The sequence below is a fragment of the Leucoraja erinacea genome, unplaced genomic scaffold, assembly GCF_028641065.1.
Source record: "Leucoraja erinacea ecotype New England unplaced genomic scaffold, Leri_hhj_1 Leri_159S, whole genome shotgun sequence".
Taxonomy (NCBI): domain Eukaryota; kingdom Metazoa; phylum Chordata; class Chondrichthyes; order Rajiformes; family Rajidae; genus Leucoraja; species Leucoraja erinaceus.
The window spans coordinates 3,932-148,110 of NW_026575891.1; the positions used below are offsets into that span (position 1 = coordinate 3,932).

At 47.0% G+C, this 144,179-nt stretch overlaps 1 protein-coding gene across 1 annotated transcript; it reads left to right on the forward strand.

The window, feature by feature from the left end:
- Window positions 1–12,670: 12,670 nt before the first annotated feature.
- Window positions 12,671–89,157, forward strand: LOC129716014 (leucine zipper protein 2-like). The gene is made up of 12 exons (XM_055665888.1): window positions 12,671–12,708; window positions 13,989–14,106; window positions 18,729–18,799; window positions 31,108–31,189; window positions 31,355–31,417; window positions 49,643–49,705; window positions 50,131–50,193; window positions 60,874–60,948; window positions 65,768–65,932; window positions 79,784–79,894; window positions 86,742–86,816; window positions 88,586–89,157. The coding sequence occupies exons 1-11, from the start codon at window positions 12,671–12,673 to the stop codon at window positions 86,781–86,783; spliced, it is 891 nt and encodes a 296-aa protein (XP_055521863.1). The 3' UTR covers window positions 86,784–86,816; window positions 88,586–89,157.
- The last annotated feature ends 55,022 nt before the right edge of the window (window positions 89,158–144,179 follow it).

The window sequence follows — 144,179 nt, forward strand, 5'->3', positions numbered from 1 at the left end:
GCCGTTAGAAAATATGACAGGGAATTGACTTTTGCCGTGTAAAGCATGCTTGGAATGTAAGCATTTACAAGATCTGTGTAAGGCATGACCTCCATGGGGTGGGAAAATGCCAGCACCGCTGTATTTCTCCTATATTTGTATCGCTTATAACCATATAACCATATAACAATTACAGCACGGAAACAGGCCATCTCGACCCTTCTAGTCCGTGCCGAACACGTATTCTCCCCTAGTCCCATATACCTGCGCTCAGACCATAACCCTCCATTCCTTTCCCGTCCATATAACTATCCAATTTATTTTTAAATGATAAAAATGAACCTGCCTCCACCACCTTCACTGGAAGCTCATTCCACACAGCCACCACTCTCTGAGTAAAGAAGTTCCCCCTCATGTTACCCCTAAACTTCTGTCCCTTAATTCTCAAGTCATGTCCCCTTGTTTGAATTTTTCCCTACTCTCAGTGGGAAAAGCTTATCCACGTCAACTCTGTCTATCTCTCTCATCATTTTAAAGACCTATATTAAGTTCCCCCTTAACCTTCTGCGCTCCAAAGAATAAAGACCTAACTTGTTCAACATTTCTCTGTAACTTAGTTGCTGAAACCCAGGCAACATTCTAGTAAATCTCCTCTGTACTCTCTCTATTTTGTTGACGTCCTTCCTATGATTAGACAACCAAAATTGTACACCATACTCCAGAATTGGCCTCACCAATGCCTTGTACAATTTTAACATTACATCCCAACTTCTATACTCAATGCTCTGATTTATAAAGGCCAGCCCACCAAAAGCTTTCTTTACCACCCTATCTACATGAGATTCCACTTTCAGGGAACTGTGCACAGTTATTCCCAGATCCCTCTGTTCACCTGCATTCTTCAATTCCCTACCATTTACCATGGTACGTCCTATTTTGATTTGTCCTGCCAAGATGTAGCACCTCACACTTATCAGCATTAAACTCCATCTGCCATCTTTCAGCCCACTCTTCCAACTGGCATAAATCTCTCTGTAGACTTTGAAAATCGATTTCATTATCCACAACCCCACCTATCTTAGTATCATCTGCATACTTACTAATCCAATTTACCACACCATCATCCAGATCATTGATGTACATGACAAACAACAGTGGATCCAACACAGATCCCTGTGGCACCCCACTAGTCACTGGCCTGCAACCTGACAAACAACCATCCACCATTACTCTCTGGCATCTCCCATTCAGCCACTGTTGAATCCATCTTGCTACTCCACCATTAATACCCAACAATTGAACCTTCTTAACCAACCTTCCGTGAGGAACCTTGTCAAAGGCCTTACTAAAGTCCATGTATACAACATCCACTGCTTTACCCTCATCAATTTCCCTAGTAACCTCTTCAAAAAAATTCAAGAAGATTAGTCAAACATGACCTTCCAGGCACAAATCCATGTTGACTGTTCCTAATCAGACCCTGTTTATCTAGATGCTTATATATATTATCTCTAAGTATCTTTTCCATTAATTTGCCCACCACTGAAGTCAAACTAACAGGTCTATAATTGCTAGGTTTACACCTAGAACCCTTTTTAAACAATGGAACAATATGCGCAGTACGCCAATCCTCGGGAACTATTCCCGTTTCTAATGACATTTGAAATATTTCTGTCATAGCCCCTGCTATTTCTACACTAACTTCCCTCAATGTCCTAGGGAATATCCTGTCCGGACCTGGAGACTTATCCACTTTTATATTTCTCAAAAGTGTCAGTACTTCCTCTTCTTTGAATCTCATAGTATCCATAGCTACTCTACTTGTTTCCCTTACCTCACATAATTCAATATCCTTCTCCTTGGTGAATACCGTAGAAAATAAATTGTTCAATATCTCCCCCATCTTTTTTGGCTCTGCAGATAGCTGTCCATGCTTAAATTACCCGTGCCGGGTGGGTGACGCAGCGGGTAGAGCTGCTGCCTTACAGCGCCGGAGACCCGGGTTTGATCCCGACTACGGGTGCTATCCGCACGGAGTTTGCACGTTCTCCCCGTGGCCTGCGTGGGTTTTCTCCGGTTTCCTCCCACACTCCAAGCACGCGCAGGTTTGTAGGCTGATTGGACTCTGTAAAATTGTAAATTGTCCCTACTGCGTGCAGGATAGTGTTAGTGTGCGGGGATCGCTGGTCGGCGCGGGCTCGGCGGGCCGATGGGCCTGGATGATCAGCCGTGATCGCATTGAATGGCGGTGCTGGCTCGAAGGGCCGAATGGCCTACTCCTTCACCTATTGTCTATTTTCTATTAGGGCTCTTAAAATTAGCGGAGTCAGGGGATATGTGGAGAAGGCAGGAACGGGGTACTGATTGTGAATGATCAGCCGTGATCACATTAAATGGCGGTGCTGGCTCGAAGGGCCGAATGGCCTACTCCTGCACCTATTGTCTATTGTCTATTTGCGCGTTGTATCTCTAATCTAAACGACATGAAGCAAAGATTTGAATGTTATGGTCACAATGGCACCTCCTTCTATATTAAAACCAGTCACGTTGAGACCTCTGCATTGAAAGCTGCACAATTTCCATGGAGGGTTTGCCAAATTACAATTACTGTCATCGCTTGTTATCTCTTAAAGCCACACTGGAAGTTCAATTCATTTATTATTTTTCCTCGGCCAATCATCGCACAACTTGCCAAATATCCCAGATTCAGATGCAAATGCCCTTCTTCTGTGCCGATTCACGTCTGCTCATTAATGTTTCATTTAGTTCCTTCTCTCATGAGTCATTTTGAAAGCGCATGAATTTACTAACAAACAATAAGCCAGACAAGTGATTTCTTTGAAGAAGACAGACGCAAAATGCTGCAGGAAATCAGCGGGTTATGCGGCATCTCAGGAGAAAAGGAATGGTGACGTTTGATGAAGGGTTTGGTTTACTTTAGAGATACAGCGCGGAAACAGGCCCTTCGGCTCACCCAGTCCTCACCGACCAGCGATCCCCGCACACTAACACTACCCCGCACACACTAGGGACAATTTTACACTAATACCAAGGCAATTAACCTACAAACCTGTACATAGAAACATAGAAACATAGAAATTAGGTGCAGGAGTAGGCCATTCGGCCCTTCGAGCCTGCACCGCCATTCAATATGATCATGGCTGATCATCCAGTATCCCGTACTCAGTATCCCGTACTCAGTATCCCGTACCTGCCTTCTCTCCATACCCTCTGATCCCCTTGGCCACAAGGGCCACATCTAACTCCCTCTTAAATATAGCCAATGAACTGGCCTCAACTACCCTCTGTGGCAGAGAGTTCCAGAGATTCACCACTCTCTGTATGAAAAAAGTTCTCCTCATCTCGGTTTTAAAGGATTTCCCCCTTATCCTTAAGCTGTGACCCCTTGTCCTGGACTTCCCCAACATCGGGAACAATCTTCCTGCATCTAGCCTGTCCAACCCCTTAAGAATGTTGTAAGTTTCTATAAGATCCCCTCTCAATCTCCTAAATTCTAGAGAGTATAAACCAAGTCTATCCAGTCTTTCTTCATAAGACAGTCCTGACATCCCAGGAATCAGTCTGGTGAACCCTTCTCTGCACTCCCTCTATGGCAATAATGTCCTTCCTCAGATTTGGAGACCAAAACTGTACGCAATACTCCAGGTGTGGTCTCACCAAGACCCTGTACAACTGCAGTAGAACCTCCCTGCTCCTATACTCAAATGTACGTCTTTGGAGTGTGGGAGGAAATCAAAGGTCTCGCTGAAAACCCATGCGAGTCACTGGTAGAACGTGCAAACTCCGTACAGACAGCACTCCGTAGTCGGGATGGAACCCGGGTCTCTGGCGCTGTGAGCCGGCAACTCTACCGCTGCGCCACCGTGCCAACTTCACACTAAATCTATACGTCTATAGGAAGCCGAAGGTCCTGGTGAAAACCCACGCAGGTCACTGGGAGAACATGCAAACTCCGTACAGGCAGCACCCATGGTCGGGTTTGAACCCAGGTCTCTACGCTGTAAGTACAGTAAAAAGCTTTTGTTGCGTGCTAACCAGTCAGTTGGAAGACAGTACATGATTACAATGGAACCGTTTACTGTGTAGAGATATACAGGAAAGGGCAAAAGGGATGTCGGGGGTTATGGGGAGAAGGTGTTGCCTGGGTTTCAACAACTAAGTTACAGAGATAGGTTGAATAAGTTAGGTCTTTATTCTCTGGAGCGCAGAAGGTTAAAGGGGGACTTGATAGAGGTCTTTAAAACGATGAGAGGGATAGACAGAGTTGATGTGGATCAGCTTTTCCCTTTGAGAATAGGGAAGATTCAAACAAGAGGACATGACTTCAGAATTAAGGGACAGAAGTTTAGGGGTAACATGATGGGGAACTTCTTTACTCAGAGAGTGGTAGCGGTGTGGAATGAGCTTCCAGTGGAAGTGGTGGAGGCAGGTTCATTGGTAACATTAAAAAATAAATTGGATAGGCATATGGATGAGAAGGGAATGGAGGGTTATGGTATGAGTGCAGGCAGGTGGGACTAAGGGGAAAAAGTTGTTCGGCACGGACTTGTAGGGCCGAGATGGCCTGTTTCCGTGCTGTAATTGTTATATGGTTATATGGTTATATGGGTTAGGAGGGAGAGATGGGTCAGCCATGATTGAATGGTGGAGTAGACCCGATGGGCCGAATGGCCTTATTCTACCCCTATCACTTATGACCTTATGAAAAACTCATCTCTCTCCCAACTTCTTTCTAACTCAAAAAACAACTTAATCTTTATTTTCTCCAGTTTGGACATCATTGGCACAGCTGATAGCTGTATGATATGACGTTCTCCCCGTGACCTGCGTGGGATTTCTCCGGGCGCTCCGGTTTCCTCCCACACTCTAAAGACGTGCAGGTTTGCAGGTTAATTGGTTTGGTTTAAATGTAAATTGTCCACGGTATTGGGGTTTCAGTATTGATGTGGATAGAGAACTGGCTGGCAGACAGGAAGCAAAGAGTAGGAGTAAACGGGTCCTTTTCACAATGGCAGGCAGTGACTAGTGGGGTACCGCAAGGCTCAGTGCTGGGACCCCAGCTATTTACAATATATATTAATGATTTGGATGAGGGAATTGAATGCAACATCTCCAAGTTTGCGGATCACACGAAGCTGGGGGGCAGTGTTAGCTGTGAGGAGGATGCTAGGAGGTTGCAAGGTGACTTGGATAGGTTGGGTGAGTGGGCAAATGCATGGCAGATGCAGTATAATGTGGATAAATGTGAGGTTATCCATTTTTGTGGCAAAAACAGGAAAGTAGGCTATTATCTAAATGGTGGCCGATTGGGAAAGGGGGAGATGCAGCGAGACCTGGGTGTCATGGTACACCAGTCATTGAAGGTAGGCATGCAGGTGCAGCAGGCAGTGAAGAAAGCAAATGATATGTTAGCATTCATAGCAAAAGGATTTGAGTATAAGAGCAGGGAGGTTCTACTGCAGTTGTACAGGGTGTTGGTGAGACCACACCTGGAGTATTGCGTACAGTTTTGGTCTCCTAATCTGAGGAAAGACATTCTTGCCATAGAGGGAGTACAGAGAAGGTTCACCTGACTGATTCCTGTGATGGCAGGACTTTCATATGAAGAAAGACTGGATAGACTCGGTTTGTACACGCTAGAATTCAGAAGATTGAGGGGGGATCTTATAGAAACTTACAAAATTCTTAAGGAGTTGGACAGGCTAGATGCAGGAAGATTATTCCTGATGTTGGGGAAGTCCAGAACTAGGGGTCACAGTTTAAGGATAAGAGGGAAGTCTTTTAGGACCGAGATGAGAAAATCATTTTTTCACACAGAGAGTGGTGAATCTGTGGAATTCTCTGCCACAGAGGGTAGTTGAGGCCACAGTTCATTGGCTATATTTAAGAGGGAGTTAGATGTGGCCCTTGTGGCTAAAGGGATCAGGTGGTATGGAGAGGGCAGGGATGGGATACTGAGTTGGATGATCAGCCATGATCATATCGAATGGCGGTGCAGGCTCGAAGGGCCGAATGGCCTACTCCTGCACCTATTTTCTATGTTTCAATGTTTCTATGTCCCCAGTGTGTGTAGGATAGTGTTAGTGTGTGGGGGGTCGCTGGAAGGCACGGGCTCGCATGGCCGAAGGGCCTGTTTCCGCGCTGTATCTCTAAAGTCTAAAGGATGGTCGGCGCGGACTCGATGTTCTGGATATTTTGATCAATTATGTCGAGGGGCTGTTTAGACATATTCTACTATTGCACAGACCATCCGCTGGGCTCTCTGTGGCAAAAGCAGAGAGCGATTATCAGTTGTTTAAGAAAAAACTGCAGATGCTGGAAAAATCAGTCTGAAGAAGGGTCTCGACCCGAAACATCACCTATTCCTTCGCTCCATAGATGCTGCCTCACCCGCTGAGTTTCTCCCGCATTTTTGTCGACCAATTATTATCAGTGGCACCTTCTGCCCAGAAAACATCTATACACTTTCACCATGTTCTACTTCATCTATTCAAGAGTAAACTGTGGAATGGAAAAGAAAAGATGTGTAGTCACGGTAGATCGATCTCTCTCTCATTGGCACACGGATCTTTGCTCACTCACTAACTCCCGACAGCGCATTGTTTAATGAAACATATACTGATTGTATAAGCACATTCATTTACCAGGACTATTGTCCTGGTACACTGCACTGACAAGTCAAGTCTAATTTATTTATATAGCACATTTAAAAAACAACTCTCGTTGGCCAAAGTGCTTTATATTTGTTATAATAATAGTATAAACCAACAAACTACAAATACATACATACATATAGCCCTCGCTCAGAGGATGTCAAGAAAGGCTTGGGAGTACAGATAAGTTTTTAGTCTCGACTTAAAGGAGTCGATGGAGGGGGTTCTGACGGGAAGGGGGAAGCTGTTCCACAGTCTACGAGCTGCAACCTGTCATACTAGATTGTTGCTGAGGCAGCATTTGGAGTATTGTGTTGGGTTTTGGTCACCCTGCTGTAGAATGGATGTCATTTAGACGATAGACAATAGGTGCAGGAGTAGGCCATGCGGCCCTTCGAGCCAGCACCGCCATTCAATGTGATCATGGCTGATCATCCCCAATCAGTACCCCCGTTTCTGCCTTCTCCCCATATCCCCTGACTCCGCTATCTTTAAGAGCCCTATCTAGCTCTCTCTTGAAAGTATCCAGAGAACCCGTCTCCACCGCCCTCTGAGGCAGAATAGACAAAAGACAATTTAATAGGAACCTGAGAGGCCAGTTTAGACCAAAGTGCTGGTGCAACAGAACGGTTCAGGCAGCATCTCTGCAGAACACGGACAGGTGTCGTTTTGGGTCGGGACCCTTCTTCAGACAAAACATTTTCTCCAGAGATGCTGCCTGACCCACTGAGTTTACCAGAATGATGCCTGGATTAGGGAACTTCCCCTCCCATTCCAAATCCGACCTTTCTGTCCTGGGCCTCCTCCATGGCCAGAGTGAGGACCAGCGCAAATTGGAGGAGCAGCACCTCATATTTTGCCTGGGTAGTTTACACCCCAGCGGTATGAACATTGACTTCTCCAATTTCAGGTAGTCCCTGCTTTCTCCCTCCTTCCCCTCCCCTTCCCAGCTCTCCCACTGCCCACTGTCTCTGCCTCTTCCTTTCTTCTTCCCCCCCCCCTCCCCACCCCTCCACATCAGTCTGAAGAAGGGTCTCAACCCAAAACGTCACCTGTTCCTTCGCTCCATAGATGCTGCCTCACCCGCTGAGTTCATCCAGCATTTGTGTCTACCTATGACCATATAAGGTTAATATCCTTATGTCTCAATCGCTGCACTCTGTTCCATGGGAACTTATTTTCTGCATTCAATTCATGAAAGTGTGCATTTTTGAATACAATACTGGTCAGGTTCCACAGAGAGGGTTGTGGAAAGGTATCGGGCAGTTTCAAATTGCCGCCTTTGTTGAAGGAGTCTTACTAAACAAGGTGGGAAAATGCATTGCTGAATACAGCGGTGTATTGTTAACCTGCATTCTTCCGACTGAACCTTCAGTGTTGGGAGAGAGAAACATTTCCCCAAGCTGGTGGTATGTCCGTGACTAGCTCCGCAAGTCCATATCTCAGAGTGATTCACACCTTGTGAGCTGAAGCCAAACGCTTCAATTTGGCACATTATGCTTTGTCCACCTTCATTGTCTCATCGAGGGATAAATGGGTGTCTGGTTAAACCTTGAGATTCAGAGCTGTGACAAAACGTGGTCAGTTAACTCGTTGAAAAGACGACTTGATGGATTTTCATTACTCTAACAGAATACGACAAAACAGCCAGACTTTCGAACAGTCGAGGGAACATTAAATAAGCAGATTCTGAAGCTTTTTCTCACAATATTCTTCCCTTTAAACCTCCAGGCACCACTCTGAACACAGGCCAGTGCGCTTGCAGTTCGGTTTAGTCTTAGCTTGGTTCAGAGATGCAGCAGGGAAAGAGGCCCTTTGTGGCGTCAGCTGATGCACAGACCACTGATGGTCGAACTCTCGTCAGTAGCTACGAGGGCTGGCACGTGACGTCATGGGCTAGGGGGAGAATGTCCTGCTACTTAAGCTGGTCTCACCTTGAGATGAGGGAAGTCAACAGGTAGCTGAGCCCGAGAGAACAACCTCGCTCAGCTACAGCAGCGATGATAATTACGTTAGCGGACCAACTTAACATGTAACACCCGAATAAAACTACTGTTTTGAACCTGCTCAAGAAGGAACTGCAGATGCTGGAAAATTGAAGGTACACAAACAAGCTGGAGAAACTCAGCGGGTGCAGCAGCATCTATGGAGCGAAGGAAATAGGCGACGTTTCGGGCCGAAACCCTGAAGGAAATAGGCAACGTTTTGGGCCAAAACCCTGAAGGAAATAGGCAACGTTTTGGGCCGAAACCCTGAAGGAAATAGGCAACGTTTCGGGCCGAAACCATGAAGGAAATAGGCAACGTTTCGGGCCGAAACCCGGAAGGAAATAGGCAACGTTTCGGGCCGAAACCCGGAAGGAAATAGGCAACGTTTCGGGCCGAAACCCGGAAGGAAATAGGCAACATTTCGGGCCAAAACCCTGAAGGAAATAGGCAACGTTTCGGGCCGAAACCATGAAGGAAATAGGCAACGTTTCGGGCCGAAACCCTGAAGGAAATAGGCAACGTTTCGGCCCGAAACGTTGCCTATTTCCTTCGCTCCATAGATGCTGCTGCACCCGCTGAGTTTCTCCAGCATTTTTGACGTCAAACCAATTAACCTTTCGAGCAATCACCATCAGTCAATATGATCATGGCGTTGATCATCCAGAATCAGTACCCCGTTCCTGCTTTCTCCCCGTATCCCTTGATTCCATTTATTTAGGTCTTCTTGTGCAGAATTCACAGAATTTTTCCAGCGCACACTTAGCAACGCTGATAGCTAGACTGGTGGAAATAACCTCCAAGATGCCGCCTACCTAGGCGACTATGTGCGACTATGTACCTAGCCACAGAGAGATCTACAATCACATATTACAATCTCTCCCGCACACTTAAACCTCTACTACTACAGCAACATTCCCTTTATCATGTACCTACACACACTGTGTTTAAGAAGGAAGTGCAGATGCTGGAAAATCTATGGAGCGAAGGAAATAGGCAACGTTTTGGGCCGAAACCCTGAAGGAAATAGGCAACGTTGCCTATCTCCTTCATGGTAGACAGAAATGCTGGAGAAACTCAGCGGGTGCAGCAGCATCTATGGAGCGGAGGAAATAGGCAACGTTTCGGGCCGAAACCCTTCCGGGTTTCGGCCCGAAACGTTGCCTATTTCCTTCAGGGTTTCGGCCCGAAACGTTGCCTATTTCCTTCGCTCCATAGATGCTGCTGCACCCGCTGAGTTTTTTTTTTTTTTTTTTAATTTTTTTTTTTTTTAAATTAGAAGCACGGTAAATTACAATAATACACAACACATGTGTCTTAATACATTTTTTGTACCGCGTCATATTTTGAGCTTTAAAAAAAGATAGAAGTAAAGGAAGTAAAGAAAGTGCGCAAGAGTCGTGAAGGTGCAGGAGAATGTTGAGAACAGAAAGCCCCTTAGAAAAGGAGTTAGAGAAGGAAGTAAAGAAAGAAATTGCACAAGAGTCGTGAAGGTGCAGGAGAATGTTGGGAACAGAAAGCCCCTTAGAAAAGGAGTTAGAGAAGGAAGTAAAGAAAGAAATTGGACCCTAGAAAAGAAGGAAAAAGAAAGTAGAAACAATCGCTCTATTATAACATTAAACTCCGCAGAAAGGGGACTACCAACCAAGTCTGTCTTTGTTGTTTTGCCCCCCGTTGCCAGATCCTGGTACCTTTTATTTATTTACTTACTTATTTATTTTTAAAATTACTATTGCACCTCATGCTTGTAATAGTTCCAAAAACGTAGACCACGTCTTTTGGAATTGGTCTGCTTTACCTGCTAAGAGGAATCTCATCTCTTCCAGATGTAATGTTTCAAACATATTTGATATCCACATTTTTATTGTTGGTGTGGGCGCATTTTTCCAGAATTTAAGTATGAGCTTTTTCCCCATTATTAGCCCGTTGAGTTTCTCCGGCACTTTTGTCTGTCTACACACTGCAAACGGCTCGATTGTAGTCACGTACCGTCTTTCGGCCGGCTGGATAGTACGCAACAAAAAGCCATTCACTGTGCACGTGACAATGAACTAAACTGAACTGAACTAATGGCATATCGACAAGCGGGTGGGAGTTTGGGAACAGGCGAGCAATGTTCAGGTTGCTGTCGACGCCAGCTGTCCCTGGCGCGGATGGATCCGCCAACTGTACAGGGTTTTCTGTTGGACGGTCATCTCCTGGTGATGGTCTCAACAGGAGGCCTCCCAGTGCACGGAGTGTGCGGCACTCATAGAACGGCTTCGACAGGGGGGGCGAACTCCCACCCCCAACTCACCATCCATCATTGGTGGCCGACAAGGAAAAGGGGAGATGCAGCGAGACCTGGGTGTCATGGTACACCAGTCATTGAAAGTAGGCATGCAGGTGCAGCAGGCAGTGAAGAAAGCGAATGGTATGTTAGCTTTCATAGCAAAAGCTTTCATAGCAAAAGGATTTGAGTATAGGAGCAGGGAGGTTCTACTGCAGTTGTACAGGGTCTTGGTGAGACCACACCTGGAGTATTACGTACAGTTTTGGTCTCCAAATCTGAGGAAGGACATTATTGCCATAGAGGGAGTGCAGCGACGGTTCACCAGACTGATTCCTGGGATGTCAGGACTGTCTTATGAAGAAAGACTGGATAGACTTGGTTTATACTCTCTAGAATTTAGGAGATTGAGAGGGGATCTTATAGAAACTTACAAAATTCTTAAGGGGTTGGACAGGCTAGATGCAGGAAGATTGCTCACGATGTTGGGGAAGTCCAGGACAAGGGGTCACAGTTTAAGGATAAGGGGGGAAATCCTTTAAAACGAAGATGAGAAGAACTTTTTTTCGCGCAGAGAGTGGTGAATCTCTGGAACTCTCTGCCACAAAAGGTAGTTGAGGCCACAGTTCATTGGCTATATTTAAGAGGGAGTTAGATGTGGCCCTTGTGGCTGAGGGGATCAGGGGATATGGAGAGTAGGCAGGTACGGGATACTGAGTTGGATGATCAGCCATGATCATATTGAATGGCGGTGCAGGCTCGAAGGGCCGAATGGCCTACTCCTGCACCTAATTTCTAATTCTATGTTTCTATGGAGCTGGAGACAACGGAGTCGAAGTGAACGCTTGATGGGACCAATCCACGAACATACAGAGATAGGTTGAATAAGTTAGGTCTTTATTCTCTGGAGCGCAGAAGGTTAAGGGGGGACTTGATAGAGGTCTTTAAAATGATGAGGGGGATAGACAGAGTTGACATGGACAAGCTTTTTCCATTGAGAGTAGGGAAGATTCAAACATGATTTGAGAATTAAGGGACAGAAGTTTAGGGGTAACATGAGGGGGAACTTCTTTACTCAGAGAGTGGTAGCTGTGTGGAATGAGCTTCCAGTGAAGGTGGTGGAGGCAGGTTCGATTTTATCATGTAAAAATAAATTGGATAGGTATATGGACGGGAAAGGAATGGAGGGTTATGGTCTGAGCGCAGGTAGATGGGACTAGGGGAGAGTAAGTGTTCGGCACGGACTAGAGGGGCCGAGATGGTCTGTTTCTGTGCTGTAATTGTTATATGGTGACATGGTACCGTGGGTATGGGTGGTCCATCCAATGGTTGTGCCAAGTTGGGCCACGATGAGTCCACCAGCTGGTGGAACAATGGGCGGTGCCTCTGCCAATCTTAGCCCAGGCAACAGTAGGCATTGGGACTTTGAGAGACCTGGGTAGTGGCAACAGATGCACTTGCAGAAGGATCACCCCAGGATAAAGGCACGGCAGATGGTCAGAGCCTAGAAAAGCAACAGCCTCTCACTACAGCGCTTCAGGATAGCAGAATGCAATCGCGCATTTTGTTTTTAAGAAGGAACTGGAGATGCCGGTTTGAGCCGAAGATAGACACAAAAAGCTGGAGTACCTCAGCGGGACAGGCAGCATCTCTGGTGAGAAGGAATGAGTGACGTTTCGGGTTGAGACTGGTTAGGGATGAGGGAAATGAGAGAAATAAAACGATGAAAGAACAACAAATGAAAGATAAGCAAAAAAGTTACGATGATGAAGGAAACGGGCCGTTGTGAGCTGTTTGTTGGGTGAGAACGAGAAGCTGGTGCCACTTGGGTGGGGGAGGGATAGAGAGAGAGGGAATGCCGGTGTTATTTGAAGTGAGAGAAGTCAATATTCATGCCACTGGGCTGTAAGCTGCACAGCATAGGCAGGCTCAGCTCAAACTGTGAAGGAACAAACTACAGAGTGTTCAAGAAGGAACTGCAGATGCTGGAAGATCGAAGGCACACAAAATTGCTGGAGAAACTCAGCGGGTGCAGCAGCATCTATGGAGCGAAGGAAATAGGCGACGTTTCGGGCCGAAACCCTTCTTCAGACTGATGGGGGGTGGGAGGGGAGAAGGAAGGAAAAGGGGAGGAGGAGGAGCCCGAGGGCGGGGGGATGGGAGGAGACAGCTCGAGGGTTAAGGAAGGGGAGGAGACAGCAAGGGCTAGCAAAATTGGGAGAATTCAACACTCATGCCATCAGGATGCAAGCTGCCCAGGCGGAATATGATGCTGGTTTATACCCATGACCGACACAAAATGCTGGAGTAACCCAGCCAGACAGGCAGCATCTCTGGAGAAAAGAATAGGTGAAGTTTTGGTTCGAGACCCTTCTTCAACCTAAACATTTCCCAAACAGCACCCGTTCCTTCTCTCCAGAGATGTTGCCTGTCCCGTTGAGTTACTCCAGTATTTTGTGTCTATCTGTGTGCATGTTGTGCCATTGCCATAATTCAGCTATAAATGTTTTTGCCTCTCTGGGGCTATATGTATCTCTGCACTGGGTCTGTTATGTATTTGTTGAGAGTAGTAGAGGAACAGCCTTATACCCCTGTCCCACTGTACGAGTTCATTCCAAGAGCTCTCCCGAGTTTGCCCTGATTCGAACTTGGAGATTTACCATAATGGCCACTCGTCGGTACTCGGGGCTCTCGTGGACATTTTTCAACATGTTGAAAAATCTTCACGAGTCTTCCCGCGCTTACCTGCCGTTAGCGAGTCTTCCCCGAGTACCTGCCGTTAGCGTTACGAGCCGCTAAGAGACGTCCCCAAGCTCCGACGTACCCGCTACATTCATTCTCCGTGCTTACCACGAGTTTGATTTTTTTTTTAACTCGGGAGAGCTCTTCGAATGAACTCGTACCGTGGGACAGGGCCATTAGTGTGCGGGGATCGCTGGTCAGCACGGACTCGTCGGGCCGAAGGGCCTGTTTCCACACTGCATCTCTACACTAGATTAAACAACACTTTGTTTTTGAATCTGCGGTCGCTTGTGTCTCTAAACTTCTTATTTTAGTTCTTCCATCTTTCCTGTTCTTTAGACGGGGTTACGATGATCTGGAACGGAAGCTCAAAAAGATTTCAACGGAAAAAAGCAGCTTCCTTCAGCAACTCTCCAAATCAACACCAGACCGACAAGGAATGAAGGGAAGCCTCCAGGTTAGACAACGTCAACACGGCTAACCGCGCATAAGATATCCCTCCAAGATGGCGCCCAGCCCTGGCCACAATCCGCGCGCTGGCCACAGAAGCTGATCTATAATCACATATTATAATCGCCCCACAGTCTTAAATCTCCACTCCCGCACCAACATTCCTTACGTGAACTGTGGTCCCTTTAGTTTAAGGTAGACGAAAGTGCTGGAGAAACTTAGCGGGTGCAGCAGCATCTATGGAGCGAAGGAAATAGGCAACGTTTCGGGCCGAAACCCGGAAGGAAATAGGTAACGTTTCGGGCTGAAACCCGGAAGGAAATAGGCAACGTTTCGGGCCGAAACCCGGAAGGAAATAGGCAACGTTTCGGGCCAAAACCTGGAAGGAAATAGGCAACGTTTCGGGCCGAAACCCAAAGGGTTTCGGCCCGAAACGTTGCCTATTTCCTTCGCTCCATAGATGCTGCTGCACCCGCTAAGTTTCTCCAGCATATTTGCCTACCTTCGATTTTCCAACATCTGCAGTTCCTTCTTAAACAATTCCGTTTAGTTTAGTTTAGTTTAGTCTAGAGATACAGCACGGAACCAGGCCCTTCGGCCCATCGAGTGGGCGCCGACCAGCGATTCCCGCGCACTAACACTATCCGACACACACTAGGGACAATTTACACACACACACCAAGCCAATTGGCCTACAAACCTGTACGTCTTTGGAGTGTGGGAGGAAAGCGGAGATCTCGGAGAAAACCCACGCAGGTCACGGGGAGAACGTACAAACTCCGTACAGACGGCGCCCGTGGACAGGATCGAACCCGGGTCTCTGGCGCTGTGAGGCAGCAACTCTACCGCGGCGGGAGTTTTGTTTAGTTTGTTGTCACGTGTATCGAGGCACAGTGACAACGTTTTATCCCACATCTCAAAGACGTGCGGGTTTTTGTAGGTCAATCGACTGTCTGTAAAATTGCCCCCTAGTGTGTCGGGCGTGGATGAGAAAATGGGAAAACATAGAGCTAGTGTGAACAGGTGGATCGATGCTCGGCGTGGACCTGTTTCCACGCTGTATCTCTAAAAAAAAACTACTGAGGCTTACCTGGCACTTGTTAAAGGGGCTGTCCCACTGTACAAGTTAATTCAAGAGTTCACCTGAGTTTCCCCTGATTCAAACTCGGAGAATTACGGTAATAGCCGCTCGTAGGTACTCGGGGCTCTCGTGGACATTTTTCAACAAGTTGAAAAATCTTCACGAGTCTTCCCGAGCTTACCGCGTTTTCCGAGTACCTGCCGTTAGCGTTACGAGCCGCTACGAGACGCCCCCAAGCTCCGACGTACCCGCTACGAACATTCTACATGCTTACCACAAGTTTAATTATTTTTTTAAGTCGGGAGAGCTCTTGAATTACCTCGTGCAGTGGGACGGCCCCTTAAGTATCTAGATTCTGCATTTTGAGTACGGGGCAGACTCAGGAAGTCGATGTTCAAGATGAGCTCAGTACTTTAATGAAAGCCAGTAAGTGCCGTGCAGCTGTGACAAGAGATTCAGAACGTTTTGGATCAGTAACCTTTCATCAAAATGGAAATGCAGCTTTCAAAGAGATTCAAGTAGTCATTGAGTTGAAACTTGAATTCTCTTTCCTTGGGTTTTTTTTTCCCTCGCAAGTGTTGCACAGACTGCCGTGTATTTACAGGATTTTCAGTTTTTATTTTGGACATCAGCTATTTCGTGTCAGCAGCAACGTTTCACATTGAACCCAGCAGAAAATATAAATGTACCAAAATGTTTAAAAAAAAACACTGACTTTAGAGAGAAGGCAGGAGAATGGGGTTAAGAGGGAAGGATAGATCAGTCATGATTGACAATAGACAATAGGTGCAGGAGTAGTAGGCCATTCGGCCCTTCGAGCCAGCACCGCCATTCATTGTGATAATGGCTGATCATCCCCAATCAGTACCCCGTTCCTGCCTTCTCCCCATATCCCCTGACTCCGCTATCTTTAAGAGCTCTATCTAGCTCTGTCTTGAAAGTATCCAGAGAACCAGCCTCCACCGCCCTGTGGAGGCAGAGAATTCCACAGACTCACAACTCTCTGTGTGAAAAAGTGTTTCCTCGTCTCAGTTCTAAATGGCTTACTCCTTATTCTTAAACTGTGGCCCCTGGTTCTGGAGTCTCCCAACATCGGGAACATGTTTCCTGCCTCTAGCGTGTCCAAGCCCTTAATAATCTTATATGTTTCAATAAGATCCCCTCACATCCTTCTAAACTCCAGAGTGTACAAGCCCAGCTGCTCCATTCTCTCAGCATACGAAAGTCCCGCCATCCCGGGAATTAACCTTGTAAACCTACGCTGCACTCCCTCAATAACAAGAATGCCCTTCCTCAAATTTGGGGACCAAAATTACACACAATACTCCAGGTGTGGTCTCACTAGGGCCCTGTACAACTGCAGAAGGACCTCTTTGCTCCTATACTCAACTCCTCTTGTTAAAAAGTCCAACATGCCATTCGCTTTCTTCACTGCCTGCTGTACCTGCATGCTTACTTTCATTGACTGATGAACAAGGACCCCCAGATCCTGTTGTACTTCCCCTTTTCCCAACTTGACACCATTTAGATAGTAATCTGCCTTCCTGTTTTTGCTACCAAGGTGGATAACCTCACATTTATCCACATTAAACTGCATATGCCATGGCGGATTTGAATGGATGGGCCGAATGGCCTAATTCTGCTCCTATCACATGAACTTTATAAATTCATGTAAAGTGATTTGCTCTTCCTGTTGGTAGATTGGCTGACCCACAGAGGTTTAGATTAGATTAGAGGGGCTGCATAGATACAGGCCCTTCGGCCCATCGAGTCCACACCGACCATCGATCACCCGTTCACACTAGTTCTATGTTATCACAGTTTCGCATCCGCTCCCCACACACCTACAGGGGGCCGATTAACCTACAAACCCGCACGTCTTTGTGTTGTGGGAGGAAATCAACGCAGTCGCAGTGGAATCGTGCAAACTCTGCACAGGCAGCACCCGAGGTCGGGATCGAACCTGTGTCTCAGGCGCTGTGAATCAGCAGCTCTACCAGCTGCACCACTATAATGCATATGTATCTAGGGACAAATTCCCGACGGCTATTCGTTGACCGACTGGGCCGTGACTGGGTGAATGATGAGTTGGCCCGGGGTGCTGGACTGCACACAAAGTCCAGCCGGCGGGGCCAGCTGAGGAGTTTTGACCCGGGCCGCGCGATGTCGCGCGCAAAGTCAGGCAGCCCGTCCAACTCATGAACCGATGTTCGGCCGTGAGAAGGAGGGGTGGTGGTGGAGTCGGCAGTAAGCGAAGGTCCGAAGGTCGGACAGCTGGCCGGGCTGTCGACCGACCGACGGGGCCACGGGCGAGGCGCTGCTGCTGCTGCTGTTCCACTCCGTGAGCTGCACTACGTCGGGATGGGTGAGGCGGGGCCGGGCGCGGCGCAGTCAAATACGGGACAAGGGCGATCCCATATGGGACAAACCAATTTAGCCCAATATACGGGATGTCCCGGCTAATACGGGACAGTCGGCAACACTACATCTATCCGTAGGAACAGTGAAGAGAAGAGTGGGATCTGTGGAGTGCACGCATTTAATATTTTAATTCCACTTTCACTCAGTTTCAGTTTAGTTTGTTGTCACGTGTGTCGAGGTACAGTGAAAAACTTTTGTTGCGTGCTAACCAGTTAGCGGAAAGACAATACATGTTCTGGCTGCAATTCAAACATGAAACAATATGCCGTCCAATGCAAGCATTTCATGTTGACCAATGTTTTTGTCCACAGCAACAGGAATCAGGTTAGAAAATACTTTCGTTTAGTTTAGAGATACAGCACAGAAACAGACCCTTCGGCCCACCCAGTCCGTGCTGACTAGCGATCCCCGCACACATAAGGGCATGTCCCACTTGGCCGTCATTTGCTCGCCATTTACGCACGGGTAGCGTGTGGGTGGCGCGGGACGGGCGCATGGAGAGGCGTGGAGGATCTGGAGAAGGGTTCTGGAAATAGGCAACGTTTTGGGCCGAAACCCTTCCGGGTTTCGGCCCAAAACGTTGCCTATTTCCTTCGCTCCATAGATGCTGCCCCACCCGCTGAGTTTCTCCAGCATTTTTGTCTACCTTCGATTTTCCAGCATCTGCAGTTCCTTCTTAAGCAGGATTATTAAGGGTTTGGACACGCTAGCGGCAGGAATCATGTTCCTGATGTTGGGGGAGTCCTGAACATGGGGCCACAGTTTAAGAATAAGGGGCAGGCCATTTAGAAAGGAGATGAGGGAATTCTTTTTCACATAGAGAGTTATGAGTGTGGAATTCTCTTCCTCAGAGGATGGTGGGGGCCAGTTCTCTGGATGCTTTTAAGAGAGAGTTAGATATAGCTCCTAAAGATAGCGGAGTCAGGGGATATGGGGAGAAGACAGGAGCGGGGTACTGATTGTGGATGATCAGCCATGATCACATTGAATGGCGGTGCTGGTTCGAAGGGCCGAATGGCCTACTCCTGCTCCTATTGTCTATTGCCTATGAATGATTTTGCCACGATGTTTGATTTGTGAAACCCTTTCTGACTACAACATTTATTCCTTTGCAAACTCCTCGACAGTCCTTGAAAACGGATGGGACGGTTACCAAAAACGACGTGCAGAAATTACTGGAGATAAGCCAGAAGCAGAAGTGAGTGTTGGACTTTTCATTCTTCTCTTAGCTGAAGGAACAACCTTCTTGCAGTAATAATGTGCAAATACATTGATAATATTATCCTCAGTTGTAGTTCTGAGATTTCAATCAATACTGTGTTTACTCCTGTTGTAACCTTTCCTGTTGCTGAGACTCTGACCACGGGACGGTCACGGTGGCGCAGCGGTAGAGTTGCGGACTTACAGCGTTTGCAGCGCCGGAGACCCGGGTTCGATCCCGACTACGGGCGCTACTTGTACTGAGTTTGTACGTTCTCCCCGTAACTTGTGTGGGTTTTCTCCGAGATCTTCGGTTTCCTCCCACACTCCAATGACGTACAGGTTTGTATGTTAATCGGTATCGATCCCGACTACGGGTGCTGTCTGTACGGAGTTTGTACGTTCTCCCCGTGACCTGCGTGGGTTTTCTCCGAGATCTTTGGTTTCCTCCCACACTCCAAAGGCGTGCAGGTTTGTAGGTTAATTGGCTTGGTGTATGTGCAAGATTGTCCCCAATGTATGTAGGGGCAATGTGCGGGGACCGCTGGTCAGCGCGGGCTCAGCGGGCCGAAGGGCCTGTTTCCATGCTGTATCGCTAAACTTAAGAAAATTAGACTAAATCATTTACAGTCGGTGCAGAGACGAGGAACTGCAGGTGCTGGTTCGCCAAAAAAAGTCACGGAGTGCTGGAGTCAGTGCGTCCCTCAGCACGTACTCCTGTAGTCTGGAGCCAGTCGGCAATATTCCCCGATGGACATCTCACTCCGCTGGGAGACCAACGAGGTTCGGGCCGACCAAACAGCATCTTTCACGGAGTTAATGACCTCCCAGCAGCACTGGACGTCCATCTCCGAATGTGCCCTGGGGACAGTCCGTCAACCACAGAGTCCTCTGTTACTGTTCGGGAGAAACCGTGTAGAAAAGAACTGCGGATGCTGGTTTAAATCGAAGGGAGAAACAAAAAGCTGGAGTAACTCAGCGGGACAGGCAGCATCTCTGGAGAGAAGGAACGGGTGATGTTCTGGGTCGAGACCCTTGCATTCTTCTCTAGGCTGGCTCCAGTTCCCTGGGGAAGGATTCTCACACACAGGTTCCTCATTACATTATCGTGGTCTTACTAATGCTATGCCATCTCCTAACGCTTCTTCCAATCCATAGTGAAGCATATCAGTGCAGTAAATAGGTCATAAGGTCATAGGTGATAGGAGCAGAATTAGGCCATTCGGCCCATCAAGTCTACTCCACCATTCAATCATGGCTGATCTATCTCTCCCCCCTAACCCCATTCTCCTGCCTTCTCCCCATAACCCCTGAGACCCGTAATAATCAAGAAATCTATCTATCTCTGCCTTAAAAAAAATATCCATTGACTTGGCCTCCACAGCCGTCTGTGGGAATAAATTCCACGGGAATATAAATGGAATGTTAAATATGAAAACATTGGATTCCATTGCTATGGCTCCCTTATTTTTCTTCATTTCTATAATTCGGGTGCATATTTTAAAGATTGATAGCGAACACCGTAATCAAATAAAATTCAAAGCGTAAAATCTTCATGAAAGCCAGATATTTTTTTTCTTAATGTTCCTTTTCGTCAAGGCTTTGACATTTTGGCCACGGACTCTCGCTCGTACAGATGCAATGTAACGTGCCAAATAATGTGTGGAATAGAGACAAGTTTGTCTGATATTGTCAGAATTCATGATTGTGCTGTGAATTTATTTGCTTACCATGTCTGCGAGCATTCTGTAAAATCCATACATTTTTTTAGCAGTGTAACTTGAGCTGTACTTCAGCAGACAAAAATAGGTAATTCAAATATTGGATTTGAGCTTACATCTTGAATTGTAGTTTTATATCGTTAGGCATCCATATTAAACTAAGTCTTAAGAACTTAATATTCATAAACCAAGCTCTGGTGCTAGAAAGGCCTCAAGGCTTTCAATTCTGTAATAGTAACCTTGTCAACGAGGCGTGTTCTGTGCATAAATATAGCTTCTAATCGAAATACATCCTCGGAGAACTCATTAAATAGTCTAATAAACTTAGTACTAACGATTTGTTGGTGTGGTTGAATTAGGGGGATAATCATCCTACCACAACCAGAGAGCAGTGCTGAACTAGTGTCTACCTCATTGGTGACCCTCGGACTATCCTTGATCAGACTTTGCTGGCTTCACCTTGCGCTAAACGTTATTCTGGGTGTGGGAGATTACAACTTGGCTGCACAATCAAATCAGATCAAATAGAACAAGTTGTTCTCTCATTTACAATGCATACAATACAATACAATACCATTTATTTGTCATTTGAACCTCACATGAATTTGGTTTCTGCAGTCATACAAGGAAAGAACCAAGACACACACACCAACACAATGTACACAAACATCCATCACAGTGAATCTCCACCTCACTGTGATGGAAGGCAAAGTCTTGTCTCTCCCCTGCTCTCCATTCTTCTCCTGATGTCAAAGTCAAAGCCCCCGGCAGGCGCTAGGAAGTCCCGTGGCCACTTAAAGCCGCGCTGGGCGATGTAAGGCCCTGCTCTGGGTCTTACAATCACACCAAGCCAAATCACCTACAAACCTGTACGTCTTTGGGGTGTGGGAGGGAAACTCGAGCACCCGGAGAAAACCCACACAGGTTCAGAGTCAAGAGAGTTTTATTGTCATGTGTCCCAGATAGAACAATGAAATTCTTGCTTGCTGCAGCACAACAGAAAATGTAAACATAGTACACTGTAAACAATACAATAAATGTAGAAAAATAAAGTTCAGTGTGCATATATACACTTACTCACAAATACACACATATATATATAGATATAATCACAGGGAGAATGTACAAACTCCACACAGAGAGTTGTGAGTGTGTGGAATTATCCGCCTCAGAGGGCGGTGGAGGCTGGATCTCTGGATGCTTTTAAGAGAGAGTTAGATAGAGTTCTTAGGGATAGCGGAGTAAAAGCCCTGTCTCACGGTGCGAGTTCATTCCAAGAGCTCTCCCGAGTTTAAAAAAAAATCAAACTCGTGGTAAGCACGGAGAAAAATAAAGAAGTTGTACATAAAATGTATTATGAAAATATATATTAGGCACTTTGGTGCCATATGACTGTGCTTACTTCTAATAAAATAAAATTAAAAAAAAAAAAAAAAAAAAAAAGCACGGAGAATGAACGTAGCGGGTACGTCGGAGCTTGGGAACGTTTCTTAGCGGCTCGTAACGCTAACCACAAGGACTCGGGAAGACTCGCTAATGGCAGGTAAGCACGGGAAGACTCGTGAAGATTTTTCAGCAGGTTGAAAAATGTCCACGAGAGCCCCGAGTACCGACGAGTGGCCATTACCGTAAATCTCCGAGGTCGAATCAGGGCAAACTCGGGAGAGCTCTTGGAATGAACTCGTACCGTGGGACAGGGCCATTAGGGGATATGGGGAGAAGGCAGGAACGGGGTACAGATTGTGGATAATCAGCCATGATCACATTGAATGGCGGTGCTGGCTCGAAGGGCCGAATGGCCTACTCCTGCACCTATTGTCGATAGCCTATTGTCTATTGACAGCACCCGTAGTCAGGATCGAACCAGGGTCTCTGGCGCTGTGAGGCAGCAACTCTACCGCTGCGCCACCATGCCACCCTGGGACTACCAGGCATTAGTATGTTCAACATTGCTCTGCCCTTTACATCAGTATGCTTCTCCCTTAAGTAGAAGTCACTAACTGCCTGCAACAGACTGTAGGTTTGTAGCCAAACCCAAGCGAAGTAAGTTTTCCACAATCGTTGCTCTCCAAACAATTCACTGGATATCTGTTTCCCTCGAATGTTCAGCAGGGAACATTAAATGTCATCTTCTGATGCACCAGAGCTGGATGGCATTTCTGCATTCTCCCACCCCTCCCGCCCCTTCAGTTTTCTCTACGGCTAAATAAAGTTAGATTACCGAAGGATGGCTGAATTCCAATTAGGCAGCTGGGATGCAGAGTTTACTCGTCAAGCCTTCACAGTAGGCAGAAGCACTAACATTTCCATTAAGTCACCTTCAGGAACAAAAGACAACTTATTCCCCAAGACCTGAGCGGCAGCTTCAGACAGCAGTGCAGAGGAACAGCTGCCTACCCACGTCAAATGCATCAGCTTTTTGTTCATCTTCACAAACTGAGGAAATCTTTTAAAGGTAGACAGAAATGCTGGAGAAACTCAGCGGGTGAGGCAGCATAGAAACATAGAGAATAGGTGCAGGAGTAGAGGCCATTCGGCCCTTCGAGCCTGCACCGCCATTCAATATGATCATGGCTGATCATCCAACTCAGTATCCTGTACCTGCCTTCTCTCCATACCCCCTGATACCTTTAGCCACAAGGGCCACATCTAACTCCCTCAAATATAGCCAATGAACTGTGGCCTCAACTACCTTCTGTGGCAGAGAATTCCACAGATTCACCACTTTCCGTGTGAAAAATGTTTTCCTCATCTCGGTCCTGAAAGACATCGGGAACAATCTTCCTGCATCTAGCCTGTCCAACCCCTTAATAATTTTGTATGTTTCTGTAAGATCCCCCCTCAATCTTCTGAATTCCAGCAGACAGAGTTTTCCTCATCTCAGTCCTAAAAGATTTCCCCCTTATCCTTAAACTGTGACCCCTTGTTCTGGACTTCCCCAACATCGGGAACAATCTTCCTGCATCTAGCCTGTCCAACCCCTTAAAAATGTTGTAAGTTTCTATAAGATCCCCCCTCAATCTTCTAAATTCTAGCGAGTACAAACCGAGTCTATCCAGTCTTTCTTCATATGAAAGTCCTGACATCCCAGGAATCAGTCTGAATAGGTGACGTTTCGGGCCGAGACCCTTCTTCAGACTGAAATCATTTAGTTTGTTTGATAGATACAGCACGGTAGCAAGCCCTTTGCCCCACTGAGTCTGCTCCGACCAGCGATCCCCGCACACATACACTATCCTGCAGAACATTAGCTAAATTGCTATGAGATATTTGCAGTCACTCTGATTGGCAATTTGCTACAGAAGCAATCCCTGGTCTCTAATTCCAGGCTAGTAGGGAAGCCATGACTGGTTATTCTAGTCTTTGTCACTGAGGAGTAAATGCGTTTAACATGCATTCTGCGTGTTAGTGAACAATACGAACAATAATTATGAATGTAGAGCCATCATCTCTCTAAAGTGCTGGAGTAACTCAGCAGGTCAGGTGGTGGGTGTATGGAACAAGCTGCCAGAGGAGGTGGTCGAGGCTGGGACTATCCCAATGTTTAAGAAACAGTTAGACAGGTACATGGATAGGACAGGTTTGGAGGGATATGGGCCAACTGCAGGCAAGTGGGACTAGTGTAGCTGGGACACATTGGCTGGTGCGGGCAAGTTGGGCCGAAGGGCCTGTTTCCACACTGTATCACTCTATGCCACTATGGCTCTTATCTCTGGAGAACATGGTTAGATGGTGTTTTGGATTGGGACCCTTCTCCGGGTCTGAAGAAGAGTCTCGACCCGAAACATCACCCATCCACGCTCTCCAAAGATGCTGCCTGTTCAACTGAGATACTCCAGCACTTTGTGTCTTTTTTCTGAACCAGCATCTGCAGTTCCTTCCTTCCCCTTTCACAAAGTTCTCACGTAACGATCTGCTCTCGAGGCTGGGAATAATATTTTGTAGAAAACTCCAGAGATAGATTGTGAAGTGTCCTTGAATAAACGAGACACATTTTATTTGATGACACATATGTAATATGTATAACTCTGAAGCAGACTTCATTAGACATAAAGAATCTCAAATGGGCACAAGAGATATCATCCACTTACCCACTGGTTCAATGCTACTTTATTATTAACATGTATCTAGGTAGAGTGAAAATCCCTCACTGTATGCAGTTCAGTAAAACCTTACACATCAATCAATCAATCAATCACTTTTATTTGTATAGCACATTTAAAAACAACTCACGTTGACCAATGTGTTGTATATCAGCGCTGGCACTAATGTGCTACTTACAATGGTACACAGAGCTAACAATACATACTACATACATACACTGTTTACAGCGCCCCCTCAGAGGGCATCAAAAACACTAGGGCGTAGAAATAGGTTTTGAGCCTCGACTGTAGGGGGCAGTTCTGATGAGGAGAGGGATGCTGTTCCACAGTCTAGGAGCTGCAACCGCAAAAGCGTGGTCACCCGTGAGCTTATACCTGGACCGCGGGATGGTCAGTAGCCCCAAGTCGGCCAACCTGAGGGACCTGGAGGTAGAATGGTGGGTTAGAAGATTTTTGATATTTGGGGGGGATTTAAGGGGTTTGTAAACAAATAAGAGGAGCTTGAAGTTGGTTCTGTACTGGACTGGGAGCCAGTGGAGAGAGGCCAGAATTGGGGTACCCGTCAGAAGTCTCACTGCGGCGTTTTGAACCGATTGCAGGCGGGACAGGGATGATTGCCTGATGCCAGTGTATAGGGAGTTGCTGCAGTCAAGGTGGGAGGAGATGAGTGTAAGAGTGTAAGTATTAAAAATAATTTATTTAAATAGGATCATGATACAAACCAAAACCATGGTGACACACCCATTACCAAATCACCAAATTATTCAGACACTGATGGGCCTGTCCCACTTCGGCAATTTTTTTAGGCGACTGCCGCGATTGTCACAGCCGTAGCGGGTCGGCGATTAAACGGCGACCAGACCCTCCACTATGACAATGTCTACAACAACTTACCACCTAGTCAACGTCAAGCTACGGCAAGCTACCGACAACCGACGACCCATTAGGACGTCCACCCGCGACAACCTACGTCCACCCGCGACAAGGTGCGACAATTCAGTCGCCGGCACCTGCCGCCGGTTGACGTAGGTAGTCGCCAATGGAATTCACCGGTCTGCACCGGTGACTATCTACGACAGCGCCCACGTCAGGAGAAGTCACGCTACGCTCATTGGCGCCAAACCCACGAATGACTCTGAAATGTTTTGAACATTTCAAAATCCAGCGGTGGCCAGAAAGACGCTACGACTCTTTGGGCGACTGAGGAGACGACTCACGACCGTACAGGCGACACCCCAGCGACCATGTCTAGTCTGTAGTCGCCTATAAAAGGGGGACAGGGGCATGAATTTCCAAACAACTACATTATGTTGGAAATATGCTAAATAACTAGTGTACGACTATGTCGCTGTCGAACACCACCCAGGCTCAGACGTAACCGCGGTAAAGGGGCAAGCATCTGGCTCGGGCAAAGCCCTCTTCCGCCTGGTGCCGTGACTGGCAGATGGTCCATATCCCTCCAGAGCTCTCCAACCCATGTACCTGTCTAACTGTTTCTTCAACATCAGGATAGTCCCAGCCTCAACCACCTCCTCTGGCAGCTCGTTCGATACATCAACCACACTTTGTATGTCACCATGTTTCCGCTGCTCTCTTGTACGCTTCTAGTCCAAAGTTGTTAAAAGTGTAGGGTCTTAACTTGGCTGCGTAGGCCCGTTGTCATGGTGACGGCATGGGGCGGGAGATGCTGGTGCCGGCCTGGCCTGGCGATGTTGGCGGTGTCCTCCATCGCTCCGTGCCTCCTGCAGCTGCCCATCGGTAAAACGTTGAGTTTAGAGATATAGTGCGGAACCAGGCCCTTCGACCCACCGAGTCCATGCTGATCCACGACCCCCGCATATTAACACTACCCCACACACACCAGGGACAATTTTCACATACACCAAGCCAACTACCCCAAAGAAGGGCCTCGACCCGAAACGTCACCCATTTCTTCTCTCCAAAGATGCTGCCTGTCCCGCTGAGTTACTCCAGCATTTTGTGTCTACCTTCCATTAACCTACAAACCTGTACGTCTTTGGAGTGTGGGAGGAAACCGAAGATCTCGGAGAAAACAAACGCAGGTGATGGGGAGAACGTACAAACTCCGTACAGACAGCACCCGTAGTTGGGATTGAACCGGGGTCTCCATCGCTGCTAGCGCTGTAAGGCAACAAATTTACCGCCGCGCCTACAGTGTGTCCCGTACATTTGTTCACCACTGTTTAACGATGGGAAGACTCAGAGAGCCTGCAATGCATGCCCGTAGAGTAACATGTGCACTGTAGAGTAACATGTTTGTTTTTATGTTCTTCGGCTTGTTTTATGTGGAGGGAGGGGGAGGGGATCGGGGGAAACTTTTTTTCAAGCTCCTACCTTCCCGGAGAAGTGATCAATATTCGGATCCCATTCTCCGGGCTCTGCGGCCTACCATCGCTGGAGCTGGAAGCCGCCTCGGACTGTCGTGAGCCCCACCGCGGGGCGTGGACTCAACATCGTAGCGGATCCCTTGCCTGGGATCGCTCCCACCGCGGCCTGCGGACTTACCATCGAGGGCTCGCAGTCCCGGGTGAGGCCGAGTCGGGAGCTCTAACGCCGCGGAAGGTTCGACCAGCCCCGACACGAGGTTCGATCGCCCGGCGCGGGGGAGTTGACATCCCCCCGATGCGGGAACTGAACGCCTCGACGCGGAGGGCCCAAACGCCGCCGGCTACGGGAGTCAAGACCGTCCCGTCAACGGAGGCTCGAGGCCCCCGACCGAGGAAGAAGAAACGGAGAGACATGAACTTTATTTCGCCTTCCATCACAGTGAGGAATGTGGAGGAGTCACTGTGGTGGATGTTCATGTTAAAATGTGTTTTGAGTGATCTGTTGCTTTTAATTGTATGACTGGCCTGGCCAGTGAAATTCCTCGTATGTTGCAAAACATACTTGGCGAATAAAATCCGATTCTGTAGAGTAAACATGCGCACTGTCGAGTAACATGTGGACTTATGACATGCTGCCTGTCCCGCTGAGTTACTCCACCTCGATGTGTCTATCTTCAGTTTAAACCAGCATCTGCAGTTCCTTCCTGCACACTTATCCAATATCCAGAACACCCAGGCAGTACACAGACAGTGGGCGGTAAGCCAAATAGATTCCCCTTTAATATTTCTCACATCAAGCATACTGCACTCATTTTCTATGCACTTTCTTCTTCAGATTATAGAGATTTATAGCACAAATCAACCCTTTCAGCCTGTCATGTTGGTGCCAACTCTTTCATCAAGCAATCCAAAATTAATCTCAATTCTCTACTGTATTCGCCCCGAGCCCTCTGCCCATTATCCCACCCCTTTCTGTGTCGTTTGAGAATTTTTGTTTACTGTCAACGTTTCTGTTGGAAGTAAATTCGGTTTAGGCTTATTACTATTCGCTGTACCTCGGTATACGTGACAATAAACTAAACTAAAGAAGGTAGACAAAAATGCTGGAGAAACTCAGCAGGTGGGGTAGCATCTATGGAGCGAAGGAAATAGGCGACGTTTCGGGCCAAAACCCTTCTTCAGACTAAAGAAGGGTCTCGACCCGAAACGTTGCCTATTTCATTCGCTCCATAGATGCTGCCCCACCCGCTGAGTTACTCCAGCATTTTTGTCTACCATAAGCTAAACTAAACTTATTTTCAAATGTCCCTCATTTCTCCTCCAACCGATAACTTTAATCTTCTCAAATTCTGGGTCCTAGCTCATACTTAAGGGCCTGTCCCACTTTCACGAACTAATTCACGATCTTTTTTACTCGTGGACATTTTTCATCCTGCTAGAAAAAACGTCCCGACCTACTTGATGCCACGAGTACCTACGACTAACATCACGACCTGCTACGACCTACCTACAACCTTGTGACGACCATGCTGCGAGTACATCTGGACAGCCAGAAGGGGGGCTACGTGAGGATGCTGTTCATAGACTACAGTTCAGCCTTCAACACGATAGTCCCCACCAGACTGGCCGGGAAGCTACTGGAATTGGGGCTCAACACCTCCCTGTGTGCCTGGGTCCTGGACTTTCTCACCGCCAGGCCCCAGGTAGTCAAGATGGGAGGGAATACATCGGAGTCCCTCACCCTGAGCACAGGATCGCCCCAGGGTTGCGTCCTCAGCCCCCTATTGTACTCCCTGTACACACATGACTGTGTGGCTAGGTTCAGCTACAATTCAATAATCAAGTTTGCTGATGACACTGTGGTGGTGGGCCTGATCTCAGACAACGGTGAACTGTTTTAAATATCTGGGAGTCCACATCTCTGAGGATATGACATGGACCTCACACGCCTCAGCACTCGTGAGTAAGGCAAGGCAGCGCCTTTACCACCTGAGGCAATTGAGGAAATTCAGAGTGTCTCCGAGGATCCTCCAGTGCTTCTACGCAGCGGCGGTGGAAAGCATCTTGTCCGGGAACATTACCATCTGGTTTGGGAATTGCTCTGCCAAGGACAAGAAGGCTCTGCAGAGAGTAGTGCGTTCGGCCGAACGCACTATGGGAACTTCACTCGCCCCCCTGCAGGAACTATACAACAGGAGGTGCAACTCCAGAGCAAACAAAATCATGGGAGACCCCTTCCACCCCTGCAACGGACTGTTCCAGCTGCTACGGTCAGGCAAACGCCTCCGTTGCCATGCAGTGAGAACGGAGAGGTTGAGAAGGAGTTTCTTCCCAGAGGCAATTCGGACTGTAAACGCCTATCTCACCAGGGACTAACTCTACAGAACGTTTTTCCTTCCATTATTTATTATGAATAAGAATATGTGTGTTATGATTGTGTTTATAATTTGTTTGGTTGTTTTGTTGTTTGTCTTTTGCACAAAAGTCCGCGAGCATTGCCACTTTCATTTCACTGCACATCTCGTATGTGTATGTGACAAATAAACTTGACTTGACTTAACTTGACGAGTTCGGCAGAGGTCGTGAATTAGGTGGTGAAAGTGGGACAGGGGCTTTATTATCTCAAGTAATTATTCATGTTTTTGTAATTCACCCTGTGACTGCGTGTCATGTTTTACTCCACAGAGTACTTGTTACTCCACAGCTTACAGCCCAGCGGTATGAACATTGACTTCTCTAACTTCAAATAGCCCTTGCTTTCCCTCTCTCTCCATCCCTCTCCCATTTCCTGGTTCTCCCACCAGTCTGACGGTCTCCACCTGCATTCTATCTCTGCCCCACCCACCCCCCCGACATCAGTCCGAAAAAGGGTCTCGACCCGAAACGTCACCCATTCCTTCTCTCTGGAGATGCTGCCTGACCCGCTGAGTTACTCCAGCATTGTGTGTCTATCTGGGGCTGAGAACATCAGCTTCAGCCCTGCAGACATCTTTGCTGCAAATCTTAGCATTGCCAACTTGGTGAAACAGTCAAAAAACTCCATTAGCTTCCGGCCAAACTCCATGAGAGAGCATGAAGCGTATGGCATGATTTATAATACAGTCAAGCACTTTGTTTAGAGATACAGCATGGAAACAGGCCCTTCAGCCCATCCTGTCCACACGCTAGTTCTATGCTATCCCACTTCCTCATCCACTCGCTACACACTAGGGGGCAATTTACAGAGGGCCGATTAACCTACAAACACACTAACACACACTAACACACACACACACACACACACACACACACACACACACACACACACACACACACACACACACACACACACACACGCGCGTGCACACACACACACACGCACACACACGCGTGCACACACACACACACACACACACACACGCGCGTGCACACACACACACACACACACACACACACACACTAACACACACACTCACACACACACTAACACACACACACACACGCACACACACGCACACACACACACACACACACACACACACACACACACACACACACACACACACACACACACACACACACACACACACACACACACACGCAGCGGCAGAGGTTGGAATCGAACCGGCAGCGTCTCTACCCGCCGTGTAATAACAATAATAAAAATATTTTGCTCTTTAGGGCTACAGGAATCAAGGGATATGGGGGAAAAAGCAGGAATGGGGGTACTGATTTTTAGATGATCAGCTATGAGTGGAGGCCAAGTCAATGGATGGATTTAAGAGAGAGTTAGATAGAGCTCTAGGGTCTAGTGGAGTCAAGGGATATGGGGAGAAGGCAGGCACGGGTTATTTGATAGGGGACGATCAGCCATGATCACAATGAAGACGGTGCTGGCTCGAAGGGCCGAATGGCCTCCTGCACCTATTTTCTATATTTCTATGTTTCTATGATCCTATTGAATGGCGATGCTGGCTCGAAGGCCGAATGGCCTACTCCTGCACCTATTTTCTATTTACCGACCTGCAGCTTTGAGCGGTTCTAGCAGATAAACGCGGTGCTGTAGCGGCGATATGCAAAGTAGCGATTGTGTCTCTGAGACTTTTCACAGCGCAGGCAGAATACTGAGGCATCAATTTTTTCTTTTCCAATCAGAGATGAAATGAAATCTCTCCAGGAGGCCCTTGAGAAGGAGATCAACGAGGCCACGTTGAAAGCAGAGAAGCAGCAGGCTGGGGTAAGATGCCACAGACATAATGCACATGTTTAATTCCTGACTAGAGCACTGAAAGCGTAAGAAACACTGCTGGCCTCTGCAACAAAACACCCCGTCTTTGCAGTGTGCACTGTTGCGTGAGTGGGAGATCTCCAATTTAACATCTCAGGTCTGCTGCCGTTACAGATCAACTTCTTAAAGTCTGAGGTGGAAAGGAAGAGCAAGCTGATAAAAGATTTACAGCAAGAGGTAAGAACTACGCACAGCTTTGCATGACTTGCCGGGGATGCGAACAAAATCCTTCAGGAGCAGGGAAGGAAATTGTCAAACCTGTCCTGGCACCGACCAAGTCTGAGTGTAGAATTTCACCAGGCAACATTTCAGTTTTACATTTTGTTAAAATCAAAAATAACTTATTCAATCACGATACAAAATAACACTCACAAAACAAAGCTGGTGGTAACACACCCACTATTAAGGTTCATTTCTTAAAATGGTTCTCTGGATGCTTTCAAGAGAGAGCTAGATAGGGCTCTTAAAAATAGCGGAGTCAGGGGATATGGGGAGAAGGCAGGAACGGGGTACTGATTGGGGATGATCAGCCATGATCACATTGAATGGCCGTGCTGGTTCGAAGGGCCGGATGACCTACTCCTGCACTTATTGTCTATTGTCTATTGTCCATTGACAACTCACAATAGGTTAGGTAAACCAACACAGGCTTTACTGATCATCAGCTGGCAAGAGGAAGAACATTCTTGCTATTGAGGGAGTGCAGCGTACGTTTACAAGGTTAATTCCCGGGTTGGCGGGACTGTCGTATGCTGATAGAATGGAGCGGCTGGGCTTGTACACTCTGGAGTTTAGATGGATGAAAGGGGATCTTATTGAAACATATAAGATTATTAAGGGTTTGGACACGCTAGAGGCAGGAAACATGTTCCCGATGTTGGGGGAGTCCAGAACCATGGGCCCCAGTTTAAGAATAAGGGGTAAGCCATTTAGAACGGAGACGAGGAAACACTTTTTCTCACAGAGAGTAGTGAGTCTGTGGAATTCTCTACCTCAGAGGGCGGTGGAGGTTGGTTCTCTGGATACTTTCAAGAGAGAGCTAGATAGGGCTCTTAAAGATAGCGGAGTCAGGGGATATGGGGAGAAGGCAGGAACGGGGTACTGATTTAGGATGACCAGCCATGATCACATTGAATGGCGGTGCTGGCTCAAATGCACCTATTGTCTATTGTCAAACTCTGCACAGATAGCACCCGTAGTCAGGATCGAACCCGGTCTCTGGCGCTGTGAGGCAGCGACTATTCCGTTTGGAGTTTTGGTGTTATACTCAATTTGACTCATCAAATTCTTTGAGTGGCACAGTGTTGCAGCTGGTAGAGCCGCCAGCTCACAGCGGCAGAGACCCAGGTTCGATCCTGTGCCCGGGTGCTGTCTGTGTGGAGTTTGCACCTTCTCCCTGAGACCGCGTGGGTTTGCTCCGGTTTCCTCCCACATTGTATTGTATTGTATTGTATATCTTTATTGTCATTTCCTGAGTATTTGCATACCCAGAGGAAACAAAAAAACGTTGCTCAACCAGTGTCCATTCAGGGGATATGGGCACTCTAAACAAAGTGCTTGACTGTACATGAAAAAATAAATAGAAATAAAAATAAAAAATACATGTCATGAACAAATTTAACACTCTACTAAACATTCAACAGCCGTTCCGACCGGCAGCGGCACAACAGTGGCTCTCCTGCAGTGTGGGGGTTTGTGCGCGATACTTGGCAGGGGGGAAAGTTCATTTAACAGTCTTATAGCCTGTGGGAAGAAGCTGAGGAGCATCCTGCTGGTTTTGCAGCTAATGCTCCTGTACCTCTTCCCAGATGGGAGGATGGAGAAAATGTCATGAGATGGGTGGTAAGGGTCTTTGATGATGGAGATGGCTCTGTTGATACATCTCTTCCTGTATATGTCCAGCAGGAAGGGGAGTGGAGCACCAATAATCCTGCTTGCGGTCTTCACTATCCTGTCCAGTTGGTGCCGTTCGTACGCCTTGCAGCTCCCGAACCAGGAAGTGATGCCGTATGTCAGTGTGCTCTCGACAGTCCCCCTATAAAAACCCCCACATCCCAAAGACGTGCGGGTTTGCAGGTTAATTGGCCCTCTTGCAAATTGTCCCTAGTGTGTAGGGAGTGGATGAGAACGTGGGATAGCATGGAACTAGTGTGAACGGGTGATCGCTGGTCGGCGTGGACTCGGTGGGCTGAAGGGCCTGTTTCCACGCTGCACGTCTAAACGATAGAGGTATCAAAAAAAAGGACATTTCCAGATATAATTGATCACTTAATTTGGACTCAACCTTTAGTTATTCTGTATGAGTCTTAAACCAGACATTATGCATCTGATGCTGACGGTTTTCAAAACCAGCTAAAAGGATCAGGAAGGATTTTGAAAATTGAAAGAAAGTTTAAGAATGCAAAGCCAGAAGGTTTAAATCAGGATAGATTGGTTCTACATCTTTATAGGTAGTGAATATATAGTGTACTTCAATATGGAATTAAATTGTTCATATTTTGATTCACAGCAAATCAGTACATTATAGTAGTTTATGTAATAGACATTAAGGCTGGTGCAAGGGATAGAAACATAGAAACATAGAAATTAGGTGCAGGAGTAGAGGCCATTCGGCCCTTCGAGCCTGCACCGCCATTCAATATGATCATGGCTGATCATCCAACTCAGTATCCCGTACCTGCCTTCTCTCCATACCCTCTGATCCACTTAGCCACAAGGGCCACATCTAACTCCCTCTTAAATATAGCCAATGAACTGGCCTCGACTACCCTCTGTGGCAGAGAGTTCCAGAGATTCACCACTCTCTGTGTGAAAAAAGTTCTTCTCATCTCGATTTTAAAGGATTTCCCCCTTATCCTTAAGCTGTGACCCCTTGTCCTGGACTTCCCCAACATTGGGAACAATCTTCCTACATCTAGCCTGTCCAACCCCTTAAGAATTTTGTAAGTTTCGATAAGATCCCCTCTCAATCTCCTAAATTCTAGAGAGTATAAACCAAGTCTATCCAGTCTTTCTTCATAAGACAGTCCTGACATCCCAGGTATCAGTCTGGTGAACCTTCTCTGTACTCCCTCTATGGCAATAATGCCCTTCCTCAGATTTGGAGACCAAAACTGTACGTAATACTCCAGGTGTGGTCTCACCAAGACCCTGTACAACTGCAGTAGAACCTCCCTGCTCCTATACTCAAATCCTTTTGCTATGAAGGATAGGACAGGTTTAGAGGGATATGGGCCAAACGCAATCAGGTGGGACTAGTGTAGATGGGGCGTGTTGGTCGGTGTGGGCTAGTCAAGTTTATTGCCATGTGTCCCAGATAGGACAATGGAATTCTTGCATTGCTGCAGCACAACAGAGTATTGTAAGCATAAATACAGAACAGTTCAGTTCAATATACACATTAAATAAGCAGATAAAGTGCAATAGGGCTGACAGGCATGTTTCCCTGCTGTATCACCCGATGACTGTGTGAGCTGGCAGGATGAATAAATACAATACGATACTATAGGACTTTATTTACCCCAGGAGGGAAACTGATCAGCCAACAGTCAGAAAACTCAACACACATGAAACATGAAATTAAAGTGCCGAGTGGAAAGGATTGGGGGTGTGCAAAGATTGGGGTGAGGGGGGGAGGAGGGAGTCAGTCTCAGTCTACCCCATGACAGAAGGGGGAGGAGTTGTACAGTTTGATGGCCACAGGGAAGAAGGATCTCCTGTGGCGTTCTGTGCTGCATCTTGGTGGGGACCAGTCTGTTGCTGAAGGTGAAAGTGCACACCTCCAGATTCAGGGACAGTTTCTTCCCAGCTGTTATCAGGCGACTGAACCATCCTACCACAACCAGAGAGCAGCCCTGACCTACCATCTACCTCATCGGTAATCGAATCTGGAGGTGAGCGTTTTGACACTTCTGTACCTCTTGCCCGGTGGGAGAGGGGAGAAGAGGGAGTGGCCCGGGGTGAGACTGGTCCTTGATGATGCTGCTGGCCTTGCCGAGGCAGCGTGAGGTGTAGCTGGATCCAATGGAAGGGAGGCTGGTTTGTGTGATGGTCTGGGCTGCGTCCACAATTCTCTGCAGTTTCTTGCGGAATTGGGTGGAGCTGTTCCCAAACCGAGCTGTGATGCGTCCCGATAAAATGCTTTCCATGGCACATCTGTAGAAGTTGGTGAGACTTATTTGGGACATGCCGAGCCTATGAAGTCTTCGAAGGAAGTAGAGGCGTTGGTCTTCTTTCTTGGCCATTGCTTCAATATGGGTGATCCAGGACAAGTTGCTGGTGATATTTTCTCCTAGGGTTTACGCACCTGCTAGATTACTCTTCAAGTTCAAGTGAGCTTATTGTCATGTGTCCCTGATAGGACAATGGAATTCTTGCTTTGCTTCAGCACAACAGAACATAGTAGGCATTTACTACAAAACAGATCAGTGTGTCCATATACCATAATATAAATATATACACACATGAATAAATAAACTGATGAAGTGCAAATAACAGAAAATGGGTTATTAATAATCAGAGTTTTGTCCGAGCCAGGTTTAATAGCCTGATGGCTGTGGGGAAGTAGCTATTCCTGAACCTGGTCGTTGCAGTCTTCAGGCTCCTGTACCTTCTACCTGAAGATAGCAGGGAGATGAGTGTGTGGCCAGGATGGTGTGGGTCTTTGATGATGCTGCCAGCCTTTTTGAGGCAGCGACTGCGATAAATCCCCTCGATGGAAGGCAGGTCAGATCCGATGATGGACTGGGCAGTGTTTACTACTTTTTGTAGTCTTTTCCTTTCCAGGGCGCTCAAGTTGCCGAACCAAGCCACGATGCAACCGGTCAGCATGCTCTTGATAATTAATAAACCATTAGCAATGTTTGCTGAGGGCGCCTGCCAGTGAATCTGCAATTTAGTTGACTGCTTAATGCCCCTGTCCCACTTAGGAAACTTGAACGGAAACCTCTGGAGACTTTGCGCCCCACCCAAGGTTTCCGTGCGGTTCCCGGAGGTTGCAGGTGGTTGCCGGAGGTTGCAGGTAGTGGAGACTGACAAAAACCTCGGGGAACTGCACGGAAACCTTGGGTGGGGCCCAAAGTCTCCAGAGGTTTCCGTTCAGGTTTCCTAAGTGCGACAGGGTCATAGGTTTACTAAAGATATATCCTGGACGTGAAGCACCTATTCATTCAAGGAGGCGGTGCACGGTGGCGCAGCGGTAGAGTTGCTGCCTCACAGCGCCAGAGACCCAGGTTCAATCCCAACTACGGGTGTACGGAGTTTGCACGTTCTCCTCCTGACCTGCGTGGGTTTTCTCCGAGATCTTCGGTTTCCTCCCACACTTCAAAGAAGCACAGGTTTGGGGGTTAATTGGCTCGGTAAATGTAAAATAGCCCCTAGTGTGTGTAGGATAGTGTTAGTGTCGGCGCGTACTCAGCGTTTCCGAGCTGTATCTCTAAACTAAACTAAAATCTTCGGGACATAGAAACATAGAAACATAGAAAATAGGTGCAGGAGTAGGCCATTCGGCCCTTCGAGCCTGCACCGCCGTTCAATATGATCATGGCTGATCATCCAACTCAGTATCCCGTACCTGCCTTCTCTCCATACCCTCTGATCCCCTTAGCCACAAGGGCCACATCTAACTCCCTCTTAAATATAGCCAATGAACTGGCCTCAACTACCCTCTGTGGCAGAGAGTTCCAGAGATTCACCACTCTCTGTGTGAAAAAGGTTCTTCTCATCTCAGTTTTAAAGGATTTCCCCCTTATCCTTAAGCTGTGACCCCTTGTCCTGGACTTCCCCAACATCGGGAGCAATATTCCTGCATCTAGCCTGTCCAACCCCTTAAGAATTTTGTAAGTTTCTATAAGATCCCCTCTCAATCTCCTAAATTCTAGAGAGTATAAACCAAGTCTATCCAGTCTTTCTTCATAAGACAGTCCTGACATCCCAGGAATCAGTCTGGTGAACCTTCTCTGCACTCCCTCTATGGCAATAATGTCCTTCCTCAGATTTGGAGACCAAAACTGTACGCAATACTCCAGGTGTGGTCTCACCAAGATGACTGAGAAAGATGAACTACAGATGTTGTCTGTTATCTGTTAATGTCCTTCTGGAAGCAAACTTAAAATAGCTGCTGTGCCCGATCACTGATTCTCAAAGTTTCTCAAAGTTTCTCTAAGAATTACCATCTATTCAATAACCTTTGTGTATCCAGTGAAAATTGCACATTGTAATTCCCAGGATGTACTCCATAATGAAGCAAGGAAGTAATAACAAGACTAAGCAGCTGTTCATAACATTAATGTTGCATCTAAACCCCTGAATTGATAAAATATGTGTTCTTTAACAGTTTCATCAACTTGGCTTTTACTTTCTTTGGATTAGTATATAGAGTGGTGGCACGGTGGCGCAGCGGTAGAGTTGCTGCCTCACAGCGCCGGAGACACGGGTTTGATCCTGCCTACAGGTGCTGCCTGTACGGAGTTTGCACGTTCTCCCTGTGACTGTGTGGGCTTTCTCCGGGTGCTCCGGTTTCCTCCCACACTCCAAAGACGTGCAGGTTTGCAGGTTAATTGGCTTCTGGAAATTGTCCCTAGTGAGTGTTTAAGAAGGAACTGCAGATGCTGGAAAATCGAAGGTAGACAAAAATGCTGGAGAAACTCAGCGGGTGCAGCAGCATCTATGGAGCGAAGGAAATAGGAAACGTTTCGGGCCGAAACCCTTCCGGGTTTCGGCCCGAAACGTTGCCTATTTCCTTCTGGGTTTCGGCCCGAAACGTTGCCTATTTCCTTCCGGGTTTCGGCTCGAAACGTTGCCTATTTCCTTCCGGGATTCAGCCCGAAACGTTGCCTATTTCCTTCCGGGTTTCGGCTCGAAACGTTGCCTATTTCCTTCCGGGTTTCGGCCCGAAACGTTGCCTATTTCCTTCTGGGTTTCGGCCCGAAACGTTGCCTATTTCCTTCCGGGATTCAGCCCGAAACGTTGCCTATTTCCTTCGCTCCATAGATGCTGCTGCACCCGCTGAGTTTCTCCAGCATTTTCGTGTCCCTAGTGAGTGTTGGATAGAAATAGTGTACGGGGTGATCGCTGGTCGGCGTGGACTCAGTGGGCCGAAGGGCCTGTTTCCACGCTGTATCTCTAAACCTAAAACTAAAACCAACTGAGATGAATGGAATGGAATTGAAATGAATACTTCAGTGTCCCACATGACAAGTCTTTGTTTTGCCTGCACAAGGTATACAAAGAGGAGCCACATAAAGGGCACCGACAAAGTTACAAATTATCCCGTTGCCCCCCCTCTCTCCCGGCCATTTCCCCCCCACGTAGGGTCCGCCTTTGTTCCCCCTTCACTCCTCAAGACGATCACCCCTGCACGCCAAGTCCTTAGTTTCCTTTGATCACGATCTCCAATGCCCTCGACAGCCAGCAACCTCATCTGATAATTATGCGAATGATATGACAACGAGGAAGATATCACGATCAGAGAGAGCTTTCCAAAGCGGGGGGGGCCTTTATGAACAGATGGATCATCCAAGTAGCGGCCTCTCGCTGTCAGGATTCCGGTGTCGGTACAATACGCCTTCAAAACGTGATTGCTCAATTAGTGTTGACTTGACGATGGCAGTCTGGAATGCTGCAGCATCAGTCGGGAGCCCGCTATGAAGTCTACCAGATTAATTTGACTCAAGACTCTGCAGAGTTGATTAGAAGACAGAAGTTATTGAGTTTGACAAGATTTTGATCACAAATCCCACTGGGATACAAGCTTTGAATTTACCTTCAAAGGGGTCCTCCTGAAACTGAATGTTGAGAAGGAGTATGTTCGCTCAGCGGGAAGTGAATTCACCACCAACGGGGCTGTGGAAGCTCTGTTGCTGAATGTATTGAAGATTACACTGATGTATTTTTTGGGACAAAAGGAACTGCTGGTGCTGGAATCTTGTGCAAAGCAAAAAAGTGCTGGAGTAACTCAGTGTATCAGGTCATAAGTAATAGGGATATGAGAAGAATTAGGCCATTCGGCCCACCAAGTCTACTCCCCATTCAATCATGGCTGATCTATCTCTCCCTCCTAACCCCATTCTCCTGCCTTCTCCCATATCACCTGACAGCCGTACTAATCAAGCCATATCTATCTCTGCCTTAAAATATCCACTGACTTGGCATCCACAGCCGTCTGTGGCAATGAGTTCCACAGATTCACCACCCTATGACTAAAGAAATTCCTCCCCATCTCCTTCCTAAAGGAACGTTCTTTAATTCTGAGGCTGTGACCTCTAGTCCTGGACTCTCCCACTAGTGGAAACAATAGGCAATAGATGCAGGAGTAGGCCATTTGGCCCTTCAAATCAGCACCGCCATTCACTGTGATCATGGCTGATCACCCCCAATCAGTACCCCGTTCCTGCCTTCTCCCCTATTTCCTTTCACTCTGCTATCTTTAAGAGCCCTATCTAGCTCTCTCTTGAAAGTATCCAGGGAACCGGCCTTCACCGCCCTCTGAGGCAACGAATTCCACGGACTCACAACTCTCTGTGTGAAATATCCACTCTATCCAGGCCTTTCACTATTCGGTCAGGCAGCATCTGTGGAGGGAATGGATCGCTGACGTTTCAGACTGAAGAAGGGTCCTGACTCGAAGTGTCGTCTACCCATACCCTCTACAGATGTTGCCTGACCCGCTGAGTTCCTCCAGCACTTAGTGCTTTGATAGATATTTAGTTCTTAACAGGATCAAGAGGGTGGTGAATCTGTGGAATCCATTGCCATCCTTATAACACACAACACAAGGCGGTCATTTGCTGCTTCCATTACGTTTTAGAAGTATGTGTTCAGGAACTGTCCAAGTACAGTTACGTACTTTAACGAGGATGAGAAGTCAGAGAGGCAAGTTACTTGGTTTAGTTTAGAGATACAGCGCGGAAACAGGCCCTTTTGGCCCACCAGGTCCGCGCCGACCAGCGATCCCCGCACACTAACACTATCCTATACTAGGGTCAATATTTACATTTACACCAAGCCAATTAACCTACAAAACTGTACGTCTTTGGAGTGTGGGAGGAAACCGAAGTTCTCGGAGAAAACCCACGCAGGTCACGGGGAGAACGTGCAAACTCCGTACAGACAGCACCCGTAGTCAGGATCGAACTTGGGTCTCCGGCGCTGCATTCACTGCAAGGCAGCAACTCTACCGCTGTGCCACTGTGACCGTCTGCGATACTGTACTGTACTGTAAGACATTCAATATATATCCACCTGCTACATTTACAGCATATTGCGATTCTCAGATATAGATAGATAGATAGATAGATAGATAGATAGATAGATAGATGGATAGATAGATAGATAGATAGATAGATAGATAGATAGATAGATAGATAGATAGATAGATAGATAGATAGATAGATAGCCTTTATTGTCATTCAGACCGAAGTCTGAATGAAATTGCAGCAGTCATACATACAATACAAGAAAAACAACAATAAACACATATTAACATCCACCACAGTGAGTCCACCCAGCATCTCTTCACTGTGATGGAGGCAAAAGTCTTAGGTCTGCAGTCTCTTCCCTCCTCTTCTCCCTCTGCGCTGGGCGCGATACCCCCCCTTGGGCGCCGAACCTCCCTCGGGCTGCCAGCGCCGCACCTTCCCGAGCTCGGCCGCTCCGACGGGAGCCTCGTTCCACCCTCGGGCTGGCCGCCCTCACGGGAGCGTCCCAACCTCTTCCAGCCCTGAGCTGGACCACCCTCACGGGAGCGAGCTCAGAGCGAGTCCTGACGGTGCTCTGCCTCCGGAGCCTCGAGGTCGTCAGCTCCATTAGGCCTCAGCGCAGACGGAGGCAGAGAAGGGGAATACGACAAAAAGGTCGCATTCCCCCGCAGGGAGAGACTGCAAACCCCGTTTGAACCCCCCCCCCCCCCCCCCCAAAAACATATTTCAATAATGGGAGATATGCAGAGGTATTTAAATGCGTCCGATTCGGATGCATCCTATTTAATACTTTTATTGTTCATGTTAAAACGTAGAAAACAGGTGCAGGAGTAGGTCATTCGGTCCTTTGAGCCAGCACCGCCATTCAATATGGTCATGGCTGATCATCTACAATCAGTACCCTGTTCCTGCCTTCTCCTTGTATCCCTTGATTCCATTTGCCCTCAGAGCTAAATCTGACTCTTGAAAACATCCAGTGAGTTGACCTTGGTACACGTGACAATAAACTAAACTGAAGCAAAACAAAACTAAATGCATGATGAATTCTGCTTGTAGCGTACTGCACACTATCATACACTGGGTGCACTGACCTCTGCATCTTTGATTTTGTACGAATGAGCAAAAATAGATATCTGGAGATGTGTAGATGTGTATCTGGAGACAGAACTTTGAAGTAGATTTACTATCGATGACCACAGTCAGGTTTCTATCTTTCTGACCCTACCGATGTTCCTCGGCTCCAGATCTCAGACAGGTTTTAATAACAACCAAGTCAAGTCAGTCAAGTCAAGTTTATTTGTCACATACACATACGAGATGTGCAGTGAAATGAAAGTGGCAATGCTCGCGGATTTTTGTGCAAAAGACAAACAACAAAACAACCAAACAAATTATAAACACAATCATAACACACACATATTCTTTTACATAATAAATAATAGAAGGAAAAACGTTCTGTAGAGTTAGTCCCTGGTGAGATAGGCGTTTACAGTCCGAATTGCCTCTGGGAAGAAACTCCTTCTCAACCTCTCCGTTCTCACCGCATGGCAACGGAGGCGTTTGCCTGACCGTAGCAGCTGGAACAGTCCATTGCAGGGGTGGAAGGGGTCTCCCATGATTTTGTTTGCTCTGGAGTTGCACCTCCTGTTGTATAGTTCCTGCAGGGGGGTGAGTGAAGTTCCCATAGTGCGTTCGGCCGAATGCACTACTCTCTGCAGAGCCTTCTTGTCCTTGGCAGAGCAATTCCCAAACCAGATGGTAATGTTACCGGACAAGATGCTTTCCACCGCCGCTGCGTAGAAGCACTGGAGGATCCTCGGAGACACTCTGAATTTCCTCAATTGCCTGAGGTAGTAAAGGCGCTGCCTTGCCTTACTCACGAGTGCTGAGGCGTGTGATGCCCATGTCATATCCTCAGAGATGTGGACTCCCAGATATTTAAAACAGTTCACCCTATCCACAGGATCCCCATTTATACTCAATGGAGTGTACGTCCTCGGATGATGTGCCCTCCTAAAGTCCATGATCAGCTCCTTCGTTTTTCAGGAGTTCGGTATTCCATCTGCACATGCCCAGGTCATAGGTCACTTGCGATAAACATTCTCGGCAGCTGTGCTGCTGCATGTATACCGACCTGCCGATCATCCGTGGTCAGGAAATGAGAAATCACGGGGACTTTTGGAATGGGAGCAACGGACAGGTCATCTCAACACAAAGTCATTGACCGCGTGTGTCCCAGCTACTTTATGATGGAGTAAGCTGCACCCAGCCACCAAAACATGTCGCTGAAACAGTTTTACAAAAAAAAGGGTCCCAAGTTCCAGGACTTGATGTCGGCCCATCAAATCCACTCCGCCATTCATTCGTGGCTGATCTCCGCCTCCTAACCCCATTTTCCTGCCTTCTCCCCATAACCCTTGACACCCGTTCTAATCAAGAATTTGTCTATCTCTGCCTTAAAAATATCCACTGACTTGGCCTCCACATGAGTTCCACAGATTAACTACCCTCTGATCGAAGAAATTCCTCCTCACCTCCTTTCTAAAAGAGCGCCCTTTAATTCTGAGGCTGTGACCTCTGGTCCTAGACTCTCCCACCAGTGGAAACATCCTCTCCACATCCACTCTATCCAGGCCTTGCATTACTCTGTGTAAGTTTCAATGGGGTCCCCCCTCAACCTTCTAAACTCCAGCAAGTACGGGCCCGAAACGTCACCTATCCATGTTCTCCACAGATGCTGCCTGACCCGCTGAGTTACTCCAGCACTCTGTGAAACGTCACCTATCCGTGTTCTCCACAGATGCTGCCTGACCCGCTGAGTTACTCCAGCACTCTGTGTCCACTTTTGTTCTCATCTCCGGCAGAGAAGTGGCTGGGTTGCTAGTGTAAATGCCACGATGCCTACCTGACGACCCTTCTTCAGACTGACGTCGAGACCCTTCTTCAGACTGATGTGGAGGTGGGGGAGGGGCGGGTTCCCGCCCCTCCCCCATCTCCACATCAGTCTGAAGAAGGGTCTCGACCCAAAACGCCACCCATTCCTTCTCTCCACAGATGCTGCCTGACCCGCTGAGTTACTCCAGCACTCTGTGAAACGTCACCTATCCATGTTCTCCACAGATGCTGCCTGACCCGCTGAGTTACTCCAGCACTCTGTGAAACGTCACCTATCCATGTTCTCCACAGATGCTGCCTGACCCGCTGAGTTACTCCAGCCTTTTGTGTCTATCGTCTGTATTGAAACAACGGAATTTGCAAGAATTGTGTTCATTTAAACCCACTTCACACTAATGATCTCAGCGTTACAGCTACATATCTATCTCCAGACTAAACTATTCCTTTGGCATGAAGATGCAATAAGCATGATTTAAAGGTTTTTGAATGTCATTCCTGTTTTTAACTTTGCTCAGGAATTGATTGTGAAACCTCTAGTATATCCGGCAAATGCCCTTTTAACATTCATGTTCGAACATTTAAAGTCAATTAGCGGGTGAAGGATTGAAAATGTTCCCAGAAACGTCTCTTTTCAACTGCATTGATTAAACCCCACCAAGCTTCCAATATCACATAAATATATTTTAAGCTCCATTTTATTGCTTTTCATAATGCAGACCAAGTTCACTTCTGCAAGGAAGATTCCGCACTCGGGGGAAATGGGAATTAATTTGAGAGCAACTCTAGAAAAGTCTGGGAAAACTGCTGCAGTTTAGTTTGGGAAGGAACTGCAGAAGCTGGTTTAAAAGCGAAGTTAGTCACAAAATGCCAAGCAACTCAGCGGGACAGGCAGCATCTCTGGAGGGAAGGAATGGGTGATGTTTCGGAGTAGACTTGATGGGCTGAATGGCCTAATTCTACTCCCATCACTTATGACCTTATGACCATTTGAAAGCTGTGAGCAGATCAGGTTGCAGCAGTTCTATCATTTTCTGGGTTTAATTCCGGGTTGCATTCCGTTTCCTTGCCCCTTTCATTAATTGCATGATTGTCCACACTTTTCCATTGTCCTATGAATGAGCTGCACAACTCGGACTCTCGACCTGAAGATCGACAGCGCCATCTCATGCGGGAACATGCAGGAACGCTGAACACATTGGCCACCTCTGCCTTTGTTAATCTGCTTGCAAAGTCATTTACACCAAATACACCAGCTTTTCACGTACCAATCCATTAGCAAAGGACTTCAGAACCTCACTCTCTCCTTGCTTAGCATTGAAACATCGATAATAGGTGCATTCGGCCCTTCGAGCCAGCACCGCCATTCAACATGATCATGGCTGATCATCCAGAATCAGTACCCCACTCCTGCTTTCTCCCCATATCCCTTGATTCCGTTAGCCCCAAGAGCTAAATCTAACTCTCTCTTGAAAACATCCAGTGAATTGGCCTCCACTGCCTTCTGTGGCAGAGTATTCCACAGATTCACGACTCTCTGGGTGAAAACGTTTTTCCTCATTTCAGTCCTAAATGGCCGACCCTTTATTCTTTAGCTGTGACAAGTTGAAACTGATACTGCAATGTGTTTGTGCCTCAAAATTAATTTAGGGGCCAAAGTTATTGTTGGGCCAGTAATTTATCTGTTGGCCCTGCCTTTTGTCATTAGCTACGTGCGTGGACATTTCTATCAGGATCTTTGTACAGCCTTCTATATTTGTATTAATTGGTCTTTATACTTGGCATTTCTGAAGTGTTAAATGTTAAAATTAAGTATTATATGATTTTCTGGAAAGGCCACATCGATCTGTAACAAATGGTAATTATGAATCACATTTTAAACGCAGATAAATAATTAGTTATCAGGAAAATGTCAGTATTTTATTGACACTGCTGGCTATATCCTTTGTCTAGACATTTCAATGCATCTTTCCAAGTCAAGTCAAGAGAGTTTATTGTCATGTGCCCCAGATAGGACAATGAAATTCTTGCTTGCTGCAGCACAACAGAATATTGTAAACTAAAATACGGAACAGTTCAGTTCAATATACACATAAATAAGCAGATAAAGTGCAATGATTTATTGATACATTACTTAAAGGAGAGAAGGCAGGTACACGATACTGAGTTGGATGATCATTCATGATCATATTGAATGGCGGTGCAGGCTCGAAGGGTAGAATGGCCGACTCCTGCACCTATTGTCTATGTTTCTATGTTTCTATATCAGAAGCAACTGGGCAACTAATCAAATGTGTTGAGACTATTCTCTAACAAACTCATCAGGAAGGCTGGCTTCGTCCTGGGGTCGGAGTTGGGTTCATGGGAGGTTGGTCTTGGAGGGGAGGATGCTCCTCAAACTGTGGAGCATCCTGGACAATACAGCTCACCCCCTCCCTGACACACTGGTCAACCTGAGGAGCACCTTCAGCAACAGACTGGTCCCACCAAGATGCAGCACAGAACGCCACAGGAGATCCTTCTTCCCTGTGGCTATCAAACGGTACAACTCCTTCCCCTTCTGTCGTGGGGTAGACTGAGTGACTCCCCCCTAACCCCCCCCCCCTCCAATCTTTGCGCATCCCCAATCCTTTCCACTCGTCACTTTAATTTCACGTTTCATGTGTGTTGTGTTTTTATGTCTGTTGGCTGATCAGTTTCCCTCCTGGGATAAATACAGTTCTATCACATCGTATCGTAATATGGGAGAACTTCTTTACTAGAGCGGCACGGTGGTGCAGCGGTAGAGTTGCTGCCTCACAACGTCAGAGTCCCAGGTTCGATCCCGACTACGGGTGCTGTCTGTGCGGAGTTTGTACGTTCTCCCCGTGACCTGCGTGGGTTTTCTCCGATCTCTTCGTTTTACTCCCACACCCCAAAGAATTATAGGTAGACAAAAGTGCTGGAGAAACTCAGCGGGTGAGGCAGCATCTATGGAGCGAAGGAAATAGGCGACGTTTCGGGCCGAAACTTGTATAAAAGAATGATACAAGTTTGTAATTGGCTTGTAAATTTCAAAACTAAACTACAAGATTTACTGCGAGTCTCATAGCCATCAGCCATCCGAACATAATCAGAATTAGATAATTGTAACTGTGCTACGGGTTTTAAAACATCTGATTACAGAGGACGGTGAGACTTTAATTAATAGAGAGTTCATCTGCAGTTCTTTGCTACAGAATTAAATTAATGGAGCATCTCAGCGGCACAGGCAGCATCTCTGGAGAGAAGGAATGGGTGAAGTTTCGGGTCGAGACCCTTCTTCGGACATGAAACGTCACCCATTCCTTCTCTCCAGAGATGCTGCCTGTCCCGTTGAGTTGCTCCAGTATTTTGTGCCCATCTTCGGGGTAAACCAGCATCTGCAGTTCCTTCCTGCACAGGTTTCAATTTATAGTGGGTTTAGTTTTGAGATCCAGCGTGGAAACAGGCCCTTCGGCCCTCTGAGTCCGTGCCGACCAGCGATCCCCGCGCACTAACACTATCCTACACACTGGGGACAACTCACAATTTGTCAAAAGTTATCAAAACCAAATAGGCAACTAATCATGTTCAAGAAGGAACTGCAGATGCTGGAAAATCTAAGGTGGACAAAAATGCTGGAGAAACTCAGCGGGTGAGGCAGCGTCTATGGAGCGAAGGAAATAGGCAACGTTTAGGGTCGAGACCCTTCTTCAAGCAACTGATCAAATGCGTCCGGACTATTCGTTAACAAACTCAGCAGGAAGGCCGGCTCTGTTGGAGTTGGATTCATGGGAGGTTGGTCTTGGAGGGGAGGATGCTCCTCAAACTGCGGAGCATCTTGGACAATACAGGTCACCCCCTCCATCACACACTGGTCAACCCGAGGAGCACCTTCAGTAACAGACTGGTTCCACCAAGATTACAAACCTGTTCGTCTCTGGAGGGTGGGAGGAAGCCGGGGAAAATCCACGCGGTCACAGGGAGAAAGCTCAAGCTCCATCCCGACAACACCAGTGGGTCAGGATGGAACCCGGGTCTCTGGAGCTGTGAGGTAGCAACTCCACCGCTGAGCCATCACTAATTGCACATTAATAATCCTAAATCATTATTGCACAGAATGAGGTTGGAGCTAGGATGAATGCACAGATTCCTTTACCTAGAGTAGACGACCAAGAACAAAAAGGACATAGGTTGAAATGAAAGGAGAAAGGTTTCATAGCAATCTGAGGGGCACTTGTTTCTCACAGAGGGTAGTGGGTACATGGACCAAGCTGTCAGAGGAAGTAGTTGGGGATGGGACTGTAGCAACGTTTAAAAGGCATTTGGATTAGTACATAGATAGTTACAGTTTACAGCTTAGTTTATAACCATATAACCATATAACAATTACAGCACGGAAACAGGCCATCTCGGCCCTACAAGTCCGTGCTGAACAACTTTTTTTCCCTTAGTCCCACCTGCCTGCACTCATACCATAACCCTCCATTCCCTTCTCATCCATATGCCTATCCAATTTATTTTTAAATGATACCAATGAACCTGCCTCCACCACTTCCACTGGAAGCTCATTCCACACCACTACCACTCTCTGAGTAAAGAAGTTCCCCCTCATATTACCCCTAAACTTCTGTCCCTTAATTCTGAAGTCATGTCCTCTTGTTTGAATCTTCCCTATTCTCAAAGGGAAAAGCTTGTCCACATCAACTCTGTCTATCCCTCTCATCATTTTAAAGACCTCTATCAAGTCCCCCCTTAACCTTCTGCGCTCCAGAGAATAAAGACCTAACTTATTCAACCTATCTCTGTAACTTAGTTGTTGAAACCCAGGCAACATTCTAGTAAATCTCCTCTGTACTCTCTCTATTTTGTTGACATCCTTCCTATAATTGGGCGACCAAAATTGTACACCATACTCCAGATTTAGTCTCACCAATGCCTTGTACACGTGTCACCGAGGTACAGTGTGAAGCTTTTGTTGCGTGCTATCCAGTCAGCGGAAAGACAATACGTGATTACAATGGAGCCATTTACAGTGTACAGATACACGATAACATTTTTAGTGCATGGTAAAGCCAGCCAAGACCAATGAAGGATAGTCTGATGGTCACCAATGAGGTAGATAGTAGTTCAGGACTGCTCTCTGGTTGTGGTAGGATGGTTCAGTTGCTTGATAACAGCTTAGTAAACATCACCCTATCCGTGTTCTCCAGAGATGCTGCCTGCCCCTCTGAGTTACTCCAGCACTTTGTGTCTTTTTTTTTGTAAACCGGCATCTGCAGTTGCGATGAAGTGGCCTCTTCATTCACCGCGGTTTTTTGACGGAAGAATTAAACTAGCAAACATATGTAAATAAATGTTTGTTTTGTTTTTTTGCCTCGTTTAAATTGCATGCCATTTGCTCTTCAAAGTCACCTTGTCATGAAGGAATATCATGTGAAGGGTAGATTTGCTACTGGAACAGATTATGACATGCCAGGGTATGAACCAGCTTGATATTCGACTGGAATTAAGCTTTTTGTTGCCATAGTGATATTGTCATGACCACACATACGAAATAGCAAATACTAATGTGTGTTTGAAAACAGCAGTGAATAGCGGAGAGGAGGCCTTCAAGTTCAAGTCCAAGTTCACATATATTGTCACATGCTCCAATTAAGGTGCAGTGATATTTGAGTTACAACACAGCCATGTAAATTAAATGAACACAACACACAACGGAACTTAGTGTAAACATCCACCGCAGTGAATACCGTGTTGGAAGGCAATAACGTTCAGTCGGTCTTCCTCCTTTTGTTCGCCCGTGTTTGGGGCCTTGACCCTCCGTAGTCGCCACTACAGACGGTCGGTATACAGTCCCTGGACAATAGACAATAGGAGCAGGAGTAGGCCATTCGGCCCTTCGAGCCAGCTCCGCCATTCAATGTGATCATGGCTGATCATCCCCAATCAGTACCCCGTTCCTGCTTTCTCTCCCCATATCCCTTGATTCCATTAGCCCAAAGAGCTAAATCTAACTCTCTCGTTGACTTGGCCTCCACAGCCTTGAATTCCACAGATTCACCGCCCTCTGACTAAAGAAGTCTAAACTAACTAACCCTAACTCCACCAAGCGGAAATGAGAAAAAGGGCAGACTCACGTTTTAAACCAAGAAAGAAACTGAACAGAACAGCCATGAAGCTCAGGACTGACTCATTTGTAAAACACCGGAATGATAACTTAACCTATGCAAAGTGATCATTAAATATTTATCCTACTTGCATGTTTTAATAATTTAATACATTTAAATAATGAAGTGATTCTCTTACACAGAATAAAAGTCTGAAAAACAAACTTCTCTCCGGGAACAAGCAGTGTGGTATCCATGCTGAGGAGGTATGTGTCATTTGTGATGTTTTGGTCGACACTACTTGAACAGGCTAACGGGCCTGTCCCACTTACGCGAGTTTTATCGGTGACTTGCCGGCTCCCGTTACATTCGCAGCAGGTGGCCAACCAGCGGCGACCAGAACAAGGTACGACTCTTTGGGCGACTACTCACGAACATACAGGCGTCACATGTCGACATGTCGCAGGGTGAAGCCTGTATGGCCGTGAGTAGTCGCCCAAAGAGTCGTACCTTTTTCTGGTCGCTGCTGGGTTTTCAACACGTTGAAAATTTTCGGCCACCTGCTGGGACTGTGACGTGTGCCGGCAGTCGCCGAGAAAAATCATGTAAGTGGGACAGGCCCTTTGAAGGTATCTTCAGGCGTTGAAATCAGTGCTGATATTTTCCATTCCTTCCTGTCTTACTTCCACAGTCCAAGAGGATCCAGTCACAACTTAAGGAGCTACGCTATGGGAAGAAGGATTTGATTTTTAAGGTGAGACTGCAAATTGCTTAAGTCAGCATAATTGGCATGTGTAATGTGTAACGCCACGGTAAGGCTATTAATCTTTTTTAGTTTTGAAAATAGCCCGGATTCAAGAGCATCCTCAAACTATGCTGGAGGATGAAAGCTTTTCAAAATGGGAATACGACAAAGAGGAAGATCGGCACGGTGGCGCAGCGGTAGAGTTGCTGCCTCACAGCGCCAGAGACCCGGGTTCGATCCTGACTACGGGTGCTGTCTGTACAGAGTTTGCGCCTTCTCCCTGTGACCGTGTGGGTTTTCTCCGGGTGCTCGGGTTTCCTCCCACACTCCAAAGACATTGTCCCTAGTGTGTAGGATAGTGCTAATGTACGGTTGATGCAGACTGGGTGGGCCAAAGGGCCTGTTTCCGCGCTGTATCTCTAAACTAAACTAAACTAAATTAAATATAAGATTTACACAAAATGCTGGAGTAACTCAGCGGGACAGGCAGCATCTCTGGATAGAAGGTATGGGTGATGTTTCAGGTCGAGACAATTCTTCTTCAGTCCTTCTATCCAGAGATGCTGCCTGTCCCGCTGAGTGGCTCCAGCATTTTGTGTCTATCTTTGGTGTGAAGCAGCATCGACAGCTCCTTCCTAAACTAAACATAACATTGGGAATATCAGAGTTCTGACCTTGGTTTCACAGTGAAAGACAGTGAAGGACTGGAAGTGAAGAGTTCCAGAGAAAAATGCTGGCGAAACTCAGTGGGTGAGGCAGCATCTATGGAGAGAAGGAAATAGGCGTCTGTTTACAGCGGGACGGGCAGTGTCTCTGGAGAGAAGGCGTTGGTGAAGACAGCAAGTCTGGAGAACATGGACAGGTGACGTTTCGGGTCGATTCTGACCCTTCGTCAGACTTGCGAATGTCTTGAAGGAATTTCACAAAGTGAAAGGCAGATTATTATTGTCAAACTGGCCGGGAATATCGGGAATAATGAGGACAGGTTTAAACTGGCAAAAAAGCAAATTTAGACCTCGTATCATGAACACATAAGAAATGATTTACTAAGAGAATGGAGAGCAATTATAGGGAAAACTCACATAGATGAGAAAACGTGAGTCAGAATGTGCTAACTGTCTTCATTACGGGCATTTGATTTTCAGTCGACGTACGACAGGATTCAACAATTGATTTTATTATGAGTCACCATGGGGCATCTTTATCTGTGGGGCTGTTAGGGCGGAGAGATGATAGATAGATAGATAGATAGATAGATAGATAGATAGATAGATAGATAGATAGATAGATAGATAGATAGATAGATAGATAGATAGATAGATAGGCAGGCAGACAGAGAGACAGAAAGACTAGATAGATGGATGGATGGATGGATGGATGGATGGATGGATGGATGGATGGATGGATGGATGGATAGATGGATGGATGGATGGATGGATAGATGGATGGATGGATGGATGGATAGATAGATAGATAGATAGATAGATAGATAGATAGATAGATAGATAGATAGATAGATAGATAGATGGATGGATGGATGGATGGATGGATGGATGGATGGATGGATGGATGGATAGATAGATAGATAGATAGATAGATAGATAGATAGATAGATGGATAGATAGATAGATAGATAGATAGATGGATGGATGGATGGATGGATGGATGGATGGATGGATGGATGGATAGATAGATAGATAAATAGATAGATAGATAGATAGATAGATAGATAGATAGATAGATAGATAGATAGATAGATAGATAGATAGATAGATGGATGGATGGATGGATGGATGGATGGATGGATGGATGGATGGATGGATGGACGGACAGACAGACTGATGGGAGAACTGGGATGGGGAGGGGGTGGAGAGAGAGGGAAAGCAAGGGCTACTTGAAGTTAGAGAAGTCAATGTTCATACCGCTGGGGTGTAAACTACCCAAGCAAAATATGAGGTGCTGCTCCTCCAATTTGAGCTGGGCCTCACTCTGACAATGGGGGAGGCCCAGGACAGAAAGGTCAGTGTGGGAATGAGAGGGGGAGTTGAAGTGTTTAGCAACCGGGAGATCGCATAGGTCTGAACACTGATCAGGTTTCCAGTTTTGAACATCAACTAATCATAGTTGGTCTAATCTGTCCGCTTTTAATTGTCCTTGTGTATCGCCCACCAAAGATGCATAAGGACTTTATCTCACAATTTGGTGACCTTATTGCTAGCCTGTTGCCCAAATTTGACCAGGTCCTGATTCTTGGTGACGTTAACATTCACGTTTGCTGTCCCACCAAGCTTCTTGTGAGTGAATTTATGAAGCTGGTTGAGTCCTTCAACCTGTCTCTACTCACCACTGGACCCACGCACAAGCTTGGCCATACACTAGACCTAGTGCTTTCGTCTGGTCTCCCAACTTGTAACACAGATATTATTGATGCCTGCGTGTCTGATCATAGTGCTATTATATTTGATATATCTCTGCCTTTCTCTCCCTCAAAATCCCATCTCCCTGCTCGCAACTCCCACTACTTTAATTCCACGACGGCCAGTAAGTTCTCTGAGGCTCTCATAGCCGCCCCCGACATCTGCACCATCGATGGCGACTCCCCTCCGTCTCAGTACTGACGACCTCATTTCTTTATTCAATAATACCTGCTCTTCCGTCCTGGATTCTGTTGCTCCTCTTAAAATGAAAAAGCCTAAAGGCTGGCCGTGGCTCAATGACACCACCACAGCCCTAAGAAGAGAATGCAGAAAATCAGAACGGAAGTACAAATCTGATAAGCTTCAAATTTCCTTTGAACTCCTGAAAAATAATCTTGACAAATACCAGGAAGCTTAAGGGGTTGGACAGGCTAGATGCAGGAAGATTGTTCCCGATGTTGGGGAAGTCCAGGACAAGGGGTCACAGCTTAAGGATAAGGGGGAAATCCTTTAAAACCAAGATGAGGAGAACTTTTTTCACACAGAGAGTGGTGAATCTCTGGAACTCTCTGCCACAGAGGGTAGTTGAGGCCAGTTCATTGGCTATATTTAAGAGGGAGTTAGATGTGGCCCTTGTGGCTAAGGGGATCAGAGGGTATGGAGAGAAGGCAGGTACGGGATACTGAGTTGGATGATCAGCCATGATCATATCGAAGGGCCGAATGGCCTACTCCTGCACCTAATTTCTATGTTTCTATGTTTCTAAGTGGTAAAATCTGCAAGAACTGAATATTTTTCCACCCTTATCTCCAAAAACGCGCAGAACTCCAAGGTCCTTTTTAGCACCATCACCTCCATCATGTGTCCTGCCACCAGCACCAGCCTAACTGGGTCCCCTGCTAAGTGCGAGGCATTTACCACATTTTTCACCAGCAAGGTAAAGAATATAAGAACGTCCCCTCCCTGGCTGTCTCATTGGTCTGCTCTTCAAAATTAGACAGTTTCCAACCCGTTACTCTACCCTCCCTTGTAAAACTGGTCACCGCCATGAAACCCACTACCTGCCCCCTCGACACTGCCCCCTCTGCAGGGGGGGGGGGGGGGGGGGGGGTGGTGATTGGCAGTCACCGAGGTACGTTGTTGAGTAGAGTGACAGCCGCCGGAAAGAAGCTGTTCCTCGACCTGCTGGTTCGGCAACGGAGAGACCTGTAGCGCCTCCCGGATGGTAGGAGGGTAAACAGTCCATGGTTGGGGTGAGAGCAGTCCTTGGCGATGCTGAGCGCCCTCCGCAGACAGCGCTTGCTTTGGACAGACTCAATGGAGGGGAGCGTGGAACCGGTGATGCGTTGGGCAATTTTCACCACCCTCTGCAATGCCTTCCGGTCGGAGACAGAGCAGTTGCCATACCATACTGTGATGTAGTTGGTAAGGATGCTCTCGATGGTGCAGCGGTAGAAGTTCACCAGGATCTGAGGAGACAGATGGACCTTCTTCAGTCTCCTCAGGAAGAAGAGACGCTGATGAGCCTTCTTGATCAGAGTAGAGGTAATGTGGGTCCAAGAGAGGTCATCGGAGATGTTGACTCCCAGGAACCTGAAGCTAGAAACACGTGGAGTTTAGAAGGTTGAGGGGGGGACCTCACTGAAACTTACAGAATAGTGAAAGGCCTGGATAGAGTGGATGTGGAGAGGATGTTTCCACTGGTGGGAGAGTCTAGGACCAGAGGTCACAGCCTCAGAATTAAAGCGCGCTCTTTTAGAAAGGAGGTGAGGAGGAACTTTAGTCAGAGTGTAGCCAATCTGTGGAACTCATTGCTGCAGAGTCAGTGGATATGTTTAAGGCAGAGACACATTCTTGTCAAGGGTTATGGGGAGAAGGCAGGAGAATGGGGATGAGAGGGAAAGATAGATCAGCCACGATTGAATGGCGGAGTAGACTTGATGGGCCGAATGGTTTCATTCTGCACCTACGATTTAAGAACATATCAATTTATAAGATAGACATGAAGTGCTGGAGTAACTCAGCTACCCATGTTCTGCAGAGATACTGCCTGACCCGCTGAGTTACTCCAGCACTCTGTGAAACGTCACCTATCTATGTTCTCCACAGATGCTGCCTGACCTGCTGAGTTACTCCAGCACTCTGTGAAACGTCACCTATCCATGTTCTCCACAGATGCTGCCTGACCCGCTGAGTTATGGTGCAGCAGCATCTATGTAGCGAAGGAAATAGGCAACGTTTCGGGCCGAAACCCTTCTGGAAATAGGCAACGTTTCGGGCCGAAACCCGGAAGGGTTTCGACCCGAAACGTTACCTATTTCCTTAGCTCCACAGATGCTGCTGCACCCACTGAGTTACTCCAGCACTCTGTGAAACATCACCTATCCATGTTCTCCACAGATGCTGCCTGACCCGCTGAGTTACTCCAGCACTCTGTGAAACGTCACCTATCCATGTTCTCCACAGATGCTGCCTGACCCGCTGAGTTACTCCAGCACTCTGTGTCTGTCTCTAACAACAGTGTATGCTCCTGTTCTCATTTCATATTCACATGTGTAAATCAGAATACCTATTTGGATTAATATTTATTTAATGTCCACTTTGCCCTCTCTATGATGTGTTTGCTGAAGCTTAATATCATGCCCTCTAATATGCCTGGATGACTCCCTTGTGATCTATTAGCGTTGACTATTATCTCAACAGCAAGAACCATTGAGGGCGATTCTTAAAGGTCCTGTTCTCGCAAACGTGATTTTTGAATAATGTCTGGAAGTGTTTGTTTTCTCTGATAGGTAGATTGTCCATTGTCAGCATGTAAGTTTGGACAGACGATCATGTACAGTATAATGTTTAAGAAAGAACTGCGGATGCTGGAAAAATCGAAGGTAGACAAAAATGCTGGAGAAACTCAGCAGGTGAGGCTGCATCTATGGAATAGGTGACGTTTCGGGCCGAGACCCTTCTTCAAACTGATGCCGTGACCCTTCTTCAGACTGATGTGGAGGTGGGGGAGGGGCGGGTTCCCGCCCCTCCCCCATCTCCACATCAGTCTGAAGAAGGGTCTCGACCCGAAACGTCACCCATTCCTTCTCTCCACAGATGCTGCCTGCACCCGCTGAGTTTCTCCAGCATTTTTGTCTACCTTCGATTTTCCAGCATCTGCAGTTCCTTCTTAAACCGAGCAATTCAACGATATTTTTTTTGTCACACGTCACATGTTTCTATGACTCCAGCATTCTGTGAAACGTCACCTATCCATGTTCTCCACAGATGCTGCCTGACCCGCTGAGTTACTCCAGCACTCTGTGAAACGTTACCTATCCATGTTCTCCACAGATGCTGCCTGACCCGCTGAGTTACTCCAGGCCTTTGTGTCTTATTGTAAACCAGCATTTGCGATTTTTTCTTTCTAAAAGATTTCCATGCTGTATCAGGGCTGTATCATTGCCCCAGTGGTAGAGTTGTTGCCTCACAGTGCCAGCGACCCCGGGTTCAATCCCGCCTGTACGGAGTTTGCACGTTCTCCCCGTGACCCGCGTGGGTTTTCTCCGGGTGCCCCGGTTTCCTCCCACACTCCAAAGACGTGCAGGTTTGTAGGCTAATTGGCTTGGTAAAATTGTAAAAAAAATGTTCCTAGTCTGCGTGCGTGTGGGATAGTGTTAGTGTGCGGGGATCGCTGGTCGGCACGGACTCGGTGGGCCGAAGGGCCAGTTTCATCGCTGTATCTCTAAACTAAACTAAACTAAACGAAAAACTACATTTGAAACTTTATTTGAGGGAAAGCATGAAGGTGTTAAATCAACAGCTAGCTGCTCCTGTTTGATGATCGTATCAATACATGACAAATAGCGGGAAACTAAGGGATCAATAAGGATGACAAGTTGAAGTCGGAGGATTGGAAAGCAGCCGGTATTGCAATGCTTAGTCTATAAACACCAACCAAGTTGTGTTTGCTTTATTCACTTGAAACAAATACAGCATGACGTTGAACGGGCTCCAGGGTCTTGCATTTATAACAATCTGTTGTAGCTAGGAGCTGAAGAGGTAAAACGATTGAGGTCCTCAATACTTGAGTATTAACCATATAACAATTACAGCACGGAAACAGGCCATCTCGACCCTTCTAGTCCGTGCCGAACACACATTCTCCCCTATTGAGACAAGATAGGCAGTCTGAAGATGGGTCTCGACCCAAAACGTCACCCATTCCTTCTCTCCAGAGATGCTGCCTGTCCCGCTGATTTAAGGGCCTGTCCCACTTGGCGATTTCCTTCGGAGACTGCCGGCATCATATCAGTGTGGCCAAAAGTTTTTGAACATTTCAAAATCCAGCGGGCGCCAAAAAAAATGTTGTCACATTTGGAAACACACGGCCCGTCAACACGTCATCACGCCACGTCACGCCGCGAATGTTTCGGTGACCTGATACGCCAGTCAATGAAGAAGCCTTAACTCCAGCATCTTGTGTCTATCTGCAGTTCCTTCCTACGCAATCGAGTGCTGCAATCAGTATCAGAAGATCATAAATGATAGGAGTAGAAACATAGAAAATAGAAAATAGGTGCAGGAGGAGACCATTCGGCCCTTCGAGCCAGCACCGAATTAAGGGCTTGGCTGATCTATCTCTCCCTCCTAACCCCATTCTCCTGCCTTCTCCCCACAACCTCTGACACCCGTACGAATCAAAAATCTATCTATCTCTGCCTGAAATACATGCACTGACTTTGCCTTCCTTTAATTCTGAGGCTGTGACCTCTGGTCCTAGACTCTCCCACCAGTGGAAACATCCTCTCCACATCCACTCTATCCAAGCCTTTCACTATTCTGTATGGTTCAATGAGGTCCCCCCTCATTCTTCTAAACTCCATCGAGTACAGGCCCAGTGCCGACAAACAAACGCTCATCGTATGTTAACACGCTCATTCCTGGGATCATTCTAGTAAACCTCCTCTCCAGAGCCCGCACATCCTTCGTCAGATACGGCGCCCAAAATTGCTCACAATACTCCAAATGCGGCCTGACCAACGCCTTTAGCGTTACATCCCGACTCGTGTGTGAAGGAGAGGGAGATGCTTGAAGGTTGAAGGTGAAGATTTGTGACACGGTGAAATTTCAGAGTTCCAACTTTAAATCCGCATGTTGTCACTTGCGGGCGGAGCACCAAGGCAAATTCCTTGTATGTGAATGCTTGGCCAACAAACGTATTAATTAATTCATTCATTCATTCAAGGAGCTTTAGGGTGGATGGACTGCAGGGAAAATGCTTGGCACCTTTGGAAACAAGGCCAGCGACACAAAGTGCATTGAGTTTAGATTAATGTCATGTGAACCGAGGTACAGTGAAAAGCTTTCATTCAGAGCCCAACCAGTCAGTGGAAAGACATTAGATTATTACAAGCTGTTGGGTGCAGGAAGGAACTGCAGACGCTGTCTTACATCAAAGAAAGGCACAAATTGCTGGAGTAACTCAGCCGGACAGGCAGCATCTCTGGAGAGAAGGAATGGGTGACGTCTCAGGTCGAAACCTTTCTTCAGACTGGTTAGTGTTGGCCCGAAGGGCTGAATGGCCTGCTCCTGCGCCCATTGTCTTTAAAGGAAACGAGAGATATAGAGGGTGATGTAGAGAGATAAAGAACCATGAGTGAAAGATATGCAAAAAAGTAACGATCTTAAAGGAAACAGGCTGTTGTTAGCTGTTTAAGAAAGAACTGCAGATGGTGGAAAAATCGAAGGTAGACAAAAATGCTGGAGAAACTCAGCGGCTGAGGCAGCATCACCCGCTGAGTTTCTCCACATTTTTTGTCTACCATTGTTAGCTGTTTGTTGGGTGAAATCGAGAAGTTAGCGCGACTTTGGTGGGGGAGGGATAGAGAGAGAGGGGACGCCAGGGCTACTGGATGTTTCTATTGCAAGTGGTGGCTGGTCTCCCATTGCCCAGACAACAGGACAATTGCGCTCGGTAATATCCTGTGTTGGTCACGCCTGCCAATGCTAGGGCGCTCTCACTCTCAATGTTGTTGGCCATTGTTGCCCATACAAGGTTAATTCCCAGGATGGCGGGACTGTCGTATGCTGAGAGAATGGAGCGGTTGGGCTTGTATGCTCTGGAGTTTAGAAGGATGAGAGGGTCACGGATCTTATTGAACCATATAAGATTATTAAGGGTTTGGACACGCTAGAGGCAGGAAACATGTTCCCGATGTTGGGGGAGTCCAGAACCTGGGGCCACAGTTTAAGACTAAGGGGTAAGCCATTTAGAACGGAGACGAGGAAACACTTTTTGTTGTGAGTCTGTGGAATTCTCTGCCTCAGGTGGAGGCCGGTTCTCTGGATACTTTCAAGAGAGAGCGAGATAGGGCTCTTAAAGATAGCGGAGTCAGGGGATATGGAGAGGAGTCAGGGGATATGGGGAGAAGGCAGGAACGGGGTACTGATTGAGGATGATCAGCCATGATCACATTCACATTGAAGGGTCGACTGGCCTACTCCTGCATCTATTGTCTATTGTTCTATTGTTACTATCGTGAAGATGAGCATCACTTTGACATGGAAGGATTTGGGAAGATGTTAGCGCAGCTGCGGTTTCTAATTTAGCGAGGGTCTTCTAGATCATGGAGATGGATGAACAGTAACGAGCTGCAGCTGGCTGCTGACGTGAGGGTAATGGGCCTTCTTGTGCAGATCTCATTATAGACCTATATATTCACACCAGAGTATGCAGCGTTTCACATGGTGTGGGATTACAGTCAGTCGGTTGCTAGCTAAAGGTTTATTAATATACTAGCGGCCTAGATAGAGTGTACAGGCAGGGACAATGCAGATACTGGTTCACCAAGGAAGGACACAGATTGCTGGATCTGTATGTAGTACGCTGGAAAGCTCCAGGTCGACAGATTCAGGTTCAATTTTAATTGTCATTGTCAGTGTACAGTAAGTGTACAGTAGACCATCACTCAGCACTATGAAGGCTGTCGAGATGGAGATGCTTTTGGAGTTGTATCTTTGTATGTGTCAATGTTTTGGAGATCTCTGATGCTGGCTGGTAGGGTATTCTAATCCCTTGCTGCCTTGAGGAAAAACGAGTTAGAAAGGATGAGTGGGGATCTCATTGAAACATATAAGATTGCTAAGGGCTTGGACACACTGGAGGCAGGAAACGTGTTCCCGATGTTGGGGGAGTCTAGAACCAGGGGCCACACACACAGTTTAAGAATAAGGGGCCAGCCATTTAGAACGGAGACGAGGGAACATTTTTTGTCACAGAGAGTTGTGAGTCTGTGGAATTCTCTGCCTCAGAGGGCGGTGGAGGCCGGTTCTCTGGATGCTTTCAAGAGAGAGCTAGATAGGGCTCTTAAAGATAGTGGAGTCGGGGGATATGGGGTGAAGGCAGGAGCGGGGTACTGATTGTGGATGATTAGCCATGATCAGATTGAATGGCGGTGCTGGCTCGAAGGGCCGAATGGCCTACTCCTGCACCTATTGTCTATTGTCTAAAGTGCTAATGAAGAGCCATGCGGAATGAAATAATTTCCAGGTTGGTAGCGTCAGGTTGACATGTCTATGGGAGCTTGGGTTAGCTGGGCGTAGTTCAATCAGTCTGATGAACTTGTGACGAGCAGCAGGTGGATGAAGTTTAAGGTCCTTTATCGAGCTGGAGAGTGAGCTCTGCCAGTTGTAGTTGTCAGATATGAACCTTTCTGCTGTGTTTTGCACGGCCTGGATCTTATTGATGTTCCCTTGAGTGAAAGGATGCCAAACGGAGCAGCAATACAGAGTAACTCAGTGTGTCAGGCAGCATCCCTGGAGAGCAAGAATAGGTGACGTTTCAGGTCAGACTGCAGAAGGGTCTCGATCTTATGGTCAAAGACTTTTCCCCCAGCTGTGCAGTAGACACATGGAGAAATAGGTGTTGGAAGTAGGCCGTTCGGCCCTTCGAAGGCGTGGTGGGCAGGCCCTTTGGCCCACTGGGTCCGTGCCGACCAGCGATCACCCCGTACACTAGTTCTCTCTTACACACTGGGGACAAGTTGCAGAAGCCAACTATAACTACACACCTGTACGTCTGGGATGTGGGTGGAAACCGGAGCACCCGGAGAAAGCCCACACGGTCACGGGGAGAACGTGCAAACTCCGTACAGACAGCACCCGTGGTCAGGATGGAAGCCGGGTCTCCGGCGCTGTGAGGCAGCAGCTCTACCGCTGAGCCAATGCGTTGATCTTGTTACTTCTAGGGTTGTTGCATTATTGATTGTGTCTTTTCTCTCTCGCTCAGGCCCAGCAACTGACCGACCTCGAACACAAACTGCTGGCAGCCAAACAGGAACTGGAAAAGACAGAAGGCGATAAGGTGACGGGAACTTCACGGATGAGTGGTTCACTGATTCTCTGCCCCGCTGTCCGACTCCTGTCAAAATGCACCATTTCTATTCATGCACCCTGTAATATGCACCCTGATAATACCCTGTTTATTATCTAAATGGTGGCCGATTGGCTATTATCTAAATGGTGGCCGATTGGGAAAGGGGGAGATGCAGCGAGACCTGGGTGTCATGGTACACCAGTCATTGAAGGTAGGCATGCAGGTGCAGCAGGCAGTAAAGAAAGCGAATGGTATGTTAGCTTTCATTGCAAAAGGATTTGAGTATAGGAGCAGGGAGGTTCTACTGCGGTTGTACAGGGTCTTGGTGAGACCACACCTGGAGTATTGCGTACAGTTTTGGTCTCCAAATCTGAGGAAGGACATTATTGCCATAGAGGGAGTGCAGAGAAGGTTCACCAGACTGATTCCTGGATTGTCAGGACTGTCTAATGAAGAAAGACTGGATAGACTTGGTTTATACTCTCTAGAATTTAGGAGATTGAGAGGGGATCTTATAGAAACTTACACAATTCTTAAGGGGTTGGACATGCTAGATGCAGGAAGATTGTTCCCGATGTTGGGGAAGTCCAGGACAAGGGGTCACAGCTTAAGGATAAGGGGGAAATCCTTTAAAACCGAGATGAGGAGAACTTTTTTCACACAGGGAGTGGTGAATCTCTGGAACTCTCTGCCACAGAGGGTAGTTGAGGCCACACAGTTCATTGGCTATATTTAAGAGGGAGTTAGATGTGGCCGTTGTGGCTAAAGGGATCAGAGGGTATGGAGAGAAGGCAGGTGCGGGATACTGAGTTGGATGATCAGCCATGATCATATTGAATGGCGGTGCAGGCTCGAAGGTCCGAATGGCCTCTACTCCTGCACCTAATTTCTATGTTTCTATGTAACATTCTCCTTTGGCTGTCAATCTCGGCCGCTGAGACCCAATGTCTGGAGCGTAGAACATAGAACGTGAATGAATGGATCAATGCTTTATGGCCACATGTGATAAGTCACGGTGACATTCCTTGCTTGCATGTGCCCAAGGTATGCAAACGGGTGCCACGTAATGGGCGCTGACAACGTTACAATGTCCCCCCCACTATGCTCCCCCTCCCCCATCACAGCAGCCTGCCTCCGCCAGGTCCTCCTTCGCCCCTTCCCCCGGCAGCGACGTCCTCACGGGGTCGGTGCCCGTATGCGTTCGGCACAACCATCGACCGCCAAACCGCTATCACCGCCGTGTCTACAACTGAGGCCTCCGTGGCGCCAAAACTGGCCCTCAGCTCGAACCTAAACGACTAAACATAGAACATCGAGCATAGAACGTAAGCAACAAACCTGGGACAGATCATAGATCATAGATCATTGAACATAGAACCTAGAACCTAGAACCTACAACATGGTACATAGAACATACCGTATATCACAGAACAGTGCAGTACAGCAGAGGAGCTGGCCCTTCAGCCCACTATGTCGGTGCTGAACATGATGCTGAGACTACCCGCGCATCATCCCCTGCATATCCACGTGCCTATCCAAAAGTCTCTCGTATCCAGACACTCTGGTACCTGCCTCCACCACCAACCCTGGCAGCACGTCACTGATTAGGAAAAGAGTAGAAATACAACAGTAACTGATTGAGGCAGTTAGACAGGGTGGCACGGTGGCACAGCAGTAGAGTTGCCGCCTCACAGCGCCAGAGACCCAGGTTCGATCCTGACCACGGGCGCTGTCTGGACAGAGTTTGCACGTTCTCCCCGTGACCTGCGTGGGTTTTCTCTGGGTGCTCCGGTTTCCTCCAAAGCTTGGTAAAATTGTAAATTGTCCCTAGTGTGTGTAGGATAGTGTTAGCGTGCGGGGATCGCTGGTCGGTAAAGACTCGGTGGGCCATAGTGCCTGTTTCCGTGCTGTATCTCCAAACTAAATATTATGATAGTCAGCCAGTCATGCCCTGTAGACTTTCAACCTTCCAACCTGGCAAAAACGGGAAAGCAGACTATTATCTAAATGGTGGTCGATTGGGAAAGGGGGAGATGCAGCGAGACCTGGGTGTCATGGTACACCAGTCATTGAAGGTAGGCATGCAGGTGCAGCAGGCAGTAAAGAAAGCGAATGGTATGTTAGCTTTCATTGCAAAAGGATTTGAGTATAGGAGCAGGGAGGTTCTACTGCAGTTGTACAGGGTCTTGGTGAGACCACATCTGGAGTATTGCATACAGTTTTTGTCTCCAAATCTGAGGAAGGACATTATTGCCATAGAGGGAGTGCAGAGACGGTTCACCAGACTGATTCCTGGGATGTCAGTACTGTCTTATGAAGAAAGACTGGATAGACTTGGTTTATACTCTCTAGAATTTAGGAGATTGAGAGGGGATCTTATAGAAACTTACAAAATTCTTAAGGGGTTGGACAGGCTAGATGCAGGAAGATTGTTCCCGATGTTAGGAAAGTCCAGGACAAGGGGTCACAGCTTAAGGATAAGGGGGAAATCCTTTAAAACCGAGATGAGAAGAACTTTTTTCACACAGAGAGTGGTGAATCTCTGGAACTCTCTGCCACAGAGGGTAGTTGAGACCAGTTCATTGGCTATATTTAAGAGGGAGTTAGATGTGGCCCTTGTGGCTAAGGGGATCAGGGGGTATGGAGAGAAGGCAGGTACGGGATACTGAGTTGGATGATCAGCCATGATCATATTGAATGGCGGTGCAGGCTCGAAGGGCCGAATGGCCTACTCCTGCACCTAATTTCTATGTTTCTAAAATCGCTTCTAACTGGCCAACGTTTTGGTAGATAATCAGCTTGTATATTTTGTAGAATCTAATGACCAAGCCATCAGTCTTAGTGTAATCTAGTTTGGGATCTAAGCCACCAGCTGTGAGACAAAAAAACATAACACAACAACAAGAAATAACAGTGCTTAGCATGCCCTTGTCATCTGCGTGTGCTGTTATTTATTTAATGGTGTATAGCAGCTCACCGCATTGCGCAGGTGTGCCGCCAAATAGAATTTGGCACTGACATTCTAAAGGACATATATTAAGGCTTTTGATGTAAATGGGAAACTCCTAAAAGAAGCATATTTCAAATGGTAATAGAAATGTATTTGAAGTTATCAGAGGCTTAGATTGTTTAAGAAAGAACTGCAGATGCGGGAAAAATCGAAGGTAGACAAAAATGCTGGAGAAACTCCGCGGGTGAAGCAGCATCTATGGAGTGACGTTTCGGGTCGAGACCCTTCTTCAGACTGACGTCGAGACCCTTCTTCAGACTGATGTGGAGGTGGGGGAGGGGCGGGTTCCCGCCCCTCCCCCACCTCCACATCAGTCTGAAGAAGGGTCTCGACCTGAAACGTCACCTATTAACCATTTAACCATATAACAATTACAGCACGGAAACAGGCCATCTCGGCCCTACAAGTCCATGCCGAACATCTTTTTTCCCCTTAGTCCCACCTGCCTGCACTCATACCATAACCCTCCATTCCCTTCTCATCCATATGCCTATCCAATTTATTTTTAAATGATACCAACGAACCTGACTCCACCACTTCCACTGGGAGTTATTCCGTGGGAATCTGTGGGAGAGCTGGGAAGGGGAGGGGAAGGAGGGAGAAAGCAGGGACTACCTGAAATTGGAGATGTCAATGTTCATACCGGTGGGGCGTAAAACTGCCCAAGCGAAATATGACCATGTCTGAAGAAGGGTCTCGACCCGAAATGTCGCCTATTTCCTTCGCTCCATAGATGCTGCCTCACCCCGCTGAGTTTCTCCAGCATTTTTGTCTACAAGTGGAATATGAGGTGCTGCTCCTCCTCCAATTTGCGATGGGCCTCACTCTAGCCATGGAGGAGGCCCAGGACAGAAAGGTTGGATACGGAATGGGAGGGGGAGTTGATGTGCTTGATTCGGAGGCTTGGATTGGGCTGGCTGAGAGAAGCTATTTCCTAGAATGGAAATATCAAATTTCACAGAGTGCTGGAGTAACTCAGCGGGTCAGGCAGCATCTGTGGAGAACATGGATAGGTGACGTTTCACAGAGTGCTGGAGTAACTCAGCGGGTCAGGCAGCATCTGTGGAGAACATGGATAGGTGACGTTTCACAGAGTGCTGGAGTAACTCAGCGAGTCAGGTGTGACCTGCGTGGGTTTTCTCCGGGTTTCCTCCAACACTCCAAAGACGTGCAGGTTTGCAGCTTAATTGGCTTTGGTGTAAATGTAAATTGCCCCTAGTGTGTGTAGGATAGTGTTAGTGTGCGGGGGTCGCTGCTCGGTGCAGACTTGGTGTGCCTGTTTCCGCGCTGTATCGTTAAACAAAACTAAAGTTGAGGCAGATGTGAAAGTCACCAATGTTACAAAACCCCTGTCCCCACTGTACGAGTTCATTCCAAGAGCCTCTCCCGAGTTTGCCCTGATTCGAACTCGGAGATTTACGGTAATGGCCACTCGTCGGTACTCGGGGCTCTCGTGGACATTTATCAACGTGTTGAAAAATCTTCACGCGTCTTCCCGTGCTTAGCTGCCGTTAGCGAGTCTTCCCGAGTACCTGCCGTTAGCGTTACGAGCCGCTAAGAGACGTCCCCGAGCTCCGAAGTACCCGCTACGTTCATTCTCCGTGCTTACCACGAGTTTGATTTTTTTGGAACTCGGGAGAGCTCTTGGAATGAACTCGCACCGTGGGACAGGGGTATAACTCTGCCTCTTGCCTTGGCCGCATCCTTTGCCCCGCCCTGAACATTCATCCACGCTCAACAGCTTCTGGTTGAGTGCCGCGCGTGTATCTAATCCGTGTGTGATCTTCGTTGTCTCAGGAATCGCAGCTGAGGGCATTGAAGGAGGTGGCGCGTCTGTGTGTGTCAGGCATCCTCAGGAACCAGTCTCCCTTCATGAGTATCATCCCTCCTCGAAACGCAGAGAATGGCATCTTACTAAACAAAAACACCTCTCGATTTCCCTCCTACCAGCCCACCACAAAGGTACGTCAAGACTGTGTGAGAACTGACCCACTAGTGACTTTAAACGAGAGAAAAAACTCCAACCGGGCGGAAGGGTGGCGCAGCGGTAGAGTTGCTGCCTCACAGCGCCAGAGTCCCGTGTTCCATCCCGACAACGTTCTCCCCGTAACCTGCGTGGCTTTTCTCCGGGTGCTCCGGTTTCCTCCTACATTCTGACATACCGGTTTGTCGGCTAATTTTGGCTTGGAATAATTGTAAAGGGCCGATTTTTTTTGTGACTGCGGGCATCATTGTCTGACGTATAAGGTCACCGAAAAATCTGTGCCGTGATACGGCGTGACGCGCCGTGATGACGTATTGGCGCGCGGTGTTTTTTCAAGTGTTTTTTGTCGTCGCTGGATTTTGAAATGTCTGAAATCTTTTGGCGACACCGATATGACGAAAAAATCGCCAAATGGGACAGCCCATTAACTTGTCCCGAGTGTTCAGTATAGTGTCAGTGTGCGGGGATCGCTGGCCAGCGTGGACTCGGTGGGCGGAAGGGCCTGTTTCCGCGCTGTATCTCGAAACTAAACTAAACGAAAATAAATACTGCTGTAGAAATCTTAATGAGAACAGCCAATGCTGGGAGCATGCAAGGTCGAGACAAAGTACTGGAGTAACTGCGTGTCAGGCAGCATCTTTGGAGAACGTGATATACTGTAGGTGATGTTTCCAGTATAGACACTCCTGGAAACAGTAGTCAACAGCAGAGGAGATAGTTGATGCAGGATGGCGCGGTGGCACAGCGGTAGAGTTGCTGCCTTACAGCGCCTGAGTCCCGGGTTCGATCCTGACTACGGGTGCTGTCTGTACGGAGTTTGTACGTTCTCCCCATGACCTGCGTGGGGTTTCTCAGAGATCTTCTGTTTCCTCCCACACCCCAATGACGTGCAGGTTTGTAGGTTCATTGGCTTGGTATAAATGTAACTCGTCCCAAGTGTGTGTAGGAGAGTGTTAGTGTGCGGGGATCGCTGGACAGTGCAGACCCAATGGGCCGAGCGGCCTGTTTCTGCCCAGTATCTCTAAATTAAACACAACATTTAAAAAAAAAATATTTGGACAGGTACATGGGTAAGATAGATATAGAGGGGTATGGACCAAACACGGGCTGGTGAAACTAGTGTATAATGTTTAAGAAAGAATCGCAGATGCTGGTAAAATCGAAGGTAGACACAAAATGCTGGAGTAACTCAGCGGGTGAGGCAGCATCTATGGAGAGAAGGAATAGGTGAAGATTTGGGCCAAGACCCTTCTTCAAACTGACGTGGGCTGAAGAACCTTCTTCAGACTGATGTGGAGGGGTCTGAAGAAGGGTCTCGACCCGAAACGTCACCTGTTCCTTCGCTCCGTAGATGCTGTCTCACCAGCTATGGAGAGAAGGAATTGGCGATGTTTTGGGTGGACAATAGACAAAAGGTGCAGGAGTAGGCCATTCGGCCCTTCGAGCCAGCACTGCCAATCAATGTGATCATGGCTGATCATCCACATTCAGCACCCCGTTCCTGCCTTCTCCCTATATCCCTTTTAAGAGCTCTATCTAACTCTCTCTTGAAAACATCCAGAGAATTGGCCTCCACTGCCTTCTGAAGGAAGAGAATTCCACAGATTCACAACTCATTGGGTGAAAAAGTTTTTCCCATCTCCGTTCTAAATGGTTTACCCCTTATTATTAAACTGTGGCTCCTGGTTCTGGACTCCCCCAACATCAGGAACATGTTTCCTGCCTCTAGCGTGTCCGATCTCTTAGTAATCTTATATGTTTCAATAAGAATCCCTTTCATCCTTCTAAACTCCAGAGTGTACAAGCCCAGCCGCTCCATTCTATAAACATATGACAGTCCCGCCATCCCGGGAATTAACCTGGTGAACCTACGCTGCACTCCCTCAACAGCAAGAATGTCCTTCCTCAAATCTGGAGACCAAAACTGCACACAATACTCCAGGTGCGGTCTCAACAGGGCCCTGTACAACTGCAGATATATACTCGACTCCTCATGTTATGAAGACCAATTGGCTTTCTTCACTGCCTGCTGTACCTGCAAGCCTACTTTCAGTGACTGATGATGAAAGTAAGTGAGCCACCAAGTGATTTATTTAACTTTGAGGACAGAACTCCCGCATCGCCTAACTTCCAAATGCAGGATGAAAACAACTTAGGAAATGAGTCATTTGCTAAATGAAGTCGTGCACCGACTGGTGTCCTTCTGAGGGTGAGTGTGTCCTTCACTCCGCCAGACTGGCGCTCATTCCTGTCAAGAAAATTCCAGGTTAACGATTAAATATGAGAGGGGGGTGAATTAATCAAACGGACAGCCAGGGAGGAGAGAACAGGGAAAATAGATTCTCAAAGTGACCTTATGTTGTGCTTGCCTGCAGCACACTGTTTTTGTATTTTTCTGTTCAGCCGTCTTTCCTGCCTTTCCATTCTGCTGAAGCTAACAAGCATGGTCACTGAGAGAGGGTGTACATGGTTGTGAAGTGCAGTTAATAGACTCGTGTTATAGATCCTGACTATGGGTGCTTCATTTTAGTTTAGGTGGACAAAAATGCTGGCGAGACTCTGCGGGTGAGGCGGCATCTATGGAGCGAAGGAATAGGTGGCGTTTCCGGGTCGAGACTCTTCTTCAGACTGATGTGGGGGGGGGCGGGAAGAAGAAAGGAAGAGGCAGAGACAGGAGGCTGTGGGAGAGCTGGGGAGCGGAGGGGGAAAAGGGAGAAAGCAAGGACTATCTGAAATTGGAGAAGTCAATACCGCTAGGGTGTAAACTACCCAAGCGAAATATGACTATGTCTGAACAAGGGTCTCAACCTGAAACGTGTGAAGTACCCAAGCGGAATATGAGGTTCTGCTCCTCCAATTTCACTTGGTTAATTCCAGGCATGAAGGGGTTGGGGTGTGAAGAGAGATTGATCAGACATCTAAATGGTGGCCGACTAGGAAAAGGGGAGATGCAGCGAGACCTGGGTGTCATGGTACACCAGTCATTGAAAGTAGGCATGCAGGTGCAGCAGGCAGTGAAGAAAGCGAATGGTATGTTAGCTTTCATTGCAAAAGGATTTGAGTATAGGAGCAGGGAGGTTCTACTGCAGTTGTACAGGGTCTTGGTGAGACCACACCTGGAGTATTGCGTACAGTTTTGGTCTCCAAATCTGAGGAAGGACATTATTGCCATAGAGGGAGTGCAGAGAAGGTTCACCAGACTGATTCCTGGGATGTCAGGACTGTCTTATGAAGAAAGACTGGATAGACTTGGTTTAAACTCTCTAAAATTTAGGAGATTGAGAGGGGATCTTATAGAAACTTACAAAATTCTTAAGGGGTTGGACAGGCTAGATGCAGGAAGATTGCTCCCAATGTTGGGGAAGTCCAGGACAAGGGGTCACAGCTTAAGGATAAGGGGGAAATCCTTTAAAACTGAGATGAGAAGAACTTTTTTCACACAGAGAGTGGTGAATCTCTGGAACTCTCTGCCACAGAGGGTAGTCGAGGCCAGTTCATTGGCTATATTTAAGAGGGAGTTAGATGTGGCCCTTGTGGCTAAGGGGATCAGAGGGTATGGAGAGAAGGCAGGTACGGGATACTGAGTTGGATGATCAGCCATGATCATATTGAATGGCGGTGCAGGCTCGAAGGGCCAAATGGCCTCTACTCCTGCACCTAATTTCTATGTTCTATGTTTCTAACACAATGCTCCAAACTCAATCTCACCAAGATATGCAATTAATTCATTTATTGCTAATATCCATTGCCGATATCTTTCAATACCATTATTTTTGAAAATGTGAGCAGATTGGTCTTTGAGTTTTTGAGTTCTACATTTTAATTCCTTTTCAGTGCAAGCATTGCAGAATATTTATCCGGTTTATCGGACAGCACGATGGCGCAGCGGTAGATTTGCTGCCTCACAGCGCCAGGGACCCGGATACGATCCTGTACGGAGTTTGTACGTTCTCCCCCCGTGTCCTGTGTGGGTTTTCTCCAGTTACTCCGGTTTCCTCCCACACCCCAAAGACGTACAGGCTTGTAGGTTAATTACCTTCGGTAAACATTGTAAAAAAAAATTGTCACTACTGTGTGTAGGATGGTGTTAGTGTGCAAGGGATCGCTGGTCGGCACGGACTCGATGGGCCGAAGGGCCTGTTTCCGCGCTGTATCTCTAAACTAAGCTAAACTAACTTAGGGCAAGGATGAGCAGTGAAGAAAGGGCATGTTATTAAATTTTGGAACTTGGCAGTCATTCTTGAATCCAAACAGATGGCCTGGCATCTTCTTGAACAGTAAAGTGCCTGGTTGCACAACAGGCACTTTTCTGGGCTCAGTGGGTTAAATGCCAGATTTGTTGAATTCCTCTTTTAAATTTGGGATTGTGATGGTTTTGTCTTTTAATTGTTAATTTCCCTTGAGCTAACCAGCTTGCGTGTGTGTGTCACAAAGTATTTCAAAGTCAGTCTAACTATTGAGATGCTGGGGCTCAGAAACAGGGAGAAGGGGCGATTGAACTGTGATTTTGTTTCTTAGTTTCTTGTTTTAGAGATACAGCGCCGAAACAGACCCTTCGGCCCACCGAGTCCGCGCCGACCAGCGATCCCCGCACACTAACACTATCCTACACACACTAGGGATAATTTACATTTACACCAAGCCACTTATCCTCCCCCATCAGTCTGAAGAAGGGTTTCAGCCCGAAACGTTGCCTATTTCCTTCGCTCCATAGATGCTGCTGCACCCGCTGAGTTTCTCCAGCACTTTTGTGTACCTTCACTTATCCTACAAACCTACACGGCTTTGAAGTGTGGGAGGAAACTGGAGATTTCGGAAAAAACCCGCGCAGGTCACGGGGAGAACGTACAAACTCTGAGAGAGGGTTAAAGATAGCGGAATCAAGGGATATGGGGTTCTGATTGGGGATGATCAGCCATGATCACAATGAATGGCGGTGCTGGCTCGAAGGGCCGAATGGCCTACTCCTGCACCTATTGTCTATTGTAGCCAGGTTCGAACCCGGGTCCCTGGCGCTGTGAGGCAGCAACTCTACCGCTGCGCCACCGTGACTCCCGGTAATTTATTTATTGTTCCTGACATTGCAATAAATGACCGGGAGTCACGGTGGCATCATGTACGGCACGGACATTGTGGGCTGAAGGGCCTGTTCCTGTGCTGTACTGTTCTATGTTCTATGCTCTTAATCACTAGACCATTCCTCGTAACCTGCCTCTATGCTCCAAGATTTTCGGTTTGTATTACAATTACTCCACACTCTTAGATCTCTTCCCCAACTGCAAGATCTCTTGTCCACTCCAACTGGCTCGATGGTAATCGCGTATTATCTTTCTGCTGAAGAAGGGTCTCGACCCATTCCTTCTCTCCGGAGCTGCTGCCTGTCCCACTGAGTAATTACTCCAGCATTCTGTGTCTATCTTGTGTCTTTCCATTGACTTGTTTGGCGCGCAACAAAAGCTTTTCGCTGTACCTCGGTACACGTGACAATAAACTAAACTGTGACTGTAGTTTTCCCTCAAGATGGGCCACACTTGTTCTTCTTCTTCTCGCCAGAGCTGAACACACGTCTCGGCGTCTGCATGAAATGGCGTCTGTTTTGACGCTTCTTGTGCGCGGTCGGTGGAAACGGGGCCGCCATCGACGTCCACGCTCTTTCCTCGACCCCGGCCACACTTGTTGTAATCAAGGAACGGAGACAAATTAACCTCCTAACCTGCGCGTCTTTGGACTGTGGGGGGGGGGGGATGAAAGCAGAGATCCCGGAGAAACCTCGCTCCCCTCCATTGAGTCTGTCCAAAGCAAGCGCTGTCTGCGGGGGGCGCTCAGCATCGCCAAGGACTGCTCTCACCCCAACCATGGACTGTTTACCCTCCTACCATCCGGGAGGCGCTACAGGTCTCTCCGTTGCCGAACCAGCAGGTCGAGGAACAGCTTCTTTCCGGCGGCTGTCACTCTACTCAACAACGTACCTCGGTGACTGCCAATCACCACCCCCCCCCCCCCCGGACACTTATTATTATTTATTCAAATCGTTTGCTATGTCGCTCTTCCAGGGAGATGCTAAATGCATTTCGTTGTCTCTGTACTGTACACTGACAATGACAATGAAAATTAAATCTGATCTGAATCTGAATCTGAAAACCCACGAGGATAACGTGCAAACTCCACACAGACAGCATTTTCAGCATTTTTTGTTTTAATTACTTTGCTATGTGCCTTGAGATGAAGGCCGACAATATACCCTACGATGGTATATTGGCTACCAGAAGTGTTCGCTTAACACAATGAGAATTTTTAAAGGCTATTTAAAATATATGAAGAAGGGTCTCCATCTATTCCGCTCCACAGATGCTGCCAGACCCGTTGAGTTTCTCCGGCATTTTGTGTCTATCTTTGGTTTAAACCAGAGTCTGCAGCTCCTACTTTTGCACCATCACCTCGTTAAATTGGCTTTCTCCTCCCTCCGTTCTGAGGCAGTGGTTGGACCTGAATTGTCAACCATTCCTACCAACCCCCCCTCCCTCCCCCACAGATACTGCTTGACCTGCTGAGTTTCTCTTGGAGTTTAAGAAGGAACTGCAGATGCTGGAAAATCGAAGGTAGACAAAAATGCTGGAGAAACTCAGCGGGTGCAGCAGCATCTATGGAGCGAAGGAAATAGGCAACGTTTCGGGCCGAAACCCGGAAGGGTTTCGGCCCGAAACGTTGCCTATTTCCTTCAGGATTTCGGCCCGAAACGTTGCCTATTTCCCTTCAGGGTTTCGGCCCGAAATGTTGCCTATTTCCTTCAGGATTTCGGCCCGAAACGTTGCCTATTTCCTTCAGGGTATCGGCCCGAAACGTTGCCCAATTTCCTACCCTCCATAGATGCTGCTGCACCCGCTGAGTTTCTCCAGCATTTTTGTCTAACTTCGAGTTTCTCTAGGAGATGCTCCAGACTCCAGCATCCAGCTTTCTCCCACTTTCCCCTACCCTTCCCAGCTCTCCCACAGCCCACTGTCTCCGCCTCTTCCTTTCTTCTTCCCGCCCCACCCCCACATCAGTCTGGAGAAGGGTCTTGACCCGAAACGTTGCCCAATTTCCTTCGCTCCATAGATGCTGCCTCACTCGCTGAGTTTCTCCAGCATTTTTGTCTACCTTCGATTTTTTTCCCGCATCTGCAGTTCTTTTACGGGTGTTTCCTCTGTGGATGGCTCATCCACGGTTATTACTTGAGCAAATTAAATTTCACAGTAAATCGCATATGGTTCACCAGAGACCATGGCTTTCTCTCACTGCACACTTCATTAGATTGTCTTGTTTCCAGGGGAAGTCACTAAATTAATAATTCAACATCTAAAAAAAGATGTAAATCTTTTCATCAGTTTTGTACCAATTACACTCCAGGACTGAGGATCTCCCTCATCTCCATGCAGTGAATCTTAGTATCGTTTCATTTCATTTAGTTCAGAGATGCAACGCAGAAACAGCCCCGTCGAGTCCGTGCCGACTAGCGATCGCCCATGTACACCACCACTGTCCTACACACTCTAGGGACAATTTACAGTTTTTACCAAAGCCAATTAACCTACAAAACCGCACGTCTTTGGAGTGTGGGAGGAAACCGGAGCGCCCGGAGAAAACCCACGCGGTTCAGATCAGATTCAGATTCAGATTCAATTTTAATTGTCATTGTCAGTGTACAGTACAGAGACAACAAAATGCATTTAGCATCTCCCTGGAAGAGCGACATAGCAAATGATTTGAATAAATATTTAATTTTATTATTTTTCCGGGGTGGGGGGGTGGTGATTGGCAGTCACCGAGGTAATTCATTTTGTTGAGTAGAGTGAGACAGCCGCCGGGAAGACAGCTGTACCTCGACCTGCTGGTTCGCAACGGCAGAGACCTGTAGCGCCTCCCGGAAATGGTAGGAATAAATGTTTCTATGGTTGGGGTGATTTGAACAGTCCTTGGTCACAGGAGGCGCAGCGGTAGTTGCTGCCCTCAGGGCTCCAGACACCTGGGTTCGATTAAGGGGATAATGGATATGGCCCTTGTGGCTAAGGGGATCATTTAGAACGGAGAGAAGGCAAACACTTTTTCCTCACCGAGAGTGATGTGCCAGTCTATGGAATTCTCTGCCTCAGAGGGCGGAAGAGGCCGGTTCTCTGGATACTTTCAACAGAGAGCTAGAGAGAGCTTTTAAAGATAGCGGAGTCAGGGGGATATGGGGAGAAGGCAGGAACGGGGTACTGATTGTTGAGTAGATGACAGCCATGATCACATTGAATGGCGGTCGCTGGCTGGATCGACTTGGTTTATACTCTCTAGAGTTTCCCGGATGGTAGAGGGGTCTTATAGAAACTTACAAAATTCTTAAGGGGTTGGACAGGCTAGATGCAGCGAAGATTGTTTCCGATGTTGGGGGCTCCAGGACACCTGGGTCACAGCTTAAGGGGTATGGGGGAAATCCTTTAAAACCGAGATGAGAAGAATTTTTTTCACACAGAGAGTGGTGAATCTCTGGAACTCTCTGCCACAGAGGGTAGTTGAGGCCGGTTCATTGGCTATATATTAGAGGGAGTTAGATGTGGCCCTTGTGGCTAAGGGTATCAGAGGGTATGGAGAAAAGGCAGGTACGGGATACTGAGTTGGATGATCAGCCATGATCACATTAAATGGCGGTGCAGGCTCGAAGGGCCGAATGGCCTACTCCTGCACCTATTGTCTATTGATCCTGACTGCGGGTTCTGTCTGTACGAAGTTCGTATGTTCTCATTGTAATCGCGTGGGTTTTATGACAATAGACAACAGGTGCAGGAGTAGGCCATTCGGCCCTTCGAGCCAGCACCGCCATTCAATGTGATCATGGCTGTTTTCTCCGGGTGCTCCAGTTTCCTGAAGGAAATAGGCAACGTTTCGGGCCGAAACGAAACGTTACCTATTTCCTTCAGGATTTCGGCCCGAAACGTTGCCTATTTCCTTCAGGAAACTGGAGTGTTGCCTATTTCCTTCCGGGTTTCGGCCCGAAACGTTGCCCTATTTCCTTCGCTCCATAGATGCTGCTGCACCCGCTGAGTTTCTCCAGCATTTTTGTCTAACTTCGAGTTTCTCTAGGAGATGCTCCAGACTCCAGCATCCAGCTTTCTCCCACTTTCCCCTCCCCTTCCCTGCTCTCCCACAGCCCACTGTCTCCGCCTCTTCCTTCCTTCCTCCCGCCCCACTGTTTTCTCCGGGTGCTCCGGGTTCCTCCCAAATTCCATAGACGCACAGGTTTGTAGGTTAATTGGCTTCTGTAAAAAGTCCCTATGGTGCAGGATAGAACTAGTGTATGGGCGATCGCAGGTCGGCATGGACTCGGTGGGCCGAAGGGCCTGTTTCCCCGCTGTATCTCTAAACTAAAACAAAACCAATCAGAGCACAGTTAATTGAATTTAAATGGTAGTCCTTAAAATAATTTAAAAGTACCTTGTTGAATCTATCGGTTAAATGGCACTAGTAAAACATTTTCTTGGCATCCAGAGACATTGTTCAGGTTTCCCTGTAATAATTTGTATCATCTGTTATTTCTGGCAGATGCCCGTGGTAAAGGCTGAACAGACCACTCAATTTAACTTTGATTCATTGGCCATTTCCCACACAGTCTTACCAATTATTTTATGGAGCAGTCCAACCACTAAAGGGCCTGTCCCACTTGCGTGATTTTTCTCGGCGACTGCCATAGTCACAGCAGGTGGTCGAAAAATTTCAACGTGGTGAAAATCCAGTGGCGACCAGAACAAGGTACAACTCTTTGGGCGACTACTCACGACCATACAGGCTTCACGTGTCGGCACGTCGCGGGGTGATGCCTGTATGGTCGTGAGTTAAGGGACAGAAGTTTAGGGGTAATATGAGGGGTAACTTCTTTACGCAGAGAGTAGTGGCGGTGTGGAATGAGCTCCCAGTGGAAGTGGTGGAGGCAGGTTCATTGGTATCATTTAAAAATAAATTGGATAGGCATATGGATGAGAAGGGAATGGAGGGTTATGGTATGAGTGCAGGCAGGTGGGACTAAGGGAAAAAAGTTGTTCGGCACGGACTTGTAGGGCCGAGATGGCCTGTTTCCGTGCTGTAATTGTTATATGGTTATATGGAGTCGCTGCCCAAAGAGTCGTACCTTTGCCTGGTCGCCGCTGGATTTTCAACATGGTTCAATGACTAGAGTGGGGGAGGGAAACAAAAACATAGAAACATAGAAACATAGAAAATAGGTGCAGGAGTAGAGGCCATTCGGCCCTTCGAGCCTGCACCGCCATTCAATATGATCATGGCTGATCATCCAACTCAGTATCCTGTACCTGCCTTCTCTCCATACCCCCTGATCCCTTTAGCCACAAGGGCCACATCTAACTCCCTCTTTAAGATAGCCAATGAACTGTGGCCTCAACTACCTTCTGTGGCAGAGAATTCCAGAGATTCACCACTCTCTGTGTGAAAAATGTTTTCCTCATCTCGGTCCTAAAAGATTTCCCCCTTATCCTTAAACTGTGACCCCTTGTTCTGGACTTCCCCAACATCGGGAACAATCTTCCTGCATCTAGCCTGTCCAACCCCTTAATAATTTTGTTCGTTTCTGTAAGATCCCCCCTCAATCTTCTGAATTCTTGCAGACAGAGAGAGAGGGTTATAGACGTGATACAGGAAATAGGGTCCAGATTGATTCTTCTGTACATTGTACACCCACTACTAACAGCCTGTCGACATAGATCTGGAATCCTCTTCAACCTCTCCACCTCCTTTCCTATCGCCTGATATTAAAGACCGATACCCTCTGGCCCAAGCTTTAGTTTGTATCTTACCATCACCCTCTCTGACTCTGTGTCAACCACTGATAGATAATAGCGACTGGATATATTTTAAACTGAACACAAAAATCGCAATATTTCACCGAGGTTTCTGTTGGTGGAAATGAATGGCTCCTGTTCGCAGAATTGCTTCAGGACTCTGTCGAAGAAATGAAATATTTGTTCCTGCAAATAGGTATCTGAATATGTCATAATGAAAAATTACAGAAATTGCACAAAAATGAGTGCCATAAAATAGTTCTTCAGGCATATAATACATTCCCAGGCCAGTTTCAAAGACGCTGGGATTTGCTGGGATCTCTTTTCAGCTTTGCTTTCTATTCCCTCAGTCATGAACAGCTAGTTCTGGATATTCACCGAGACACCAGCAGTGAAATTAGTCCACAAAGTCCATGCTAAATTGAATTTTAGTTTCACCGATCTAGCGTGGAAACAGGAGGTAGACAAAAATGCTGGAGAAACTCAGCGGGTGAGGCAGCATCTATGAAGCGAAAGGAATAGGTGACGTTTCGGGTCGAGACCCTTCCTCAGACTTAGCGTGGAAACAGGACAATTCAGCCCACCATGCTCAGCCGACCAGCGATCCCCGCACACAAGATTATTAAGGGTTTGGACACGCTAGAGGCAGGAAACATGTTCCCGATGTTGGGGGAGTCCAGAACCAGGAGCCACAGTTTAAGAATAAGGGGGAAGCCATTTAGAATGGAGACGAGGAAACACTTTTTCTCACAGAGAGTTGTGAGTCTGTGGGATTCTCTGCCTCAGAGGGCGGTGGAGGCCGGTTCTCTGGATGCTTTCAAGAGAGAGCTAGATAGGGCTCTTAAAAATAGCGGAGTCAGGGGATATGGGGAGAAGTCAGGAACAGGGTACTGATTGGGGATGATCAGCCATGATCACATTGAATGGCGGTGCTGGCTCGAAGGGCCGAATGGCCTACTCCTGTACCTATTGTCTATTGTCTATGGTCTAGCACTATCCCACACACACTGGGGACAATTTCACAATTTTATCGAAGCCAATTAACCTGCAAACCCGCACGTCTTTGGAGTGTGGGAGGAAACCGGAGCGCCCGGAGAAAACCCACGCTGGTCACGGGGAGAACGTACAAACTCCGTACAGACAGCACCCGTAGTCCGGATCGAACCCGGGTCTCTGGCGCTGTGAGGCAGCAACTCTATCGCTGCGCCAAAATGCCGCCCATCTGAACACAATGAATATAATTTGTAGACTTGATATTAGATTGTGAGTTCTTCCACATTGCTCAGTCAGTAGCTCAGGGGCACTGTGAGTTTAAAGAGATTTGGTTTGTTCTAATTCCAGCATATATAAACTATATTTTAAACATTGCTTTCTGCAACTCTCAGCATTTTTATTATGAAAAGAGTTCAATATTGGCATTTTGATTCATGAATAATAAAACTGTGATCATAGGTCCTGATTTTTAGATGAATATTTCATGGTTCATGGTACATCAGCAACAAAGATTTTCTCCTAAACCCATAAAAAGGTGATTCACACGGCATTGACTTAAGATGAGTGGGTGAGATTTCTGAAGTCACCAATTTCTTTATAGCTGAGAGGTTTCTCTGCTAACAACTTAATTTTACAGAGGCCAATTAACCTACAAACCTGCACGTCTTTGCAGTGTGGGACAAAACTGGTGCACAAGTTCACAAGTTTATAGTAGAATTAGGCCATTCGGCCCATCGAGTCCACTCCGCCATTCTATCGTGGCTGATCTCTGCCTCCTAATCCAATTTTCCTGCCTTCTCCCCATAACCCTTGACACCCGTTCTAATCAAGAATTTGTCTATCTCTGCCTTGAAAATATCCACTGACTTGGCCTCCACATGTTCCACAGATTTACCACCTTCTGACTAAAGAAGTTCCTCCTCACCTCCTTGTCTAAAAGAGCGCCCTTTAATTCTGAGGCTGCGACCTCTGGTCCTAGACTCTCCCACCAGTGGAAACATCCTCTCCACATCCACTCTATCCAGGCCTTTCATTATTCTGTACATTTCAATGAGGTCCCCTCCTCAACCTTCTAAACTCCAGCAAGTACAGGCCCAGTGCCTTCAAACGCTGATCATATGTTAACCCACTCATTCCTGGGATCATTCTTGTAAACCTCCTCTGGACCCTCTCCAGAGCCGGCACATCCTTCCTCAGACATGGGGCCCAAATTTGCTCACAGTACTCCAAATGTGGCCTGACCAGCGCCTTATAGAGCCTCAGTGGGGTTTGTCAACTTGCAAACTCCGTACAGACAGCACCCATAGACAGGATCGAACCCGGGTCTCTGACGCTGTGAGGCAGCAACTCTACCGCTGTGCCGCCCCTTACCTGCACGATAATCTGTCGTTTATTTTGTCTGCTCCCCCACATTTTGTGCCTCCTCATTTCAAAGGTTTCAAAGGTCTTTTATTGTCATGTGGACCAATTAAGGTACAGTGATATGCAAATTCCCATACAGCCATACTAAAGAGAAAGCAACAAGAAACACAACTACATCAAAGTTAACATGAAGATCCACCACAGTGGATTCCCCACGTTACTCACTGTGATGGAAGGCAATAAAATCCAATCTTCTTCCACTTGATTCTCCCGCGGTCAGGGCAATTGAACCATCCGTCGGGGCGATCGAAACTCCTGCGTCTTGGAGCTCCCGAAGTCGGGTCAGACTGATGTATCCCCCTCTCCCCTGACATCAGACTGAAGAAGGGTCTCGACCAGAAACGTCACCCGTTCCTTCTCTCCAGAGATGCTGCCTGTCCCGCTGAGTTACTCCAGCTTTGTGTGAATCTCTTCGGTGTAAACCAGCATCAGCAATTCCTTCCTACACCATCTCCTCGTTATATTGGCTTTCTCTTCTCTAAATACCTAGCCTATAGGATGAATAAAGTGGCGTTTTTTTACCTCGACAGGTGGAATTGTAATTAACCACAAGCCCAACCAGAATGCGCCGACTCATATCGGATATCTCTTCCACATTTCTTTCAGCTCCAGGCCGTGTCCCAGACTGAAGAGACCAAATCACCAAACAACGAGCCCTTCCTTCACGAGGCCACGAAGAGCAATGATGAAGATACAGTGGACTGCAGTTTGCACAAGGTAAAAATCCCTCAGCTGGAATTAAATATCAAACAGGATTGCCAGCATTATTTAACATTTGCCTATTTTGATGGATTCTAATTCCATATTGATGAAGGAGACCCATCAACGCCTCTACTTCCAGAGAAGATTAAGGAGATTCGGTCTGTCAGAGAGGATTCTCTTGAGCTTCTACAGATGTACAGTCAAGAGAATACTGACTGGTTGAATCATGGCCTTGTAGATGTGTATAACATCAAGAGGGGAATAGATAGGGTGAATGTACAGAGTTTTGTTTCCAGAGTAACAAGAATCTCGAATTAAAGGGCATATTTAAAGTGAGAAGAATGGGGTACTGATTGTGGATGATCAGCCATGATCATATTACATAGAAACATAGGAAATAGGTGCAGTAGGAGGCCATTCGGCCCTTCAAGCCAGCATTGTGATCATGGCTTGAATGGCAATGCTGGCACGAAGGGCCGATTGGCCCTCTCCTGCACCTATTTTCCATGTTTCTATGTAAATAGCCAATAGACAATTGGTGCAGGAGTAGGCCATTCGGCCCTTCAGGCCAGCACCGCCATTCAATGTGATCATGGCTGATCCTCAACAATCAGTGAGTAAGGAAAGATTTAATAAGAACCCGAGGGGCAACATTTGCACACAGAAGGTGGGGGGGGGGGGGGGTATGGAACAAGCTTCCAGAGGATTCACTGTGGCGCAGCGGTAGAGTTGCTGCCTCACAGCGCCAGAGAGCCGGGTTCGATCCCGACTGCGGGTGCTGTCTGTACGGAGTTTGCAGGTCCTCCCTGTGACTTGCGTGGGTTTTCTCTGAGATGTCTGGTTGCTTCCCACACTCCAAAGACATGCCGGTTTGAAGGTTGTGTACTAAAGAACTGCAGATGCTGGTAAAATCGAAGGTAGACACAAAATGCTGGAGTAACTCAGCGGGTGAGGCAGCCTCTATGGGGAGAAGGAATGGGCATCGCCCATTCCTTCTCTCCATAGATGCTGCCTCACCCGCTGAGTTTCTCCAGCATTTTGTGTCTACCCAGATAGATAGGTTAATTGGCTTGTGTGGAGGGAACGTTAATGGTCAGTTCAGACTTGATGGGCCGAAGGGCCTGGTTTCCACGCTGTATCTCTAACCTAAATTAAAGAGAGGAGGTAGTTGAGGCAGGTACCATAATCAGCCTTTAAAAGACATTTGGACAGGGACATCGATAGGAAAAGTCTAGCGGGCTAAATGCAGGTGAATGGGACATCTAGCTTCAGAATCAGAATAGCATTTATTGTCATTTGAACCTAAGTTCAAACGAAATTAAGTCTCGCAGTCATAGAAACATGAAAAAACTAAAACACACAATTAACACAAATAACATCAACACCCATCACAGTGAATCTCCAAACGCCTCCTCACTGTGATGGAAGGCAAAGTCTTCCCTCTCCTCTGTTGTTTATTCTTCCCCCGATGTTAAAGCCCCCGGCAGGCGATGGTAAGTACCGCGGCCATTAAAGCCGCGCCGGGCGATGTAAGTCGTTTTAACCCCGCGATCCGGGCAGGAGAAGTTGCCGCTGCGGGAGCTCAGATAGCTTAGATGGGACGTCGTGTCCTGCATGGATGTGTTGGGCTGAAGGGCCTGTTTCCTAAGTGTTTGACTCTATGACCAAGAGCATATTCCACACAACTAGAGTAGTAGACCGGCAATTAACCTGGGTCAACCCAAACATAGAAACATAGACAATAGGTGCAGGAGTAGAGGCCATTCGGCCCTTCGAGCCTGCACCGCCATTCAATATGATCATGGCTGATCATCCAACTCAGTATCCCATCCCTGCCTTCTCTCCATACCCCCTGATCCCTTTAGCCACAAGGGCCACATCTAACTCCCTCTTAAATATAGCCAATGAACTGTGGCCTCAACTACCTTCTGGGGCAGAGAATTCCAGAGATTCACCACTCTCTGTGTGAAAAATGTTTTCCTCATCTCGGTCCTAAAAGATTTCCCCCTTATCCTTAAACTATGACCCCTTGTTCTGGACTTCCCCAAACAAACCATATTTAAATACCAAAGAACATTACTTCCATTATTTCCCTTCCGGAGGAGGAATTTGGTGACGATAGATGTGCATAGTCATCGAATCATCGAGTCATACACCACGGAAACAGGCCCTTCAGCCCATCGCAGAGAGTTGTGAGTCTGTGGAATTCTCTGCCTCAGAGGGCGGTTCTCTGGATACTTTCAAGAGAGAGCTAGATAGGGCTCTTAAAGATAGCGGAGTCAGGGGATATGGGGCGAAGGCAGGAATGGGGTACTGATTGGGGATGATCAGCTATGATCACATTGAATGGCGGTGCTGGCTCGAAGGGCCGAATGGCCTACTCCTGCACCTATTGTCTATTGTCTATTGTTATCCATGCAGGACCAATATGTCCCATGTAAGCTAATCTTCGAACACATGCACATACATATACTCTATCTATTTTATCTATCTATCTATCTATCTATCTATCTATCTATCTATCTATCTATCTATCTATCTATCTATCTATCTATCTATCTATCTATCTATCTATCTATCTATCTATCTATCTATCTAAAATATAACATCTCTCTTTTTCTCTTTTTCACACCCCACCCTTCCTTATCTCCGTTTCCTTCTCCTCTGACAGGATCAGGGGGTATGGAGAGAAGGTAGGTACAGGATACTGAGTTGGATGATCAGCCATGATCATATTGAATGGCGGTGCAGGCTCGAAGGGCCGAATGGCCTCTACTCCTGCACCTATTTTCTATGTTTCTATGTTTCTATGTTTCTATGACCCTCAGTCCCATCCGATCATCCGGTGATCTTTTACAGGACTTGCAAACATCCAATCCCCAGGTCCAACAAAATAGTTTGACTGTAAGAAGATTTGACCTTCATCGAAAACAATCATAACCAGGATAATGAGTCTGATGTCGAGGCAAATGAGATGGTGGGAGGCATTAGCTATTACCGACACATCCCACATGAAATCCCCATGGCTTGCTGTTTCACATTGAAAAGGTTACCATTCTCCACTGCCACCAACTGCGGATATTTCACTCCTCACATCAACAGGATAAAGATCAGAGATTAGCTAATCTGGAAATGTATAATTCCAGATAAATTTAATGAGACAATTATCTCACATCTTTGCACATTCTGGTTTTGCTTTTTAATATCTATCGTCACCAAATTTCTTCTCCAGAAGCGATAAATAAATGACATAGTAACCCCCCCCCCCCCCCACGCTCTCATGTTATGGTGGGAAAGGGGAGGGGTTTTCATTACCAGAATACAGTTTGCATTGCAATTTTCCATAACGTGAGGCCATATTGCGTGCGCATGTGTTAAGAATCGAGAGTTGAATTTAAAAAAAAAAAATTTTTACTTTTTCTTACAAATTCCATGAAAGTGAATAAGGTTTAGCGGGATATGGGCCAAATGCGGGGTCGATTGGGACTAGCTTAGATGAGGCACTATCGTAAGTGATAGGAGCAGAAAGAGTCCATTCGGCCCATCGAGTCTACTCCGCCATTCAATCGTGGCTGATCTATCTTTCACTCTCATCCCCAGTCTCCTGCCTTCTCCCTGACACCTGTACTAATCAAGGATCTATCCATCTCTGCCTTAAACATACTTTATCAATTGAGTTGGCCTCCGCGACCTTCTGTGGCGAAGATTCACCATCCACTGACTGAAGAAACTCCTCCTCGTCTCCTTAAAATAGGAACGTCCTTTAATTCTGAGGCTGTGCCCTCTGGTCCTAGACTCTCCCGCTGATGGAAACATCTGCTCCACATCCACCCTATCCAGGCATGGATGAGTTGGGCTGAAGGGCCTATTATGTCTCGATAATTCGATGACTATGCAAACTCAATTAGATGGAACTACCAAAGGCAAAACGAAAATGACATATGGACCAATAAGTTTCCACAATGTGATCCGCATGCTACTATCTTGCATTTATGAATGTCACAGAGAAACATGTCTTTTGCCTCAAAGCAATTAGCTTATTATAGTAGCCCTCTGAATAATAGAATCATTGGTTGAAACCTGCCTTGCAGGCAACATATTCATGTCCCTTGTTATATAGTTAATACAAAGTGACAAGGAAATGAAATGCCTGAGACAGGGTGACGTGGAATAAGAACGATAAAATGTAAGCTGAGTACAGAAGAGTATAAATGATAAATCAGTGACACACCAGGGTTTAGCTCAGCGAATTAGACTGTAAAATGTGAATGGTGGAGTCAGACAACTCAGCTCAACTCATAAATAGAGGATAGACTCAAAGTGCTGGAGTAACTCAGCGGGACAGGCAGCATAGAAACATAGAAAATAGGTGCAGGAGTAGGCCATTCAGCCCTTCGAGCCTGCACCGTCATTCAATATGATCATGGCTGATCATCCAACTCAGTATCCTGTGCCTGCCTTCTCTCCATACCCCCTGGATCCCTTTAGCCACAAGGGCCACATCTAACTCCCTCTTAATATACAGCCAATGAATGATAAGATATAGCCAGCATCTGTAGAGAACATGGATAGGTAACTATTCACATAGCGCGGGCGTAACTCAGCGGGTCGGGCAGCACCTGTGGAGAACATGGATAGGTGACGTTTCACAGAGTGCGGGAGTAACTCAGCGGGTCAGGCAGCATCTGTGGAGAACATGGATAGGTGACGTTTCACAGAGTGCTGGAGTAACTCAGCGGGTCGGGCAGCATCTGTGGAGAACAGGGATAGGTGACGTTTGACAGAGTGCTGGAGTAACTCAGCGGGTGAGGCAGCATCTGTGGAGAACAGGGATAGGCGACGTTTCACAGAGTGCTGGAGTAACTCAGCGGGTCAGGCAGCATCTGTGGAGAACATGGATAGGTGACGTTTCACAGAGTGCTGGAGTAACTCAGCGGGTCGGGCAGCATCTGTGGAGAACATGGATAGGCGACGTTTCACAGAGTGCTGGAGTAACTCAGCGGAACAGGCAGCATCTGTGGAGAGAGGGAAATAGGTGACGTTTCAGGTCGAGACCCTTCTTCAGACTGAGGGTCAGAGGAGGGGGAGACACAGAGATAAGGAAGGATAGGGTGTGAAGAAGAGCCAAAGAGAGATGAGGATATATTTTAGAGAGATAGATAGATAGATAGATAGATAGATAGATAGATAGATAGATAGATAGATAGATAGATAGATAGATAGATAGATAGATAGATAGATAGATAGATAGATAGATAGATAGATAGATAGATAGATAGATAGAAAGCTGGAGTATATGTATATATGTGTGTGTATGTGTATAAATATATATATATATATACTAGACTAAGTGGGACCCATTGGGTCCCAGCATCACACGGGAGGGCTGGTCCTCCAACGCTATATTCCACCTCGGTGGGGGATTTCTGGAGTGCTAGTATGGGTGTTGTGCCGCTGAAGGGACTGGCTTCCAGAGGGCTAGTATGGACATTGTGGGCCGAATGGATTATTGGGCTGGCGGCTCAGTCACTCGAGCCTGTTGTGCTGGCAGCTCACTTACTCATGGCTGGTGGGCTGGCAGTTGACTCACGGCTATTCCATGAAATTCCATTTCAAGCAGCGTGCAGGGGCACCAAATTCATCTTCCCTGGTCAATCTTTCTTCTCCCTTGTTCAAGGGGCCAGAAGGTACAGAAGCCACAAAGCCGCACCACCAAACTCAGGAACAGCTTCTTCCCCTCTGTTATCAGGCTTCCGGATGGTCCTTCCATAAGTGTGATGGACTGGGCTACATCTCCAACTCTCTGCAAATTCCTTGCGGTCTTGGGCAGAGCTGTTCCCAATCCGAGCCGTGATGCATCCCGACAGTGTGCTTCTATGTTGCATCTGTAGAATTTTGCCAGAGCCATTAGCGACATGTTGAATTACCTCAGTCTCTGAAGGAAGTAGAGAAGGAAGGAAGTATCGGTCACTTCAATATGATGCAGTTAAATGCAGTTATAAAAAGCCACTGGTACATAAAGACAAAAAGAAACACCTTTCATTTGAATGACCAAAGTAGAACTGAGGTGGAGGATCTACCAAGAATTAGTTTAGTTTAGTCTGAAGAAGGGTCTCGACCCGAAACGTCACTGATTCCTTTTCTCCAGAGAGGTTGTCTGACCCGCTGAGTTACTCCAGCTGTTTGTGTCTATCTTCGATTTAAACCAGCATCTGCAGTTCCTTCCTACACATCCGAAATTTACTTTAGGTTACACAAAAAAGCTGGAGAAACTCAGCGGGTGCAGCAGCATCTATGGAGCGAAGGAAATAGGCAACGTTTCGGGCCGAAACCCTTCTTCCTTGCAGTTCCTTCTTAAACCTTCGATTCTCCAGCATCTGCAGTTCCTTCTTAAACACTAAATTTACTTTAGTTTAGTTTAGAGATACAGCGCAGAAACAGGCCCTTCGGCCCACCAAGTCTGCACCGACCAGCGATCCCCGCACACTAACACTATCCTACACAGAATCTATGGAATTCTTTGCCACAGAAGGCTGTGGAGGCCAAGTAAGTGGACATTTCCAAGGCAGAGATAGATAGATTTGTGATTAGTACGGGTATCAGAGGTTATGGGGAGAAGGCAGGAGAATGGGGTTGAGAGAGAGATAGATCAGCCATGATTGAATGGCAGAGTAGACTTGATGGGCCGAATGGCCTAATTCTTCTCCTATCACTTATGGCCTTATGACGAGATTGTCGCAAAGTCAAGTAAATTCTAAGACTTCTATTTCCTGTTGTGTGTACAGAAAGGGAAGAGTATTTTTGTTTGAAGGTTTGCTGAATATGTTATTCATTATTTATATGTCTGTCTATCTCTCTGCAGGCTGGCAAGAATTGTTCTACGAATAACCCTCCCGCTAAATAGAAAGGCGCCCGAAACAAAAGTTCAAGTCTGGAGGTATAACCTGTCCCGCCTCATGCAGAATCCAAAGACAGAATAGCTGCTTGACATTGTTGGGTTGTGAGATCAGGCGAAATGGTGGTATTATGAAAACCTCTCCAGACATGCTGCCTGTCCCGCTGAGTTACACCAGCTTTTCGTGACTGATCTTCGGTTTAAGCCAGCAATCTGCAGCTCCTTCCTGCACAATGAAAAATCATCAGATGTGTAGGGAAAGAACTGCAGGTGCTGGTTTAAATCGAAGGTAGACACAAAATGCTGGAGTAACTCAGCGGGACAGGCAGAGAGAAGGAATGGGCGATGTTCCGGGTCGAGACTCTCCACTCCCACTTCCTCCAAATCCAAGGCGCATCTGTATGGGATCCAGCCATGCCTACCTCTTTGTAGGGTACGTCGAACAATCCCTGTTCCAGGCATGCACTGGCCCTATCCCTGAACTCTACCTCCGCTGCATTGACAAATGCATTGGTGCTACCTCCTGCACCCATGCAGAACTCACTGACGTCATTAACTTTGCCACTAATTTCCATCCTGCACTAAAATTCACATGGACCATCCCAACGTCTCTCTACTGTTTGTAGATCTTAATATCTCCATCACAGGACATAGACTTTCGACTGGCATCTAGTGTAAACCCACTGACTCCCATAGCTATACCTTGTCCGGAGAGAGGAGGAGAACTTCTTCAAAGTAGGCATGCCTTCCTCCCACCCTGCTTCCTATAAAAACTCTATCGCCTATTCCCAATTCCTCCGTCTACGCCACATCTCTGCCCAAGATGAAGTGCCCAAGTATACAACTGGGCTTGTACACTTTGGAATTTAGAAGGATGAGAGGATATCTTGTTGAAACATATAAGATTATTAAGGGTTTGGACACGCTAGAGACAGGAAACGTGTTCCCGATGTTGGGGGAGTCCAGAAACAGGGGCCACAGTTTAAGAATAAGGGGTAGAACATTTAAGACGGGGATGAGGAAACACTTTTTCACCCAGAGAGTTGTGAATCTGTGGAATTCTCTGCTTCAGAAGGCAGTGGAGGCCATTTCTCTGGATGCTTTCAAGAGAGAGTTAGATAGAGCTCTTAAAGATAGCGGAGTCAGGGGATATGGGGAGAAGGCAGGAACGGGGTAGTGAATGTGGATGATCAGCCATGATCACAGTGAATGGCGGTGCTGGCTCTAACGGCCAAATGGCCTACTCCTGCACCTATTGTCTATTGTCTATAGGTACAGGAGTCCACGCAGATCTGCGATCACTGCACACTAACACTATCCTACACACACTAGGGACAGTTTTACATTTACACTGAGCCAATGAACCTACAAACCTGCACGCCTTTGGGGCGCGGGGGGAAACCGAAGATCTCGGAGAAAACCCACGCAGGTCACAGGGAAAACGTACAAACTCCGTACAGACAGTACCTGTAATCAGGATGGTACCCGGGACTCTGGCGCTGAAAGCGCTGTAAGGCAGCAACTCTAGCGCTCTGTAAAGCTGTTAAGGACATTATAATTGTTCCTGATCAGTGCGGGTTTCAGGGGTTATGGGGTGAAGGCAGGAAACGGGGTTGAAAGGGAAAGATGAACCAGCCATGATTGAATTGAGGTGCAGACTCTGGGCCGAATGGCCTAATTCTGCTCTGATGACACACGATGGGATGAACTACTCCAGCAACTACTCTTGAAAGAAATCATTCACGGCCTTGGTGCCAAACGGGGGGGAAAACACACCAAGGATTAATTCCCACTCCGTCTTTCTCTTCCAGATGAAAACCTACTCGACTGAGAAACAGATCACAAACACTAGAAGAAAATGAGTTCAGGTTGTGTCGAGGGCTATTGGGCGTGAAAATACTACGCTTCTACGACAGAAGCACTACAGATCACACCGTAGAACAGTTTTGTATTTGAAATCTCCACGTTATTTTAGTTCACACCAGTTTTCACAGCTGTACCATGTTGCATTTTCACTTCAAACCAGCTGATCTTTTTTTTTAGACAAATAGAGTCAAATTAAGATGGTTAAAGCAAAGTAGGCGGGTAATTAGATGGGATTTTTTATTAGAATTAGTGGCAATAGTTATAAAGAAGACTGCAATAATCCATTTTTCTTATTGAATCCATCCAATATCATTGATTTGACAAATACCGAGTCTGATCTCCATACAGACGGTGTTTTGGCTCAAACAAGTCCCGGTAAAAGCAAATTAATGGCCAAAGTCAACAAGCGAGAAAATTGCTACAGTTAATAACAAGTGTAAAATTAAAAGCAGAGATTCAAGCGTAAAATGTTTAAGTCATTAGTTAGTGAGCATGCCAGCATTCAAGGGAATAATTGAAAACAATGCCCGGTTAATGAACCATTAGCAAAAAAGTTACATCTGCGATCAAAGTGAGAGTTGCCAAGCAGATGGATTTCTTAGAACAAATTTTTTTTTATACTCAGTAAAAAATATGTTATTTTGCATAACAGGAAGGCTACCTGCTAGACACAATGTCCATGTGGTTCTTCGAAAGCTCTGGTCTAATTAAGCACAGGCGGCTGGACGATGGTGTAGGGGTAAAGTTGCTGCCTTAAACCGCTGTCCCACGGTACGAGTTCATTCCAAGAGCTCTCCCCGAGTTTGCCCTGATTCGAACTCGGAGATTTACGGTAACGGACGCTCGTCGGTACTCGGGGCTCTCGTGGACATTTTTCAACATGTAGGAAAAATCTTCACGAGACTTCCCGTGCTCACCTGCCGTTAGCGAGTCTTACCTGCCGTTAGCGTTACCAGTCGCTAAGAGACGTCCCCGAGCTCCGACGTACCCGCTACGTTCATTCTCCGTGTTTACCACGAGTTTGATTTTTTTTTTAAACACGGGAGAGCTCTTGGAATGAACTCGTACCGTGGGACAGGGCTATTACAATGCCAGGGACCCGAGTTCGATCTTGACCTCGGATGCTGTCTGTGCGGAGTTTGTACGATCTACCCGTGACCACGTGGGTTTTATCTCCTGGTGCTCCGGTTTCCTCCCACACTCCAATGACGTACAGTTTTGTAGGTTAATTGGCTTCTGTAAATTGTTCCCAGTGTGTGTAGGATAGAACTAGTGGTAGACAAAAATGCTGGAGAAACTCAGCGGGTCAGGCAGCTTCTATGGAGCAAAGGAATAGGTGACGTTTCGGGTCGAGACACTTCTTCAGACTGATGTGGAGGTGGGGGAGGGGCGGGTTCCCGCCCCTCCCCCACCTCCATATTAGTCTGAAGAAGGGTCTCAACGTCAGTTTGAAGAAGGGTCTCGACCCGAAACGTCACCTATCCACGTTCTCCACAGATGCTGTCTGACCCACTGAGTTACTCCAGCACTCTGTGAAACGTCACCTATCCATGTTCTCCACAGATGCTGCCTGACCCGCTGAGTTACTCCAGCACTCTGTGTCCTTTTGTGTAAACCCGCTTCTGCAGTTCCTTGCTCCTATAAAATACTGTACCTTTAGGGTGGCGCAGCGGTAGAGCTGCTGCCTCACAGCGCCAGAGACCCGGGTTCGATCCCAACTACTGGTGCTGTCTGTGCGGAGTTTGTACGTTCTCCCCGTCACCTGGGTGGGTTTTCGCCGAGATCTTCGGTTTCCCCCCACACTCCAAAGACGTGCGGGTTTGTAGGTTAATTGGCTTGGTAAAATTATAAATTGTCCCCAGTGTGTGTAGGATAGTGTTAGTGTGCGGGGATCGCTGGTCAGTACGGACTCGGTGGGCCGAAGGGCCTGTTTCCGCGCTGTATCTCTAAACTAAACTAAACTAATCTTTGGTTTCTTGTGAAGAAAGCCACGTCAGATCCACACGCAAATTTCTTTTGTCGTTTTATACAGTCTCGATACACAAGGGTAACGTTTTATTATTCAAAATCAAAAACTTCATCTTCGAAATCATTCTGACATCCATGGCCTCTTGCAGCTAATTTCAATTGACAAACGCATTATGAATGCGCTTAAATCTTTTGCTTACTGAAGGAGAACGTCACTGATGTCAAACTCCCAGGCCATGGTTTATACAGAGACAATGATGACACATTCAATTACCGACCAGCATCTGCGACGAAGATTTTGCCACCAACCTGCTTAAAAATGAAATCGACAAAAGAAAAATGAAAAAAATACAAAATGAAATCGATCTCTCCTTTCACAACAAGGGGACTATATTTTATTCCCCTTTGGAATATTTAGCCATGGAAAGCACAGATGGGAGGGTTGCAACTATCTGTGTTATTTACCATTTAGTTTAAGAAAGAACTGCAGACGCTGGAAAAATCGAAGGTGGACAAAAATGCCGGGGAAACTCAGCGGGTGAGGCAGCATCTATGGAGCGAAGGAATAGGCGACGTTTTGGGTCGAGACCCTTGAATTCTTCTTCCTGCCTCCCCACCCCCACATCAGTCTGAAGAAGGGTCTGAAGAAGACTACCTGACGACCCTTCTTCAGACTGACGTCGAGACCCTTCTTCAGACTGATGTGGAGGTGGGGGAGGGGCGGGTTCCCGCCCCTCCCCCATCTCCACATCAGTCTGAAGAAGGGTCTCGACCCGGAAACGCCACCAATTCCTTCGCTCCATAGATGCTGCCTCACCCGCTGAGTTACCCCAGCATTTTTGTCTACCTACAATTTAGCTTAGTTTAGTTTAGAGATACAGCGGAGAAACTGGCCCTTCAGCCCATCGAGCCTGCCATGTGCGATCCCCGCACATTAACACAATCCTACACACACTCGGTACCAATTAACCTACAAACCTGCACGTCTTTGGAGTGTGTGTGGAAACAGAAGATCTGAGAGAAAACCCACGCAGGTCACGGGGTGGAACGTACAAACTCTGTACAGACAGATATTTAACCATATAACCATATAACAATTACAGCACGGAAACAGGCCATCTCGGCCCTACAAGTCCGTGCCGAACAAATTTTTTTTTTCCCCTTAGTCCCACCTGCCTGCACTCATACCATAACCCTCCATTCCCTTCTCATCCATATGCCTATCCAATTTATTTTTAAATGATACCAACGAACCTGCCTCCACCACTTCCACTGGAAGCTCATTCCACACCGCTACCACTCTCTGAGTAAAGAAGTTCCCCCTCATATTACCCCTAAACTTCTGTCCCTTAATTCTGAAGTCATGTCCTCTTGTTTGAATCTTCCCTATTCTCAAAGGGAAAAGCTTGTCCACATCAACTCTGTCTATCCCTCTCCTCATTTTAAAGACCTCTATCAGGTCCCCCATATTTCTCAAGATATCTTCATTTTTTATCCGTGCTTACCATGCTATTTTTTCTTGCTTGTTGATACTGATCGGACTATCCCAAAAATAGAATATTTACCTAATTTACAATGTAGATGAATATTGCGCACACATTATGACCTATCCTTCTGATGGTGATCATTCAATATAACATTCGTATAGAGCCCAGATGCATATATCTCTGGATGAACATTCCCAAAGCTGATTTTCAAAGGATTTCCATCTCGTCAAAAGATACGACAGAGCAGCAATGCCTTTGAGCAGTCTAATCGGGTGACATGGTGACGCAGCAGGTAGAGCTGCTGCCTCACAGCGCCAGAGACACAGGTTCGATCCTGACCTCGGTTGTGCTGTCTGTGTGTGGAGTTTGCACGTTCTCCCTGTGACCACGTGGGTTTCCTCCGGGTGCCCCGGTTTCGTGCGGGTTTGTGGGTTAATTGGACCCTCTGTAAACTGCCCCCTAGTGTGTAGGGAGGTGGGATAGCATAGAACTTGTGCGAATGGGTGATCGATGGTCGGCATGGACTCGATGGGCTGAAGGGCCTGATTCCATGCTCTAAACTAAATTATTGACAAATGGTTGCTTATTAAATCTTTTTAATGAAGATTAAATAATTTAAAATCTTTTTGAATTATTAAATTAAATTAGATACTCCCTAACTTATCTAACTTCGTATCTAACTTAAGCAGCCTTCTGTAGCAGCGAATAGTTCGTTGATCAACCAATACGCAACGTTTTATCGAGAGAAATTCTTTCAAAAATGGAAGTCAAAGTAACTGTCCGAAGCAAATATTTGGCACATTTAGCAATATCTCCAGGCCAGTTTAAGAATAAGGGGTAGGTCATTTAGGACTGAGACGAGGAAAGATTTTTTTCACCCAGAGAGTTGTGAATCTGCGGGATTCTCTGCCTCAGAGGGCAGTGGAGGCCAATTCACTGGATGCTTTCAAGAGACCAGGCAGCATCTGTGGAGAACATGGACAGGTGACGTTTCACAGAGTGCTGGAGTAACTCAGCGGGTCAGGCGGCATCTATGTTACAAAAAGGATAGGTAACGTTTCGTGTCGGGACCCTTTGGGTCCCGACTCGAAACGTCACCTATCCTTTTTCTTCACAGGTAACTTCAGGTAGTTTGCATTGACAATAGACAATAGGTGCAGGAGTAGGCCATTCGGCCCTTCGAGCCTGCACCGCCATTCAATGTGATCATGGCTGATCATCCCCAATCAGTACCCCGTTCCTGCCTTCTCCCCATATGCCCCGACACACAGAATAAAGGGGAGGTCATGTAAGACTGAGGTGAGAAAAAAACTTTTCACCCAGAGAGTTGTGAATTTATGGAATTCCCTGCCACAGAGGGCAGTGGAGGCCAAGTCACTGGATGCTTTCAAGAGACCACGTGCCCAGGGCCACAAGAAATGGCAGTTGTGGACGCAGCTCAGTCCACCATGCAAACCAGCCTTCACCCCAACAATTTAGGGCTAAGGGAATCGAGGGATATGGGGAGAAAGCAGGAACTGATTTTGGTCAGCCATGATCGTATTCAATGGCGGTGCTGGCTCGAAGGGCCGAATGGCCTACTCCTGCACCTATTTTCTATGCTTCTAGTGCATTTAAACAATTGTGCCCCTTTTGATTTGGTTTCATTCCATTCGACACAGAGGTAGTTTTGACATTCCGTGTGGACGTATAGAAAATGAAAGAGCACAAGCACATGTTGATGTCATGTTTGTACAATGACAACATGTTTTAATGACGTTTATATTTGGTGGGTCTTCAGATGGAGATGACTTTTATAGTAGCCTTTCATTTAAAATCTTCCACTCACATTAGGTAAGGGAAAGTCTTCAACAGAACTGCCCAATTGGTCTGTGATAAATTGTTTGTTCTTTAATTCAAAGCATAATTTAGATGTGAATAAAACATGCTTTTATTATCCTAGTGAATTAATTATTTAAGAATTGCTTCACAATTTTATTTATTTATTAGTCTTTTTACTTAAACTACTGACCGTAACGATGTGATCAATAAAATTATATTTTAGTGTCTAATGCATCTTAGTTACCCGTAACACACAGAGGAATCCATTTTTTCCAGGGAAAAAAATATTATAAGTGTTTAGCTCTTTAAGGGCTGGTAAGACTCGACTGCTATCAAAGTTGCTCGTGATGGTCAACAAAATCTATGGTGAAAGAGATCACTGAAAGGACCTTCCTATTGAGCGCAGGTTCACCAGGTTAATTCCCGGGATGGCAGGACTGTCATATGCTGAGAGAATGGAGCGGCTGGGCTTGTACACTCTGGAGTTTAGAAGGATGAGAGGATATCTTATTGAAACATACAAGATTATTAAGGGTTTGGACACGCTGGAGGCAGGAAACATGTTCCCGATGTTGGGGGAGTCCAGAACCAGGGGCCACAGTTTAACAATAAGGGGTAAGCCATTTGGAACGGAGACGAGGAAACACTTTTTCATACGGAGAATTATGAGTCTGTGGAATTCTCTCCCTCAGAGTGCGGTGGAGGCCAGTCCTGTGGATACTTTCAAGACAGAGCTAGATAGGGCTCTTAAAGATAGCGGAGTCAGGGGATATGGGGAGAAGGCAGGAACGGGGTACTGATTGGGGATGATCAGCCATGATCACATTGAATGGCAGTGCTGGGTCGAAGGGCTGAATGGCCTACTCCTGCACCTATTATCTATCTATCTATCTATCTATCTATCTATCTATCTATCTATCTATCTATCTATCTATCTATCTATCTATCTATCTATCTATCTATCTATCTATCTATCTCTAAAACTATCTATCTATCTATCTATCTCTAAAACTCTCATCTTGACCACTTCCTGACTGTGTTGTAATTAAATTTGCGCAAACACGATCCCCATGGTGCTGCGATTTTCCGCTGTCCCGCTGAGCTACTCCAGCATTTTGTGTCTACCAGAATGACGGCTGGATTGGGGGAAATATTTAGCTATAGGGAACCTTGGATTGTTTTCTGAGGAACTAACTGTTGTTCCGTGCTGTTTTACACGATGAATCTAAAGATCTAAGTTGAACGGTTGGCATGTTTTCAAACCTTGCAACAGCAAACTCCAAGAGCAATTGTCCGTGATTGGCTGTGTTTTTCTCCTTCAAAAAAGAAGAACATTTAGGTGAGTAATTGTTCTGAGTTTGAAACGCTCTCTTCAAGAGTTTTTTTTCAAATCCATCTGCCAGTGGAATCTTTAAGAAGGAACGCAGATGCTGGAAAAATCGTGACTCTATGTATTGCCTTTCCGCTGACTGGCAAGCATGCAACAAAAGCTTTTCACTGTACCTCGGTACACGTGGCATTAAACTAGACTGAACTGAACTGAGGGGATTTTTAAGAAGGAACTGCAGATGCTGGAAAATTCGAAGGTAGTCAAAAATGCTGGAGAAACTCAGCGGGTGAGGCAGCATCTATGGAGCGAAGGAAATAGGCGACGTTTTGGGTCGAGACCCTTCTTCAGGCAACTGATCAAATGCCGGTAGGAAGAAGAAAGGAAGAGGCGGAGACAGTGGGCTGTGGGAGAGCTGGGAAGGGGAGGGGAAAGAAGGAGAAAGCAGGAACTACCTGAAATGGGAGAAGTCAATGTTCATACCGCTGGGGGTGTAAACTACCCAAGCGAAATATGAGGTGCTGCTCCTCCAATTTACGGTGGGACTCACTCTGGCCATGGAAGAGGCCCAGGACAGAAAGATCGGATTGGGAAAGGGAGGGGGAGTTGAAGTGCTGAGCCACCGGGAGATCAGGTTGGTTAGTGCGAACCGTGCGGAGGTGTTGGGCGAGGCGATCGCCAAGCCTACGCTTGGTCTCGCCGATGTAGTTGTAGTGGAATCTGATCTCTCTGAGAGGGGGGAAAAACAAACCCCCATCTCTTTGGCTTTTGATATCACAACATGTAACGCGGTGGCAAAATTAGCCAGCTGCAATCATCGACAAATTGTGATGTTAGGTATCGTGAACAGCTACCAGAATCTCATTAGGAGCGGTCACCTGTGACAAAACACAGCCTCGTTACAGCAAAACCTCAAAAGAAGAACTTAATTAAGACAAAAGAAAAGCGATCATTGCCTGGTCTACGAGCCAATTCTTTCACTGAAGTCAAGAGAGCTTTATTCCTTCACGGAACCACATTCACCAGGCTGGTGGACAGGCACATGGATATACAGGGAATGGAGGGACATGGATCAAGTGCAGGCAGATAAGAGTTGGTCTTGGCATCACGGTCAGCGCAAACATCGCGGACCGAAGGGCCTGTTCCTGTGCTGTGCTGTATCTTTGCGTAGGAAGGAACTGCAGGTGCTTGTTTAAATCGAAAATAGACACAAAATGCTGGAGTAACTCAGCGGGACAGGCAGCATCTGTGGAGAACATGGGCAGGTGACGTTTCACAGAGTGCTGGAGTAACTCAGCGGGTCAGGCGGCATCTATGTTACAAAAAGGATAGGTGACGACCTTTGGGTCCCGACTCGAAATGTCACCTATACTTTTTCTTCACAGGTAACTTCAGGTAGTTTGCATTGAAGCGAAGGAATGCGTGATGTTTCGGGTCGAGACTCTGAAGTAGAGTCCGTTTGCTTTGTTGTTACATCCTCCTTGATCTCCATCCACATTGTCCCATTTTCACACCTTACATTTCCTTATCTCTGCATCTCCCCTGATTCAGTCTGAAGAAGGATCTCGATCCGAAGCATCGTCCATTCCTTCTCTCCAGAGATGCCGCCTGTCCCGCTGAGTTACTCCGACATTTTGAGTCTATCTGGACTATTCTATGTTCTATGGACTCACCTTGAACTGATCGATGGACAATGAGCTACAGGTGTTGGTGATGCAATTCAACTAGTCAATGTTCTTTAATTATCCTTAGACTCTAGAGATACAGAGCAGAACCACCGTGCCGACCAGCAATCACCCCGTACACTAGCAGTATCCAACACACACTAGCGACAATTTCCAATTTTACCAAAGCCAATTAACCTAAAATCCTGCACGTCTTTGGAGTGTTGGACAAAAACCGGAGCACCCGGAGAAAAACCCACGCAGGTCACTGGGAAAACATACAAACTCCGTACAGACAGCACCCGTAGTCCCGTTTGAACCGGGTCTCTGGCGCTATGAGGCAGCGACTCAACCGCTGCCACGGATTTTGTGAACTTTCAAAAGTTTGTTGAATTATCAATTAAATTATATTCATAAAGTATTCAGGTGGAAGGCCAATGAATGTATTAAAAACATTCCTATCAGATTTTTGGGCAATTAACACCGTTTCTTTTCATCTTAGCTTCACTGATTTCGAAAGGCCACTTTGGACACAGTATATAAAAACTATGGGAGATAATTAGAGAAGACTCCAGCCTCTAGGGAGGTGGTTTATAATTCCCCTTTAATTATTGAAATATCAAAGATCATTCATAGCAAAAGGATTTGAGTATAGGAGCAGGGAGTTTCTACTGCAGTTGTACAGGGTCTTGGTGAGACCACACCTGGAGTATTGCGTACAGTTTTGGTCTCCTAATCTGAGGAAAGACATTCTTGCCACAGAGGGAGTACAGAGAAGGTTCACCAGACTGATTCCTGGGAAGTCAGGACTTTCATATGAAGAAAGACTGGACAGACTCGGTTTGTACTCGCTAGAATTTAGAAGATTGAGGGGGGGATCTTATAGAAACTTACAAAATTCTTAAGGGGTTGGACAGGCTAGATGCAGGAAGATTGTTCCAGATGTTGGGGAAGTCCAGAACAAGGGGTCACAGCTTAAGGATAAGAGAGAAATCTTTTAGGACCGAGATGAGGAAAACCTTTTTCACACAGAGAGTGGTGAATCTCTGGAATTCTCTGCCGCAGAAGGTAGTTGAGGCCACAGTTCATTGGCTGTATTTAAGAGGGAGTTAGATGTGGCCCTTGTGGCTAAAGGGATCAGGGGGTATGGAGAGAAGGCAGGAACAGGATACTGAGTTGGATGATCAGCCATGATCATATTGAATGGCGGTGCAGGCTCGAAGGGCCGAATGGCCTCTACTCCTGCACCTACTTTATATGTTTCTATTCTCCGTCTCCTATATATGAGGCCGAGCCTGGCATCCACATTAAAATAAAAACCTGATGAATAAATCCTTGTAAGGCACAGTTTGCACAGCGGTAGAGTTGCTGCCTCACAGCGCCAGAGACCCAGGTTCGATCCTGACTACGGGCGCTGTCTGTACGGAGTTTGTACGTTCTCCTCATGACTGCGTGGGTTTTCTCCGGGTGCTCCGGTTTCCTCCCACACTCCAAAGAGGTGCAGGTTTGTAGGTTAATTGGCTTATTGGCAGAAATGGCCATATACACATCGACGCACAGAGTGCTGGAGTAACTCAGCGGGTCAGGCAGCATCTGTGGAGAACATGGACAGGTGACGTTTCACAGAGTGCTGGAGTAACTCAGCGGCATCTATGTAAGTCAGGCGGCATCTATGTTACAAAAAGGATAGGTTACGTTTCGTTTCGGGACCCTTTGGGTCCCGACTCGAAACGTCACCTATCCTTTTTCTTCACAGGTAACTTGCATTGACAATAGACAATAGGTGCAGGAGTAGGCCATTCGGCCCTTCGAGCCTGCACCACCATTCAATGTGATCATGGCTGATCATCCCCAATCAGTACCCCGTTCCTGCCTTCTCCCCATATGCCCCGACACAGTCTTAGAATAAAGGGTGGAGGTCATTTAAGACTGAGTGAGAAAAAAACTTTTTCACCCAGAGAGTTGTGAATTTATGGAATTCCCTGCCGCAGAGGGCAGTGGAGGCCAAGTCACTGGATGGATTTAAGAGAGAGTTAGATAGAGCTCTAGGGGCTAGTGGAATCAAGGGATATGGGGAGAAGGCATGCACGGGTTATTGATTGTGGATGATCAGCCACGATCACAATGAATGGCGGTGCTGGCTCGAAGGGCCGAATGGCCTCCTCCTGCACCTATTTTCTATGTTTCTATGACTAGGCCAGTCGACCCTTCAATGTGATCATGACTGATCATCCCCAATCAGTACCCCGTTCCTGCCTTCTCCCCATATCCCCTGACTCCGCTATCTGTAAGAGCCCTATCTAGCTCTCTCTTGAAAGTATCCATAGAACCGCCCTCTGAGGCAGAGAATTCCACAGACTCACAACTCTCTGTGAAAAATTGTTTCCTCATTTCCGACAGTGCTTGTGTTCGGGGATCGCTGGTCGGTGCGGACTTGGTGGGCTGAAGGGGCTGTTTCTGCTCTGTATCTCTGAAGACAAAAGGTAGAAAAGCAATTATTACAAAGTCCATATGTCATTCCAGGCGCTAAGTCTCATTCTGGTCCATGGCCACCCTGCACTTTAATAATCACTGAAGCAGGGAAAGATATTAGTAAAATTCTTTCTATGATGTACTGCCTTGACACTTTATTGAACCAGTTTAGAAGATTTCATGGAACTAATGACATACTTTGGAGTGCGGCAATTGTTTTATGTATTGGCTAATTGTAAAGGCTTCTCCATGGATGGTAGACTTGGGAATAAAGCAAGATATTCCAAGCGATTCCTCATTTAGGTTTAACATTATTGTCACGTGTACACACAGGCACTATAGAAGGCTATAGTCTCTACCTCTAGGAGGTAGGACCATAGACCATTCGGCCCATCAAGTCTGCTCCGACATTCAATCACGGCTGATCTATCTCTCTCTCTCAACCCCATTCTTCAGCTTTACATAGAAACATAGAAACATAGAAATTAGGTGCAGGTGTAGAGGCCATTCGGCCCTTCGAGCCTGCACCGCCATTCAATATGATCATGGCTGATCATCCAACTCAGTATCCCGTACCTGCCTTCTCTCCATACCCTCTGATCCCCTTAGCCACAAGGGCCACATCTAACTCCCTCTTAAATATAGCCAATGAACTGTGGCCTCAATTACCCTCTGTGGCAGAGAGTTCCAGAGATTCACCACTCTCTGTGTGAAAAAAGTTCTTCTCATCTCGGTTTTAAAGGATTTCCCCCTTATCCTTAAGCTGTGACCCCTTGTCCTGGACTTCCCCAACATCGGGAACAATCTTCCTGCATCTAGCCTGTCCAACCCCTTAAGAATTTTGTAAGTTTCTATAAGATCCCCTCTCAATCTCCTAAATTCTAGAGAGTATAAAACCAAGTCTATCCAGTCTTTCTTCATAAGACAGTCCTGACAGTCTTTCTTCATAAGACAGTCCTTTCTCCCCATAACCTATGACACACTTACTAACCAAGAACTTGCTTAGAAATACTCAATGGCCCGGCCTCCACCTCCGTCTATGGCAATGAATTCCACAGATTCACCACCCTCCGGCTAAAGAAATGCCTCAGCTCTCTTCGAATGAATTCCAAAGAAGTGGAATTCTCTGCCACAGAAGGCAGTGGAGGCCAATTCACTGGATGTAATCAGGAAAGAGTTAGATGTCGCTCTTCGGGCTAACGGAATCAAGGGATATTGGGGAGAAAGCAGGAACGGGGTACAAATTTTGGATGATCGGCCATGAGCATATTGAGTGGCGGTGTTGTCCCGAAGGGCCGAATGGCCACCTCCTGCACCAATTGTCTATAGTCTGTTGTCACCCGTTCCCCCTCAACCTCCGATGTTTTTTAGAGAAAACAAACCAAGTTTGTCCAACCTCCCCTTAATCCAGGCATCATTCTGATAAATCTCTGCACCCTTTTCAAAGCCTCCACACCCTTCCTGTGTTGGAGTGACCAGAACTGCACACAATACTCGAATGTCGTAAGACCAAAGTCTTATAAAGCTGCATCACGACTTTGTGACTCTTATACACACTTCCCTGCCCCAATGAAGGCAAGCATACCATGTATGCCGTCTTTACCAGCCCATTATCCTGTGTTGCCATGGACTTTAGACTTTAGAGATACACCGTGCTGTGTATGCCGTGTTGTTACTAGCGAGCGGAGCACCAAGGCAAATTCCTTGTATGTGTACATACTTGGCCAATCAACTTGTTCATTCACCAGCACTATCCGCCACACTAGGGCCAACTTACAATCATATCGAAGCCTAATTAGCCTACAAACCTGAGCGCCTTTTGGAGCATGGGAGGAAACCGGAGCACCCGGAGAAAACGCACGCAGTCACAGGGAGAAGGTACAAACTCCGTACGGACAGCACTTGGACCTTATGAATTGAAGGAATTGGTATTGGGAAGGGGTGAAGTAAGTAAGTAAATAAGTTTATTGTCCAAGTATTCACATACAAGGAATTTGCCTTGGTGCTCCGCCCACAGGTAACAACATGACATACAGTGACAGTTACGAATGACTCAGAAAACATTAAACATTAATAATAATAAAACATTAATGATAAAAAAGGGAGGCTACAGATTTTTGGCTGTTGAGTAGAGCTACTACTCGTGGATAAAAACTGTTTTTATGTCTGGCTGTGGCAGCTTTGACAGTCCGGAGTCGCCTTCGAGAAGGAAGTGATTCAAAGAGTGTGTGGCCAGAGTGAGAGGGGTCAGAGATGATCTTGCCCACTCGCTTGCTGGCCTGAAGGAAGGATTAAACCAAGGTGGGGGAGAGACAAAGCTGGTGTAGGCAATAAAGGCATAGCGGTGAATGATATACTCCAGCCTAATCTGGCTCTCTGCTGCAATCAAACACTGGGCAATGATAGGATTTCTGTAATGGTAATAATCAGGGTAGTGAACCGTGGTAATTTCTACCAAGATACTGAAGTGATCTGTATACCTTCTGATTTTGAACATGGATAGGTGACGTTTCACAGAGTGCCGGAGTAACTCAGCGGGTCAGGGCTGCACATGGAAATCAATAGGGTGATGATAAAATTGATTCCGCTGGTACTTTAACGCACAATCACTTCCAACTCGCTGCATGATACCGCCCTTGTTTTACTCGATGATAAATGGTGGCCTTAACTCGTGAGCTTTCAATACAGTTTCAGTCACTGGGTCAAAATGGCCATCTACACATGGACGCACAGAGTGCTGGAGTAACTCAGCAGGTCAGGCAGCATCTGTGGAGAACTGGATAGGTGACGTTTCACAGAGTGCTGGAGTAACTCAGCGGGTCAGGCAGCATCTGTGGAGAACATGGATAGGTGACGTTTCACAGAGTGCTGTATTAACTCAGAGGGTCAGGCAGCATCTATGTTACAGAAAGGATAGGTGACGTTTCAGGTAGTTTGCATTGACGATAGACAATAGGTGCAGGTGTAGGCCATTCGGCCCTTCGAGCCAGCACCGCCATTCAATGTGATCATGGCTGATCATCCCCAATCAGTACCCCGTTCCTGCCTTCTCCCCATAATCCCCTGACTCCGCTGTCAGGCAGCATCTCTGGAGAACATGGAGAGGTGTTGGGACCCTTCTTCATACATAGGATGAATGTATTGTATTCACTGGAGTTTAGAAGGATGAGCAGGGATCTTATAGAAACATATAACATTATAAAAGGACTGGACAAGCTAGATGCAGGAAAAATGTTCCCAATATTGGGCGAGCCAGAACCAGGGGCCACAGTCTTAGTATAAAGGGGAAGCCATTTAAGACTGAGGTGAGAAAAAAACTTTTTCACCCAGAGAGTTGTGAATTTGTGGATTTCCCTGCCACAGAGGGCAGTGGATGCCAAGTCACTGGATGGATTTAAGAGAGAGTTAGATAGAGCTCCAGGGGCTGGTGGAGTCAAGGGATATGGGGAGAAGGCAGGCACGGGTTATTGATTGGGGACGATCAGCCATGATCACTATGAATGGCGGTGCTGGCTCGATGGGCCGAACGGCCTCCGCCTGCACCTATTTTCTATGTTTCTATGAAATGTTACCCATGATTTGAGACAAACAGAGTAAACTGATCATTGTTCATCAGAACTCTCAGCTTGTCTCAACTCTACTGATGTCCGACCAGATGTTTTGTCAGGATGCATCTCATCTTGGTTTGGGAGCTGCTCCAGCCAAGACCGCACGGAACAACGCGGAAACAGGCCCTTCGGCCCATCATGTCCGCACCGATCAGTCATCCCCGCTCAGTGACACCATCCTACACACCATAGACAATAGACAATAGGTGCAGGAGTAGGCCATTCGGCCCTTCGAGCCAGCACCGCCATTCAATGTGATCATGGCTGATCATCCCCAATCAGTACCCCGTTCCTGCCTTCTCCCCATATCTCACTGACTCCGCTATCTTTAAGAGCCCTATCTAACCCTCTCTTGAAAGCATCCAGAGAATCGGCCTCCACCGCCCTCTGAGGCAGAGAATTCCACAGACTCACCACTTTCTGTGGGAAAAGGTTTTCCTCGTCTCCGTTCTAAATAGCTTACCCCTTATTCGTAAACTGTGGCCCCTGGTTCTGGACTCCCCCAACATCGGGAACATGTTTCCTGCCTCTAGCGTGTCCAAGCCCTTAACAATCTTATTTGTTTCAATGAGATATCCTCTCATCCTTCTAAACTCCAGAGTGTACAAGCCCAGCCGCTCCATTCTCTCAGCATACGACAGTCCCGCCATCCCGGGAATTAACCTTGTAAACACACTAGGCACAATTTACATTTATACCAAGCCAATTAACCCACAAACCCGTAGGTCTCTGGAGTGTGGGAGGAAGGCGGACTGTATCTCTCAACTAAACGATACCAAGCTCTCAACTTAGACTTATCCCCTCCGCGCCTTGATTCCATTCTCTTTGGGCGGAGCTGGAAAGGCTTCATTTCTCGTCCATTCCCCATCGCGGAGAGACCCCGACTGGGATTTTCTTCGGAATGCACTGCACTCCTCTCAGAGTAATCTGAGAATCTTAGCAGGCTGACCCAGACACAAGGAGGCAACAGAAACACGAGTCTAGTTCAGGGCAGCGTGAGTTGTGGAAGGGGATAATGTTTCTACACACATTGCTACTGATGTCTGTGCAGACTGAGGTCGCATTGCGTCTGGGAGATGCTATCGAAGCAAGCCGACTTTGGCTCCTACACCTTGTACATGTTTCACCGCACTGCATCAGTGACTGAGTGGGTAAATATTGAATCTACTGGTAAATGTATCGATCATGCTGGCAGCTGTGGTCAGGGAGTTGGTCTGGTGTAGCTGGTGTGGAACATCTTGCAATAATATTCTGCACACTAGAAAAAGCTGTTTACACGGTATAATTTGTTAAACTGGACAATATTGCAAACTTGTTGTCCAGGGAAGTGATGAAGAATTGAAGGTGATGAGTGTATTTTTGTTACAGCAACCAATTAACCTACAAACCTGCAAGTCTTTGGAGTGTGGGAGGGAACCAGAGATCCCGGGGGAAACCCTACACAGTCACGAGGAGAACGTGCAAACTCCGTACAGACAGCACCCGTTGTCAGGATCGAACCCGGGTCTCCGGCGGTGCAACTCTGCCACTGAGATGAGAAGAACTTTTTTCACACAGAGAGTGGTGAATCTCTGGAACTCTCTGCCACAGAGGGTAGTTGAGGCCAGTTCATTGGCTATATTTAACAGGGAGTTAGATGTGGCCCTTGTGGCTAAGGGGATCAGAGGGTATGTAGAGAAGGCAGGTACGGGATACTGAGTTGGATGATCAGCCATGATCATATTGAATGGCGGTGCAGGCTCGAAGGGCCGAATGGCCTACTCCTGCACCTAATTTCTATGTTCCTGTGTTTCTATGTACAGTGTTGTTCTAAACTGAGTAATATTGCAAACCCTCACGCCCTAGGTGTAGAATTAGTCCATTCGGCCCATCAAGTCTACTCTGTCATTCAATCGTGACCGATCTATCTCTCCCTCCTAACCCCATTCTCCTGCCTTCTCCCCGTAACCTCCGACACCCGCACTAATCAGTGGCACGGCTGGTAGAGACACTGCCTCATAGCGCCAGAGGCCCAGGTTCGATCCTGACCATCGATCACACGTTCACACTAGTTTAGTTTAGTTTAGGTGGGACGACAGATGGCACAATGGGCTAAGTGTTCGGCTGGCGACCGGAAGGTAGCCGGTTCGAATCCCGCTTGGAGTGCATACTGTCGTTGTGTCCTTGGGGCAAGACACTTCACCCACCTTTGCCTGTGTGTGGATGTAATGTAATTATGTGAAGCACTTTGGGGTCAATGCAAGTTGACTAAAAATGTGCTATATAAATAAGATTATTATTATTATTATTATAGAGACACAGCGCGGAAACAGGCCCTTCAGCCCACCGGGTCCGCTCTGACCAGCGATCCCCACACACTAATACTATCCTAAACCCACCAGGGACAATGCTTGCATTTACACCAAGCCAATTAACCTATGAACCTGGCACGTCTTTGCAGTGCGGGGGTTAACGGAAGATCTCAGAGCAAACCCACGCAGGTCACGGGGAGAACGTGCAAACTCCGTACAGGCAGCACCCGTAGTCGGGATCGAACCAGGGTCTGCAAGGACTGTGAGGCGGCATTTTCACACTTTCACATCCACTCACCACACATTAGGGAGAATGCAGGGGGTGAATTTCAATTGGAGGTCGGTGCGCCATTTGGGCAAAGATCCCACATTAGATTCACGTCGTTCCTTCCATTCATTGTCGCAGTCGACCTCTCTCTCACTTACATCCCTTACCTGGCAAATTACAGAGGGCCAATTGACCTACAAACCCACACGTCTTTGGGATGTGTGGGAGGAAACCGGAGCACCCGGAGGAAACCCACGTGGTCAACCCAGGGAGAACGTGCAAACTCCACACAGTCAGGATCGAACCTGGGTCTCTGGCGCTGTGAGGCAGCGGCACTACCCGCTGCGCCACCGTGTTGCCCTCAGCAAAGTAGAACTCAGGGTCAGGATATCACACTTGCGTTCTGGAATTTAAAAAATGTTGAACCAATGGCCTGGGAATGAGAAATGAAGCAGGTAGTTGTGGAAACACATGGTTGTAGCGAATATCACCCATATCTCATTAGAAAGTCCTGACCCGAAACCCATGTACTCCAGGGATGCTGCCTGATCCGCTTAGATACTCCAGCACTTTGTGTCCTTTTCTTTAGTAAACCAGCATCTGCAGTTCCTTGTTTCTATAAAAGACTATACCCTTACAGTGGCGCAGCGGTAGAGTTGCTGCCTTACAGCGCCGGAGACCCGGGTACGATCCTGACTACACGGTGCTGTCTGTACGGAGTTTGTACGTTTTCCCCGTGACCCGCGTGGGTTTTGCTCCGAGACTCCAAAGACGTACCTTGTTTCTAAAGGGCCTGTCCCACTTACGCGACTTTTTCGGCGACTGCCGGCACCCGTCATAGGTTGCGAAAGTTTTCAACATGTTGAAAATCCAGCAGCGACCAGAAAGACGCTACGACACTTTGGGCGACAGAGGAGACGACTCACGACCGTACAGGCGACATGTCGCGGGGTGAAGCCGGTACGGTCGTGAGTAGTCGCCCAAAGAGTCGTACCTTGTTCTGGTCGCCGCTGGATTTTGAACGTGTTGAACATTTTCGGCGACCTGTAACAACCTATGACTGGTGCCGGCAGTCTCCGAAAAAGTCTTGTAAGTGGGACAGGGCCATATAGCTTGAGATGATATGGGCCAAAGGTGGGCAGGTGGGACCGGCGTAGATGTGGCGTTTTGGCCGCTGTGGGCAAGTTGAGCAGGGAGACTGCGTGATTGCGTGACTTTCTGACTCCAATTAAGTATGAAAGTGGAAAGAGATGAACCAGCGATGGAAGTCTTTAGGTAATCTTCCCATCGTGATTGAATATCTGTCTTGTTTGTGAGTCTTGCGATGCTCTTGTGAATGTGAGCCTCTGAACCCAAGGTTGGGAGCTGATTGAAAAAGATGACTGATGTCGGGATGACGAAGTAGAGTGAATTGACAAGTGGATATTCAATGCAATTCAACTTTAATGTCATCGCACAAATACAAGTATGAGTACAACGAAATGCAGTTTTGCGTCAGTCCGTAGTAGTTGTACATAAGGAAAAAAAAATAGAAAGAGAGAAGATACAGAATAATCAAGAAATACAGAATAATTAAACAATGGGGACGGAGGGACCAGAGAAATCTATCGGCGGGACTCCGAGTTCAGCAATGTGATTGTGTTGTTGTAGAAGCTGGGCACTTCTAAAGGCACTTCTGCCGTTATTACATGGAGGTTTTTAATGGACTGATCCAGTTACCCTTGGGCTTGATCATTCAATCTATTCCTGCAACACCAACATGTATTGGCAGAGATAGTCTTGACATTGACCCTAGGACCACTTCATCCATGCTACCTCCAGTGCCCAGATCTGACCTTTCCCAGTATAGACACAAAATGCTGGAGTAACTCCAGCGGGAACAGGCAGCGTCTCCGGAGAGAAGGAACGGGCGACGTTTCGGGTCGAGACCCTTCCTCAGACTTGAGAGTCAGGGGAGAGGGAGATGCAGAGATAAGGAAGGGCAAGGTGTGAAAACGAGACATCCAAGGGGATGAAAGGCCAAAGCAAAACTAGAATTAGCTGGGAGAAGTTGACAACAAAGCAAACAGAGATAATATTTACTCAGGTGGACAGCCAGACCTGTTGGAGAACTAGGGCGGGGGAGGGACGAAGAGAGAGTGATAGCAAGGGTTAGACATCAACGCTAATACCGCTGGGGTGTAAGCAGCCCAAGCGAAATATGAGGTGCTGTTCCTCCAATTTATGCTGGGCCTCACTCTGCAGTTGCTTCAATAGACTACAGACAATAGACAATAGGTGCAGGAGTAGGCCATTCGGCCCTTCGAGCCAGCACCGCCATTCAATGTGATCATGGCTGATCATCCCCAATCAGTACCCCGTTCCTGCCTTCTCTCCATACCCCCTGACTCCGCTATCTTTAAGAGCCCTATCTCGCACCCTCTCATGAAAGTATCCAGAGATCCGGCCTCCACCGCCCTCTGAGGCAGAGAATTCCACAGACTCACAACTCTCTGTGTGTAAAAGTGTTTCCTCGTCTCCGTTCTAAATGGCGTGCTCCTTATTCTTAAACTGTGTGGCCTCTGGTTCTGGACTCCCCCAACATCGGGAACATGTTTCCTGCCTCTAGCGTGTCCAAGCCCTTAACAATCTTATATGTTTCAATGAGAAACACATTTGATCTTTCCCAGTATTGGATATCTGCTCTCTCTATCTGATGATGGTGATTATATACTGCCACATGTACCAGTAGACCTCGGTACAACGGAACTCTTTGTTTAGCATTCCAATCCAGTTCAGCTCAGGTTAGTTTATTGTCACGTGTACCAGGGTCCAGCGAAAAGCTTTTGTTGCGTGCTGACCAGCCCCTTGTAGATTGAAGTCCTGGGATGTCAGGACTGTCTTATGAAGAAAGACTGGATAGACTTGGTTTATACTCTCTAGAATTTAGGAGATTGAGAGGGGATCTTATAGAAACTTACAAAATTCTTAAGGGGTTGGACAGGCTAGATGCAGGAAGATTACTCCCGATGTTGGGGAAGTCCAGGACAAGGGGTCACAGCTTAAGGATAAGGGGGAAATCCTTTAAAACCGAGATGAGAAGAACTTTTTTCACACAGAGAGTGGTGAATCTCTGGAACTCTCTGCCACAGAGGGTAGTTGAGGCCACAGTTCATTGGCTATATTTAAGATGGAGTTAGATGTGGCCCTTGTGGCTAAGGGGATCAGAGGGTATGGAGAGAAGGCAGGTACGGGATACTGAGTTGGATGATCAGCCATGATCATATTGAATGGCGGTGCAGGCTCGAAGGGCCGAATGGCCTCTACTCCTGCACCTAATTTCTATGTTTCTATGTTTCTATGAAGGGGAGTTGTTCCACCAAGCAATTATTCAATTTTCATTGGGCCTCCCCATCAGCACAGGTTATTGATAAATGGGAGTGGATACAACAGTGCCGCGCCGATGTAGACACAAGGAACTGCAAGTGCTGGTTTACAAAACAATGTCATAAAGTGCTGGAGTTACTCAACAGGTCAGGCGGCATCTCTGGAGATCATAGCGAGGTGACGATCTGGGTTGGGATTGTAGTGTGGGGGAGAAAGCTGGAAGAGAGTTGGGAGTGGGACAAAGCCTGGCAAGTAATGGGTGTAGATGACATGTGCATGTACCTTTAATATAGTGATATGTGTTCATGACTCCTCTTTACAGGGGGGTGAATGGTAGATGTGTGGACAAACGGCAGAGATGAAAGGAAGGCTAAAGGGCGAAAGATGCATGAAATGTGAAGCCAGATGAGGGAATATTGGTGCAACACAACAGGTAGGGGAAAGCAGTTGGTTAAAGTTACCTCACACAGGTGAATTCAGGTGCGGGAGGTTGCAACCTTCACGTGGTCCACCCAGTTTCGGCGAATGCAATCAACCTGGCGTGCACAAACAGAAGATCAAACAGAACAAGTTGCCTTACAAGTCTAGGCTGTGCACGCCGCACGCAAGAAGAAGAGGGTGAATTCAATGTTTATACCTCCATTCCTGAGGGCCTCCGTTGCCGGCCCTAGTTGGTCCAGGTCTTTTCATGCTTCCAGTCGGCGCAGCGGTAGAGTCGCTGCCTCACAGCGCCGGAGACCCGGGTTCGATCCCGACTACGGGTGCTGTCTGTGCGGAGTTTGCACGTTCTCGTGGGGTTTTTTCCGGGTTCTCCGGTTTCCTCCCACACTCCAAAGACATACGGGTTTGGTGGTTAATTGGTTTGGTATAACTGTAAACTGTCCCTGGTGTGCAGAATAACATTAGCGTACGGGGTGATCGCTGGTCGGCACGGACACGGGTGGGCCGAAGGGCCTGTTTCCACACTGTATCTCTAAACTAAAGTAAAAAAAATGAAATTACAATTTGTAAAGGAGCATGTCAAGTTAGCGATGTATTTAAATGTACACATAATTCACCAGTGCAGTAAAGATGAGAGCAAAGTCATGCCCCTGTGTGTCCCACTTAGGCGATTTTCTAGGCAACTATAGGCGACTAGGCTGTTACAACATGGTCTCCGGGGTATCGCCTGTATGGTCTCCTCAGTCGCCCAAAGAGTCGTGACTTTTTTCCGATCGCCGCTGGATTTGAAATGTTGGCTTGACGCCAACTATCGTAGCCTGACGTAAGCGCGGTTGCCCTGATGATGTAGGTTGTCGCTGGTGCCGACTTCAGTGAATTTCATTGGCGACTGCTGACGTCAACCGGCGACTGAATTGTTGTAGCTTGGCCGTGGGTGGTCGTAGACGGATGTCCTCATGGGTGGCTGGTTGTCGGTAGCTTGCCGTAGCTTGATGTCGACTAGCCGGTAGGTTGTCGTACACATTTCAACAACTAAGTTACAGAGATAGGTTGAATAAGTTAGGTCTTTATTCTCTGGAGCGCAGAAGGTTAAGGGGGGACTTGATAGAGGTCTTTAAAATGATGAGAGGGATAGACAGAGTTGATGTGGACAAGCTTTTCCCTTTGAGAATAGGGAAGATTCAAACAAGAGGACATGACTTCAGAATTAAGGGACAGAAGTTTAGGGGTAATATGAGGGGGAACTTCTTTACTCAGAGAGTGGTAGCGGTGTGGAATGAGCTTCCAGTGGAAGTGGTGGAGGCAGGTTCGTTGGTATCATTTAAAAATAAATTGGATAGGCATATGGATGAGAAGGGAATGGAGTGCAGGCAGGTGGGACTAAGGGGAAAAAAATTTGTTCGGCACGGACTTGTAGGGCCGAGATGGCCTGTTTCCGTGCTGTAATTGTTATATGGTTATATGGTTACATTGTCATAGGGGGGAGTGGTCCAGTCACCGGTTTTTCGTTGACCTGCTACGACTATGACAGTCGCTGGCAGTCGTCGAAAAAAATCGCCTAAGTGGGACAGGCCCTTTACTTTAAACTTATAATGGACCCTCATCAAGACTTGGACATTGTGTTGTTATTTCCATCCAACATGAAGGACACAAGGGACTGGTAAAGCCGCAGGAAAGGATTTGCCCGAACAATCCAATAATGGGCATGTATATCCATCAGGAAATATCGAATCACAGAGGGCTTTCTGTTTAGAAAAGAGAAGAGTTAGTGAAGTGCTGACAGGGATTGTTTTATGGATGAGTGGAATCGAAGCTAGTTCAAATAAATGCTGAACTCCAGCAACTTGTGACTAGTCATTGTAGATGCAAAGCTGGCACAGTGTCAAACATAGAAACTTAGACAATAGGTGCAGGAGTAGGCCATTCGGCCCTTCCAGCCTGCACTGCCATTCAATATGATCATGGCTGATCATCCAACTCAGTATCCCATCCCTGCCTTCTCTCCATACCCCTTGATCCCATTAGCCACAAGGGCCACATCTAACTCCCTCTTAAATATAGCCAATGAACTGTGGCCTCAACTACATTCTGTGGCAGAGAGTTCCAGAGATTCACCACTCTCTGTGTAAAAAATGATTTTCTCATCTCGGTCCTAAAAGATTTCCCCCTTATCCTTAAACTGTGACCCCTTGTTCTGGACTTCCCCAACATCAGGAATAATCTTCCTGCCCGAAACGTCGCCTATTTCCTTCGCTCCATAGATGCTGCTGCACCCGCTGAGCTTCTCCAGTATTTTTGTCTACCTTCGATTTCCCAGCATCTGCAGTTCCTTCTTAAACAAAACAACAGGAAATGTCTTTAGCAATTATTGTATAATTCGTAGTTTGGATTCAGTCTGAATGAGAAGGCAGGGGAAGACATTAGCTGTAAATGTACTCGATTTAAATCACGTAAACAGCAAGTACCATTCTCTGACGCTCTTCCCCTTGTGCCATTAAATTCATTAGGAACTTATTTGGAAGTTGGCAAGTGAGCATTCTTCTTTACGATCTGTCTTTAATAGTTTGAGCTTGCATCACACACCCAGCAGAGTTTCTCGAGTGTGCATTAGTTGGCAATTGTGATATGAAAACCCAGTCGTATTTTCAACCCCAAGCTTCCGTAAACTGTCCCCTGGTTAGTCGGATAGAACGAGTGTGCGGGGATCGCTGGTCGGCGTGGACAAAGCACTTGTTTCCACGCTGCATCTCTAAAAATTATAGGATAGAAACATAGAAACATAGAAATTAGGTGCAGGAGTAGGCCATTCGGCCCTTCGAGCCTGCACCGCCATTCAATATGATCATGGCTGATCATCCAACTCAGTATCCCGTACCTGCCTTCTCTCCATACCCTCTGATCCCCTTAGCCACAAGGGCTACATCTAACTCCCTCTTAAATATAGCCAATGAACTGGCCTCAACTACCCTCTGTGGCAGAGAGTTCCAGAGATTCACCACTCTCTCTGTGTGAAAAAAGTTCTTCTCATCTTGGTTTTAAAGGATTTCCCCCCTTATCCTTAAGCTGTGACCCCTTGTCCTGGACTTCCCCAACATCGGGAACAATCTTCCTGCATCTAGCCTGTCCAACCCCTTAAGAATTTTGTAAGTTTCTTTAAGATCCCCTCTCAATCTCGTAAATTCTAGAGAGTATAAACCACGTCTGTCCAGTCTTTCTTCATAAGACAGTCCTGACATCCCAGCAATCAGTCTGGTGAACCTTCTCTGCACTCCCTCTATGGCAATAATGTCCTTCCTCAGATTTGGAGACCAAAACTGTACGCAATACTCCAGGTGTGGTCTCACCAAGACCCTGTACAACTGCAATAGAACCTCCCTGCTCCTATACTCAAATCCTTTTCCTATGAAAGCTAACATACCATTTGCTTTCTTCACTGCCTGCTGCACCTGCATGCCTACTTTCAATGACTGGTGTACCATGACACCCAGGTCTCGCTGCATCTCCCCTTTTGCTAGCCCAATCCAAGCCCATCCAAGTAGCCAAAGTCGGAGTCGTAGTGCAGAAATGCAAACCTTATTGATGCCGACCAACTCCGTGGATTGCCACCTTGTCGTGGTGGAGAGGCTTGTGTGGACCTGAGATCCTGAGAGCGATGCCGTCTGGAGCTATGCCCCTGGTAGGGCCACCCATGGCGGTAAGGTCGAGGGGGAGGTCTCTGACAAAGAGCAATCCAACCAAGACCTCAACGGTGGAACAGGCGGAGGACGATGGCTGACCTTAGTGGAGCGTCACAACGGCTGGGAAGGCGGATGAAGGCTGCAGCAGAAAAGGGTCTCCGGTCGTCTTGGACTCCATGCCACTGGATCCTGACCCAGATCTGTCAAGGACCGTGGGGTGGCTGTCTGTGCACCAGTCTCCCCACGTTAAACAAAGTCACGCACGGGCGTCCTCCAACCCTGGAGACACCCATGGTCAGCCATGACCGAAGGGGGCCTACGTAGATTGACGTCGAAGTTATGGGCCTGTCCCACTTACGCAACTTTTTTGGTGACTGCCGGCACCCGTCATAGGTCGTTACAGGTGGCCGAAAATAGAAACATAGAAATTAGGTGCAGGAGTAGGCCATTCGGCCCTTCAAGCCTGCACCGCCATTCAATATGATCATGGCTGATCATCCAACTCAGTATCCCGTACCTGCCTTCTCTCCATACGCTCTGATCCCCTTAGCCACAAGGGCCACATCTAACTCCCTCTTAAATATAGCCAATGAACTGGCCTCGACTACCCTCTGCGGCAGAGAGTTCCAGAGATTCACCACTCTCTGTGTGAAAAAAGTTCTTCTCATCTCGGTTTTAAAGGATTTCCCCCTTATCCTTAAGCCGTGACCCCTTGTCCTGGACTTCCCCAACATCGGGAACAATCTTCCTGCACCTAGCCTGTCCAACCCCTTAAGACTTTTGTAAGTTTCTATAAGATCCCCTCTCAATCTCCTAAATTCTAGAGAGTATAAACCAAGTCTATCCAGTCTTTCTTCATAAGACAGTCCTGACATCCCAGGAATCAGTCTGGTGAACCTTCTCTGCACTCCCTCTATGGCAATATTGGCCTTCCTCAGATTTGGAGACAAAAACTGTACGCAATACTCCAGGTGTGGTCTCACCAAGACCCTGTACAACTGCAGTAGAACCTCCCTACTCCTATACTCAAATCCTTTTGCTATGAAAGCTAACATAACATTCGCTTTCTTTACTGCCTGCTGCACCTGCATGCCTACCTTCAATGACTGGTGTACCATGACACCCAGGTCTCGCTGCATCTCCCCCTTTCCCAATCGGCCATCATGTTCAAACATGAAATGTTCAACATGTTGAAAATCCAGCGGCGACCAGAACAAAGAACGACTCTTTGGGCGACTACTCACGACCGTACGGGCTTCACCCCGCGACATGTCGCCTGTGCGGCCGTGAGTCGTCTCCTCAGTCGCCCAAAGACTCGTAGCGTCTTTCTGGTTGCCGCTGGATTTTCACCGTGTTGAAAATTTTCGGCGACCTGTGACGGGTGCCGGCAGTCGCCGAAAAAGTCGCGTAAGTGGGACGGGCCCTTTAGAAACAATTTGTGTTTTTATGTTTGTACAATGTAATGTTTCACATTGTTTTTCCGACTTTGACCTTGGATAGACAAACACTGAAACAAAAACCTGGATCTCGGGAGAAATTGAATATTTTTTCTGGATAATTCCTTGCCAGAATTATGGGGTGGTTGTTCATTTATTAATAAAACGGACACTAGTTGCTTTTGAAATGGGATCTGTAAAGATATTCAAATTAACGCTTCCTGGTTAAATGGCCCCAGCGGTATTTGCTGCATTTTCAACAAATTCATCTTGATTTTATAAATGACTATGAATAAATTTGTTTGGCAGTTTAATCTGTCATTAAAGATAATTGATACTAATCATGTTTAGGAAGGAACTGCAGATGCTGGTTTAAACCGAAGGTAGACACAAAAAGCTGGAGTAACTCAGCGGGACAGGCAGCATCTCTGGAGAGAAGGAATGGGTGACGTTTCAGGTTGAGACTATTACAGATAGTAAACATCTTCTTCAAAGACACAGACACACAGTGTGAATTCCAGCTGTAATATATAGGTCTGATGAAGGGTCCCGACCTGAAACATCACCGCACTACACAGCAACTTCCACAATCATACAGTAGTGAGTTCCCCATTCCCACTGTAGTGAGTCCACTTCCTACAGTAGTGAGTTCCACAATCATACAGTAGTGAGTTCTACTTTCTTCAATAGTGAGTTCCACACGGCTACAGTAGTGAGTTCCACATTTTGACAGTAGTGAGTTCCACACGGCTACAGTAGTGAGTTCCACAATCATACAATAGTGAGTTCTACTTCCTACAGTAGTGAGTTCCACATTTTGACAGTACCTGTAGTGAGTTCCACAATCATACAGTAGTGAGTTCCACCTGCAACAGTAGTGAGTTCCACCTGCAACAGTAGTGAGTTCCACCTGCTATAGTAGTGAGTTCCACCTGCTACAGTAGTGAGTTCCACATTTGACAATAGTGAGTTCCACCTGCTACAGTAGTGAGTTCCACATTTGACAGTAGTGAGTTCCACCTGCTACAGTAGTGAGTTCCACCTGCAACAGTAGTGAGTTCCACCTGCAACAGTAGTGAGTTCCACCTGCTAAAGTAGTGAGCTTTACTTCCTACAGTAGTGAGTTCCACCTGCTACAGTAGTGAGTTCCACATTTGACAGTAGTGAGTTCCACCTGCTACAGTAGTGAGTTCCACCTGCTACAGTAGTGAGTTCCACCTGCTGCAATAGTGAGTTCCACCTGCTAAAGTAGTGAGCTTTACTTCCTACAGTAGTGAGTGCTGCCGATTGTCCCCATAACTGTGCTCTTGCCCAGACAGAACGATGACTGTGGTTTCTGAAGGTCACTTCTCCCAGTTGCATCTCATCACATCAACAGTTCCTCTGGAGAGTGCCTAAGCATCAATCAGCTTCACCTGCTGCAGTAAGGCCCTTTGCTTCATCGAGCACCAGCGTTTTCACAGCCGATTACAAAGCACTGATTAACATTTATACACCCTCAGTGGTGAAGGCAGTTCATGGCTGCAGGTGCAGCAAGGACCAAACGCCATTCAGGAATAAACTAACGTGTTGCAAAGGTTTGCTGACCACCATCACTCAGCCCCCCTGGACCGACCTGATCTCCTGGTTACTAAACACTGTAATTCTCCCTCCCATTCCCACACTGACCTTTCTGTCCTGGGTCTCCTCCATTGACAGAGTGAGGCTAAACGCAACTTGGAGGAACAGCATCTCATATTTTGCTTGGGCAGCTTACAGCCCAGTGGTATGAATATTGATTTCTCTAACTTCAAGTAGCCCCGACATTCCCTCTCTCTCCATCCCACCCCCACCCAAGGCCCACCAGCTTCTCATTCTCACCCAACAAACAGCTAACAATGGCCTGTTCCCTTTATCATCGTTACTTGTTTGCATATCTTTCATTTATTGTTCTTTATCTCTCTATAAAGCTAGTCTGAAGCAAAGTTGGTCTTTGGTCTGAAGATGGTCTCGACACGAAATGTCACCCACTCCTTCTCTCCAGAGATGCTGCCTGTCCCGCTGAGTTACTCCAGATTTTTGTGTCTATCTTCGGCTTAAACCAGCATCTGCGGTTCCTTCCTGCACAAGTGGCGAGGTATGTTCAGTTTAGCGTAGCGATACAGCGTGGAAACAGACCCTTCAGCCCATCGAGTCCACACCGACCATCCATCACCCGTTCAAGCTAGTTCTATCTTCTCACACTTTCTCACCGAGAGCCAATTAACCTACAAACCTGCACGGCTTTGGGACGTGGGAGGAAACTGGAGCACCCGGAGAAAACCCACGCAGGTCACGGGGAGAACGTGCAAACTCCGTACAGACAGCACCCGTAGTCGGGATGGAACCGGGGTCTCTGGCGCTGCAAGACGGGAACTATACCGCTGCGCCACCCATGTCAAAAATATGTGGCGAATGTATCAGAGTTTTCTGTTAAAGCCACAACATCAAGCTGTCGGCTGATGTTTCCAGGATGTAAGTCGTGAAGCAGGACATAAAATCAAATACTGGGGGCAGCTCTGGATGAAGTAGCTCTGCTCTATTGAAGGTCTTACTTTAGTTTGGAGGCACAGCTTTGAAACAGGTGTTCGGCCCACCGAGTCCATGCCGACCATCGATCACCATCCATCAACGAACCTCCTGAACCTTCTGAATTTTGTAGTTGGCTGGGCAGTACTCTGCACATCGCCAACTTGGACAATTTTACATTTTTATCATAGAAACATAGAAACATAGAAATTAGGTGCAGGAGTAGAGGCCATTCGGCCCTTCGAGCCTGCACCGCCATTCAATATGATCATGGCTGATCATCCAACTCAGTATCCCGTACCTGCCTTCTCTCCATACCCCCTGATCCCCTTAGCCACAAGGGCCACATCTAACTCCCTCTTAAATATAGCCAATGAACTGTGGCCTCGACTACCCTCTGTGGCAGAGAGTTCCAGAGATTCACCACTCTCTGTGTGAAAAAAGTTCTTCTCATCTCGGTTTTAAAGGATTTTCCCCCTTATCCTTAAGCTGTGACCCCTTGTCCTGGACTTCCCCAACATTGGGAGCAATCTTCCTGCATCTAGCCTGTCCAATCCCTTAAGAATTTTGTAAGTTTCTATAAGATCCCCTCTCAATCTCGTAAATTCTAGAGAGTATAAACCAAGTCTGTCCAGTCTTTCTTCGTAAGACAGTCCTGACATCCCAGCAATCAGTCTGGTGAACCTTCTCTGCACTTCCTCTATGGCAATAATGTCCTTCCTCAGATTTGGAGACCAAAACTGTACGCAATACTCCAGGTGTGGTCTCACCAAGACCCTGTACAACTGCAGTAGAACCTCCCTGCTCCTATACTCAAATACTCAAATTATCAAGCCAATTCACCTGCACACCCGCACGCCTTTGGAGTGTGGGCGGAAACCGAAGATCTCGGAGAAAATACACGCAGATCACGGAGAGAATTTCCATACAGACAGAACCCGTAGTCGGGATCGAACCCGGGTCTCTGGAGCTGCATTTTGCTGTAAGGCAGCAACTCTACCGCTGTGCCACCATGACTGCCCTTCGATCACCGTGATGATCATCGACCACACACTAGGGACAATTTACAGGGGGACGATTAACCCACAAACACGCACGCCTTTTTTAAAACAAGCTACAATTGCAAAAAGTAATAACTTGGAATCAGTTTGAAAACATTTAGATTAGTTTAATTAAGTTTAGAAATGTTTAGGGAATGGAAACAGGCCCCTGGTCTCATTAATTTCACGGCGAGCATCGATCACCTGTTCACATTAGTTATCCCACCACACACTAGGGGGCAATTCACCTACAAACCTGCACGTCTTTGGAATGTGGGAGGAAACCGGACCACCCGGAGAAAACCCACGCAGGTCACGGGGAGAACGTACAAACTCCGTACAGAAACTCTACCGCTGCGCCACCGTGGAATGTGCATTCCAGTTCACCGTATATTCCAGCACAAACAACCATCCATTCATTCATAGGTACACAAAATTGCTGGAGAAACTCAGCGGGTGCAGCAGCATCTATGGAGCGATGGAAATAGGCAACATTTCGGGCCGAACCCCTTCTTCAGAATGGTCTGAAGAAGGGGTTTGGCCCGAAACGTTGTCTATTTCCTTTGCTCCATAGATGCTGCTGCACCCGCTGAGTTTCTCCAGCAATTTTGTGTACCTTCGATCTTCCAGCATCTGCAGTTCCTTCTTGAACAATCCATTCATTCATTGCCGGCCCAGTCTCAGTAACTGGGCGAGTCTTCATTTTCTCCAAAAACACTGAAGGCAAATGATTTCAAACATCACATCATGTCCTTATGGCCGTAATAAATGAAGCTTTGCGATATATAGCCCAAGGAATTACACAATCATCGTTTAGCTATCACTTCCGTGAAGCATGTGGCCACCCAGGCTTGGATAAATTGGACGAATAACATTAAACTGGAAGGAAAAACATACGTCCATTATTCTGTTTTTCTGTTTACCAGGTGCGAATAAAATTGCTACTAATATGTCACCATTTAAGGTGAAGTGAACAGGCGATCAATGATGGGCCGAAGGGCCTGTTTCCATTCTATATCTTACAATCAGTGAAACCCTGTTGAGAGTATGGCCCAGTTCATTTTGCACATATTCCTAGCGTTCCTAGAAGAATCCTGAGCTGAAACGTCACCTATCCATGTTCTACACAGATGCTGCCCGACCCGCTGAGTTACTCCAGCTGCGTCACCTATCCATGTTCTCCACAGATGCTGCCTGACCCGCTGAGTTACTCCAGCACTCTGTGAAACGTCACCTATCCATGTTCTTCACAGATGCTGCCTGACCCGCTGAGTTACTCCAGCACTCTGTGAAACGTCGCCTATCCATGTTCTCCACAGATGCTGCCTGACCCACTGAGTTATGGTGCAGCAGCATCTATGGAGCTAAGGAAATAGGCAACGTTTCGGGCCGAACCTTCTGGAAATAGGCAACGTTTCGGGCCGAAACCCGGAAGGGTTTCAGCCCGAAACGTTGCCTATTTCCTTAGCTCCATAGATGCTGCTGCACCCGCTGAGATACTCCAGCACTCTGTGAAACGTCACCTATCCATGTTCTCCACAGATGCTGCCTGACCCGCTGAGTTACTCCAGCACTCTGTGAAACGTCACCTATCCATGTTCTCCACAGATGCTGCCTGACCCGCTGAGTTACTCCAGCACTCTGTGAAACGTCACCTATCCATGTTCTCCACAGATGCTGCCTGACCCGCTGAGTTACTCCAGCACTCTGTGAAACGTCACCTATCCATGTTCTCCACAGATGCTGCCTGACCCGCTGAGTTACTGCAGCTTTTTGTGTATTGCTGTGTATTTGTGAGTAAACACACATTGAACTTTTTGTTACCTCATTTATTATATTGTTTACAGTGTACTATGTTTACATATTCCGAAGATAGACACCAAATGCTGGAGTAACTCCGCGGGACAGGCAGCTCCTCTGGGGAGCAAGGAATGGGCGACGTTTCGGGTCGAGATCCAAGTGTCTCGACCCGAAACGTCACTCACTTCTTGCTGCCCAGAGAAACTGCCTGACCCACTGAGTTACTCCAGCTTTTGGTGTCTATCTTCGGTTTAAACCAGCGTCCGCAGTTCCTTCCTGCACATGTTTAGATATTCTCTTGCGCTGCCACTAGTAAGAATTTCATTGTTCCATTTCGAGATTTTTCACACAGAGAGTGGTGAATCTCTGGAACTCTCTGCCACAGAAGGTAGTTGAGGCCACAGTTCATTGGCTATATTTAAGAGGGAGTTAGATGTGGCCCTTGTGGCTAAAGGGATCAGGGGGTGTGGAGAGAAGGCAGGTTCAGGATACTGAGTTGGATGATCAGCCATGATCACATTGAATGGCGGTGCTGGCTCGAAGGGCCGAATGGCCTCTACTCCTGCACCTGCTTCTATGTTTCTATGTTTCTATGACAATGAAACACTTTTGACTCTTGGGATGTGGCCAGAATTGCTCTGGGGTTGTCAGCACCTCACTGGTTTGTATTCCAGATTTCCTGCATCTGCACAGGTCACAGATACTCATTTACTGCAGCAGGTGTAATCCTCATATATTCCTCCATATGGTCTGCTTTCCCTTGAAATGTGATGGTTCCACTGGCGGTTTCCTCATTGTCACGGTCCACCTGAAGCGACTGACGATAGACAGCCTTTACACAACCATGTGGCCCCTCCGAGGCGGTTAAAATCCCGTAAGAGCTTCCTAAAGGGCCTGTCCCACTTTCACAATCTAATTAAGTAAATTCAGTAGATCTTGTGCAACAACAAGCCACTGAGGAGCGCCACGTTCCCGGGGCCATTTTGCAACTCCTAAGTCTCGGAAACATTTCTTTGCATCCTGAAGAGACAGACAGTTGTGAATCTGTCGACACAGCATGAAACAGGCCCTTCGGCCCACCGAGTCCATGCTGATCAGTGATCCCTGCACGATGGAATCACAGAAGACAGTGGAGGCCAATTCACGATGTTTTCAAGAGAGAGATTTACCTCTCAGGGCTAACGGAATCAAGAGAAATGGGGGAGAAGGCAGGAACAGGATACATGATCACACTGAATGGCGGTGCAGGCTCGAAGGGCCGAATGGCCTACTCCTGCAGCTATTTTCTATGTATCTAATTCTTACAACTTCAAGTGTCCGAGTTGCCCAATCGTGCCCCAAGGACATCTGTAATTCTGATATAAATCACTTTAAGGCTGAGATCCTGGTGATACCCGATCGATGAAGTAAGTTATAATGTTTAGTCTTGCACTAAATGTTGCTCCCTTTATCCTGTACACTGTGGGCGGATAGATTGTAATCGCATATAGTCTAGACTAGATAACACACAACAGATTGCTTGTCACTGTACCATGGTACACATGATATCAATAAACTAAACTAAGCTGCTTATTCCCAGCTGTTATCAGGCAACTGAACCATCCCACCACAACCAGAGAGCGGTCCTGAACTACTATCTACCTCATTGGTGACCCTTGGACTATCCTTGATCGGACTTTGCTGGCTTTACCTTGCACTAAACGTCATTCCCTTATCCTGTACCTGTACACTGTAAACGGCTCGATTGTGATCATGCACAGTCTTTCCGCTGACTGGTTAGCACGCAACAAAAGCTTTTCACTGCACCTCGGTACACGGGACAATAAACTAAACTGAGACTGAACTACAATAAGCTGAGTAAGCTGAGATAGACACAAAAAGCTGGAGTAACTCAGTGGGACAGGGAGCATCTCTGGAGAGAAGGAATGGGTGACATTTCGGGTCGAGACCCTTCTACAGACTGAATGAGGGGAGATACAGAGATCAGGAGATATAAGGTGTGAAAATGAGACAAAGTGGATGGAGATCAAGGAAGATGTCACATAGATCATTGTTGGCTCGGAGAAAGTAACAACAAAACAAACAGAGATAAAATGTAAATGAGGACAGTCAGACTGGTGGGAGAACTGGGATGGGGGAGGGTTGGAGAGAGGGGGGGAAAGCAAGGCTACTTGAAGTTAGAGAAGTCAATGTTCGTACCACTGGGGTGTAAGCTGCCCAAGTGAAATATGAGGTGCTGTTCCACCAATTTGTGCTGGGCCTCACTCTGACAGTGGAGGAGGCCCAGGACAGAGAGGTCAGTGTGGGAATGAGAGGGGGAGTTGAAGTGCTGAGCCACCGGGAGATCAGGTAAGTTTAGGCAGACTGAGCGGAGGTGTTCGGCGAAGATCATGGATTGGAAAGGGTGGATGCAGGAAAAAAGTCCCCCGATGTTGGGCGAGTCCAGAACTAGGGGTCGCACAGTTTAAGAATATGGGGTTGGCCATTTAGAAGGGGGACGAGGAAACACTTTTTCACCCAGAAAGTTGTGAGTCTGTGGAATTCTCTGCCTCAGAGGGCGGTGGAGGCTGGTTCTCTGGATACTTTCAAGAGAGAGTTAGATAGGGCTCTTGAAGATAGTGGAGTTAGGGGATATGGGGAGAAGGCTGATTGGGGATGATCAGCCATGATCGCATTGAATGGCGGTGCTGGCTCGAAGGGGTTGATGGCCTACTCCTGCACCTATTGTCTATTGTTTATCTGTGGGGGATAGAGATGGGGTGATGAGGGAGAGATGATGCCGGGTAGATTTTTATTTTGACTGCCATTACAGGGACAGGCCAAACAGCACATTGCATGACATCAATTTTCCGCGAATTTTCCAAGATGCCAAGGCATTAATTATGAAAAAGAGCAGAAGCATTTTGGAGACCGTGCACTGAAAATCAGCTCAGGAGCGATCTCCTCTGGGATGTTAATAACCAGAACGATGCCAGTTCGCTATTTAGAGATACTCAAATGAATAAATTAGCAGTTCATTGTTTCTGCTGACATTTGCATACCAGCGCGCTCTTGCATGAAGCTATTCCCCACTATAATATCGCAGTGAGCGTGTGTGTGTGTGTGTGCATTGGATATTCAATAAAGCCAGCCCTACAACTTAGAGGCAACCAAGAGAATCAATTAAAATCGGACAAGTAATTGCACGGAACCGTTCCAATAACACAGCACAAACACATTGGTGAATATTATTTCGTGTGGCTGCAGCATTAGTTCCCAATTAGACAAAAATGCTGGAGAAACTCAGCGGGTGAGGCAGCATCGATGGAGCGAAGGAAATAGGCGACGTTTCGGGTTGGGAAGCTTCTTCAGCCACAAATAATATACGGGCCTGTCCCACTCGCGTAATTTAGGCGTCATCATTTACGCGTCACAACGCACGACGCGCGAGTCGTGCTGCTCACGTGATGGTGCACATTACCCGTGCACGGTGCGTGGTGACGTAGGCAGTGACGTGCGGTCACGTGCAGCGCCACAGGATTTTGGGATGTACAAAATCTTCGCACGCCATCTACGTGACGTGCAAATGGCGTCCAAGTTGGACAGGCCCTATAGCTTTCTTTTAGCCATTACCTTTAAAACATCCTCATCCAAAGTTAGATATGCTACAAAGGGTACACTGACTACTTGTTCATATGTTTTAGGAGCAGATTTAGGCCATTTGGCCCATCAAGTCTACTCTGCCATTCAAACATGGCTGATCTATCTTTCCCTCTCAACCCCATTCTCCTGCCTTTGCCCCATAACCCCTGACAACCGCGCTAATCAAGAATCTGTCATTTTCTGCTATAAAAATATCCATTGACTTGACCTCCACAGCCATCTGTGAGAATGAATTCCACAGATTCACCACCCTCTGAATAAAGAAATTCCTTCTCATCTCCTTTGCTAAAGGTCCGTCTTTTTGTTCTGAGGCTATGACCTCTGGTCCTAGATTCTCCCACTAGTGGAATCATCCTCTCCACATCCACTCTATCCAATGCGACAGTATGCAGAGTTGCCAGTTTTAAGCACCATTTCCTAGTTCAGTTTCAGTTTAGTTTATTGTCATGTGTATCGAGGTACAGACTGCCGCAGATTTATATCTGAGAGATTTATAAATCACTGAAATAAACAAATCATCCATAGAACTTGGATGAATTATACACCCAGATAATTATGTACCCACATGTTTTAATTTCCTGAATATTAATTGTATAAACATCATGAAAGTGTTAGTGGCAATTTTAATTAGATAAGGTCCTCGACAATAAGAGAACATTATTCCTGAGATGAGAAACACATTTTTCATTTTTCACACAGAGAGTGGTGAATCTGTGGAATTCTCTGCCACAGAGGGTAGTTGAGGCCACAGTTCATTGGCTATATTTAAGAGGGAGTTAGATGTGGCCCTTGTGGCTAAAGGGATCAGGGGGTGTAGAGAGAAGGCAGGTACAGGATACTGAGTTGGATAATCAGCCATGATCATATTGAATGGCGGTGCAGGCTCGAAGGGCCGAATGACCTACTCCTGCACCTAATTTCTATGTTTCTATGTTTTTATGTTTCTATGGTTTCTATGTAAGAAGTTAAATAGAACATTGGAGCATTTGCTGCTGATTTTGCTGCAAATGGATAGAATCAGGTCACTATTTTCCACCACACATTTCATTTTGTAGTCATTAGTGTTTTGTTATGCTCTAGATTCCTGGGAAGCCTAAACTTTATTCCCTTGTCATGTATCTGTACACTGTACAGATTTTTGCTGTGGCCTGTTGGGGAGAAGGCGCCCGAATAGCGGACAAAAACAGACTGGACAAGCTGATCAGGAAGGCCGGCTCAGTGGTTGGGGCTGAGCAACTAACGGTCAAGCAGGTGGCAGAGGCTAGAACTTTGAAAAAACTAGGCTCAATAATGACCAACCCCACTCACCCACTCCAGGCCCTGAAGGTGATCAAGTGCAGCATCTTCAGTCAGAGACTGATTGCACCAATGTGCAAAACGGAGAGACATAGGAAGTCTTGTATACCAGCTGCTATAAGGTTTTATAATGCACAAAATTTTAACTTATTATGTATTGAAGATATCTGTTGAAATGTGTGGTGTTATGTCTGTCTTGAAGCTGTTGTGGCACTGTAATTTCCTGTAAAGGATTAATAAAGGTTATTATTATTATGTAAATGGCTCGATTGTAATCACAGTAGGTGAACCGAAGACCAGAGGATGTAGGTTTAAGGCAGGGATGGGGCAACCTTGTTCTGCATTGGGGCCGGGGCGCACGTCTGTGTGCGGATGGCGTGCCACATCTATCACGTGTACACGTGGATCCCGCCCCCATCCCGCCCCGGGTGGCAGGCATCAAATCACATGTTCGCTGGAGAAACTCAGCGGGTGAGACAACCTCACGCAATCCTCGCATGTCTCACCCGCTGAGTTTCTTCAGCATTTCTATCTACCATCGGTATCCCTGGATACTTTCATGAGCTCTTAGTAATAGCGGAGTCAGGGGATATGGGGAGAAGGCAGGAACGGAGTACTGATTGTGGATGATCACATTGAATGGCTGTGCTGGCTCGAAGGGCCGAATGGCCTACTCCTGCACCCATTGTCTATTGTCTATTGTACGGTGTTTGGACATTCTCTCTGTGACCCTCCAACTGCTCCGATTCCCTCCCACACTTCAAAGACGCGCAGGTTTGAGGGTTAAACAACATGTAAATTGTCCCTATTGTGAAATTGGGACAACATAGAACTAGTGTGAATGGCGATCGCTGTTCGGCATGGACTCGGTGGGCCGAAGGGCCTGTTTCCGCGCTGTATCTGTAAGAGAAAATAAAATAAACATATAATTATCGTGGTGGAGAAGCTTGTGTGTGGACCTGAGATCCTGAGAGCGATGCCGTCTGGAGCGATGCTCCTGGTAGGGCCACACATGGCGGTAAGGTCGAGGGGGAGGTCTCTGACAGAGAGCCAATACAACCAAGACCTCAACGGTGGAACAGGCGGAGGACGATGGCTGACCTTAGTGGAGCTAACGTCACAACGGCTGGGAAGGCGGATGAAGGCTGCAGCAGAAAAGGGTCTCCGGTCGTCTTGGACTCCACGCCACTGGATCCTGACCCAGATCTGTCAAGGACCGTCTGTGCACCAGTCTCCCCACGTTAAACAAAGTCACGCACGGGCGTCCTCCAACCCTGGAGACACCCATGGTCAGCCATGACCGAAGGGGGCTGAAGAAGACACAAACATATAAACTCCCCCCGACTACCATCAGTCTGAAACATAGAAACATAGACAATAGGTGCAGGAGTAGAGGCCATTCGGCCCTTCGAGCCTGCACCGCCATTCAATATGATCATGGCTGATCATCCAACTCAGTATCCTGTACCTGCCTTCTCTCCATACCCCCTGATCCACAAGGTCCACATCTAGCTCCCTCTTAAATATACCCTCTTAATATAACTGGCCTCAACTACCTTCAGTGGCAGAGAATTCCAGAGATTCGCCACTCTCTGTGTAAAAAATGTTTTTCTCATCTCAGTCCTAAAAGATTTCCCCCTTGATCCTTAAACTGTGACCCCTTGTCCTGGACTTCCCCAACATCGGGAACAATCTTCCTGCATCTAGCCTGTCCAACCCCTTAAGAATTTTGTAAGTTTCGATGAGACCCCCCCCCCCCTCAATCTTCTAAATTCTAGCGAGTCTAGATTCTAGCTGAAGAAGGGTTTGTAATGAAAAGTCACAATTGGGTGAAATTCATAACCTTAAAAAGTCTAAATAAATAACTTGTCTATAAAACAACTCAAGGATAAACTGCGGTTTACTCTGTGGAACACAGCGGTGCGGAACTTCTGCGCTGACAACTGAACAGTTGGATTATCCATCCATCAAAGTGGTTTAATAGTGAACTAGCGGTATGTTGGAGGCACCTTCACAGCTGAAGGTAAATTGTATGCAGCCCCCTTGAAGGGAAATCAAATAACCAAGTCAAAGCTGCCACAGCGTGTACGTGCGGAGGGGGAGAAAAAGCAATTTAATTCATCATCTTGCAGTGAGGGGGAGAGGTAGAGGGCTAGGCACAGTTCACAGCAGTCTGCCCGCTTGCTTTTCATTAGATAATTGAGTATAGAAGTTGGGATGTAATGTTAAAATTGTACAAGGCATTGGTGGAGTATGGTGTACAATTTTGGTCGCCTAATTATAGGAAGGATGTCAACAAAATAGAGGGAGTACAGAGGAGATTTACTAGAATGTTGCCTGGGTTTCAACAACTAAGTTACAGAGAAAGGTTGAACAAGTTAGGGCTTTATTCTTTGGAGCGCAGAAGGTTAAGGGGGGACTTGATAGAGGTCTTTAAAATGATGAGAGGGATAGACAGAGTTAAGTGGATCAGTTTTTCCCACTGAGAGGAGGGAAGATTCAAACAAGGGGACATGACTTGAGAATTAAGGGACAGAAGTTTAGGGGTAACATGAGGGGGAACTACTTTACTCAGAGAGTGGTGGCTGTGTGGATTGAGCTTCCAGTGAAGGTAGTGGAGGCAGGTTCGTTTTTATCATTTAAAAATAAATTGGATAGTTATATGGACGAGAAAGGAATGGAGGGTTATGGTCTGAGCGCAGGTATTGTATTGTATATCTTTATTGTCATTTCCTGAGTATTCGCATACCCAGAGGAAACAAAAAAACGTTGCTCAACCAGTGTCCATTCAGTGTGCATGAAAAATAAATAGAAATAAAAAATACATGTATCATGAACAAATTTAACACTCTACTAAACATTCAACAGGCGTTCCGACCGGCAGCGGCACAACAGTGGCTCTGCTGCAGTGTGGGGGTTTGTGCGCGATACTTGGCAGGGGGCAAAGTCCATTTAACAGTCTTATAGCCTGTGGGAAGAAGCTGAGGAGCATCCTGCTGGTTTTGCAGCTAATGCTCCTGTACCTCTTCCCAGATGGCAGGATGGAGAATATATGATGCGATGGGTGGTAAGGGTCTTTGATGATGGAGATGGCTCTGCTGATACATCTCTTCCTGTATATGTCCAGCAGGAAAGGGAGTGGAGCACCAATAATCCTGCTGGCGGTCTTCACTATCCTGTCTAGTTGGTGCCGTTCGTACGCCTTGCAGCTCCCGAACCAGGAAGTGATGTAGGTCAATGTGCTCTCGACAGTCCCCCTATAAAAAGTCCGTAGGTGTGTAGTGAGACTAGGGGCGAATACATGTTCGGCACGGACTAGAAGGGTCGAGATGGCCTGTTTCCGTGCTGTAATTGTTATATGGTTATATTATATGGTTATAAAAGTTTGAATGGCTTTACTTAAGAGATACAGCGTGGAAACAGGCCCTTCGGCCCACCGACTGGCGATCGCTCCGCACACTAGTACCATCCTACACACACTGGGGACAATTTACAATTTTACCGAAGCCAATCTGAAGATAGACACAAAAATAGCTGGAGTAACTCAACGGGTCAGACAGCTTCACTGCTGGAAATGGAATCGGAGTGTGGGAGGAAACCGGAGCACCCGGAGAAAACCCACGCTGGTCACGGGGTGAACGTACAAACTCCGTACAGACAGCGCCCGTGGTCAGGACCGAACCCGGGTCTCTGGCGCCGTGAGGCAGCGACTCTACCGCTGCGCCACCGTGCCAGCCGTATGTACCTTCCTTTTTCATTCAGTAAATCAGAATGTCCTGCACTTTTGGCGAGTGTGTCTCTTATTTTAATTGTGTCGGAAGGAACTGCAGACTCTGGTTTAAACTGAAGATAGACACGAAAAGCTGGAGTAACTCAGCGGGACAGGCAGCGTCTCTGGAGAGAATGCACGTGTGGAGGCCAAGCCACTGGATGGATTTGAGAGAGAGTTAGATAGAGCTCTAGTGGCTAGTGGAGTCAAGGGATATGGGGAGAAGGCAGGCACGGGTTATTGATTGGGGACGATCAGCCATGATCACAATGAATGGCGGTGCTGACTCGAAGGGCCGAATGGCCTCCTCCTGCACCTATTTTCTATGTTTCTATGAGACCCTTCTTCAGATTAGTCATGTAGAGAGATAATGAACAATGAATGAAAAACGGGGCATTGATAATTGGGCATAGACATAGGTGCAGGAGTTGGACTTTTGCCCCTTCGAGCCAGCACCGCCATTCAATGGGATTGAACCCGAGGCTCAGCACGGTGGAACAGCGGTAGAGATGCTGCCTCACAGCGGCAGAGGCTTAGGTTCGATCCTGACTACGGGTGCTGTCTGAGCTGAGTTTGTGCATTCTCTCTGTGACCCGCGTGGGTTTTCTCCGGGATCTCCGGTTTCCTCCCACACTCCAAAGACGTGCAGGTTTGTAGGGTGGTTGGATTTGGTAAAATTGTACATTGTCCCTGATGTGTGTAGGATCGTGCTAGTGTACGGGGCTATCGCTGGCCGGAGCGGGCTCGGTGGGCCGAAGGGCCTGGTCCCACACTGTATCTCGAAAGACTAAAGATTCTAGCACTGGACGCTCAGGAATTTTCACATCCTGTTAATCCTGTGGATTCAGTAACCCAGATAAAAAAAATTGCAAAAAATGTAAGCCATCTAATTGATATCAATTGATTATTATGGCTCGATTGAATTAAAATGAGTGACATCCGAGCAGGAGCACAGTAAATATGTCAGGCAGTAGTTCTGAGTTATTGCAGCCCACATTTCAAGAACAGTGTGGCACGGTGGCGCAGCGGTAGAGTTGCTGCCTCACAGCACCAGAGACCCGGGTTCCATCCTCACTACGGGTGCTGTCTGTACGGAGTTTGTACGTTCTCCCCGTGATTGGGGCAGTCCAGAACCAGGGTCCACAGCTTAAGAATAATGAGTAAGCCATTTGGAACGGAGATGAGGAAACACTTTTTCCTCACAGAGAGTTGTGAGTGTGGAATTCTCTGCGTCAGAGGGCGGTGGAGGCCGGTTCACTGGATACTTGCAAGAGAGAGCTAGATAGGGCTCTTAAAGATAGCGGAGTCAGGAAATATGGGGAGAAGGCAGGAACGGGGTACTGATTGGGGATGATCAGCCATGATCACATTGAATGGCGGTGCTGGCTCGAAGGGCCGAATGGCCTACTCCTGCTCCTATTGTCTATTGTCCATTGACAATTGTGACCTGTGTGGGTTTTCTCCAGGTGCCCCGGTTTCCCACCCACACATCAAATACATAGAGGTTTGTAGGTCACTGTATGTCATGTTGGTACTTGTGGGCAGAGCAAGAAGGCAAATTCCTTGTATGTGAATACTTTGCCAATAATCTTACTTACTTACTTACTTGCTTCTGTAAATTGAAATTGTCCCTAGTGTGTTGGACAGTGTTAATGTGCGGGGTGACCGCTGGTTGATACGGGCTTGGTGGGCCGAGGGGCCTAATTCCCGCTGCGCCGCGCGGTAGAAAGCTTTATCGAGGAGCCGCGGACTCCACGCGCCCGGAAGCCCCAGAAGGCTCAGCGGACGGCCGAACCCGCCCACAGCTCGCTCGGCTCCGTCGGAAGGGTGGACAACTGCGGAGGAGACGGGACGCGATGGGAAGGGGAGGGGGGGGGGGGGGCGGTGGACCCCCACGGCAGGGGCTAGAGTCGTGCCGCCGTGAACTAAGGGGAGCGTCTTGGGTGGGGGGGGGGGCCATCGTGAGGAGGGAGGGGAGAAAAAAGGGAAAACTGGCGCGGGGGTACTTTGTAACTGTCGATGCCCTTTATGTGGTGACTATTCGCATACCTTGGTGGACAAAAATGACCGTGGAGAAACTCAGCGGGTGCAAAGGAATGGGCGACGTTTCGGGTCGAGACCCTCCTTCTCGATCCAAAATGTCGCCTATTCCTTCGCTCCATAGATGCTGCCTCACCCGCTGGGTCTCTCCAACATTTTTGTCTACCTTCAACTTTTCCAGCATCTGCAGTTCTTTCTTAAACATTTGCATTCCTTGGGTAATTTGCAAGCACCTGCGACAAGAATGTATTAAATTCAATTCAATTCAATTCAAATTCCACCTCTCCAATAACCTGCACCAACCCGTCTTGCCTGCTCACTTATTTGATGTCTGACTAATGTTTCTCCAGAGGAACACAGTGAAGGCACAAACTCTGCTAACCTCCCCCAGTCACTCTTAAAATCAAGCAGAATATGTCCATCATTTCACAACAGAGTGATGCAGTGTGGAAACAGGCCCCTCGGCCCATCTAGCCCACACTGGCCAACATGCCCCACCTGCACACGTTTGGCCCATATCCCTCTAAACCCGTCCTATCCATGTACCAGTCTAAGTGTTTCTTAAATGTTGTGATAGTCCCTCTGTGTGGATCTTTCCTGGACCCAGCACACTGATTCAATCATAAAGAATCACATGCTTAATTAACAATGTTTTACTATTAATGTTTAATGTTTTATGTGCCATTCCTAACTGTCACTGTGTGTCATGTTGTTATGTGTGGGTGGAGCACCAAGGCAAATTCCTTGTATGTGAATACTTGGCCAATAAACTTATAAACCTGTTTAAGAAGGAACTGCAGATGCTGGAAAATCGAAGGTGCACAAAAAAGCTGGAGAAAATCAGCGGGTGCAGCAGCATCTATGGAGCGAAGGAAATAGGCAACGTTTCGGGCTGAAACCCTTCTTCAGACTGATTGGGGGGAGGGGGGGGGGGGGGGGGGGGGGGGGGGGGGGCAGGGACAAGAAAGGAAATAAGAAGGAGGAGCCCGAAGGCGGGGGGATGGGAGGAGACAGCAGGGGGGCTGAGGAAGGGGAGGAGATAGCAAGGACCAACAAAATTGGGAGAATTCGATGTTCATGCCCCCGGGATGCAGACTCCCCACGCGGAATATGAGGTGCTTATAAACTTATAAACCTATTCATTCATTCATTCATTCATTCATTCATTCATTCATTCAAGAAAGCACACCAACGCCTCTACTTCCTGAGAAGATTACGGAGATTCGGTATGTCAGAGAGGATTCTCTTGAGCTTCTGCAGGTGTACAGTAGAGAGCACAATGACTGGTTGCATCGTGGCCTGGTTCAGCAACTTGAACGCCCAGGAGTGAAGAAGACTGCACAATGTGGTGACGAATGAATGAATGAATGAATGAATGTATGAATGAATGGATGAAAACTTTATTGTCATTCAGATATACACCTAGACACAGTGCACCTTGAACGAAATTTCATTGCATTTTACTCTCCAAAATCAGGTAATAGAAACATAGAAACATAGAAATTAGGTGCAGGAGTAGGCCATTCGGCCCTTCGAGCCTGCACCGCCATTCAATATGATCATGGCTGATCATCCAACTCAGTATCCCGTACCTGCCTTCTCTCCATACCCCCTGATCCCCTTAGCCACAAGGGCCACATCTAACTCCCTCTTAAATATAGCCAATGAACTGGCCTCAACTACCCTCTGTGGCAGAGTTCCAGAGATTCACCACTCTCTGCGTGAAAAAAGTTCTTCTCATCTCGGTTTTAAAGGATTTCCCCTTTATCCTTAAGCTGTGACCCCTTGTCCTGGACTTCCCTAACATCGGGAACAATCTTCCTGCATCTAGCCTGTCCAACCCCTTAAGAATTTTGTAAGTTTCTATAAGATCCCGTCTCAATCTTCTAAATTCTAGAGAGTATAAACCAAGTCTATCCAGTCTTTCTTCATAAGACAGTCCTGACATCCCAGGAATCAGTCTAGTGAACCGTCTCTGCACTCCCTCTATGGCAATAATGTCCTTCCTCAGATTTGGAGACCAAAACTGTACGCAATACTCCAGGTGTGGTCTCACCAAGACCCTGTACAACTGCAGTAGAACCTCTCTGCTCCTATACTCAAATCCTTTTGCAATGAAAGCTAACATACCATTAGCTTTCTTTACTGCCTGCTGCACCTGCATGCCTACCTTCAATGACTGGTGTACCATGACACCCAGGTCTCGCTGCATCTCCCCCTTTCCCAATCGGCCACCATTTAGATAATAGTCTGCTTTCCTGTTTTTGCCACCAAAATGGATAACCTCAAATTTATCCACATTATACTGCATCTGCCAAACATTTGCCCACTCACCCAGCCTATCCAAGTCACCCTGCAGTCTCCTAGCATCCTCCTCACAGCTAACACTGCCCCCCAGCTTAGTGTCATCCGCAAACTTGGAGATATTGCCTTCAATTCCCTCATCCAGATCATTAATATATATTGTAAATAGCTGGGGTCCCAGTACTGAGCCTTGGGGTACCCCACTAGTCACTGCCTGCCATTGTGAAAAGGACCCGTTTACTCCTACTCTTTGCTTCCTGTTTGCTTAATAGTTAAAAGTGCTAGGTGCGTCCATAAAAATGCCTCATGTGCATGGTTCTGTAAAATAAATATATATAAAAAGTTTTTAAAAAGTGTCGATATTTAAAAAGTTCTAGCCTCGGTTTTTTTTAATTGTTCAGTAATCTTATGGCCTGGGGGATGAAGCTGTTGCAGACCACTGCCCAGTCCATCACCAGCTCTGACCTCCCCACCATCGAAAGGATTTACCGGAGTCACTGCCTCAAAAAGGCAGCCAACATCATCAGAGGCCCACACCATCCTGGCCACGCTCTCATTTCACCCCTGCCATCAGGCAGAAGGTACAGGAGCCTGCAAACTGTAATGTCCAGGTTCAGGAACAGCTTGTTCCCCACAGCCATCAGGCTATTAAACACAACAACATCAAATTGTTCTAGTGGTGGCCCCATCAGACTCTGCCCCCCCACCCCTGTGTCCAGCAGCAGGGAGACCTTAGACTGCTCTCCTCCTCCACAGTTCCTTGTTGAAAATTATATATAGTTTAATTTAAGAAGGAACTGCAGATGCTGGAAAAATCGAAAGTAGACAAAAGATGCTGGAGAAACTCAGCGAGACAGGCAGCGTCTATGGAGCGAAGGAATAGGCGACGTTTCGGGGCGCGCCCCTTCTTCAGACTGAGTTTCGTGTAGTTTATTGTCACGTGTACCGAGGTACAGCGAAAAGCTTTTTTGTTGCGTGCTAACCAGTCAGTGGAAAGATAATACAAGATTATAATTGAGCCGTCCACAGTGTACAGATACAGGATAGAGGGAATAACGTTTAGTGCAAGCTATTTATTCTTTGGAGCGCAGAAGGTTAAGGGGGGACTTGATAGAGGTCTTTAAAATGATGAGAGGGATAGACAGAGTTGACGTGGATAAGATTTTCCCACTGAGAGTAGGGAAGATTCAAACAAGAGGACATGACTTGAGAATTAAGGGACAGAAGTTTAGGGGTAACATGAGGGGGAACTTCTTTACTCAGAGAATGGTGGCGGTGTGGAATGAGCTTCCAGTGAAGGTGGTGGAGGCAGGTTCATTTTTATCATTTAAAAATAAATTGGATAGTTATATGGACGGGAAAGGTATGGAGGGTTATGGTCTGAACGCAGGTGTATGGGACTAGGGGAGAATACGTGTTCGGCATGGACTAGAAGGGTCGAGACTAGAGGCCTGTTTCCGTGCTGTAATTGTTATATGGTTATATGGTAAAGCCAGTAAAGTCTGATTAAAGATAGCCCAAGGGTCTCCAATGAGATGGATCAGGAGATCAGGACCACTCTGGTTGGTAATAGGATGAACACCCAGGAGGTTCCAAAAGACTCAGCCAACCTAGTCCGCGCCGGCCAGCGATCCCCGCACACTAACACTATCCTACACACACTAGGGACAATTTACGATTTTACCAAGGCAATTAGTCTACAAACCCACGTGTCTTTGGAGTGTGGGAGGAAACCGGAGAAATCGTCGAAAACCCGCGCAGGTCACGGGGAGAACGTGCAAACTCCGTACAGACAGCACCCGAGGTCGGGATCGAACCCGGGTCTCTGGCGCTGTGAGGCAGCAACTCTACAGCTGCGCCGCCCAAGGACAGGCGTTGAGGGCATGTTCCTGTATTCACACAGAGAGTGGTGAATCTCTGGAACTCTCTGCCACAGAGGGTAGTTGAGGCCACAGTTCATTGGCTATATTTAAGAGGGAGTTAGATGTGGCCCTTGTGGCCAAGGGGATCAGAGGGTATGGAGAGAAGGCAGGTACGGGATACTGAGTTGGATGATCAGCCATGATCATATTGAATGGCGGTGCAGGCTCGAAGGGCCGAATGGCCTACTCCTGCACCTAATTTCTATGTTTCTATGTTTCTTGAAGGGGCTCCAGATGAGAAGATACAATATCCAGCCAGGCTTTGAAAATACCAACCGTGAAGCAAATTCAATGGACTGCAGAAAGCTGGAACATCAAGTTCTGCACAAAATTACATTTGAAATCGAAGAATGAAAAATGTATATCTGTTCTGGTGTTACAAAATAGTAATATTGTTTGGATAATTGAGTTTAGAATTTTGCTATATGAAAAAATTCCTCCTCTCTCTCTCACCATAACAAATCTGTCCATAAGCTGCAGATTGAATTACAGTAATATTTAGCTTCAGGCTTCGCCGATGTGTACTGTACATTCAAGATCCATAATGGTCACACAAAGACACAGCTGGCCATCAACTTCAGGAAGCAGAATATTCAGTGTAGTTTATTGTCACTGGTACCGAGGTACAGTGAAAAGCTTTTTTGTTGCGTGCTATCCAGTGAGCGGAAAGACAACACATGACCACAATCGAGCCGTCCACTGTGTACAGATACAGGATAAAGGGAATAACGTTCAGTTCAAGGTAAAGCCAGCAATGTCCGATCAAGGATAGTCCGAGGGTCACCAATGAGGTAGATATTGTATTGTATTGTATTCAAATTTATTGTCATTGTCTCAATTTGAGACAACAAAATGAATTTCCCTTACAGGCAGTATAATTTTTTTTTAAAATCATAAAAAATTAAATAAATAATAAATAAATAATAAAACATATTAAAAAATAAAATTGAAATTGAATTATATTAAAAAAAAAAGAGAGCACAAACACGGAAAGTCCACGACACAACATAACATAAATGGCACCAAGGTGAGGATGGCACCATAGTCCAGCCAGCCTCCCCTCCGTGTTCATCCGTGGTCGGGGCCTTCCGAGCACCCGCAGTCACCGCCCCGCAGATAGTAGTTCAGCACCGCTTTCTGGTTGTGGTAGGATGGTTCAGTTGCCCGATAACAGCTGGGAAGAAACTGTCCCTGAATCTGGAGGTGTGCGTTTTGCGTACATTCCCCGCGCATGCCCATAATCTCTCTCACCCTTGTCGGACACAAATTACTGGAGTAACTCAGCGGGACAGGCGGCATCTCTGGAGAGAAGAAATGGGTGACGTTTCGGGTCGAGAGCCTTCTTCAGACTCCCTCTAAACCTTTCCTATCCATGTACCTGTAGGTGCCTTATCAATGCTTGGTCTTGGTCCCTGCCTCAACTACCACCTTTGACAGCGCATTCCATATACCCACCACCTTCCTATGTTTGAAGAAGGGTCTCGACCTGAAACGTCACCCATTCCTTCTCTCCAGAGATGCTGCCTGTCCCGCTGAGTTACTCCAGCATTTTGTGTCTCTCTTCGGTTTAATCCGGCATCTGCAGTTCCTTCTTGTCCTCCATGTTTAGTTTAGATTAGTTTAGTTTAGAGATACAGCGCGGCCCTTCTGCCCACTGAGTCCGTGCTGACCAGTGATCCCCGCACACTAACACTACCCTACACACACTAGGGACAATTTACATTTATACCAAGCTGATTAACCTACAAACCTGCACGTCTTTGGAGTGTGGGAAGAAACCGAAGATCTCGGAGAAAACCCACGCAGAACGTGCAAACTCCGTACAGACAGCGCCCGTAGTCGGGATTGAACCCGTGTCTCTGGGGCTGTAAGCGCTGTAAGGCAGCAACTCTACCGCTGCTCCACCGTGCTGCCCTGTGAAGAAGCATTAAATCAAACAGTGGATTCTCCACAGCTCAAATTCCATCGAATTCTCTGTTGAATTCATGATGCATAATGTTGTACATTTCATTTTTGTCTGGTTTAATTAGATATGCTACAAAGGGTACACTGACTGCCACAGATTTATATCTGAGAGATTTATAAATCACTGAAATAAACAAATCATCCATAGAACTTGGATGAATTATACATCCAGATAATTATGTACCCACATGTTTTAATTTCCTGAATATTAATTGTATAAACATTATGAAAGTGATAGGGGCAATTTTAATTAGATAAGGTCCTCGACAAAAAGAGAACATTATTTCTGAGATGAGAAAAACATTTTTCATTTTTCACACAGAGAGTGGTGAATCTCTGGAATTCTCTGCCACAGAAGGTAGTTGAGGCCACAGTTCATTGGCTATATTTAAGAGGGAGTTAGATGTGGCCCTTGTGGCTAAAGGGATCAGGGGGTATGGAGTTGGATAATCAGCCATGATCATATTGAATGGCGGTGCTGGCTCGAAGAGCCGAATGGCCTACTCCTGCACCTATTTTCGATGTTTCTATGTGATACGGTGGCACAGCGGTAGAGTTGCTGCCTTACAGAGAATGCAACACCAGAGAACCGAGTTCGATCCCGACTACGGGTGCTGTCTGTACGGAGTTTGCACGTTCTCCCCGTGACCTGCATGGGTTTTCTCCGAGATCTTCGGTTTCTTCCCACACTCCAAAGTTTGTAGCTTAATTGGCTTGGTATAGATGTAAATTGTCCCCAGTGTGTGTAGGATAGTGTTAGTGTGTGGGGATCGCAGGTCGGCATGGACCCGGTGGGCTGAAGGGCCTGTTTCCGCGCTGTATCTCTAAACTAAAGAAGTTAGGCACAATAATAGGTGGCAAATCTTTGTTTTGGTTCTGTTGCTGAATATCATTCCCTCTGAATGTCCATTAGAAATGTTTAGACAGTCCTGTTTTGCTCTCCTCCACGAGACACGGTGGCGCAGCGGTAGAGTTGCTGCCCCACAGCGCCAGGGACCTGGATTGAGGTAAATATGGCTGTGTAGGAAGGAACTGCAGATGCGAGAATAGACCCAGAATTCTGGAGTAACTCAGCGGGCCAGGCAGCATCTCTGGAGAGAAGGGACATAGTGTTTGGTGCAGCATAAAGATAGTTGGCACCTCTTAAAGGATGGGGTGGGAGAAGAGAGAGGTGGCATCATGTGGAGGGAGACTTCTGAATTATGTAAAAATCTGTTGTGACACTTTGAAAAATGTCAAGGGTAGCAGGGAGACTGGATAGAGGTCTGTACAATTGTGGGAAATGTAGAATTGTCGAGGTAACCCAGCATGCAAACCAACCTCCCTTCCACTGACGGTAGACAGAAGTGCTGGAGAAACTCAGCGGGTGCAGCAGCATCTATGGAGCGAAGGAAATAGGCAACGTTTCGGGCCGAAACCCTGAAGGAAATAGGCAACGTTTCGGGCCGAAACCCTGAAGGAAATAGGCAACGTTTCGGGCCGAAACCCAGAAGGAAATAGGCAACGTTTCGGGCTGAAACCCAGAAGGAAATAGGCAACGTTTCGGGCCGAAACCCTGAAGGAAATAGGCAACGTTTCGGGCCGAAACCCTGAAGGAAATAGGCAACGTTTCGGGCCGAAACCCTGAAGGAAATAGGCAACGTTTCGGGCCGAAACCCTGAAGGAAATAGGCAACGTTTCGGGCCGAAACCCGGAAGGGTTTCGGCCCGAAACGTTGCCTATTTCCTTCGCTCCATAGATGCTGCTGCACCCGCTGAGTTTCTCCAGCACTTTTGTCTACCTTCGATTTTCCAGCATCTGCAGTTCCTTCTCCAAAAGGATGCAGTTAGTTAGTTACATGAAGCTGATTTAAAGGAAAGTTGGCTACAAGTTGGAGCAGCGAATGCCAACATAACTAGCATCATCACTCTGGTTTCTCTGTCTATCGGCAGCCAGGCATCGATGCAGAATCAGTTTCAAACCTGTACTTTCTATTTGACTGCTTTTATGTTGGATTTGGCACTCACTCCCGAAGCAAACAAAACATGTTTCACAGCTCAATCAATCCGTTCACTGGTGTCAAACGTGTGATCCAGGACTTGAAAGCTTCCTTAATTTTAGGCAGACGAGCGATATTTCAACAGCGTTTCGGAAAAAAGTTATCGTCGTTTGTAGCGCAGTTTAGTTTAGTTTAGTTTAGAGATACAGCGCGGAAACAGGCCCTTCGGCCCACCGAGTCCGTGCCGGCCAGCGACCCCCCCCCGCGTTCTAACACTATCCAACGCACACTCGGGACAATTTACAATTTTTACAGTTTGCAGTTTAGTTTCATTGTCACGTGGACCATGGTGCAGGGACCAGCGATGGCCCGCTGAGTTACCACAATTCTATGTCAATTGTAAGAATTTCTTGGAACTGTTTCACCTGGAGCCTGGAGAACATGGATAGGTGACGTTTCACAGAGTGCTGGAGTAACTCAGTGGGTCAGGCAGCATCTGTGGAGAACATTGGCAGGTGACGTTTCACAGAGTGCTGGAGTAACTCAGCGGGTCAGGCAGCATCTGTGGAGAACATGGATAGATGACGTTTCACAGAGTGCTGGAGTAACTCAGCGGGTCAGGCAGCATCTGTGGAGAACATGGATAGGTGACGTTTCACAGAGTGCCGGAGTAACTCAGCGGGTCAGGCAGCATCTGTGGAGAACATGGATAGGTGACGTTTCACAGAGTGCTGGAGTAACTCAGCGGGTCAGGCAGCATCTATGTTACAAAAAGGATAGGTGACGTTTCGGGTCGGGACCCTTTGGGTCCCGACTCAAAACGTCACCTATCCTTTTTCATTACAGGTAACTTCAGTTAGTAACTCAGCGGGTCAGGCAGCATCCTAAAATTGTTTCTAGTGTGTTGGATAGTGTTAGTGTGCGGGGATCACTGGTCAGCACGGACGAGGTGGGCCGAAGGGCCTGTTTCCATGCTTAATCTCTGAACTATACTAAACTCAGTGTAGTCTACTGTCTTGCACCCTTATGCTTTATGTGACAGTGCCCAATGCATGGTAGGATTGTCACGGAACTGTATGGGAAAAAATTAATTCACTGTAATTAATTAAAAAGAGATTCAATAAATGATAAAACTATAAACTTCTATTCGTTAGTTCCCTCCCGTTTGACTCCCTGCCCGATACCCGATACCTCGACCAGGCTGGTTTAAGTCCAACTCAGCAGGAGATGAGCAAAATCATTAAACCTTATAGGGGCAACAAACTTTTATGAAAGGGAAATTAAGTTTGACTAATTGATCAGAGTTCTCCATGTATGTAAATATTAGAGTCTCGACGGGAAGCCATTGCTTATTAATAGAGTTTACTTGCATTTTCAGTCGGCATTCAATAAAATGTCACGCTGCTGATTGCTTGTGAGAAGATTTGTGAGACTCCAGCATTTTGTGTCTATCGTTCATTTGAAACATAGAAACATAGAAATTAGGTGCAGGAGTAGAGGCCATTCGGCCCTTCGAGCCTGCACCGCCGTTCAATATGATCATGGCTGATCATCCAACTCAGTATCCCGTACCTGCCTTCTCTCCATCCCCTCTGATCCCCTTAGCCACAAGGGCCACATCTAACTCCCTCTTAAATATAGCCAATGAACTGTGGCCTCGACTACCCTCTGTGGCAGAGAGTTCCAGAGATTCACCACTCTCTGTGTGAAAAAAGTTCTTCTCATCTCGGTTTTAAAGGATTTCCCCCTTATCCTTAAGCTGTGACCCCTTGTCCTGGACTTCCCAAACATCGGGAACAATCTTCCTGCATCTAGCCTGTCCAACCCCTTAAGAATTTTGTAAGTTTCTATAAGATCCCCTCTCAATCTCCTAAATTCTAGAGAGTATAAACCAAGTCTATCCAGTCTTTCTTCATAAGACAGTCCTGACATCCCAGGAATCAGTCTGGTGAACGGTCTCTGTACTCCCTCTATGGCAATAATGTCCTTCCTCAGATTTGGAGACCAGCATCTGCAGTTCCATTCTACACAACTTACAAACCTGTACATCTGAGGCGTGTGGGAGGAATCCGGAACAAACGGAGAAAACCCACGCGGGTCACGGGGAGATGGTACAAACTCCGTACAGACGGCAGCTATGGTTGGGATCAAACACGGGTCTCTGGCGCTGTGAGGCGGTGACTCTACCGCTGCGCCATCATGCCGCCCTGTCTATCGTCATCTCATCACCCAAGATCGCCTGAGCTGACACTTGTCGCAGTCTGTGTCTCCTGCGCGTTAATAATTCAGCAGGCGTCTAAGCTGTTGACATCACACGCACCGTTCCGGAGTTCACCCAGAGGATAGCTGATCAATATCTCATCCTTATCTTTGTTCCTTCAGTGATTATTTTAAAAACAATTTTCCCTAATCACTCCAGTTCATCAATCGAAATGGGAGACGCGGTGAAATCATTAGACAATAGACAATAGGTGCAGGAGTAGGCCAATCGGCCCATCGAGCCAGCACCGCCATTCAATGTGATCATGGCTGATCATCCCCAATCAGTACCGCGTTCCTGCCTTCCCCCCATATCCCCTGACTCCGCTATCTTTAAGAGCCCTATCTAGCTCTCTCTTGAAAGCATCCAGAGAACCGACCTCCACCGCCCTCAGAGGCAGAGAATTCCCCAGACTTACAACTCTCTGTATGAAGAAGTGTTTCCTCGTCTCCGTTCTAAATGGCTTACCCCTTATTCTTAAACTGTGGCCCCTGGTTCTGGACTCCCCCAACATTGGGAACATGTTTCCTGCCTCTAGCGTGTCATATAACCATATAACCGTATAACAATTACAGCACGGAAACAGGCCATCTCGACCCTTCTAGTCCGTGCCGAACACGTATTCTCCCCTAGTCCCATACAAACCTTAAATAATGTTATCTGTTTTAATAAGATCTCCTCTCATCCTTCTAAACTCCAGAGTGTACAAGCCCAGCCGCTCCATTCTCTCAGCATATGACAGTCCCGCCATCCCAGGAATTAACCTGGTGAACCTACGCTGCACTCCCTCAGTAGCACCACGGAATCCTCACTAACCTTTCTGTTTTGTAAAGAGCTCAAATTAACACTTCAAACCGTTACCTGACACTAATTCTTCTGTAAACGCGATGTCAGAATAAAGGTCTCAATTGCTTTGACGAGACTCTTTGTTGTGGTTTGTCACCTGATGGGTTACCTGTCAATCGATTCTGGGTAGCTGGGAGAAGACATTATCAATACTCACACGCTGACAATTCAGTTATCACAGCCGTCACCGTGGCGCAGCGGTAGAGTCTCTGCCTCACAGCGCCAGGGAACCAGGTTCGATCCCGGCTACGGGTGCTGTCTGTACGGAGTTTGCACGTTCGTTCCCCCCGTGACCTGCGTGGGTTTTTCTCCAAGATCTTCGTCCCCCCCACACTCCAAAGACGTGCAGGTTTATAGATTAATTGGCTTGGTATAATTGTAAATTGTGTAGGATAGTGTTAGTGTGCGGGGATCGCTGGTCGGTGCGGACTCGGTGGGCCGAAGGGCCTGTTTCCACGCTGTATCTCTAAACTAAATTAAAATTCTAAACAGCTGCAGCACGATCATTTAAGTGGAATAAATGTCCTGGGTTCTGATCTGGAATGAACTTCAAAGCCACGAAGTCGTGCAACTATAAGCAACAGAAATGAACTGGAACAGTTTCACATTGTATGCAATGTTCAAAATAACATGAGCAGAATATTTTAGAAGCTAGATAGAATATCGCTGAAACATAATGTAGAAATGTATTCTTAGTACAATGAGGGGAAAGTGTTTTTAGTTAATCACCAGCTGTAATGTAAAACCCTACAGCACGTAAAGTGAAACATAGACATAGAAACATAGAAACATAGAAATTAGGTGCAGGAGTAGGCCATTCGGCCCTTGTATACTGCACCGCAATTCAATATGATCATGGCTGATCATCCAACTCAGTATCCTGTACCTGCCTTCTCTCCATACCCCCTGATCCCTTTAGCCACAAGGGCCACATCTAACTCCCTCTTAAATATAGCCAATGAACTGTGGCCTCAACTACCTTCTGTGGCAGAGAATTCCAGAGATTCACCACTCTCTGTGTTAAAAATGTTTTCCTCATCTCGGTCCTAAAAGATTTCCCCCTTATCCTTAAACTGTGACCCCTTGTTCTGGACTTCCCCAACATCGGGAACAATCTTCCTGCATCTAGCCTGTCCAACCCCTTAGACATGGTGACAAGGCGCAGCGGTAGAGTCGCTGCCTTATAGTGCTTGCAGCGCCGGAGACCCGGGTTCGATCCCGACTACGGATGCTGTCAGTACAGAGTTTGTACGTTCTCCCCGTGACCTGCGTGGGTTTCCTCCGAGATCTTCGGTTTCCTCCCACACTCCAAAGGAGTGTGTCCCTGTCGTGTGTGTAGGATAGTGTTAGGGGCCTGTCCCACTTACGCGGTTTGTTTAGGCAACTACAGGCGACTAGTTTGTCGCCACACGTTCGCCGGTGGTGGTCGGGAGTCGTCTCCTCAGTTGCTCAAAAAAGAAAAAGTCGTATCGTTTTTCTGGTCGCCATTAAATTTTCAACATGTTGAAAATGTTTCGACAATAGTTGGGTTGACGCTAGTGACCGTAGCTTGACTTCCCCTGACGTAGGTGCTGTCCTGGATTGTTGCAGGTTTATCGGTGACCTACTACGACCATGACAGTCGCTGGCAGTCGCCTAAAAATATCGCCAAGTGGGACAGGCCCATTAGTGTGCTAGGATTGGACTTGGTGGGCCGAAGGGCCTGTTTCCGCGCTGTATCTCTAAACTAAACTAAAGTAAAGTGTACAACTCAGAAATAAACAATGGCCTGGGAACATTTGGCAAAATACTCTACAGTGCACAGAGTTACCGATGTGTTCATCATACAACAAGTTGGGACAATGAAGAGAGATCGAATGAAATAGCAATATGGATGACAAGATGTGACTCCATTGATAGCCTCACAAATTACAGCGTGCATTTATGTGTTATATATTTCTCATCTTGTCTTATACATGGACGGCAGCCATTTCACATTGAATGGCGGTGCTGGCTCGAAGGGCCGAATGTTGTCTATCGTCTATTCAAGCAAATGCAAAATAAATCCCATTTGCATTGTCCGTGATAAAATGCAATAAATGAAACTATTCCTTTCCCTGTGCCACAAGGATCTGTAAAGCCCAACGCGGGAAGACTTTACTAAAACATGAGAGGAATAGATCGGGTAGATGCACAGAGTCTCTTGCCCAGAGTAGGGGAATCGAGGACCAGAGGACATGGGTTCAAGGTGAAGGGGAAAAGATTTAATAGGATTCTGAGGGGCAACTTTTTCACACAAAGGGTGGTGGGTGAATCATGTTTCTA

What these genes read in the sequence shown, in the direction of transcription:
- LOC129716014 (XM_055665888.1), top strand. Translation starts at nt 12,671, where the DNA reads ATGATGAAGGAAACGGGCCGTTGTGAGCTGTTTGTTGG. An exon ending in GAATGAAGGGAAGCCTCCAG is followed by an intron (nt 14,107 to 18,728) that starts GTTAGACAACGT and finishes ACTCCTCGACAG; the next exon opens with TCCTTGAAAACGGATGGGAC. An exon ending in TGGACTGCAGTTTGCACAAG is followed by an intron (nt 79,895 to 86,741) that starts GTAAAAATCCCT and finishes ATCTCTCTGCAG; the next exon opens with GCTGGCAAGAATTGTTCTAC.